The 144,179-nt window shown below is 45.1% G+C and overlaps 2 protein-coding genes across 4 annotated transcripts; one reads left to right on the forward strand and one right to left on the reverse strand.

The window, feature by feature from the left end:
- Positions 1-548: 548 nt before the first annotated feature.
- On the forward strand, positions 549-80,952 carry SH3BP5 (SH3 domain binding protein 5). Its single transcript, XM_079922120.1, has 9 exons — positions 549-805; positions 2,523-2,585; positions 28,812-28,940; positions 66,679-66,843; positions 73,676-73,806; positions 76,330-76,372; positions 77,048-77,267; positions 78,840-79,100; positions 79,501-80,952. The coding sequence occupies exons 1-9, from the start codon at positions 671-673 to the stop codon at positions 79,710-79,712; spliced, it is 1,359 nt and encodes a 452-aa protein (XP_079778246.1). The 5' UTR covers positions 549-670; the 3' UTR covers positions 79,713-80,952.
- Positions 80,953-81,354: 402 nt separating this feature from the next.
- Positions 81,355-119,722, reverse strand: CAPN7 (calpain 7). Of its 3 annotated transcripts, XM_079922329.1 has the most exons (21): positions 119,308-119,712; positions 116,720-116,828; positions 112,870-113,027; positions 111,300-111,367; positions 109,105-109,305; positions 107,269-107,355; positions 103,613-103,739; positions 102,730-102,815; positions 101,375-101,468; positions 99,196-99,342; positions 97,887-97,993; positions 96,640-96,760; positions 92,071-92,215; positions 91,842-91,941; positions 91,422-91,557; positions 90,752-90,827; positions 87,044-87,189; positions 86,205-86,267; positions 85,491-85,621; positions 83,100-83,192; positions 81,355-83,006 (listed from the first exon to the last, which is right to left on the reverse strand). In XM_079922329.1, exons 1-21 carry the CDS (start codon positions 119,407-119,409, stop codon positions 82,862-82,864), a joined length of 2,442 nt encoding a protein of 813 aa, XP_079778455.1. In that variant the 5' UTR covers positions 119,410-119,712; the 3' UTR covers positions 81,355-82,861. The 3 variants fall into 3 exon arrangements, with proteins under 3 accessions (XP_079778455.1, XP_079778456.1, XP_079778457.1); XM_079922330.1 differs by lacking the exon at positions 112,870-113,027 and having other exon boundaries at positions 119,308-119,433; XM_079922331.1 differs by lacking the exons at positions 87,044-87,189; positions 91,422-91,557 and having other exon boundaries at positions 119,308-119,722.
- Positions 119,723-144,179: the final 24,457 nt, after the last annotated feature.

The raw sequence follows: 144,179 nt of genomic DNA on the forward strand, positions 1-144,179 counted from the left end.
GGCAAGGAATCCACGCAAGGAGCTGCAGCTGGCTCCCTTCTTTGTTCTTTTGTGTCTATGTGAGCATATGTTTCAGTTCCCTTTTCTGGGGAAATCTTCAGGTACACACATTTCCCCAGGTTAACCCAAGGGGACAAAAGTGCTTTGAGTGTACACGGGGGTTTGAGTGAGTCTTGGGACTGGTCCAGGGTCACTGAGTACAAGCTTCTAAAGGTGCCTTCAGATGGTGGGAATACCCCAAACTTTCCTTGCATGCAGTCAATTGCCTTAGCAGAGGAGGGAGGGAGAGAAAAGCACCCTGACACCAGGCGGCCGACGTTCGGTAAATTGTGATCTAGTCGGGCTGCTATGGTAAAAGGGGGTGAGGGCTCCCCCATTTCACCACCCTCACGCGTTCCGGGAGTGAGGTTTTGTGACGGAGCCCCGGCTATCCCGGCCGGCCGGCCAGGTCTAGAGTCGGGGCCGCGCCGAGCCGGCGGGCTGGGGGCGGAGCGGGCGGCGCTGCGCTGACGGCCGCGGCGGAGAGGGGGCGACCGCGCCCACTTCCTCCTGAGCTGGGCCCGGGAACCCGCGGCGGCGAGCGGCGCCTTCTGAGCTCGCCGGGCGGTGGCCAGACGGCTCCGGCCCAGTCTGCGGCCGCCACCCCCGCGCTCCCAAGTCCGCCGCCCGCATGGACGCGGCGCCGAAGCGGAGCCGTCCGGAGGAGCCGGCCGAGCTGCCGCCGCCAGCCCGGGACTCGGAGGAGGAGGAGGAGGGGATGGAGCCGGGGCTGGAGGAGGAGGAAGAGGTGGACCCCCGGATCCAGGTAGGGCGCGCGGGGGTGCACAAGGACCCCGGCATCTGCACTGAGCCCGCCTCGCAGCCGCCTCCCCCAACCCCCCCCCCCACCGGTGCCTGCGCCCGGGGGAGGTGGCAGCGTTAAGTCCGGGGCTGGAGGAGAGGGTCTGAGTACCCGGTTTCCCCCAGTTCCTGGGAGGCTGCGGTGCCCGCGTGGACGCAGCCTGACTCTATCGCCGGGATTCCCCGGCAGGATCCGGGGGTCGCAGCAGCGTGCCCAGCGCTGCGGGCGGTTGCGCAACAAAGAGGAAAGGGGGCGGGGGCGCCACGCCGGCGTCTGGGTACCCGGCCGGGCTTGCGGCGCCGCGGGCTTTGCACAACCTCCGGGCTCCGGGAGCCGGGCGGGCCGCTTGGGCGCGGGCTCCCGGGGCGGTGGGCGTCGTCGGCCCCTGCAGGTGGGCGGCCACCCGTGCCTGGGGGTCAGAGCCTCCTGCTGGCAGAGGTGCCCGGCCTGAGCCATCTCCCTTCTCCTCTGATTCATTGTTAGCAAACCGAAGGGCTTATTGTCACCACTGGCTCAGCTCTCCGCTTGGCCTCAAACGGTTTAAAACCCAGCTTTCCCTCCGTATGAGGTCGGGTGTGAACAGAAATCTGGGACAAGCGGTGCGCATAGCTGACGCGCGAGAAGGCAAGAGGGTTGGCCCGGTTCCTGTGCCTCCATTTCTCTGGGAGATGATTAAAAACGATTTCTAAGCCGAGATCTCGGAGTGACAGCTTAACCTCTTCACCCTCCAAGCAGAAAGCACAGCACATCGCTTTCGAAGACCCGTGTTTCTACCCTTTCCATAAAGATTTTTTTTTTTTAATATTGCTTTTCAGCATGCGCTGCAGCTTCTGGAGACTTCATTGGTTTTTCAGCGCGCAGATCAATTAAAAGCTCATTTAACTCAGCTGTTGCATTTAAATGAATTGTTATGGCAGGTTAGCAAGATAAAAATCAGGTGGAAAAATCTTTGCATTAGGAATTCTATTAAATAAAATCAGTTCGGGCTACTCAATTTTGTTTTCTTGGTAGGGGAATTCTGTTCACAAGGTCCTTTGTTTGCTGAGTAAAATGAGTTAACTTCATGCTGGGCACTTTTTTTTTTTTTTTTTACAAAATGTCAGCGTGTGAATGTTTATTTAAAGGATCAGGATTAAAGCTAGTTTTAGTTGTTTGTTTTGTAAAACAGCCAGGTAGGTTGAATAACTAGCAGTTTGAAAAAGACTTTTCATTCCTACAGAAAAATACTCAACCATGGATGAGATAATGCCAGAATTGTACCCTTGATTTAAATTATTTCATTGGGTTTATACTTTAGGCTTGGCTTTATTTTCTTTTATTATCTTTTCTGCAAAATCCTTGCTCTAAAGCATTGTTTTGATTCAGCCTCTAAACCATTTGTAACAGGTGGGTTTACCTGAAGGCACATACCTGGAATAAATAATTGACCTTCTAAGAAAAGACAAATTCCTAGGACCTTAAAGTCATTTTCAAAAAGGCCACCATCAAGAAAAAGGTTTCAGAAATGCTGACATTCATTTGTTCTTCCAGCCAAGGCTCAACTGTTTTCCTTGAGAATTACCACTGACTCCTTCCTCTTCCTACAAAGTGTGCCAGAGTAATTTGCAGGTACTGGGGCTGAGTCATACTGGCAACAAAAGACAAACCCCTGAATCTTTTTTCTGTCCCTTTTCTTCATCAGGGAGAGCTGGAGAAGTTAAATCAATCCACGGATGATATCAACAGACGGGAGACTGAACTTGAGGTACGGAAAGCTGGGTCTCTCTTCTCAGTGAAGTGGCGTCTGTCCCGCTGACACCACGCTGGTTCATTTTGTTTTAATAGCTGGAGGGTGGTTGCTGGCATTCCCTCCTCCAAGTTGAGCAACAGCCTGCTGCCTGACAGAATAAATTACACCACTGAGGCCAGCTTGTGGGTGGAACACGTGTGGATCCAGTTTCACGTGGTTTTCATCATGGAAGCTCCGAGGGGCCCAAACCAAGGGCATTACACACGCTTAAGCCCTAAAGTTAATGTGTCTGTGGAAAAGTTAAAAGGACTGAGGGGAAAAGTAGCTGTGCTCTTTAATGGACAAGAATGAATGAGCTCACAAAATCTTTTAAATATTTTAGGGCAGCTCCTTACACTTTTACTCAGAAATATTGTGTGTTTCCTCAGAAAGACTTAGACTTGTTTGACTTTCCGGCCCTAATCATTCACCCCCCTTCCACTCCCCTGCTTTTTTTATCTTTATTGTCTGCTGGTGCGTAGAATATGATGATCTTAATGGTACCGAAAAGCTGTTTAGACTGGGAAGGGCTTTCCTGCTGGGAAGAATCTTGGGAGCCGAGAACTTGATTTGAATTTCATGAGCATCTTCCAACCTGAGTGTAAACAGATTAGCATTCTTCACAGCTCCCACTTAGTCCGCATCCCTTTTCAGCACCGGTTGGTTTTACCATCCATCAGATTTGAACAACCCCCGCTTCTGTCTGAGAGCTGTGGGAGGACCCGTTTCTGTAGCAGGAGGAATGGCAGGGAAGGTCAGCGGAAGGGGCAGGACACCGCTGGTCCCTAGAGTGAGGGGGTGGGAGATAGGAATGTAATCTTACCAGCAACACCCTGGCAACCTTGATTTCTGCCTGCATGTCCAGGCCCTGGAGGTATAGTGGCCCAGAGGATTAAAGCTAGTTTTCTGAGCTGTGTGTGAAGTGTTCTTGCTCTGTTCTGATTCCAGGTATCTATGAACACTCTTCTCCCCCAGGTGAAGTACAGTCTGTGTGTTTAAATTTTTTTCACTTACGATGAATCAAGTCTCTTGGTTGGGCAATTGAAATCTCTCAGAATCTCGCGTTTGTAATACATCCAACAACAAAACCCCTACCATTTCTGTCAGGATTTGGCATTTCCGAAGTGCTTTTACAAGCTTTATCTCCTTCCTGCCTGTCACAGCAGGCCAGAGCTGTGCTGTCCAGGATGGCAGCCTTTTGCCACATGTGGCTATTTGAATTTAAACTTAAATTAATTACAATTAAATAAGGTGAAATTTCACTTCCTCAGTCACAGTAGCCACGTTTCGAGGGCCCAGTAGGCACTGTATTGGACAGATCAGAGAAGACTCCCATCACCATAGAAAGTTCTACTGGACGGCGTGGGCCTGGCAGGTAGGGACCGGCAGGGACCGCCTCTTCTCCAGGGGAGGACACGGAAGCACAGCGTCCTCACAGTTCAGCGACATGGCGGAGCCTGGTCATTTTCCAGGTCCCCTCCAGCTCTCCTATTCTATCCCAAATATGAACAAACAACTTAGAAATGTTTTTTTTTTTTTTTTTTTTTTTGCAAAGTACTGGTTTATTCATTCAACACATACCTGTAGGCCTGCTCGATGCTGGCCCCTGTTCTGGCGGTGCTCCCCTTCTGAGGGCACAATTGTTTCATCTCTTAACTTTTTCTCCTTGATTTCTGAGCCCTCTGTCGGAACTCACTTAGGTCTTTGTGGGTCACGGGAAGCCACGGGACGGGTGTTTCCTGGCTGCCTCTGGAGAGTGTTAGGCAGTAGCCTGGAGAGGTGGTCGGGGCTGGCCTGTGTCACTGGCTGCCCTTTCCATGGCATTATAACCCAGCTGGACTCAGACAACTATAGTGCCAAGCTCTGTACGTCATGAAAACTTCCTAGCAGCCATGCTCAAAGCAACAGGAAACAGGTGAAGTTAATTTTAATCTAGTTCCTTTAACCCAGAATGTCCAAGATGCAATAATTGCAATATGGAATCAATACAATCATGAATGAGATGTTTTACATATATTTTTGTACCAAGTCTTGGAAATCTTGTGCATCTGTTACACCTAGAGCACATCTCACTTTGGACCAGCCGCGTTTCAAGTGCACAGGAGGTGCACGTGGCCCTGGGCCATAGTGGGCGTCTAATCTGTGGGGTTTCAGCCTCCGTGCAGGCTCTCTGGACGCTTGTCATGCTCCCAGAACCTGCCAGGGACCTTGTGGCCGTGTGTGTGGTGGGCTGTGTCCCTTCAGGCAAGCACTGGCCACCCACCTTGTGTTGGGCACTGTGGCCCCTGCGGATACAGGCAGATATGGGTACAAGACAGAGGCTTTGCCTCCGGGAGTTGACGTTTCAGGTGGGGGTGAGGCGTGGAGGGTTCGCTAGTACTTACTGATTGTGATGAGTCCAGTACGAGAGTGATGTGACAGAGGAGTCTCCAGAAGACACCTGAGCAGAAGCCTGCTGAGCGAGGGAGCCGGTGTGTGGAGTGGCAGATGGAGAGAGCAGTGGGGATGATGGCGGGGGGCGGGGAGGGGGAATGCCAGAGGACGCGGGTCAGGAAGCAGCCACCTTAGTATATGGTCAGTTGTCCTTATTCGCGGTAGTTTTCACTAAGGTCGCCGTGAACCTTGAATTAGTGGATACTGAGCCGTGGCTCCCAAGGGAGATGTTGTGACCAGCGGCTTTCGGGAACTTAAACCTCATTAGGCTCCCGTGAGCCTCTGGTCCCAACACCTTCATCCACTGATCAGTACGTAACCGTGTGTTATGTGTGTTTCTGTTTAAAGACACCTTACTTAATGTGTCTTGTTGGTTGAACTTGGCCCTCAGCACCATGGCTCAGCCTGATCGAAGCTCATTTAACACGTGTTTTCTCCATAATGCTCACCACAGCTTTCCTGGGCTCAGGACACTAGCCAGCACTTCAGCGCTAGGCTTGGGGGCTGTTTTAAACAGCCAAATCACCAACACAAAGCACAGCAGTGCAGAAAGCCTGGCACTAAATGGACTGTGTAAAGGATGTTGGTTTACAGCATGAGAGCTGGACCAGGGTGGAGGGCGTCTGTTCATCCTCCCTGGAAGCAGGCACGTCGGGCTACTGGAGTTTCTTGCCACTCTGTGCGGGTCCACAAATGACTGTGGAGCAGCACAGTATTGATTTTGGAATCAGTTTTAGTGAGTAGGCAGATTCACAGATTTGGGATCCACAGATAATGAGGACTGACTGTATATAATTCGTAGCCACTAGGGGAGGGTCTTTTGCTGTCTGCGTTTCCTTTCCTTTGCTTTTTGATTATGGTCCGCAGGACCCAGCACCCCTCCTGACTTTGAGTGATTAAAGCAGATTGGTGACCCCAATGTTCATAGCACTATTTACAATATCCAAGATAGGGAAGCAACCTAAGTGTTCATTGATAGATGAATGGATGAAGAAGATGTGGTACATATATACAGTGGAATATTACTCAGCCATAAAAAATGAAATAATGCCATTTACAGCAACATGGATAGACGTGAAGGACATTATGCTAAGTGAAATAAGGCAGACAAACACTGTATAATAGTGCTTATATGTAGAATCTAAAAAAATACAATCAACTAGTGAATATAACATAAAAGAAACGACTCACAGATATAGAGAACAAACTAGTGGTTACCAGTACGAAGTATGGGGTGTAAGAGAGGCTCAAGGATGTATTGTACAACACGGGGAAAATAACCAATATTTGGTAATAACTGTAAATGGAAAGTAACCTTTCCAAATTGTATAAAAACATTGAAAAAACAACGAATTGGTGACCAGTTTGTGGCGCATTTGCCTCTGGGCAGCCGCAGCTGAGGTGTCAGCTGGGATTCGCCCTTGGATCCCATCTGTTTCTCGGTAGTTTAAATGGGAGATGACCAAAGGTGTCTGATGGCTGGCCTGTTGTCAGGCAGACACCTGCTCCTTCCCATGACCACGGTTTGCCTCTGACCTTGTCTGGACAGCATGGTATCCCCTTGGCACTCTGATTTGTGTTGAGAGAGCCAGCCTTTTCAAGCTGTTGAAGGGAGTAACCTTTTAACCAGAGAGGCTCTTGGATATAAGCCTGATGTTTCAAGTTAAGAAAGCGCATATATTTTCTCACAGGCGCATTGGTTAGTTAGCTTTAATTATTAACTCATGGAGTATTTCTTGAGCACCTACTATTTGCTTCCGTGAAAGCCCATCTGGAGGGAGCGAGCCTCGGGGCCTTGTGCAGGAAGGGCGTTCCAGCAGCGGGAACAGCCAGTGCTAAGGTGAGAGAGAGAGGGGCCTGGTCCGGCTCAGGACCAGCCAGGGGGGCCAGTGCTCTGGGGGTGGGGAGAGCGATGGATGGAGAGAGATAAACAGGTCATTCAGTGCGCAGCAGCCCTGCCAGGTGAGGCAGTCCAGGTAAATGTACTGATGCACTTTTAGAATGCGTACCCAATAGAGCGATCTCTTCTCAAATGTTTGTTAAAACAAGAGGCAGCACAATTTCTAAATCATTTTAATCAAGATTTGTAATAGTCCGTGCCAGTTATTTATTTTTTACTATGATGTGTAGTGTTTTTGTATTCCCCCTGCTTCCTCTGAAGGCGGGCTGTTCTAGGGTGTGAGATGGTCCAGGAGGAGGGGGAAGGACACAGCCAGGCCTAGCTGCCCACAGACAGCTTTTCTGGCTCTGAGTAATCACAAGCTGACTTTTCCAGCCTGTCCTTACCTGGGGAGGCAAAGGCGGTTGATTGTAAATGGCCGTGTGCTTCCCCTTGGTGCTTGGGCGAGGGCAGTTTGCAAAGCATTTGATTCTGGACATCTGTGTTCCTCAGACTCGCATAAGGCCTGCACCCAGAATCTGCCGTTGTCCCTGCCAGAAACCAGCAAACATTTTCTCTTTAAAAAAAAAAAAAAAAAGAAAGAAAGAAGACTGTCCTGAGCTTGGAAGCCCGCGGTCGGGGGGGAATTGGGAGCAGCCTGGACTCTCTCGTAATGAATTTTTCACACAAGTCACGGGAAGAGAGAGATTCTTTTCTGAGAGGACAGTGCCATCACATCTTAGCACTTTCCCCTTGAAGACACGTGTGTGTGTGTGTGTGTGTGTGTGTGTGTGTGTGTGTGTGTGTGTGTGTTGTGCGTGAGTGAGGCTGGGATCTCTTTTGTAGCCAGGTTAGATCTAGTTTGAGGAAACAGAGGCCTGGAGGCGTTCATGGAACCGGCACTGAGGGCCCCCTGCGGGCTGAGTCCTGTGTGGGGTTCTCACCTCGCGGGGGTGGGGGTGGGGAGGGGGTTCTGGATTCAGGCCTTGGACACAGAGCGAGGGACCCAGGCAGGGTCTTGGGAGCCGGGGGACGCTTTGCTGCAACAGGGGGCGTTGGAGTCGAGGCCTGGGGACCCTAGTTATTTGGGAGGATTAGCAGCCAGCAAGTGGAGGGGACCAGTGCAGACATCCCTTGCAGCCTGTGCAGTGCTAGGGGCGGGGAGCATTGCTGATGGGACCCTTTGTTCATTGGCTGGTAAAGATCAACACACTTGAGGTCTTTACTGGGCCTCCTGGGCCCCCGAGCTGGGGCTACTTCTGTCCCCACAGCTCTGACCTGAAGTTTGGCCATTGGAATAGTAGGCCTTAGGACTTCCTGCTTGGGTAGTGGTCCCCACACTGCTGCTGGGATGTTGGGGGACAGTGACTTTTGACCCAGCAGTTGCGCTTGTAAGAATTTATTTTAAGGGGTTAACTGGGCAAGGATGTAGGTCCAACAGTGCTCACTGCAGCATTGTTTAAAAATGTTGGAGAAATTGTGAGTCTGCATGACTGTCAGTAGGGGGTTGAGGAAATAAATGAATACCAAGCCTAGGCGATAGCTAAGGGAATCCAGGCTTTTAGATGATGACACAGCTTGTTATTAACCTAGAAAGGCATCTGAATGGAAAACAGGTTCCAAAAGCTTGGAGTCATGATTTAGACTCATGATGCTATTCTAAAACATATGTTTATATGCATAAAAATATGAGGAAAGGATTACATGCCAGTTATATCTGGTGAGAGTTGAGTAAGACGTATTCTCTTGATACTTTTCTATAGTTTCTGAATTATTTGCACTGAATTGTATTACTTTAGAATCAAGGGGGAAAAAACCCAAAGTCATGGGGAAGGGGTGGGTGGAGGGACGTCTTGGCATCAGGTGACGTGGTTAGAACCCGAGTTCTGCTGACTTTTGGGGGCACTTGCCCCTCTGGAGCCCGAGCCCCCTCGTCTGTGAACTGGTGTCGTTATTCTTCCTGGGTGGCCTGGGGGACAGGAGGAGACACTGTGTGAGGGAGGGCTTTGCTAGGGGCACAGCCTGGGTGAGGGAGAGGCTGCCTGCGTGCGGGGCTGGCAGCGAGCGCCGGGGACTGCCGGATGCAGAGCAAGTTCCATCGAGATGTGCATTGGAGCCAGGCCCACCGCAGCTCTGCCCTCTTCCCCCCAGGCCCCGCCATGACGTCTCTTTGTCAGAGACAGGCTCTGGGCAAGGGGCCAGAGAGAGGGCTCGTAAGGCTAGGATTACAGCAGGGTGGACTCTGCAGTCTCTGGAGCAAGAGGGCTTTGCTCTGTGGCTGGTCTGCGGGGTGTGGAAATCAGTTGTTTCCCTGCATGAGCCCTGCTGTGTTAGGCTGTCTTCTCTTGGGATTTGCCCGGCACATAATGGGTGCTCAGTAGATGTTTGAGTGGATGAATGTCAACAGGTTGCCCCTTCGTGGCTGTGTGACCTTGGGCAAGTTACTTAATGTCTCTGGGCCTCAGTTTCCTTATTCCACTGCTGATGCGTAGTAGGCCATGAATAAACATCATTGCTGCTGTTACTGGAGCAGGGCAGGTGAGGGCCTCAGCATGGTGGGTACTTGCAGGAAGGACTTGTGTCCATCCTGGAATGTCTTTTCTGCTTGTCTTTGTCTGCTCTTCAATAATAATGATAGTTAATAATAATAACAATAATAAAAATAAATGCCTACCACGTACCAGACCCTGTTCTAAGCACTTTGCATAAAGTCACTGAATGCTCAGCACGACTTTCTGTGATAGATACTGTCATCCCCATTTTGCTGATAACAAAACTGAGGCCTGGAGTTCAAGTGTCTTGCTCTCGAGGAGTTGCCCAACTGCGCTGTTGACATCGTCTATGGACGTTCTTTGATGTGGGGGGCTGTCTTGCCCACTGTAGGAGGGTTAGCAGCATCGACTCACTAAAGGCCAGTCAACCCCACCCCCACACCTCAGTTGTGACAGACAAGCATGTCTCCAGACTTGCAGGTGTCCCAGGGGAGGGGGGCAAAGTTGCCCCTGGTGGTGAACCAGTGCCCTAGAGCAGTGCCATCAACGTGTGGTCTTTGCATCGCAGGACCAAGCTGGAATTGCAGAGTCTTGGGCCCCACCCAGACCTGATGACTCAGAATCTCCGGGGGTGGGGGATGGGGCGGCGGTGCCCAGGAGTCTGTTCTCACCGGCACTAGCAGCTTCGCGCATATCCATTAGGCTGTGTTCTGGTCATCTGTGCATCTGGCTCCCCCGCTGGACTCCCTGGAGGGAGGGGCTTGGCCTCCCCATCTTTGTGCCCTAGTATCTCATGCGGTGCCTGCACACAGGGGTACGATGAGTGTCGGAATGAACGGCTAGAGTTTGTGGCTAGAACCAAACACCTTGCGGACTCGTGGCTCTTGGCGTTGCCATACACAGTGTCCTGCAAAACCGGCAGGTCCCTTTTCCCTAGTGCCTGCTCTGGAAATGCACTGGTCCCTGGGCTTTCCTTAGGCAGGGCCAACCCTGGGCACAATGGCGGCGCTGCTGAAGCACAGCCCGTGACCTCCTTCCGCTCCCCTAAGCCCTCACTCCCGGAGGTCTTAGCTCATGGAGGTATAAGATTCTGCCCTGCTTGGAGATGCCAGGGTTTGAAGAGTGTTTTGCATTAAAATAGGATGACATGTGTGGTTGTGGACCCGTGGCCATGATCTATTTAGTGGAAATAAAATCTAGTGGGGGAAAACATATAAAGCTATGTGTAGAGTATATGTAAAAGCATATATACATACAGTAAAAGAACATGTACATTTAACAGAAAAAATGTCTAGAACAGAGATATTCATAGTGTGGTCCACAGGCTATGATCTGCTTGTTACCAATTAAGGTGAAGTACATACAGAAATTGAGAGTAAGACTTTAGAAATTCTTCTCTTTAGCAGTTTGACATGGCTGTGACATCCACGTGGCTTTTCACTTTTCTAGTTTATTTTTGTTGTATTCTGCAGAAGTGTTGCTTCTTGTTGGTTGGTGCTGGGGTGGAGGGATGCATTACCACAGAGTCTGAGAAGTACGTACCCTCAGATGTTACTAGTGGTTAGTGCTGGTCGCTAAGAATGCTGGTGATTTTAATTTTCCATTTCTTGATGTTTTCTGAATTATTTGCAATGACCATATTTTATCATTTTCATAGGCAGGGCGTGAGGGTGGAGAACAAAGCACTATTATAAAAAGATGTCTTTGTGAGTCAAAGAGACGAATGTCTTTGGAAGGAATTTTAGGAATGATGAGGGCTGGTGGGAAAAAACTTTCAGATTGGTAGTCCCTGCCCTAACTGTAGATAAACGCAGACGTTGGTGGGTTTGCTTGGTGAATTACTGTATTGTTAAACTCTCATGTGGTAGTTCACGGAGGGATGAAAAGTGACTTAAAGGCATTTTAGAATTGTCTGCAGCCAAGAAACCCTCATTTATGAAAATCCAAAACAATCACCAAGATAGAGCAGTGGAAAACATTCCAAATATTAAGAATATTTAGATATTCAGACTTAGTTACTATATGAATTTGAGTAGTAGCATCCTTTCTACATGGATAAAGACTTGTGGGCACATATAAGTGGGCGTCATTCACTGTAGTCACTTAGGCAAAATGATTAGTAGTGTGGGCTGTTGGCTAGAATATAGAAATAGCTGTCAATATTGAAATGGAGTCTACTGCTTTAAAAATATCAGATGTGTCTTTCTTTAAACTATAAAGACCAGTGAGATAGTATGTAAACTTTCCTGGCCCCTTAGCTGGCACCGTTGTGGGAACACGGGCCATTGCTGTTGTACAGTGAGATGACTGTGTCCCCACGTTTATCCGGGATACCTTCCCTCTGACTTCAGGGTGTCTAGAGGTGTCCCCACCTCAAAAGAAGACAGGCTCTGAGGGTTGGCGGATCCATTGTTGTCCCCACGGTTGATAGAATCTTCAGATACCCCTGTTGGCAGAGAGCTGTGGTCCCTGTGGGCTGCAGCCTTTTAATAATGAGCTGTTATTTTTCCTTCTGAGCGTTTATGGTAGGAACTTTGAACACAGCGGTGTATTTGTGTGTGTGTGTCGGCTGGATGAATTAAACATCTATTGAACCTCATCCTTTGGCAGCATCCCGGGTATCTTCGACCAGCCCTCCTTTCCGAGAGTTACTTAATCTGCCTATCACCACATAGATGCTTCTAACAGTAGAGACTGTATCCCTTTTATGCAACACATCTTAACCAAGAGTCTCACGATAATTTGCAAATTTGCAAAGGCACTCGTAGAGAGCTCAGAGAATCAGCCTCTTTCATTTCCTTAAAGGAAGATGGAAAACAATTTCGTTCTATTTTTGCCCGACATTTTTCCTTTGCTGTGTTTTGCTGGATTATCCAAGAGATATTAATGTTTGCTCTGACAGAAAGAAACTGCCAGCAGGGAGACAATGACAGGAACATCCGCTGTTTATTCTCACTGCAGCCAAACCCACTTAATGTAAACGCATACTCTGTGGCATCAGACTCACCCGAAGCATGATGAACAGGGTTCGGGTATGTTCGTCCACCTGACCCTTTTGTTGCCAACACGCAAAAGGCTTCAGCTTCATTCTGATAAGATATGAAACCTGCAGATTTGATGTTTTCTTCCCTGGTTTTTGGCTTTTTAAAAAAAAAAAATTTTTTGGCTGCGTTGGGTCTTCATTGCTGCACGCAACCTTTCTCTACTTGCGGTGAGCAGGGGCTACTCTTTGTTGCAGTGAGCAGGCTTCTCATTGCGGTGGCTTCTCTTGTTGCAGAGTATGGGCTCTAGGTGTGCAGGCTTCAGTAGTTGCAGCACGTGGCCTCAGTAGTTGCAGCACAGGGCTCAGTAGTTGCAGCACACAGGCTCAGTAGTTGCAGCACATAGGCCCTAGAGTGCACGGGCTTCAGTAGTTGTGGCACGCGGGATCAGTAGTTGTGGCTCGCGGGCTCTAGAGCACAGGTTCTGTAGTTGTGGCACACGGGCTTAGTTGTTCCGCGGCATGTGGGATCTTCCCAGACCAGGGATCGAACCCTTGTCCCCTGCATTGGCAGGCGGATTCTTAACCGCTGTGCCACCAGGGGAGTCCCAGCTTTTTTGGAAGAAGAGATGAAACGAAGATGTCCTTCCTTATGGTTCTGGTTCCTATTTCTACCTAATGAATTACCCCCCAAACTACTTTACCCCAAATCAAATGCTTTATTTTGCCCATGATTTGTTGGGTCGGGAATTTGGAGAGGGCTCTGCAGGGTGGTTCTCGCCAGAGGAGTCTTGAGCAGTTGCAGGCAGATGTCGGTTGGGGGTGGGGTGGGGTGCTCATCCAAATGCCCCGCAGGACTGGATGTCCGAGGAGACCCACTCCTGTGTCTGGCCGTGGATACTGGCTCTTGGCTGGGGCTCAGCTGGTCAGTGGTCAGTGTTTACATGCGACCGTCCCAGCACGGCGGTCCCAGGTACTCTGACCTCCTCATGGTGCCTGGCTTCCCACAGTGGGCATCCCAAGATGACCAGGTGGGAGCATCACAGCTTTGGAAGTCCCATAGCAGCACTTCTGTCGTATCCTGCTGGTCCAAGCAGCCATGAACCTGCCCAGGTTCAAGAGGAGATGGCCCAGACGCCATCTCTTGATGGGAGCAGTCCTAAAGCATTTCGAGCCCTGTTTTAGAATGGCCACACTCCTGGTGGTGATACAGAGACAGTGACTCGTTCTGAGGCCCGTAGGATGTCCGTTTGCTTCATGAACAGCCACATTTCACAGTGCCTTGCCGAACTGCGTTAATAGTTAACCATCCAGCAGAGCAAGGACTTTGATTCGTTTTGTCAATAACCCTTAAACCAACCAGCTACAATTAAAGCAAGAGGGAGCAGTTTTGAGCAGTGCTGTGGGTCTTGCGATAGGGAATTCTTTGCTTTGCCTGTTTCTTAAAAATGTTGTCTGAGAGAATATTATGCCATGGCTTCAATGCCTATTACAGAAAATTAGTGGAGCCTAGAGTCCCCAAAGTACGGTAGCTAGACAGACACTTTATAAATTCAGGGGGCAGGTTCTTAAGCTCCTTGGATAGCTCTTGAGCGCTGCTTTCTTTCCCTGCCACGGGTTTTGCTAGCGTCCCCACTGCAGAAATAGGATCCTGGTATTGCATGCATTTGCTGGAAATTGGATCCACTCCCCAAGTTGGAACTTGTTCAAGCAAATCATACTTTGATGCTGTGAACCCTGGGATCAAAAAAGCATAGGAAAACTTGTTTTGGAGCTAATAGAGGAAAAGCATGGGCTTGGGAGTTCAGGAGAGCTAGGTTTGAATTCTCCCTCTGCCTCTTCATAAGCTGTGCAGTCTTGGCAAGGTTTTTAGCTTTTCTGGGTTTTTCATTTCCTGCTCTCTAAAGTGGGAAGAGCAATACCTATCTTGCAGGGTTGTTAAGGATTAAATAAGGTCATGATTGTAAAGTGCCTGGCACAGTACCTAGCATATAATACGTTCAGCCAGCTTCGGCCCTTCCCTTTCTAACCATTGCTATTTATTGAATAACAACACCTGCGTAAAAGTCACGATTATTTATCAAAAGCTCATTGTTATTCCAAGCACTGTGCTAAGTGGTTTGTATAGTTTATCCTGTTAGTTCTCAAAACTAACACAATGTCTTGAGGACATTGATGAGACATGGAGATTGAACCAGTTCTCACGGGTCACATGGCCAATGGGATGAGGACCCAAGATTTGAATCCAGGAGTCTGAGGCTGGAGCCCATGCCCTGAAGTAGTGTTTTTTTTTTTTTTTTGCGGTACGCGGGCCTCTCACTGTTGTGGCCTCTCCCGTTGCGGAGCACAGGCTCCGGACGCGCAGGCTTAGCGGCCATGGCTCACAGGCCCAGCTGCTCCACGGCATGTGGGATCTTCCCGGATTGGGGCACGAACCCGTGTCCCCTGCATTGGCAGGCGGACTCTCAACCACTGCGCCACCAGGGAAGCCCCCTGAAGTAGTTTTTAATATGTGTGTTTGTGGGTGTGGAGGCTCTGCTTCACAGGTCCTCACTGAGGCTGGTGAGATGAAAGAATGCTGATCTAGAACAAGTTTTCAGTCTTTGCCCTGACGCTCGCCAAATACACATCCTTGGGAGAGGCTTCAGTTTCCTCCTTTGTGAAATGGCAGCCTCTGAGCTAAATGATGGGCAGTGGCTTTTCCAGCCCTGATATTTAAAAAAAATTATTTTATTGAAGTATGGTTGATTTACAGTGTTGTGTTAATTTCTGCTGTACAGGAAAGTGATTCAGTTATACATATATATGCATTCTTTTTCATATTATTTTCCGTTATGGTTTATCACAGGATATTGAATATAGTTCTCTGTGCTATACAGTAGGACCTTGTTGTTTATCTATTCTCTATATAATAGTTTGCATCTGCTAATCCCACACTTCCAATCCATCCCTCCCCCAACCCCCTTGGCAACCACAAGTCTGTTCTCTATGTTTGTGAGTCCTCACAAACTTTCGTAGATAAGTTCATTTGTGTCATATTTTAGATTCCACATGTAAGTGATACCATACGGTATTTGTCTTTCTCTGTCTGACTTTCTTCACTTAGTATGATAATCTCTACGTCCATCCATGTTGCTACAAATGGCATTATTTCATTCTTCTTTATGGCTGAGTAGTATTCCATTGTGTATATGTACCATGTCTTCTTTTTTTTTTTTTGTTTTTTTTTGTTTTTTTTTGTTTTTTTTTTTTTTTGTGGTACGTGGGCCTCTCACTGTTGTGGCCTCTCCCGTTGCGGAGCACAGGCTCCGGACGCACAGGCTCAGCGGCCATGGCTCACGGGCGCAGCCGCTCCGCGGCATGTGGGATCTTCCCAGACGGGGGCACGAACCCGTGTCCCCTGCATCGGCAGGCGGACTCTCAACCACTGCGCCACCAGGGAAGCCCTACCATGTCTTCTTTATCCATTCATCTGTCAATGGGCGTTTAGGTTGTTTCCGTGTCTTGGCTATTGTGAATAGTGCTGCTGTGAACATTGGGGTGCTTGTACCTTTTTGAATTACAGTTTTGTCCAGATATATGCCCAGGAGTGGGATTGTTGGATCATATGGCAGCTCTATTTTCAGTTAAAAGAAAGAAATTATTTATTTGTTTGGCTACGCTGGGTCTTCGTTGGGGCATGCGGGATCTTTGTTGCTGCGTGCAGGATCTTCATTGTGACATGCGGAATCTTTAGTTGCGGCACGCGGGATCTTTTTTAGTTGTGGCATGCAGGATGTTTAGTTGCGGCATGCGGGATCTTTAGTTGCAGCATGTGGGCTCCTTAGTTGCGGCATGCAGTCTCTTTTAGCTGCAGCATGTGGGATCTTTAGTTGTGGCATGCGGGATCTAGTTCCCTGACCAGGGATCGAACCCAGGCACCCTGCATTGGGAGTGCGGAGTCTTAACCATTGGACTACCAGCGAAGTCCCTATTTTCAGTTTTTTGAGGAACCTTCATACTGTTTTCCATAGTGGCTGCACCAGTTTACTGGAATGATTGAGATTTTGATTTGACTCTAGCCACATGCTGAATGCGCTGAGTCCCCCTCAGTCTTGATGATGGGGAAATACAAAACATTGGTCAATCTGTGCTGCAGCCAAATTGAAGTCTGATATTTATTGAAGCAATACTTGCACATAGTTGAAGAAAAGCCCCTGAGAAAATGAAAGTCCTCTGCCTCATTCCTTCCCACCCCCAGTTCTGCTAGAAGCAGCCACTTTTCCTGTTTTTAGCCACTTCCGGGTTCTTCCGTGTCTCTTAAACCAATGGCAGTGGATTTTTACTTTGTTTCCTTTGCATCCTTCGTCCTCCTTTCTTTCCGTTCTGTTCCGTGAGCTGCAGTCAGGAGGAAGGTCCTCCAAGAGGAGCAAGGCAGCAGCTTGCCTGGAGTGCTGGGAGGGGGGTGCGTGCTTTCCACAGAGGCCTCACTGCCTGGTCCCTCGAGCTTCCCTAGGCCGGGCCGTGAACTCACCATTGCCCTGATGCTGACACTCATGTTAATTTAAAACAGAACTTGTATTGCATAACTGCTTGATGGGTGGCTGAAACATCACCCCTGATAAATGTTCACATTATTTGTATGATCCGTCTAAAATCCAATATTTGCACATTTTTTTAAAAATAGGAAGGCCTATTTTATTTTATTTATTTATTTTGGCTGTATTGGGTCTTTGCTGCTGCGCGCAGGCTTTCTCTAGTTGCGGCAGGCGAGGGCTACTCTTTGTCGCGGCGCGCAGGCTTCTCATTGCAGTGGCTTCTCTTGTTGCAGAGCACGGGCTCTAGGCCCACAGGCTTCAGTAGTTGAAGCATGTGGGTTCAGTATTTGCGGCATACAGGCCCTGGAGCGTGCGGGCTTCAGTAGTTGGCGGTGCGTGGGCTCAGTAGTTGCGGTTCTAGGGTACGCGGGCTTCAGTAGTTGTGGTGCATGGGCTCAGTTGCTCCACAGCATGTGGGATCTTCCTGGACCAGGGATTGAACCCATATCCCCTGCAATGGCAGGCGGATTCTTAACCACTGGGCCACCAGGGAAGTACCCCTAATATTAGCAAATGTTTGGAAAAAAGTGAGTCTTAAAATTGAGGAAATATGTTAAGCCTTTTGGTGTAGACATGGAGATAGTTCACTTGTGGTTGAACTCCATAAAATGCCTCAGTTTCAGCAGTTCTGCCTCCTCTCACACTAAGAATCTTGTGGATTTAAAAACATGTGTTTGGGGCTTCCCTGGTGGCTCAGTGGTTGAGAGTCCGCCTGCCGATGCAGGGGACACGGGTTCGTGCCCCGGTCCGGGAAGATCCCACATGCCGCGGAGTGGCTGGGCCCGTGAGCCATGGCCCCTGAGCCTGCGCATCCGGAGCCTGTGCTCCGCAACGGGAGAGGCCACAACAATGAGAGGCCCGTGTACCAAAAAAAAACCCCAAAAAAACACATGCGTTTGGCTCTGAATGAAAAAAGCAGCCGGTCCTTTCAGCCTTCTCAGCTCTGCTGTGTATGTGTGTGTCACTGTGTGTGTGAGAGAGGGTGTCTGTGTGTGCATGAGTGTGCCTGTGTCTTTCTGTGTATGTGTGTCTGACTGAGAGTGTGTGTGTGTGTGTGTGTGTGTGTGTGTGTGTGTGTGTGTGGTAGGGTGGTTATGTAGCTTCTGTCCCTCCTCCTGGGCCTCATACAATTGACCGTTGTGCCTGGAGACTAAAGGGCTGTTGGGTTTTCTCCTTTGTGGTGCTTTGGACCTTAGGCTATTTAAATGTATTTTTTTCTAATCGGTTAGATTCCATCCTGGTGGCTCCTGCCTGCGTAACATCAACAAAAAAGGTGAATTGAAAGTGAGTCTTTCCCAGTGACAGACGTTCTACACAATAACCGGTTCATATTATTGAAAACTATCAAGGCCATGAAAAACTGAAGAATGCTTCCAGAGTAGGGAGACTAGAGAGAGATTGACAGTAGATGCTGTTTGAGTCCTGGACTGGATCCTGGACCAGGAAAAATATCTTTTTCCCTTTGCTGTAAAAGACGTTGGTGGGACAGTTGATGCAATTTGAACAAAGTCATAGACTGGATTAATGGCATCGTATCAATGTTAATTTTCTGATTTTGATCATCATACTCTGGTTCTGTGAGAGAATGTCCTCATCTTTAGGAAATACTGAAATACTTCAGGGTAAAGGGACATCAAGTCTGCATCTTACCCTCATTTTTTCCAAGTCTGAAATTATTTCAAACTAAAAAAGTTGAAAAAAGAGCTTTTTCCTTATTCCCAGACCTACCGACTGCCTTAACTCGGCCTCCAAATGGCTGTGGAATCTTGATGTTGCACGAAGCTGGGTGGTCCAGTGTGGGGACAGCTGCGGGGGCTGCTTGTGCTCTGGGAGATGGGAGTGGGTCCTCACCTCCTTGTTTGGAAACATCCCTCTAGTCAAATCAGAATTCTAGAGCACAGCCTTTCTGCCTGGGAGTAACTTGGTTCCACTTAGGCCTAAAAAAGCTCTCAGACCCTTGATAACCTCGGAAGAGGCCAACTGGCCCCAGGAAACCATGCTGACCAACCTTTCTCCTCTCTCAGTGGAAGGAAGCTCTTGGTGGCCCAGAACCAGGACAGATGGTGTGGTGCTGTGGAAAGAGGAAGCAGGGCTGACCTTGTCACCAAGGCTGCCGAGCTGCACAGGGCCTGCCCCTGGGTCTGGAGCTGGGATGGAATCCCCTACACTTTCTTCCAAACCACTCAAACGGCTTAAATAAAAGGCAGGATTTTCCTTCATGAACCCCAAGGGTGGGGAGGGCGTTGTAGAGCCTTGAGCAGGGACACCAAGCATCCCAGCATCGTTATTTGCAGTCCTCACTCTCAAAGGTGCCTTTGCCAAAGGTTGATAAATGATGTGGCTGTGTAATTGCAGAATTCCGGTCGGGAAGCAGGATCATCGCCCGCATTCCCCCTCTGCTGCCTCCCCTTCTCTCGTTTGCTTTCTCTTCCCTCTCGGTCAACTCTCTCTGTGTCCCCATCTCTCCCCCCTCTGGCTTCCTCCGTTTTGTCCCCTGGGAGAGGGTCTTGTGTCAGAAGCACAGCAGCGGGGCTCTGCTTACGCGTGAGGCACAGTCCCCACAGAAGGTGGGCTTGGCAGACGCCTCAAGAAGCCTCTGCCTCTGAAGTTGGGGTTTGAGGTGGGAACGAAGCGGGGGCGGAGGGAGGGAGCTAGGCTAGAGGTCCCGGTAGCGATTCTGCTGCTTCCAACTCGGAGGCCCTGGTACTGTCTCCCCCTTCTTTCTTCTCCATGCACGTTTCCATCCTTTTGCAGCTGTCTTCACCAGGCTCCCTGGTTGGATGAAACTCGCTGATGGGGAATTGGGCCTGAGGGGTGCTGGGCGGGGAGGGGCTGGCTCCAGCCCCCCGGGGGCTCCTGCCCTCGCCCCCCCTTCTCCACCTCTGCCTCTTCTCTGCTCCTGGGCCCTCTTGCCTCGGCCTTTCTGGTTTGGCTCCCCAGGTCCCGGCTCTGCCCTGGCGCCGTTTTTCCACTTCTGCCTCTGCTGCAGAATTCCTGAAGGTGAAATCAGATTGTCCTGGCCGCCCTTCTCACAGGGCTGTGACAGCCGCTCCTTGTGGCAAGAAAAACCAGGCAGAGGCAAGGAGACAAGGCAGCAGGAGGACCCGGGAGCGTGGCGTGATCTCTCCAAGTGGGGAGCGGGGTGAAATCTGGGGTCCAGGAGCTGGACCTGTGCTGTCCGGAATGGCAGCCACTAGCCCCATGGGGCGATTTGAAGTATACTTTAAAAATTAAAATTTAATACAAAATCCAGTTAGCTGCACTAAGCACATTTCAAGTTTTCATTTAGCCGCCTGTGGCTGGTGGCCTCTGTAGTGAGCTACACAGATACAGAACATCTGCATTGTTGCAGAAAGTTCTAGCAGCCAGCCCTGGAGGACACTTGATCCCTTTCACCGAAGCTCTAGGAAAGTGGTTTCTTTGTGTGTTTTAGTAGCTACCACAAGTGCTGTTAAAGAATAGGTTGGATGGGTGGGGAAAAAACATGTTGTAGTAACATTAAAAACGTTTCAGGTACCTTAGAATTGGCCAGGAAGTTGGAGTGTTTCCGGGGGTGCCTTTCATCGTGGAATTCTGGAACATTCCTGATACAGAGACTTTACATCCCCACTCTCTCGTTCTTCTGCCTCTGTCATAATTTTTGCCTTGTTCTAGTTCTTATGTACTGTTTATTCTGTATTTTCCTGGATTCACATTCGTACTTAAGTTTGTTTGAAAATGAGACTTCATGACCAGAAGTGAAAAGTCATCAAAGGGAAATAACTTTGTTTCAAGCAGGCTTTTTTTTTAACATTTTCTTTTTTATTATTTTTTTAACATCTTTATTGGAGTATAATTGCTTTACATTGTTGTGTTAGTTTCTGCTGTATAACAAAGTGAATCAGCTATATGTATACATATATCCCTATATCCCCTCCCTCTTGCGTCTCCCTCCCTCCCTCCCACCCTCCCTATATCCCACCCCTCTAGGCGGTCACAAAGCACCAAGCTGATCTCCCTGTGCTATGTGGCTGCTTCCCACTAGCTATTTATTTTACATTTAGTAGCGTATATATGTCAATGCCACTCTTTCACTTCAGTGAAGAATCATATGGACGTGCCCAACTCATAGGGTCCCACTTGCTGACTTTGCAGAGCAATGCTTTTTTGTTTCCAGTGGGTTTATTGTTTTGCCTATCAAATTCTAGCAGATTCCCTTTGGGGAGGGCTCTGAGCCTAACTCCCCCTTTCTTAAAAAGGAGATTAGCAAACGTGAAGAAGGGCTATGAAGAGATAGTGACCCCAAATGGAGGCTTTCTCCTCTTGGGAAGGCCTGAGAAGGAATAGCTGCTTCTCTGTTACTGAAAATACACTGGTGTTTCCCTCCAGCAGGGTCTCTGCAGGGCAGCCCAGGGGCAGGGTGTGGTTTGGTGGCACCAGCTGACCCGATGCTTCTTTTTTTTTTTAATTGGGGTATAGTTGTTTTACAGTGTTGTGTTAGTATCTACTGTACAGCAAAGTGAAGTAGAGTTCCCTGTGCTATACAGCAGGTTCTTATTAGTTATCTATTTTATACATATTAGTGTATATATGTCAATCCCAATCTCCCAGTACATTCCCACCGCTTTCCCCCCTTGGTGTCCATACATTTGTTCTCTACATCCGTGTCTCTTATTTGTGCCTTGCAAACCTCGCCCGCTGCTTTTGGGCCTGAGGTTCCTTTTACACTCCTGTGATCACTGAGCATTTCAGAGAGTTTTTGTTTTTTGTGGGGAACATCTACAGTATCTGCCGTGTTAGAGATTAGAACAGAGTTGTTTTAAACACTTGTATTCATTCATTAAAAATGACAGTAATAAGCCTATTACCTGTCAGCATAAAGAATATATCTTATCAAAAATAACTGTTTTCCCAAACCAAAAGAAACCCGTGAAAAGAAGGCTGTCATTTTATGGTTTTTATGAGTCTCTTTCATGTCTGGCTTAATAAGAGAGCTGGATGCTCACTTCTGCTTCTGCATTCTATCTCTTGATGTTACCGCTCAAGTAGTCTCTGGAAACTCCACTCAACGCTCATGAGAGAATGAAGGTGAAAGAGGCAAATTAAGTCGAACTCAATTATGAAAATGGTTTTGACCTTGCAGACTCCCAGAAAAGGTCTCAGGGAACCCCCAGTCCCTACCCCCCTGTTCCCTGGACCAGACTTTGGGAGACAGAGGTGAAGGGAAAGACACATGGAACTTAGGACTAGTGGTCTGTGCTCCTGACGCTAGCCTGAGGCTCCCCTGCGTGTGACCTTAGGTCAAGACAGCACTTCTCCCCTGGGGCTGAGGTCTCTTATCTGGAGACTGGGGACCGCCCTTCTTGCTGAGCCTGGCCATCCTGTCCTACAGGGTCCTTGTGAGTCTCAGATCATGCCTGTGAAATCTTTCCATGAGCAGAAAGCAGTGTATTTATAAATGGCATTACTAGGGATCTTTTGAAGTTTGGTGTCACCCTTAATTTGTAGGACAGTTATTTTTAAAAACTGACATCATGTCCTAATCTCGCTTGGTTCTGGGGACGTCTCTGTGAAGGGGAGAGGCTGCCCTTCTCAGCTTACAGGTGAGATCATCGAGGCTTGAGTGAGTGGATTGGCCAGAAAACAGGATTGTCCCCAGGGTGGTGACCCCTGCCCGCTGTTTCCAAGGCCCACGGGTGCTGGTTTCGTGGGGCTGAGGTTCTTGTCTGATAGGGCGCTGCATTTTTGACACACTGACATATTCTAACAGGGAGACTGCCACCCTCAGCAGTTCTCTGCGTGAAGAAATTGCCCTCAGTCTGAGTCACCTGATGGATGTGACACAGTTTTGAGATTGGAAGATCTGAGGCCTCATCCAGGCCGAGGGAGCCCTTTTAGAACTCCTTCAAGTGGTGATCTAAAAAAAATCAGCTGGTAAACAGCCCTGGCTGGTATGTGGCTTATTTCTGTTGACTGGTGAAAGCTCTACTCGTTCTCCTGAGGTGTTTGTACTTCTGAACTGCTTCCCTCCATGGGTCACTTACCGTAGGGAAAACAGCCGGCTCTCCTCCCTGGGCACTCCTGGAAGCAGCCCCCATTCTGATCTTGGGAGACACATTTGCCTGTAATTGTAGGAGACAAAGAACCACGGTCGAGTCTTTTCTCGCACTAGGAAATAAGGCAAAAAACACAAGTTCAGTTGTGGCCAGCTGGCCTTAAGATGGATTAAAAAAAAAAAAAAAGAAATGCTTTATACGGGGTAGGTTGAATTAAGTTCCCCAGACCCTGCTCCTCATAAGCATGGCTTTATTATCAGGGGCAGAAGCCCTCCAGCAGTTACCTGTATTTAGTTACAGTGCTTTGCCACCTTATAGACTGTGGATTGACTTTCCCCTCCCTGAATACATTAATATGACTACCTTAAGGCATACAGTATTTTTCAGTTTTTTAAAAGCTTAATTCAGTTGCAAATGGTAGAAATTCGATTCCAAATAACTTAAACACAACATAAAGCGAGGGGGGACAATTGGGTGTGTGTGTGCATTATTTTGGCTCTAGGAGAGTGGAGTATGGGGTTAGACTGTAAAGCATTGCTAGGACCAAGAGCTCAAAGTGTCATAGGGACTCCCTCCCTGCCTTTGGCAGGCTCTGCCCTCATGGTGCCAAGATGGCTGCAGTCTGCTCCAGCTTTCATTCCATCTTCTCAGCCATCTCAGTGCAAAAAGTTCCCCTAACAGTTTCAGAAAAGTCCCAGAATGAAATCTTACTGGTTCTGATCAGTCCCGTGCCCTCCCTCAGCAATCCCTGAGGCTAGGAGTATCCCCGACTGATTGGCCAGGCATGGGACCAGTTCTGGGACCAGGGTGAGGCCTGGGAAAATCAGGGCTATTATGTTGGGTAGGCAGGAAAGGTTTTGGTTTGTGGGCTCCCACACCCCAGCATTTGTAGTGAATTATTACTCAGGTAGCCATGACCCTTTGTGGGATGGTACCAGCACTAGGCCCACTCTTTTATCAGGAAGAAGGCTGGCTTTATGTTTAGCTTTTAACACGTCTTGGATGAATAAGTTGTTGGTGCTTGGCTGTCGGCCAGCCATGCGTCATCCTCTCTGGCAACACAGCCTCTTTTATAGAGGGAGACGCTGACGTCAAATCATATTTCCTGGGCCCAACCCCCTTTGATGGTCACACGCTTGACCAGGCTGGTGGTCCCTGAATCTGCCGACCAGACTCAAATGAAGACCCCAGTCCACTCTTTGGTAAAACCCAGATTTGATCTGGTGATGCCTCTGCTTAAAAATCCACCGTGATATTTTACTACAATTTTAAAAAGGGCAGAAAACAAAATAAAACAGACAACACCCTCCCCCCACCCCATCCCCATTTATTTCTCCCTTAGAGGCAATTTAATTGATCAGTTTAACATATTTTAGCTGATTATTTAGGTATTTACATCTGTGACTCTAGTGGCATCTTTAGGATTCTCTATGTATAGTATCATGTCATCTGCAAACAGTGACAGTTTAACTTCTTCTTTTCCAATTTGGATTCCTTTTATTTCTTTTCTTTCTCTGATTGCCGTGGCTAGGGCTTCCAAAACTGTGTTGAATAATAGTGGTGAGAGTGGACATCCTTGTCTTGTTCCTGATCTTAGAAGAAATGCTTTCAGTTTTTCACCATTGAGGACGATGTTGGCTGTGGGTTTGTGGTATATGGCTTTTATTATGTTGAGGAAAGTTCCCCCTGTGCCTACTTTCTGGAGAGGTTTTATCATAAATGGGTATTGAATTTTGTCAAAAGCTTTTTCTGTATCTACTGAGATGATCATATGGTTTTTATCCTTCAGATTGTTAATATGGTGTATCCCGTGGATTGATTTGCGTATATTGAAGAATCCTTGCATTCCTGGGATAAACCCCACTTGATCGTGGTGTCTGACCCTTTTAATGTGCTGTTGGATTCTGTTACTTCTGTGACTCTAAACAGTAGGCTTTGTGTGGCTACTTCTTGACTTTTTAGTTTTAGTTCTTTTTTTTTTTTTTTTTTTTTGCGGTACGTGGGCCTCTCAGTGTTGCGGCCTCTCCCGTTGCAGAGCACAGGCTCTGGACGCGCAGGCTCAGCGGCCATGGCTCACGGGCCCAGCCACTCCGCGGCATGTGGGATCTTCCCGGACCGGGGCACGAACCCATGTCCCCTGCATCGGCAGGCGGACTCTCAACCACTGTGCCACCAGGGAAGCCCTAGTTTTAGTTCTTATCTGCGGACACCCCCTATGGAAGATGAGGCTTTAGTCTCCTTCCTCCTGTGTCCTATGCCACCCCCGTCCCTCCCAACAGGACCGCGTTGTTGTCAGTGTTCGGCGTTTACACTGTTACAGCTAGGAAAGATCTATTCACAGACATGCCATCCAGGGAACGATGCGAACTTCTGTTTTTTGTGGTAGAGAATTCTTCAAGCATTGCTGACGACAGGCATGTGGCAAGTAAATTGAGACTCACACGAGAAACCCACCCTGTCTCCCATTGCGTGTGGGATAGAGTTCAAAGGCCTCAGAGTGGCCCACGTGCCTTTCCTTCCTCCGTCCCACCAGCCCTCCCACCTGCCACCCTTCTTTGCTGGTCCTTCGATGCCCCCTTCTCTGTCTGGTGAAATCCTCCTCCATCCAAGGCCTGGCTGGAATGGTGCTTTCTCTGGGTGTGTCCTTCCTGGTTGTGTGTTCACTGCAGTGTGTAGACTGAGGTCTTAGTACTTATCACACTGCACGGTGCTTATTTATTTACCGCTTGAGTTTAAATCTTGGCTGTGCTGTTTCCCAGCTTTGCGACCTTCAGCAAGCTACCTAGTTGCTCTGTGCCTCAGTTTCCCTCTTTGTAAAATGTGGATAACAACCATAGCACCCACAGGGGACTATACTCAAGGTTTTGTAATAACCTATGATGGAAAAGAATCTGAAAAAGAATAGATAGACATGTATAGCTGAATCACTGTGCTGTGCACCTGAGCTGTACACCTGAAACTAACACAACACTGAAAATCAACGATACTTCAATTAAGAAAAAAAGGAACAACCATAGCACCGACCTGGTAAGGTTGTTAGTGATTGCATATGCTGATGGAATGAAAGCATCTGTAAGTGTCTGCCCCAAGGGAAACTGTCCATCTGTTCCCTGTACCCGCCTCATGCAGGCAGGTGGCTTATAGGCACTGGTGCCCAGAATAGCTCTGGGCAAATCAGAAGTCTCTGAGGGCCTGGCAGGGGAGCTCAGTGAGTGAAGCAGGCTGGGTGTGGCTCAGGCACAGGACGTGGGGACTGGAAAGGACAGTCTCTAAGGGGTGTCTTCTCCTTTACTTCTAGCCAGTGGTTGCCAAGTAGGAATGGGGGCCCAGTTTGGCCAGATCATCTGATTTAAAAAAAATTTTTTTTTTTTTTTTACGAGAAATGTGAGCATCCGCATTTAAAAAAATATACGATTTTTCCTGACATTTAGTACACAGCGTAGCGGCTGAAGGCCCTAAGCCTGTGGGCCCATAGGCCACTGGTTTGGGGCACAATTCTCATTTCCCAGAGGAGGTGCAGAGTGGTGGCGTGACCTGCCCTGGGTCACACGCTGACTGATTTGGCCCCTGGTGTTCCCACCTGTGGTCTGGACGTGGTGCTGGCCCCTTCCCCACCAGGGTGCTGAGTGGGAGGATTCAGCCATGTGTGTAGGTGCGTCTGCCAAGCCTCTGCCCACACGGTAGCAGGTTATTCCCGCCCTCACGTCAGCTCCCCCTGCCTCAGAGCCACCCCCTTGGTGGTGTTTAATAGGATCGTGGGTCTCTTCTTATGCCGGGGGGAAAAGAATTGTGTGCATTTATTGAATACCTGCCGTGTGCCCAGGAACTAGTAGGTGTTTTATGTTTGCATTCTCTCTTATTCCTTCCAACAGCCCTCCCTATGAGATGGAAAGTCACCATTTTATAGGTACTAAAAATTATTCATAAGGAAGTTACCTGATGGGGACCTCACAGAAAGAGGTTTAACCAGGATTAGATCCATCTCTCTGATACAAATCCCGAGCTCTAGACAACCTGTTACCTCCCACGTACAGGAAGTCAAGTCTAACAGAAGCTCGGTGGAGCTTTGCTTGTCCCTGGCGGCCTGCATGCATCTGTGGCGCGTCCTCTGGAGGACAAGCCTAGCCTTGTTCTGTCTTCGGCAGCTGTAGCTGTAGCACGTGACTGCAAGCCTGGCCAGATAGGAGGGAAGGCAGAGAAAATTATGATAATGAGGAGGATACAGGCCTGGGGGAAGCAACCAAGGCCTCTGTCAGAAGTAGGATGGGACTCAGGAGCTGAGAAGCTCCCATACAAGACAAAGGCCATGTCTTCATATGCTGCAGCCCTGGCACTTTCAAACCCATCTAGAAAACCCAGGGTATGAGATGATGGGGGAAAGGAAATTAGAAGTGATCGGGGCCTTCCTCACCCCCATGAGCCATCCTGTTGGCCCAAGAGGCCCATATAATTTTATGTTTAGAAATAGTTTTCAGATAGCGAGGCAGCCCCTTTGTAGCCAGCGAAGCTCACGTGTTTTAGCAGCAGTGCGGCCGGCTGCTCTTGGGGCAGCCCCATGGCTGGTGATCATGTGTTGTTCCTCTTTCCCTGGGCACCCACTTCTGCTCTCAAACGCCCGCACACACCCTGAGGCATGGCTGTGACAGGCCAGTGCCCGAGGGCAGAGGAGTAGAGGGGAGGGACGTGGGGTCTCTGAAGCCCTCACCGACCATCCAACGTGTCCTCCTAGACCTGGGACTAAATGTTGTCTTTTTAATTTTTTTTTCCTCCTTGTGGCATCCATGGATCTGGTTTCCTGACTTTCACAACGTGGTTAACCCTGGCACCGCCCACCTGCCTGTTCTTTTCTCCCAAACTCTTATGCAGGCCACCTTGCTCGTGGCATCTCTGGGAGGGGTGGCCGCCCTTATCTCTAGCCATTCTCTGCATTCCAGACGTCCAGCTTCCTTCAGTCTCTGGAAAACGCCACACTACTCCCTCCCCCCACCCGATGGGCGCTGGTCTGCCACCTGCTCTGGATTCAGTATTTTGTCTCCTCCCCAGGTGCCCATCCATGATTCAGGCTTCTGTGCAGATAGTAACCCCTGGAAGTTTCCTGCGAGTCTCCCTCTAACCTCGCCCCCCTCCCCCTGCCCGCCTGACCTGGCCTGGTGAGGTTCTCTGCCCTGGGTTCCACGGCACCTGTACTGGTCCCATCCTGGCTCAGACTCGCTGGGTTGGGCTGTAAATGCCTCCCTCACCCACCAGACTGGAAGTGCCCTGAAAGCAGGGACCAAGCCCAAGGCCTAGCACAGGGTTTGGCATGTGGGAAATGTGTACCTGCTGTTTAATGTTGACCACGTTACACGGGTGGGGACATCATGGGAGTGTAGCAAATGGTGCCGTCATTAGGGAGTGAAGCTGCCAGGCGTGGCCGGACTGGGCATCTTCCCCTGGATGGAGCCTTTCAGTCTAACCTGCATTGTCCAATGAGGTAGTCACTGGCCACATTGTTTAAATTTAAATATAGTTACTTAAAATGAAATAAGTTAAAGACTCAGTTCGTCAGTCTTGCTAGTCAGTGTCAAGTGTTCAGTAGCCATGTGTGGTCAGTGGCTGTCATACTGACCAGTGCAGCTCATAGGACACTCCAGCATCGTGGAAGGTTCTCTTGGGTGGTGGTGCTCTAGACACCGTCTTGTAAAGGCATGAAATCAGGGGCTTGTAGGCCGAGTGGAGGCCCTTCTGGGTGCTTCCGGTTAAGTAAAGCAGATTTCCGCACGTTCCTTCTTAAGCCTGAACTGTGTCCTCAATTTCCTGTCTGCAGGACATTCGTCAGAAGTTCCGCTCTGTTCTTGTTGAGGCAACAGTGAAACTGGATGAGCTGGTGAAGAAAATTGGCAAAGCTGTGGAAGACTCGAAGCCCTACTGGGAGGCACGGAGGGTGGCGAGGCAGGTAAGCTCTCCTGCTCTGCCCATCACCCCACCCCGCGCCATGGGCGCACCTCTGACTTGTGGGCCTCCTGCTGAAGCTCAGGGGCACGGGACAGCCGTGGCTTTGTCCACAGGTGCGTTTGGAGTCAGCCCCTTGTTTTCCTCCCCCCCACAGGTTGCTTTCACTCCCGCTCTTGGTACTATTAGTAGGGTGAGCGTGCTGGCATTTGGTTGCCCCTACCAGTGGGCGCTGCCTTACTGCTGGAACTGGTACCCAGGTCCACCTCCCAGGCGGCTGGACCAGAGGCTGTGCTTAGAACATCAGGCTTGTCCTCCGCCCTCCCTGATGACTGCCTGTCGGACAGCAGGAGGAACACTCCCTCCCTCGTATTCTCCTCCCTGGTTTGGGAGAAATTAGCCATCTGCTTCTCTTGGAACATTGGTTCTTTGTCCTGAGAGCCCAAATAGGCAACAGAGGAACCAAGACCAGAAAAGGGGCGGCAGAGGGGCTGTGGTCAGGCAACTGCCGGGGCTGCTGGTTTCAGAGTGTCTTCCTTGGATCGTCACCGATGTGAGGACTTCCCAGCCTGAGATGCAGGCCCTGTGAATGGGAAGGAAAAGAGCTCCCAACACATGGTGGTACCTGCTGTGTGCCAGGCCCTGGGCTGGGGGCTCTCACACTCCTTGGCCCACACTGGGGCTTCCTGCTCAGGTGACTCTTGAGGAGCTGGTCCCGGTTGAGTTTCTGTCCCTGCTGTGTGTTATGTGACAGAAGATGCTGTCGCCTCCCAGGGTCTCTTCCTGTAAGCAGATGCTCAGTGAGTGCAGGTACCACGGCAGGCCCCCACTGTGTGTGCGCAGTGTGCTGTTGGGCTGGGGCGGGGGTGGGGGAGGTGATGGGAAAGCGAGCCCTTGGGAAGCGAAGCCCCAGGAATGTGTTAAGACGGGAGCCATCGAGGATAAGGGGCCAGGACTCGGGCATTCCTCTTCCTTGCCCCGCTCCGCGCACCCCTCAGATTTCTCATCCCCTTGACGCTTTGGTGGTTCTGCCGAGATTCTAGCTACGTATTTGGGTTTTGCACTCTGCATGCTGAACTGAGCTTTCTGGTTGGAACCTTCCAGATAATGTGGCCTTTGTTCCTAGACAGACCAGCTGCCCGAAACCCTTCCTTCCCTGTCCTGCTGCCCTGGACTGTACAACATCCAAGTGCCCATGACTTGGTGGCCGGCAACAAGCCTGAGCAGCCGTCCTTCTCTCCGCCTCCCTCTGGGGCCCCACCCAGGCTGCAGCTTTCTAGAGAGAAGGAGCCCTTCTCCAGAAGGTGCTCACCAGTCCCCAGAAGCTCCCCAACCCTAAGGCATCCTCCCTCCAAAGTGCCCCACGTTGGCGATGTGTCTCACCCACCATAGCCCAGGGTGGTAGTGGTCTTGACCTTGCAGTGAGAAGGCTTCTGGTTAGGTTTGAGGAGAAATTTCTGATAATTGAATGTAAACATTGGGTCAGTGCTGAGGAGGTCATGAAACCTCCTCTTCTGAAAGTCTTCAACACTTGGATTTACGGTCCCTTTGAGGACACAAATATCTGTATAAGAACATCCATGTCCCCATGCCGTCGGATGATGTCATAGTGGTCTGTGAAAGCATCCCCTTGGAGCCTCCACAGTGGCTTCCCCACGGGAGTTTCCCCACTGGGTCCCCTGAGCTCAGATTTTGGAGCAGAGCTGGGAAAGGGACCTTTGTGTTCAGGGGCCTCTGGAGGTTGGCCGTTTAGCCACCAGCCCCAGCTGATGGGCCTTACCCTCCTCTGGCTGAACGGATGTCATATATGCTCCTACCTCAGAGTCTTTGAACCTGCTGCTCCCCCTGTTTCTTGTTGTCTTAACCATAGGGTTTGCACGGTCCACTCCGTCTCCTTCAGCTTTCACTTTATCAACAAGGCCTTCCTGGGCTAACATTTAAATGACAACTGCCAGCCCACCATCTCTGCCACCCCAGCCCTCATTCCTTGATTGGCTTTTTCTTCATAGCAGTTCTCACCCCCGACCTGTTATTGTTTACTTGTTTATAGTAGTGAAACTCCACAAATTCCCAGACAGGGAATTTGGTCTGTTTGGGTCACTGCCAGCATACAGAAGGTGTTCACGTCTTGAGGAAACAAACAAATGAACCAATGAGTGAATGACGAGGTTGACCAGATGTTCCTCCCGGCCTTCCGTTGGCATCCCGAGCTTTCCCTCTCCATTGCCGCTTTACTCGCGACTTCTTCCCTGCAGAGGGATAGGAGCATGACTGGCAAATCCAGCTTCATCTGGGTTGGGTTTGTTCAACTCTCATTTGGTGGGTGGGTCTCCAGTTGGCTGTGACACACCTGGAATAGATTTCACACCACTCCCTTTTTGTTCCTCACCCCAATCCTCTTTGATGGAAAAAGAGGTAGGAGGGAGCTACGTTGGGAGGGTCCCACTGCTGGGCAGCAGTGAAGTGTGGCTTTGCGCCTTCCTCTCATCTCTTGGCCAGTGAGGACAATTACCGTGTAGTTACTGAGTCCCGTGGTCAAGTCACTGAGTCATCAGGCCTCATCAGGTGATACAGACTCTGGGGCTGAGTGACTCTCTGTCAGCTGGCAGAGCCCAGGATGAATGTTGAGGGAATCCTGCCTTGCATTATGCCTGCAAACCCCCCCCTTAAACTCCTGCCTTCTCGCAGGTGGGCAGGAAGAAGGGTAGAAAAGGCTCAGCGTGACCCCTACCCCTTAGCCCCAAGGGACCTTGTTGTTCTCTGGCTGAGGAACTGGAAGGGCGCTCAAAGGCTGAGGCTGGGTGAGGATGTCACTTTTTATCTCTGCGGACGGTGGGCCGTCTGGGCTTGGCCAGGAGGCTGAGTCTGTCTCTGACCTTCCTGGTGGTGAAGGGGGCTGCCAAGTGGGGCTTCCTGTTTTCTTCCTCTGGTCTTACCCCCACCCCTTCCTTTCTGTATATACAAACCCCTCTGACTGTGTGTAGCAGGGATGGTCTCTGAGAGATGGCTTCAAAGCGTCTCCTCCAAGTGTGTCTCGTGAGGCACTGCGTTCTCAGAGCCTCAGCATCCTCGTCTCTGTGGAAACAGTGATCTGAAAACAGTGAAACAGTGATGGTCATGGACCGTGAGAGTCCTGAGGTGTCCTTAGGACTTAAATGAGCTAATGTTTGATGATGGAATCCCTGTATGATCTTAGATTTTGGTTTCACTAAAAAAAAGATTGTAGAAAATTCAGAAAATAGACAAAAAGAAGAAAATAAGTCCCCATACCTTCTGTTAATATTTGATGTATACCTCCTTTAAAAAAAAAAGTGGTAATACTGTAGTGATGGTTTTATAATGTCTGGAAAGCTCCTGTCCATCCATCTAGAGTCTCAGCGAACAGCGGAGGCTTCAAAGGAAGAGACTTATACAGCTTGGTTTTCCATAAAGCGTTTACAAAGGCTTGTGATTGTTGGGCCAGTAGGAATTGTGTCTGATCATCAGAAATTTGCACTGACTTTATTGTTCCTGATGTCAACTCATTTTCCTACCAGGAGTCAGATCCAGTTCTGTGATCTTGAAAACCCAATCCACATTCCGCCAAGAGTGGGCAGAGCACTTGTTTTTTTTCCTGGGCCAGGTGGGGGCAGGAAACTGGCTTTGATTTATTTGAGGGTTTTGTCCGTGAGCCAGAGCTTGTTTTTAAGGTGGCTTTGACATATCTGCCAGCCCATCTGGCCTTCAGTGTGTGGCGGGGGACATTCTGAAGGGGGGTGGGTGGGCGTGGAGCCCGTGTGACTCAGCAAACTTGAATGGAAGACAGTTTCTTGCTTTCTCTGCTCCCTGTGTTCTAACTAGTCCAACAGTGGCCCCGGGCCTGTCATTTTATCACTGCCTGTTCCAACCCTTGTGATTTTTTTCCTTTTTAAAAAATGGTGGTAAACTGTATGCAGCATAGGATTTACCGTTTTAACTGTTTTCAAGTACACGATTCAGTAGCATTAAGTACATTCCCATTGCTGTGTAACCCTCACCACCATCCGCCTTCAGAACTTTATCATCTTCCCAACTGCAACCCTGTACTTATTAAATAATTACTCCCCACTCCTCCCTTCCCCCAGCCTTTGGCAACCACTGTCCTACTTTCTGTCTCTGAATTTGACTCCTCTAAGTCTCCCATGTAAGTGGAGTTGTGCAGAGTTTGTCCTTTTGTGACTGGCTTTTGTCACTTAGCATAATGTCTTCAAGGTTCATCCATGTTGTAGCCTGTGTTGGAATTTCATTCCTTTTTAAGGCTGAATAATGTTCCACTGTATGTGTAGACCACATTTTGTTATTCATTCATCCATCGGTGGACCTTCAGATTTTTTTTTTTTTTTTTTTTTTTTTGCGGTACGCGGGCCTCTCACTGTTGTGGCCTCTCCCGTTGCGGAGCACAGGCTCCGGTCGCGCAGGCCCAGCAGCCATGGCTCATGGGCCCAGGCGCTCCGCGGCATGTGGGATCTTCCCAGACCGGGGCACGAACCCGTGTCCCCTGCATCGGCAGGCGGACTCTCAACCACTGCGTCACCAGGGAAGCCCAGACCTTCAGATTTTGAAATGATTGGAATGTGTCAGGAGACTTTGGAACCCTGAAGGGCAGCATAAATGCAAAATAGTGAGGGTTATTCAGTGCTGACGGTTGCCCGTTTTGTGTTTATGGGACCAGGTAAGTCCACGTGCTTTAACCTCCTTTGGGGGAAGTAAGTGGTTGGGGAAATGTTTGAAACTTAGCTGACTTAACTGTAGGACCACTGGCAAAGCTTGGCCTCTGAGCTACACTGCCTGGCTTTTAATCCCATTTTACCATTTAATAGCTATGAGACCTCTGCAGGTTACTTAATGTTTGTGCTTTAATTTCTTCATCTGTAAAATGGAATTGTGTATCAGTTAGTTGTTGCTATGAAACAAACCAAACTCAGTGGTTTAATACATTTATTTAGCTCATGATTTTGCTGGGCAAGTTTTCTGAACTTAGGTTTTGGCTGATCTCATGAATGTGCAGTCAGGTGGTGGGTTGGCTGGGGCGCTGGCTGACCTGGGATAGCTTTATCTGTCAAGTGGTTGACTTGTTGTCAGCTGAGGTGTCGGGTGGCTGGACCACGTGCATCTCATCCAACAAGCCAGTGTGGGCTTCTTCATATGGTGCTGGGATTCTAGGAACAGAAACGGCAAGCCCTTTCCAAACCTCTGCTTTCATCACATTTTTTAATGTCCTGCTGGTCTGAGTAAGTCACATGGCTCATCCAAAAGCAAGAGGTAGGGAAAAAATAAACTCCATCTGCAAAAATACCTGCAAAGTATTACTGCCATTTTTGCAGTTTACCACAGTGATTAAGTTAGTTCATATAAACCATTTGGATGAAAGAAAATGAATGTTAAGTTATTATTCCAGATGTATTTTTCTATCAAATATTATATCTCCAAGGTGGATCTGCTATGTTAAAAAACAAAACAAATACACCACCGCCACCGCAAAAAGATACCCTGTGGGTGGAAGAAGAAACAGTCCTCTGCTGGCTGGGAGGGGATATGGAAGATGTAGAGACAGAAGGGTGACCCCAGGCAGGGTGGGTACATACCAAGTTGCTTGTGAAGATAAAACGTGGCAGAGGATCGAAAATGACGATGAGGGGATAGCTGACTTACCTTGCGACTGATGGAAAGCCCTCCAAGCCCAAACGGATGAGTGGCGGGGACCTTGAATGGAAGGGAAGTCATGTTTCCAATGAAAGGAGTAAGTCAAATATGTCAGATAATCCCCTGAATTCTTATGTTAATCACTATCATAGTCTTCTGTTGTTGGGAAATCTGGACGTTGATTTTATTTACAGAAGACCTTCCCTAAGTGGAGAACAGGAAGCCTGGGACTTTGCAGAGATGGGACGAAAATGCAAGTGTATGTCAATACAGGTTATACTCTACTTGTCCATGAATTTTTTTTCTTCTAATTCATTATTTTCTTTCATTCGACAGATATTTACAGTGTTCCTACTAAATGTCATGCACTATTTTAGCCACTTGTCAAGAATAGAAGAAAGACTGTGTCCCGTAGAGCTGACAGTCCCCTCTTAGCAGTCTTATAAAAGTTGTGTGGGATGGAATGTTTTGGGCAAAAGTAGAATCTTTGTTACTGATCTGGATTCGTGTGTGTGTGTGTGTGTGTGTGTGTGGTTTTTCCCCCTTCATCTGAGAAATGGAGTGAAGCATTGCTCCCAGGGAAACAGGATTGTTCCTGAGAGCCTCTGGTCACAATTTCATCAAACACAATTTTGTTTTATGTATGTTTCTCTTTAAAGGCACCTTCTTTAATCTGTATGTCTTATTAATTCTATACAATGTTTCTTTACAATGAAACACTAGCCCAGAAGGGATGAACATTTCCCTGCCCCTGGGTGAGGGAACCAAAAATTTCTCTGGCTTTCAGCCCCACACCGTATTGTGCTTGTGTCGTGACCTCTCAGGCGTTGTTGCCACACATTTAGCTGCGTTTCCATGGCTTCATCTTGCACTACAGACTTGACGTTAGCGCTTACTGGAGCAGCGTCTTGTACGGATCTGCACATTTCCTCTTCCTTTTTCTGAATGTACTGTATTGTTGATTCATTAACAGTGAACGCATGGCCAACGGCATGATGACTCACGCCTGGAAGTGGCTCATCTGAAACACGTATTTTCTCTGTAAGGCACGTCACAGCTGTCCTGTGCTTAGGGAAGACCCCAGATGGCACTCAGCACTAGGCTTGGGGGCCACCTTAGAGAGGAACCACCAATGAAAAGCACAAAAACGTGAAAAACATGGCACTCAGTAGACCGTGAGAAGAATGGGTGTTTGCAACCTGACAGCCGGAACAGAAGGCAGGGGGTCCTCTCTGCTTGGCCTCAGCTGGCATCGTGCACATCAAGACTCACATTTTTTTTGCTTCTCTGGGCTGGTCCGTGAATGACTCCAAAAGTGCAGTAAATGCTGATTTTGGGGTTACAAGTAAATCATAGCGGGTAGGCAAATTCACAAATATGGAATCCATTGAATAATGAGGATCAACGTACTCAACAACTGGAGAGCCCAGTGGGGAGGAACATCTGTTAGAGAACAGGTATAGATGGCACAGGTGTAGACAGTGTGTGGAGGAGGCCGGTGGAGTGAGGTCACGGGGTGTGTGCGCATGTGTGTAAAGCTTTGGAAACACACCTGGGCCCCTGAGTATGAGACAGTCTGGATAAAGGACAGAGGAGCCGCAATCTGAGGGTGGAGCCGGCGTGGACGGGACCTGGCCTGAGTCCGTCAGCTCCAGGGCTGTGTGGTGGGGCTTCGGGCAGCTGAAGGACCAGGCAGGGAGGGAACCGCATGGCCCGATGAGGGAGGGTGCAGCCTCAGCCTAGCCTCCTGCCTGGGTAGAGTAGCCGCGGTGGCTCTTGCGTGTGGGCTCAGGTTGTGTTGGAGAAACTGATGGGGCACTGATGCCACATGTCGGGTCCGTACTGGTGGCAGCTCCGCATGGAGGTCCAGCGGTGTCTCAGGTACCACGTGTCCCCATAATACAGATGAGGAAACGAGCCTCGCAGCCCAGAGACCATCACTCGGGCCTTCACATGCGCCTTTCCCGTGCTGTGATCTGATCTGGGAGGACGTGGAGGGGGCTGGATCGGATTCAGTGGTTACCAGCTGCCAGGAGTGAGTCATGAGAACTCCAAGGCTGTGACCCGAAGAGGCAGCAGGCAGTTGAAGCGCAGTCGGTGTAGCCCTGGGAGAAGGTGGTGAGCTTCTCCTCCCCTGAAAGTTCTAGCAGCACCTGGTGCCCGAGTGGGAGCCTCACAGTGATGCAGGCACGTTGCAGGGGGGCTCTGGACGTGGACAGCACAGAGGTGACTGTTTCCGGGAAGACAGGATGTGGACAGAGCCATCAGAGGTCAAGGATGGAGGGCAAGGAGGGTTGTTGTAACGCTCTTTGTACACCAGGCACTTTCCCAAGCACCAGGGCAATACTTTTTTTTTTATGCGGTACGTGGGCCTCTCACTGTTGTGGCCTCTCCCGTTGCGGAGCACAGGCTCCGACGCGCAGGCTCAGCGGCCATGGCTCACGGGCCCAGCCGCTCCGCGGCATGTGGGATCTTCCCGGATCAGGGCCCACCCGTGTCCCCTGCATCGGCAGGCAGACTCTCAACCACTGAGCCACCAGGGAAGAAGGGCAGTACTTTTAAAAAACCTGCTGCAGAGGAGGAAACTGAGGCTTAGAGAAAGGTTATTCAAGGGGCTCCCACGGCCCTCATTTATTTGGATCTGTGGGGTGCCTGAACCTGCAGGGGTGGGTCCCTTATAGACATGAACCCACTGGGGCCTGACGGAAGGTGGCCAGGCGATGGTATCATTACTGCCGTCACACGGAGGGGACGGTAACTAAGGCTTTGGGAGGTAAGGGAACGTGCCCAGACCACAGACCCCGTGGAGAGGAGTGAAGATTTGAACCCCCATCTCCCTGCTTCTGGCTGTTGCCTGCAGCCTGGTGCTGGCACTCTGACAGAATTTAGGGACTGTTGAAAACCTGACCACGTCCTGACACGTCTTATGGGAACAGGTAAGAGAAATACTCGATTCGTAGGGCTAAGGGGAGATGCTGGGCTCATCTGCAGTTATTTCCCTGCCTCTGCTGCCCTGGGGCACCTGGGAGGCTCTTGCCAATTCATTGGTGGCCCCTTGAAACTTCTTCCCCTCCTGGGACCTGAGTGCACTTTCGTCCTGCCTCCCTCTTTCCCGGTCACTTTTGTTTCTGCTGAGCCTGTGCCTGCCTGGGTGGCAGCTGTCTGCGTGAGGAGGGCCGGGTCAGTGACGTCCGTCCCTGTGATCCTGGTCACATTCCCACTGGGCGGCCACAGGCCAGTTCCTGGGAACTGCATCACCCATGCACCCGGGCTGAGGGCAGGCCGCTGGGTGACGGGGGCACCTGTCCCGAAGCAGAGTCCCTGGTGATTTACGGCAGGAGGGGGATGTGCTATTAACCCTCCTTGGCCCGCAGGACCGCCCTGCCTTGCAGTCTTGGCTGGAGATTCCAGGGAAGAAGCAGCCACATTGGGAGGCCTAGAATCTTGCGTCAAGATGGGTTCAGTGGGGAGACGAGGGGCAGCCTCTGACCCAGGGTGAAGGCTCCTGACATAGAGCAGGTCTCGATGCTTCCAGAAGGACCCACCCCCCTTTGGAGCCGTTGCCCCTTCTGCTGGGCTGGCTGTGCTTCCAGCATCCTCCACGCTCCCATGACTGGAGAGGGAGTGTGGCAGATCTGAGGTTTTCTCTTCTGTGGTGCGAGGACCACCTGCATTTGACCCCTTCCTGCCTGGTGGGCAGCAGGAAGCCAGGAATGGGGCTAGTGGCCAGCAGGGTCTCAGCGGGGCAGTATGATGCTGGGGGTGCTGCCCCCGCGCCCCCCGCCGATGCCTGGTCTGTTGGGGGCTTCTCAGGGACAGTCCCCTTTTCCTTTCAATGGACTTTTGCTGAGGCCTGGCTGATTCCCATAAGTGCTGCTTGAAGCTGACAGATGTGGTTTGTCACCACAGGAGGGGAAGCAGGATGTGGAGTTCTGTCCCGAATCTGAAACCATGAGGCTCCTTGGATGTTCCTCTTTTTCTTTTCTTTCTTCCCTCCCCCGCCTCCATCCCCCCTTCCGTCTATTATCAATAAAATCAGTGAAATTGCTGCTTCCACATGGATCGCCCTTCCCTCCCCCTCCTGTAAACCACTGGCATTCCCTAGAGGGAGCAGCAGGGTGACTGATTTCTCAGTTGAAGAAAATCAGAGTATGGGACGTATTTTTGCTACCAGTTTTGTCAACACGGGTAGGCCTCTTATGTTGCCAGGCAACAGGGTTTGGTCCCCAGCCAGCGGTGACGTTTCTCTTGAACATTTTGACTTAGCTTTCCTCGCCTGGGGACACCCCCTGCCCACCCTACTTTCCTCCTTTTCTCTCCCCCTTCCCAGTGTGACTTCCTGTCCCCCCTTCCCTTCTAGGAAAACTTCCCCCTGAGAATCTGATGGACTTATTCACGCTGAGAAGTGGATGACGGATAGACTTCGAGATTTATGGTCTTTGGATGTTCAAGTACTTCTGCTTAGAAATACTCCCATAGCTTGGGTTTTTCTGCTTGGGGCTCATCACACAGGGGGAGCTTCTTGAAATGTGTGTAAGGGAACCATGCCCATCACACCAAGAGGGAGGCGCTGAGGAGTCCAGGCCATAGATGAGTTTTCGTTTCTGCCTGGTGAAAGATCCTTGTGGAGTTGAAGCCCTAAAGGTAGGGTTGGCAGACAGAATACAGGACACCCAGTTCAAGTTGAATTTCAGATCGTTTTTTTTAAGCATCACTCTGTCCCATGTAAACCTTGGGACACACTTCACTGAAACAGATGATTTGTTTATCTGAAATTCAAATGGGCCTGGGAGTCCTGTATTTTTATTTGCTAAATCTGGCAGTCCTGCTGAGGAGGGAAGCTGTGGTCTGAGTCATCAGCCAGGCGGAGAAAGTAGTTTCAGAGTTGGCCGCCCCTTCTCGGGGCTTCTGAAGTTACAGCGCTCAGCCGTTGGAGAGTTGTGGTCCCCACCTTGCCACCTGGCAGGTACAGGACGGGCACTTGTGCTAGGATTCCAAATGACTAAAATGCACTCAGCTTGGTGCTTCTAGGAGGAAATGGGGTTCCTAAGAGAGGTGCCTGAAGCTGACATTTTTTTCTGTCCCTCCCTGGCCCTCCCTAGCTTGATCGCTGCATTCCCAAGGGCCTCACGGGAGGCCACAGCACTGGGTCTCCTCTGAAGGACCTTCCAGAAGGTGAGCTCCCCAGCTGTCCTCCCTCCGCTGCCGGGCGTAAGCCTCCCTCCAGCTCTCTCTCCTTCCCCATCCTCGAGTGCCTTAATTAGTTTGATCATTTATTCATTTGCTTGTTTATTCATGTTTCCATTTAGAACTTCCTTAGGCACTAGAGGAAAGGGTGCCTCTTTGCTTCAATTAAGGCAGTGATCAGCTGGCTTTAGGAAGCCTCACTTTGAAGAAGTGGTTTAAATGGGAGTAAAATAAACAAAATACCATGTGTTCATCAATTTGTTACTGGCCTCAAGTGCATTCCACAGCCTTTTGGCAAAGCACTGTACTGCAGAGAAGGTGATGGGCCTTTTCTATTTCTGAAAATCACGGTGTGTCTTCTAAGTTCTCTCATTCTTTGAATTTAAGTCTCTTGATCTCAGGCTCAAGCCAACTGAGCGAAGATTCTCTTTATACAGAGACGACTGGGAGGTGTTTTCACACTGACCCTGGGCACTCAACCAGGGTGGCTGCAGGCACCTGTAGCGGGCTCTCCTGAGAGCAGTTGTTGGAAAGAAATTGACATGTGAGGCAATGTATTAGTTTAGGTAGGTTCCTCTTCAATCTGGCTCCACCCCAAGCCCGTAAAAAAATATACAAATGAACTTCTACAACCTAAAATTCTGAAATTTATATTGCCTTGTACACAAAATAATGGCCTCATCCTGTATCAGCCAGGAATTTCCTTTTGCTGCAGGTAACATAGGGCTTAAAAACAGTGGCCGAAACACACAAGAATACTTTCTCTCACCTGAAAGAAGACCTGAATTAGGCAGTCTAGGTGGATGCCCTGAGTCCAGGGTCATCTGAGATCCAGTGTCGTATTTATTGCTCAATCCTAGTGTGTGAGTCCCATCCTCGGAGTCACCTCATTGTCCAGGATAGCTCCAGACGTTCAAGCCATCTCATCTGTATTTCAGGAAAAGAGGAAGGGGAAAGGACGTATGCCCCTTGTATTTGAAAGAGTCTACCCAGAAGTCCCAGGCAACACGCTGCTTCTCTTTCATTGCTGGTTCTCTCATTCTTTGAATTTAAGTCTCTTGATCTCAGGCTTACAACTGAACAAAGTTTCTCTTTGTGCAGAGAAGACTGGGGAGGTGTTTTCACACTGACCCCGGGCATAGTCATGGGTAGCAAGAAAGGCTTGGCTTGGAGCGTTTTAGCTAGCAGGGTTGTTTCTAAGGATGAAGAGAAGCATGGATACTGAGAGGCAGCTAACTACCTCTGCCGTGTCTTTGCTGTGGTTTATTCATCTTCTAGGGAGGCTCTTGGTTGGAAAGACTTAGAGGTGGGCATATGTGACCCATAGAGCAGGCATAGGACTCCTCCTCTGAGGGAACTGCTGCAAACCCCGTACCTCTCTGCTCCATCACTTCTGTCCCTTTCTGCTACATCGGAAACTTCCTTTCCTTTGCATTATGTTGGAGTCCTAGGAGAAAATGCTAGCTTACCATAGAGGAAGGTGTGTGTGTGTGTGTGTGTGTGTGTGTGTGTGTGTGTGTGTGTGTGTGTGAGAGAGAGAGAGATTTCGTAAAGTCACAGAATCTATTCATACCTTCTTTTAACACACACTCATTAAACGACTCATTTCCCATCACCCCTTCTTTGGTGGAAGCCCTCATGTCTTACCTGGATTGTTGAAACCGCCTTTTTCCGTTGGAATTCTGCTTCTCCCAGTCCCTGTTCTCCACTTCTCCCCCATAACCTCCCAACTCAGTCTTGGCAAAGTCAGTTTTGCTGATAATCCTGCTCAAAAACTGTAGTGGATGTGCTGCTTAATTTTTTTTTTTTACATCTTTATTGGAGTATAATTGCTTTACAATAGTGTGTTAGTTTCTGCTTTATAACAAAGTGAATCAGTTATACATATACATATGTTCCCATATCTCTTCGCTCTTGCATCTCCCTCCCTCCCACCCTCCCTATCCCACCCCTCTAGGCGGTCACAAAGCACCGAGCTGATCTCCCTGTGCTATGCGGCTGCTTCCCACTAGCTATCTACCTTACGTTTGGTAGTGTATATATGTCCATGCCACTCTCTCGCTTTGTCACAGCTTACCCTTCACCCTCCCCATATCCTCAAGTCCATTCTCTAGTAGATCTGTGTTTTTATTCCTGTCTTACCCCTAGGTTCTTCATGACATTTTTTTTTCTTAAATTCCATATATATGTGTTAGCATACGATATTTGTTTTTCTCTTTCTGACTTACTTCACTCTGTATGACAGACTCTGGATCCATCCACCTCATTACAAATAGCTCAATTTCGTTTCTTTTTATGACTAATATTCCATTGTATATATGTGCCACATCTTCTTTATCCATTCATCCGATGATGGACACTTAGGTTGTTTCCATCTCCTGGCTATTGTAAATAGAGCTGCAATGAACATTTTGGTACATGACTCTTTTTGAATTATGGTTTTCTCAGGGTATATGCCCAGTAGTGGGATTGCTGGGTCATATGGTAGTTCTATTTGTAGATTTCTAAGGAACCTCCATACTGTTCTCCATAGTAGCTGTACCAATTCATATTCCCACCAGCAGTGCAAGAGTGTTCCCTTTTCTCCACACCCTCTCCAGCATTTATTGTTTGTAGATTTTTTGATGATGGCCATTCTGACTGGTGTGACATGATATCTCATTGTAGTTTTGATTTGCATTTCTCTAATGATTAATGATGGTGAGAATTCTTTCATGTGTTTGTTGGCAGTCTGTATATCTTCTTTGGAGCAATGTCTATTTAGGTTTTCTGCCCATTTTTGGATTGGGTGGCTTGTTTTTTTGTTATTGAGCTACATGAGCTGCTTGTAAATTTTGGAGATTAATCCTTTGTCAGTTGCTTCATTTGCATATATTTTCTCCCATTCTGAGGGTTGTCTTTTGGTCTTGTTTATGGTTTCCTTTGCTGTGCAAAAGCTTTGAAGTTTCATTAGGTCCCATTTGTTTATTTTTGTTTTTATTTCCATTTCTCTGGGAGGTGGGTCAAAAAGGATCTTGCTGTGATTTATGTCATAGACTGTTCTGCCTATGTTTTCCTCTAAGAGTTTGATAGTTTCTGGTCTTACATTTAGGTCTTTAATCCATTTTGAGCTTATTTTTGTGTATGGTGTTAGGGAGTGATCTAATCTCATACTTTTACATGTACCTGTCCAGTTTTCCCAGCACCACTTATTGAAGAGACTGTCCTTTCTCCACTGTACATTCCTGCCTCCTTTATCAAAGATAAGGTGACCATATGTGCGTGGGTTTATCTCTGGGCTTTCTATCCTGTTCCATTGATCTATATTTCTGTTTTTGTGCCAGTACCATGCTGTCTTGATTACTGTAGCTTTGTAGTATAGTGTGAAGTCAGGGAGCCTGATTCCTCCAGCTCCGTGTTTCTTTCTCAAGATTGCTTTGGCTATTCGGGGTCTTTTGTGTTTCCATACAAATTGTGAAGTTTTTTGTTCTAGTTCTGTGAAAAATGCCAGTGGTAGTTTGATAGGGATTGCATTGAATCTGTAGATTGCTTTGGGTAGTAGAGTCATTTTCACAAGGTTGATTCTTCCAATCCAAGAACATGGTATATCTCTCCATCTATTTGTATCATCTTTAATTTCTTTCATCAGTGTCTTATAATTTTCTGCATACAGGTCTTTTGTCTCCTTAGGCAGGTTTATTCCTAGATATTTTATTCTTTTTGTTGCAATGGTAAATGGGAGTGTTTTCTTGATTTCACTTTCAGATTTTTCATCATTAGTGTATAGGAATGCCAGAGATTTCTGTGCATTAATTTTGTATCCTGCTACTTTACCAAATTCATTGATTAGCTCTAGTAGTTTCCTGGTAGCATCTTTAGGATTCTCTATGTATAGTATCATGTCATCTGCAAACAGTGACAGCTTTACTTCTTCTTTTCCGATTTGGATTCCTTTTATTTCCTTTTCTTCTCTGATTGCTGTGGCTAAAACTTCCAAACTGTGTTGAATAAGAGTCGTGAGAGTGGGCAACCTTGTCTTGTTCCTGATCTTAGAGGAAATGCTTTCAGTTTTTCACCATTGAGGACGATGTTGGCTGTGGGTTTGTCATATATGGCCTTTATTATGTTGAGGGAAGTTCCCTCTGTGCCTGCTTTCTGCAGGGTTTTTATCATAAATGGGTGTTGAATTTTGTCAAAAGCTTTCTCTGCATCTGTTGAGATGATCATATGGTTTTTCTCCTTCAGTTTGTTAATATGGTGTATCACATTGATTGATTTGAGTATATTGAAGAATCCTTGTGTTCCTGAAATAAACCCCACTTGATCATGGTGTATGATCCTTTTTAATGTGCTGTTGGATTCTCTTTGCTAGTATTTTGTTGAGGATTTCTGTATCTATGTTCATCAGTGATATTGGCCTGTAGTTTTCTTTCTTTGTGACATCCTTGTTTGGTTTTGGTATCAGGGTGATGGTGGCCTCGTAGAATGAGTTTGGGAGTGTTCCTCCCTCTGCTATATTTTGGAAGAGTTTGAGAAGGATAGGTATTAGCTCTTCTCTAAATGTTTGATAGAATTCGCCTGTGAAGCCATCTGGTCCTGGGCTTTTCTTTGTTGGAAGATTTTTAATCACAGTTTCAATTTCAGTGCTTGTGATTGGCCTGTTCATATTTTCTATTTCTTCCTGATTCAGTCTTGGCAGGTTGTGCTTTTCTAAGAATTTGTCCATTTCTTCCAGGTTGTCCATTTTAGTGGCATAGAGTTGCTTGTAGTAATCTCTCATGATCTTTTGTATTTCTGCAGTTTCAGTTTTTACTTCTCCTTTTTCATTTCTAATTCTATTGATTTGAGTCTTCTTCCTTTTTTTCTTGATGAGTCTGGCTAGTGGTTTATCTATTTTGTTTATCTTCTCAAAGAACCAGCTTTTAGTTTTATTTATCTTTGCTATTGTTTCCTTCATTTCTTTTTCATTTATTTCTGATCTGATCTTTATGATTTATTTCCTTCTGCTAACTTTGGGGTTTTTTTGTTCTTCTTTCTCTAATTGCTTTAGGTGCAAGATTAGGTTGTTTATTCGAGATGTTTCCTGTTTCTTAAGGCAGGATTGTATTGCTATAAACTTCCCTCTTAGAACTGCTTTTGCTGCATCCCATAGGTTTTGGGTCATCGTGTCTCCATTGTCATTTGTTTCTAGGTATTTTTTAATTTTCTCTTTGATTTCTTCAGTGATCACTTCGTTATTAAGTAGTGTATTGTTTAGCCTCCATGTGTGTATTTTTTACAGATCTTTTCCTGTAATTGACATCTAGTCTCATAGCATTGTGGTCGGAAAAGATACTTGATACAATTTCAATTTTCTTAAATTTACCAAGGCTTGATTTGTGACCCAAGATATGATCTATCCTGGAGAATGTTCCATGAGCACTTGAGAAAAATGTGTATTCTATTGTTTATTGGATGGAATGTCCTATAAATATCAATTAAGTCCATCTTGTGTAATGTATCATTTAAAGCTTGTGTTTCCTTATTTATTTTCATTTTGGATGATCTGTTCATGGGTGAAAGTGGGGTGTTAAATTCCCCTAATATGAATGTGTTATTGTCGATTTCCCCTTTTTTGGCTGTGAGTATTTGCCTTATGTATTGAGGTGCTCCTATGTTGGGTGCATAAATATTTACAATTGTTATATCTTCTTGTTGGATCGATCCCTTGATCATTATGTAGTGTCCTTCTTTGTCTCTTCTAATAGTCTTTATTTTAAAGTCTATTTTGTCTGATATGAGAATTGCTACTCCAGCTATCTGTTGGTTTCCATTTGCATGGAATATCTTGTTCCATCCCCTCACTTTCAGTCTGTATGTGTCTCTAGGTCTGAAGTGGGTCTCTTGTAGACAGCATATATATGGGTCTTGTTTTTGTATCCATTCAGCCAGTCTTTGTCTTTTGGTGGGAGCATTTAACCCATTTACATTTAAGGTAATTATCGATAGGTATGTTCCTATTCCCAGTTTCTTAATTGTTTTGGGTTAGTTATCGTAGCTCTTTTCCTTCTCTTGTGTTTCTTGCCTAGAGAAGGTCCTTTAGCATTTGTTGTAAAGCTGGTTTCATGGTGCTGAACTCTCTCAGCTTTTGCTTGTCTGTAAAGGTTTTAATTTCTCCATCAAATCTGAATGAGATCTTTGCTGGGTAGAGTAATCTTGGTTGTAGGTTTTTCTCCTTCATCACTTTAAACATGTCCTGCCACTCCCTTCTGGCTTGCAGAGTTTCTGCTGAAAGATCAGCTGTTAACCTTATGGGGATTCCCTTGTGTGTTATTTGTTGTTTTTCTCTTGCTGCTTTTAATATGTTTTCTTTGTATTTAATTTTTGACAGGTTGATTAATATGTGTCTTGGCGTGTTTCTCCTTGGATTTATCCTGTATGGGACTCTCTGTGCCTCCTGACTTGCTTAACTATTTCCTTTCCCATATTAGGGAAGTTTTCAACTATAATCTTTTCAAATATTTTCTCAGTCCCTTTCTTTTTCTCTTCTTCTTCTGGAACCCCTATAATTCGAATGTTGGTGTGTTTAATGTTGTCGTAGAGGTCTCTGAGACTGTCCTCAGTTCTTTTCATTCTTTTTCCTTTATTCCGCTCTGCAGCAGTTATTTCCACTATTTTATCTTCCAGGTCACTTATCCATTCTTCTGCCTCAGTTATTCTGCTATTGATCCCATCTAGAGTATTTTTAATTTCATTTATTGTGTTGCTCATCGTTCCTTGTTTCATCTTTAGTTCTTCTAGGTCCTTGTTAAATGTTTCTTGCATTTTGTCTCTTCTATTTCCAAGATTTTGGATCATCTGTACTCTCATTATTCTTTATTCTTTTTCAGGTAGACTGCCTATTTCCTCTTCATTTGTTAAGTCTGGTGGGTTTTTATCTTGCTCCTTCATCTGCTGTGTGTTTTTCTGTCTTCTCATTTTGCTTATCTTACTGTGTTTGGGGTCTCCTTTTTGCAGGCTGCAGGTCCGTAGTTCCCGTTATTTTTGGTGTCTGTCCCCAGTGGCTAAAGTGGGTTCAGTGGGTTGTGTAGGCTTCCTGGTGGAGGGGAGTAGTGCTTGTGTTTTGGTGGATGAGGCTGGATCTTGTCTTTCTGGTGGGCAGGTCCACGTCTGGTGGTGTGTTTTGGGGTGTCTGTGGACTTATTATGATTTTAAGCAGCCTGTCTGCTAATGGGTGGGGTTGTGTTCCTGTCTTGCTAGTTCTTTGGCATAGGGTGTCCAGCACTGTAGCTTGCTGGTCATTGAGTGAAGCTGGGTGCTGGTGTTGAGATGGAGATCTCAGGGAGATTTTTGCCGTTTGATATTATGTGGAGCTGGGAGGTCTCTTGTGAACCTGTGTCCTGAGGTTGGCTCTCCCACCTCAGAGGCACAGCACTGACTCCTGGCTGCAGCACCAAGAGCCTTTCATCCACATGGCTCAGAATAAAAGGGAGAAAAAGTAGAAAGAAAGAATTAGTAGAAGTAGAAAGAAAGAGGAAGGAAGGAAGGAGGGAAGGAAGAAAGAAAAGAAAAGAGGATAAAATAAAGTAAGATAAAATAAAATAAAGTTATTAAAATAAAAAGTAATTATTAAGAAAAAAAATGTTTTTTTAAAGAGGAAAAAAAAATGGACGGATAGAACCCTAGGACAAATGGTGAAAGCAAAGCTATACAGACAAAATCTCACACAGAAGCATACACATACACTTTCACAAAAAGAGGAAAAGGGGAAAAAATAATAAATCTTGCTCTCAAAGTCCACCTCCTCAGTTTGGGATGATTCATTGTCTATTCATGTATTCCACAGTTGCAGGGTACATCAAGTTGATATTGGAGCTTTAATCCGCTGCTTCTGAGGCTGCTGGGAGAGATTTCCCTTTGTCTTCTTTGTTCTCACAGCTCCCAGGGGCTCAGCTTTGGATTTGCAGCCGCCTCTGCCAGTAGGTCGCTGGAGGGCGTCTGTTCTTTGCTCAGACAGGACGGGGTTAAAGGAACCGCTGATTCGGGGGCTCTGGCTCACTCAGGCCGCGGGGAGGGAGGGGTGCGGATGCGGGGCGAGCCTGCGGCGGCAGAGGCCAGCGTGACGTTGCACCAACCTGAGGCGCACTGTGCGTTCTCCCGGGGAGGTTGTCCCTGGATCCCGGGACCCTGGCAGTAGCGGGTTGCACAGGCTCCCCGGAAGAGGGGTGTGGATAGTGACCTGTGCTCGCACACAGGCTTCTTGGTGGCGGCAGCAGCAGCCTTAGCGTCTCATGCCCGTCTCTGGGGTCCGCACTGTTAGCCGCGGCTCGCACCCGTCTCTGCAGCTCCTTTAAGCAGTGCTCTTAATCCCCTCTCCTTGCGCACCAGGAAACAAAGGGGGAAGAAAAAGTCTCTTGCCTCTTCGGCAGGTCTAGACTTTACCCCGGACTCCCTCCCATCTAGCCGTGGTGCACTAACCCCCTGCAGGCTGTGTTTACACCGCCAACCCCAGTCCTCTCCCTGTGATCCGACCGAAGCCCGAGCCTCAGCTCCCAGACCCGCCCGCCCCGGCGGGTGAGCAGACAAGCCTCTCGGGCTGGTGAGTGCTGGTCGGCACCGATCCTCTGTGCGGGAACCTCTCCGCTTTACTCTCCGCACCCCTGTTGCTGTGCTCTCCTCCGCGGCTCCGAAGCTCCCCCCTCCGCCACCTGCAGTCTCTGCCCGCGAAGGGGCTTCCTAGTGTGTGGAAACCTTTCCTCCTTCACAGCTCCCTCCCACTGGTGCAGGTCCCGTCCCTATCCTTTTGTCTCTGTTTATTCTTTTTTCTTTTGCCCTACCCAGGTACGTGGGGAGTTTCTTGCCTTTTGGGAGGTCTGAGGTCTTCTGCCAGCGTTCAGTAGGTGTTCTGTAGGAGGTGTTCCACGTGTAGATGTATTTCTAGTGTATATTCCTGGAGGCTAGAAGTCAGGAATCAAGGTGCCATCAGGCTTGGTTTCTGGTGAGAGCTCACTTCCTGGATTGTAGATGGCCACCTTCTCTCTGAGTCCTCACGTGGCCTTTTTCCTAAAATCTTCTTATACTTCCTCACAGTGATAGACTGTGTTAAAGGTGCTCCTGTTCTGCTGAGAAGTGACAGGCGTTCACGTGGCGCAGGAGAGGAAGGGACAAGCTGTGCTGCTTAATTTTATGTGTCAACTTGGCGGGACCTCAGTGCCCAGATACATGGTCAAACCTTATTCTGAATGTTTCTGTGAGGGAGTTTACTGGATGAGATTCATATTTACTTCCGTGGGATTTGAGTAAGCAGATTGCCCTCCATGGTGTGGGTGGGCCTCACCCAATCAGCTGAAGGCCTGGCTACAGCGGAAGACTGCCCTCCCCCGAGCAAGAGGCAGTTATGCAGCAGAGGTCTGCGGACTTGACCTGCAGCATCAGCTCTGCTTTGGGTCTCCAGCCTGCTGGTCCACCTCGCAGATTTTGGACCTCCAGCCTCAAAAATAATCATATGGGCTAATTCCTTAATATAAATCTCTTTCTATACACAGATCTTCCTCAATTTATGATGGGATGACATCCTGATAAACCCATCATAAGTTGAAAATTTCATAGGTCAAAAATGCATTTGATACACGCAGCCTCCCAGACATCCCAGCTCAGCCCCGCCCACCTCACACGTTCTGAGGACACTCACATTAGCCTGCACGTGGGCAGAACCCTCTAACGCAAGGCCTAGTTTATAATAAAGGGTTGACTGTTTCATGGAGTTTATGGAATACTGCACTGAAAGGGAAGAACAGAATGGAGTGCGGGTCGGGATGGTTGTCAGTGTATCAGTTGTTCACCCCCGTGACTGGGGGCTGCAGCTGCCCTGCCCAGGATCAGAGAGAGGGTCGTACTGCATGCCAGTCCCCCAGGGAACGGTCCACCTTTGAAGTGTGGTTTCTACTGAATGCATATAGCTTTTGCACTGTCATAAAGTCAATAACTTAAAAGTTGAACCATCGTGAGTCAGGGACCGGCTGTGTATACACAGCCCACTGGTTCTATTTCTCCGGAGAACGCTGCCTGACACAGCACCTCTTCTGTCTCTGGTGACACGCCCAGGTCTGAGCAGAGCACACAAGGCTTTCACCTCCTCCTCCGCGTCTGCTCCTCTCGGTGCTGAGCCCCGCGTGCGCCCGCCTCCGCCGCTGCTCACAATTGCTGGCCGCATCGTGTTGTTTCAGTCACAACCTCTGGGTACGTCATGGGGTATTTTGCATCTGCGCACACTCTGTCCCCTTTGCCTGTGATGTTTTCCTCCCCAGACTGACTAGGTCTGTGAGGTTCGAAACAGTGGCCAGTAGCCACGCGTGGCTACTTAAATATAAATAATAAAATGAAATACAAGCAAAAGTTCAGCCCTTCGGTCTCACCAGCCACACTTAAGATGCTCACTGGGCACATGTGGCGGATGGTGGCTGTTTGGGGACAGTGCAGACAGAGGACATTTCCATTGTTGCAGAAAGTTCTACGGGAAGCTTTTGCCCTTTGCCTGATGACCTGATAAAATGAAGGCACAGGTCAGTGCACCTTCTTGAGACTCTTGCTGCAGGCCCCCTCCCGCTCTAAGCTTTCCTGCAGCTTTGCTTTGAGAACTGGATGAAAGTTGTGATGTCGTCCTCTGGGAACACACGAATGTGCACGGGGGTGTATACATCATAATCACAATTTCAAGGTGATCGTCAGCTCCCCTTAAGGGTGAATAACAAACCTACAGGACAGGTTTGTCCTGTGGGTTAATGACCATGGGCTAATAGTACATCACGCTTGCTGGTGTAACAGCTGACACTTATGTCCTGCTCGCGCACGCCTGTTCTGAGCACTTTGCATGTGTTAACTCACTTGCTCCTCAGATCAACCCCACAAGATGGCTTCTGTTGTCCACATTTTGCAGATGAAGGAACCAAGGCACCGAGAATTAAAGTGCTCACGGTCACTCAGCTAATGACCCAGGCAGCCCGAGTCCCGCGTCTGGGTTCCTAACCTTTCCAAAGAGGGCTGAGAACCCTGACCGCCTGCCCTGAATCTGAGCTCCTTGATGACAGAAATCGCTTCTTATCTTTCTGACCTTTGCAGAGCTTCATGACGCATGGTGCATGGTAGAAGTGAAATGATCGCTGGGTGGAAGGAGGGTGCTGGGACTGCCTAAGTTATACAGTGGCTTAAGGCAAAGTTGTCACCGCCCTGAGACCTTGGATTCTTCCCCTGGGTGTCTTTTCCTTTTTCTTTCTTCTTCCAATGGCTGTGGTTTGTTCCTGACCCCCTAGGGCCGGGAGAGGCCCCGAGTCCCTCAGACCTGCTTTGCTTGGCAATACCAGATGGAAAGCCAGCGGGTGCCCACATGGCCTCCCCAAGCCGGGGGCCCCGCTGCACCCTGGCCCTATCACAAGGCCATCCCTGTCTTTCTCAGAGCGCCCTAGCTGGCTTGAAGTGGCATGGGCTCTGAGGCCTGGGTGTGCTTGCTCCTGTGTCCTGTTGCAGTGACGGCTTGCTCTGGCCCTGGCTGGGGGCTGCTGGCTTTTCCATATACCGAGCTAGGCGGGAGGTGTGCTGTGCTTACTCTTATTTATATTAGGCCCTTGTTTTCATCTGTGTCCTCCTGACCTTGAGTTCTTTTGGGGTTCATCTTGCCGGTGGTAGTGAAAATTAAGCCAAGTCATGCTAACCCAGAGGCAGAAGATGAGTTGGAGGGGAGGGGGGTTGACCTTTCGGTGAATCAGTTGCTCCTCTGGCTGTGCTTCAGCGTCCCAGGCAACCCCTGGTGCCAGATGATCCAGGGCAGGCTGAAACCCGGAGAAGGTGGGAAGGGGGCAACCAAGGTCCCTGGCTGATGAAGGGCTTGGAACAGCTCCTGTTTCCAAGTCACTGCCCTGGTGGGGGGCACTCACAGATGTACAAAACATCACTGCGGGCTTCCCTGGTGGCGCAGTGGTTGAGAATCTGCCTGCCAATGCAGGGGACACGGGTTCGAGTCCTGGTCTGGGAAGATCCCACATGCCGCGGAGCAACTAGGCCCGTGAGTCACAACTACTGAGCCTGCACGTCTGGAGCCTGTGCTCCGCAACAAGAGAGGCCGCGACAGTGAGAGGCCCGCGCACCGCGATGAAGAGTGGCCCCCGCTCACTGCAACTGGAGAAAGCCCTCGCACAAAAATGAAGACCCAACACAGCCAAAAAATAAATAAATAAATAAAATTAAAAAAAAATGTTTGCTGAGTAAACTGCAAATAATTAAAAAAAACAAAAACAAACATCACTGCCTTCAAGGAGTTAGCAGTCTTGTCAAGAAGGCCAAGTGAAGGATAAAATAATTCGAGATACGTTGTCAGTATGTTCATATGTTGGACAGTTTTCAAAGTGTTAATAACATGGCAAACTGTTGAAATATAAGTATAGAAGTTTGGTCCTGTAAATTCAGAGGGTAAAATTTCACCTGGCAACAAATTTCCCGAAGACCCACTGTGACCTGGGTTATATATCAGTCAGCTTGGAGGAGGCGAGGTCGAGTAGAAGGGGAATTATTTAGATCTCAAGAGAATGACATTCACACCACACGATTTAGTGTATACCGTGAAGTCCTTATTCAGGTGAGTTTTCACATCACGTAAACGGGCACTTCGGAGGATACGTGCACCCAGAGAGATCAATGTCTCCATTGATCTGGAGCCACAGAAGGAGAAAATTACAAGGTGCATGTGGATGACTGACCACCAGGAAGTTGTTTGTGGCTTATCATTTGTACCCTAACTTGGTACCTAGATTAAACAGACTACACTATTAAAATAGGACATTTCTTAAACGTCTGCCATGTACTGGCCACTTGGCTAGGTTTTGGGAATTAAAAGTTCAGGAATGGGGCTTCCCTGGTGGTGCCGTGGTTGAGAGTCCGCCTGCCGATGCAGGGGACGTGGGTTCGTGCCCTGGTCCGGGAAGATCCCACATGCCGCGGAGCGGCTGGGCCCGTGAGCCATGGCCACTGAGCCTGCGCGTCCGGAGCCTGTGCTCCACAACGGGAGAGGCCACAACAGTGAGAAGCCCACGTACCACAAAAAAAAAAAAAAAAAGTTCAGGAATGGTCTCCCCGTCACTAGGGCTCCCCGGGTCACTGGATGATGCTCTGTAGAGAGATCATGGAAACTCCCTGTGAGCTTTTCTGCTGTGGCACCAACTCTGAGGGCCCTCAGCCCGGAGGACTGACCAGGTGTCTCTGGTCACCAGCATGTGTTGGGGTCCCAGGGGTTGAGTTGTCCTACTGTTCCCCCTCCTCCCTGTCTCCCTTCATGGCTCCCCTGTGGGTGTCTTCCAGCCCTCCAGGCCAAGAGTAGAAAGCTTTGTGAATCCTCTTCCCAACCATCCGTCTTTAGTTGCCAAGGAAGTTGTGTGAATGGAAGTCACTTTGGAATGGGCATGTCCCCTGCCCCCGTTAACAGCAGCCTCTTGGGTGTGAAGCCAGGCAGCTGTGTGATGGAGGCACCGGCTTGGGGGAGGCCAGTCCTGGCCAATGTCAGGAAGCTTTCCAATTGAGAAGCCCCTTTTGTGGATCCCAGACTGGCGGGGAAGGGGCCCTTGACAGATACTCCCGTTATATCTTCTGAGTATTTCTTACCTCAGAGGCAGGAGGAATGTTTTTTGACCCCATTTGTTTTAATAGTGTAGAGGCTGGAGATGCCTTTGGAGCCCATTCAGTCCTTGGTACAGAGCTGGGGGTGGGGAGGTTGGCCGGGACTTGTCCAGCTTTGGATGCTCTACAGAGAGAATGTCTTGGCCAGAGGGCTGGGCAAAGTGAATGTGCAGATGGCGTTGTAGAGACAGTTTGTCAAACTGAGGGTGGCCCGGTGGGTTCTGGGTTTCTCATCAGAGACATGGGTCTTGTCAGCCTCCCCGCTGGACAAGTGGAGTAATACGGGGCCTGTGTTGGTGCTTTTCCTTTTCTAGGGCACTGCGGTCATGGGACCTGGGTCCGAGCCTGGTCTGTCTCCCTCCCTCCCTCCCTCCCTCCCTCCCTCCCTCCCTTTCTTGTATAGTTGATTTACAATGTCATGTTAGTTTCAGGTGTACAGCATAGTGGTTCAGTGATACATATATCTGTGTATAGAGATATTCTTTTTGAGATTCTTTTCCCTTATAGGTTATTACAAGGTATTGAATATAGTTCCCTGTGCTATACAGTAGGTCCTTGTTGTGTATTTTATACGTAGTCTATATCTGTTAATCCCAAACTCCTAATTTGTCCCTCCCTCCCCCCTTTCCCCTTTGGTAACCATAAATTTGTTTTCTATGTCTATGTGTCTGTTTCTGTTTTGTAACTAAGTTCATTTGTATCATTTTTTAGATTCCACATGTAAGTGATATCATGGTATTTGTCTTTCTGTGTCTGGCTTACCTGACTTAGTATGATAATCTCTAGGTCCATCCATGTTGCTGCAAATGGTACTTCATTCCTTTTTATGGCTGAGTTATATTCCATTGCATATATATATATACCACATCTTCTTTATCCATTCATCTGTTGATGGACATTTAGGTTACTTCGGTCTCCTTTCTTTCTAGCCGTGTGACCTTGGATCAGTTCCTTAACCTCCGTTTCTTTGGGTTTCAAATGGGTACAGCAATACTTACCAACAGGGCTATAGGCTAGATTCCGTAGGTGAATACTGGTACAGCAGGAGTTGAATAAACACCCTTGACCTGGTTCCTTTTATCCTGTCGGCAGTAGAAGTGAGGTGCAGGGCAGGGCAGGGCTTACCCAGGTTTCTGCAGTTTGGTTTCTGCCCGCCTTGGAAGTGCTTTGTGCTGATAACATGCTTTGTCATTGTTAAGTGGGTGCCCTCCCCCCTCCCCCCATCTCTGCGAGGGAGGGTTTTAAATCACAGCAGAAGAGATCAAGACTAGAGATGAGAAATTCTGGACAGCCGGAGTGGTTTGCCCACTAACAGGATGGCGGGGGGGGGGCAGTGTTGGACGCCACCACATTTTTGGTAAGTTGCCCACGTGGGCAAGGTGGGTTTCGAAGGGTCAGGAGCCTTTCCGGTCTTGTAAACCTGTCTCAGGCTTGGCTAAAATTTGGGCTCTTTACCTCCCCTCATTGGCAATCCTACAGGCGTTTTATTTTATTTTTTAAATTTTTATTTATTTTATTTATTTAGCTTAAATTTTGCCTTCAGTGAGGAGCACCTTTGACAAAATACCTTTGGTTTCCCTAATCTTTCAGTGAGTAGCATATTCTTGCGTTTTGTGATTACGTGGCAGGTAAATAGCAAAAGTGATAACTGATGGACCAAAGCCTTCAGAAAACATTTCTTTACCACGTTTTATTATGGAATGTTTCAAGTGTGCACAGAAGTAGAGAGACTATCAGTGAACCCCAGGCACCCATCACCAGCAGCAACATCTTGCAGTCCTATGTTCCCCACTGTCCCCAGTTTTAATGGTATAGCTGTTCACAGATACCATATCACTTTACCCATAAATACTTAAGTGTTTATCTCTAACAGATAAGAACCTTTAAAAGATCACATTTTCACACCTAACAAAATGAATAACAGTTCTTTTTGTATCATCTCATGCCCAGTCCTTTTTCAGATTTCCCTGGCTGCTTGAACAATGTATTTTTCTTATGATCAGTTTAAAGCATTTGACTAGAAACAGCGGTTATATTTTGATTTGATAAATAGTGTGGGCCTCTCCTTTTCCCTCACGTGATGCCCTTACTCAACCCAGTGACATAATTTTGAGTGTGAGGAAAGAACTATGTGGTAGATAAATAGCAAAGTAACAGCTGATTAAGAAGTGCATCAAGAAGCAATTTTGTAAGCTTTTTATTACGGAATATTTCCAAATATATACAATAAAGATGACAGCAAAAGCAAATTAGCCCAGTGGTAAACTCACCTGCTGATGGACTGTTTGCACATGTCTAAGCCAGACGCTGCGTTCCAGACTGCGGCCTCAAAAATCCTGCTGTAATTACATGTCTTCTGTACTGGGAACCAGGCTCGCTGGGAGATAAGAGAGGCCTTGTCCTTTCACCTCCAGTCTGAGACATCCAGTGACTTGTTCAAGGTTGAAGACCCAAGAACAATGGTCATTGTTGGTGCTGGGAGTGTACCCTGGTGCTCTCAGTTCTTTGGACGCAGGACGGTGCCTCACAGCGGCCCAGCTGTGCCAGGCGATCAGTGCCAGTTCTGTGCAGGGCAGCGCTATGGTGTGTTTAGAACCGGGGGCCCTGGGATTGGAGAGCTGCAAGGGGGGTGTTTGTCCACGTGGTCCCGGTGGGCCTGCCTTCTGGAGAGCAGGCCCTGGAGATGTTGGCAGCTCCCTCACAATCCCCAGGTAGAGGGAGGGCTGTGCCCACAGAGGCAGAACGGGCTGAGGGCCAGCCAGCCACCTGGCTCCCCGCCGGAGAGAAAGGAGAGGAGTAGTAGGTGAGAGCAGGGACAGAGCTCTGCCAAGGCAGCTGCTGTCTTTGGGTGCGAGACTCTGGCTGTGGCTGAGCGGAGGGAGATGCCGTTACTCATCCTGGCATCCCGATTCTTCATCCACCTCTCGTCTCCCACGCTCCCTCTTCCCCATGGGAAGCCAGCAGCAGCTCATGAGCTGTGAAGGGCCGTCATGAGGCATAATTACAGAGCCCCGGGCTCTGCCCACGCAAAGCAGCCCCCTCCCCTCCCTCAAAACCTCGGGCCATGGTCGGGCACCCTGTTGTGCCCGGGGTCTGCGCTCTTTTCCAGGGAAGCTTCCCTGATGCGTGCGTGTGTCTTTCTGACCCCGAGACTTGGAGATGCTGTGCTTCCTGTGTCCTGGGAATGACCTGGGGGTGTGGGAGGGCGGTGGGGGTGGTTTGGGGACAAGGCAGAGATAGAAATAAAGGGGAGGATTTGCGGGGAGGAAGGTACAGCCCTGCTGAGTCTGGGGAACCCTCCACAGCAGAGAGGCCCGCCAAGTGAGCGCGTATTTGAGGAAGTTAGAGGTGGTATGTGACTTGGCCCTTTGAGCCGGCCAGTTTACTTCTTAGGCTCTTGATTTCGCTTCTGTAAAACAAAACGGTTGGTCTCCGTTGTTTCTGTCTCCTCGAGCCCAAAGACTGTGATTAGACCCCCGTGGGCCAGGGGTCTGGGCCTGGTGGTAGCTCCCGGCGTGCTGCTGGGTCACGAGGGCCTTGGCCTTGGGCACCGTCCCCTGCCTCAGGCTTGCCCTGGACCGACTCGTGCCAGCTTGGAGCCCAGCCACGTGAGCATGGGAGCAAGAGGGAGCCCGGGGGGTGGATGTGGAGGCACTTTTCTGGCTGGGGAGGGGGGCGCAGAGAGAGGCTTGGCATCTGTTGGGTCCCAGCAGCGGCAGCAAGCATTTGGTTTGGGGGCCCATGTGGGATGTGCCGTTCTCGGAGACCCCGCCACGCGTGGCTGGCAGGCTGGGTGAGCCACAGTGCTCGTGCAGGGGGAGCCGAGTGTGAAGGTCAGAGACGGCAGCGGCTGGCCAGCCCTGACCTGCTGACTTGGGCTAAGAACCCCATGCCCTCCCTCCTGCCAGCAGCTCTTGGCTGGACCGGGGACCGTCTGTAGTGAGGCAGATGGTGCCTACCTGAGGCCAAGGGACAAGAGGCAGGTGAGTGAAGCGGGAAGCCCCCGGGTGTGGTGTGGACGTGCGTGCTGGGCCCAGAGGTCAGGCACAGGCTGATGGCTCACACAGGAGACAAGCAAGGTGGGCTCCATCCCAGATGAACCTCCCCGAAGCCCCCAACCGAAACCCCTGAGTCACACCCAGCCCTGATCCCTCTGGGGCCCTGGATGACCAGGGGAAGTGGGAATTGTCCTGCCAGAAACTGGGTCATAGCACCCTATTGAGTGGCTGGGCCTTCCCCGCACCCAGGGTCTCACCACAGTGTGCCTCTAGGGTTCCTTTATGACAGGTTTTTAACTGTATGATTATTTATAAAAAAGAGCAGGAACAAAAATGCTGCTTTAAAAAAATTTTTTTATTTTATTGAAGTATAGTTGATTTACAGCGTTGTTAATTTCTGCTCTACAGCAAAATGATTCAGTTACACATACGTATACATTCTTTTTCATGCTCTTTTCCATTATGGTTTATCACAGGATATTGAATATACTTCCCTGTGCTATACGGTAGGACCTTGTTGTTTATCCATTCTACATGTAATAGTTTGCATCTGCTAACCCCAAACTCCCAATCCATCCCTCCCCCACCCTCCTCCTCCTAGGCAACCACAAGTCCGTTCTCTGTCAGTGAGTCTGTTTCTGTTTTGTAAATAAGTTTATTTGTGTCGTATTTTAGATTCCACATACAAGTGATATCACATGGTATTTGTCTTTCTCTTTCTGATGTACTTCACTTGATATGATAATCTCCAGGTCCATTCACATTGCTGCAAATGGCATTATTTCATTCTTTTTAATGGCTGAGTAATATTCCATTGAATATATGTACCACATCTTCTTTATCCATTCCTCTGTCAATGGACATTTAGGTTGTTCCATGTCTTGGCTATTGCAAACAGGGCTGCAATAAACATAGGGGTGCATGTGTCTTTTTGAATTACGGTTTTCTCTGGGTATATGCCCAGTAGTGGGATTGCCGGGTCATATGGTGCCTCTATTTTTAGTTTTTTGAGGAACCTCCATACTGTTCTCCATAATAGCTGCACCAGTTTATATTCCCACCGACAGTGTAGGAGGGTTCTCTTTTCTCCATACCCTCTCCAGAGTTTGTTATTTGTAGAGTTCTTAATGATGGCCATTCTGATTGGCGTGAGGTGGTGCCTCACGGTAGTTTTGATTTGCATTTCTCTGATAATTAGCAACGATGAGCATGAAGATGCTGTTTTGATGAACACAAACCAGAGATTGTGGATGGTAGCTGAGACCTTCCACCGGCCTTCATTCATGGTTGGCCAGTGTCTAGGCCAGCCTGTCCAGTAGAACTTCCTGTGATGCTGGAAATGTTCTGTGTCTGCACTGTCCAGTGTGGGACCACCAGTCACATGTGACTCTTGAGCCCTTGAAATATGACTGGTGCAACCAAGTAACTGAAAACCTAATTTATTTCATTGTAATGAAATGTAAACAGCCACCTGTGGCCAGTGGCTCCTGCATAAGACACTGCAGATCTAGAGAACAGTAAGTAGGTAATTGCAAATGAGAATCATTTTTTTCTTTACTTTTTATTATTGGAAATTTCACATATATACAAAGGAGTGTAGTGGAGCCCTATATACCCTTCACACAGCTTCTGTAATCACTAACCCATTGGCCAGTCTTGTTTGTCTTTACCTTCCTACACCCTGACCGCCCCAGCTCTCACTTCTGTATTATTTTGAAGCAGATAAAAGCTTTTTAATTTTTGTTTTCAAACAGCTCATCTTTAACCCCAGGACAGAGCAAAACTATGTGACCTTGATGTTTTCTCATCCCTTGGGACTCTTGACATTCTGATTTATTGATGAGCCTTCCACTAAACCAGCTGCAGGCCCTGTATGATGTCTCTTAAGACTGCTCACGGCTTCCTCGTATTTCTCTAATGAGAAATACGCACCATGGATCTTTCATGTAATTTGTAATATATATTGTTTAATATGTTTTATATTATACAGTTTAATATTAACTGATAACGCCTCAAACTGTACATGGTAACATTTGGGACTGATTAAAAATTGATGTCCTATATGTTCAACACATTTTTAGATCTGCAAAAAATTGGTCCAGGAAAATTGAGTTTGACAGAAATAACGGAAAACTCCATGGCATAGGCTGTATAATGAGTAAAGTTTGTGGATGAAACTACTCAATGGCTCAAATTGATTTGAAGTGGAAAAGAACTGATCCTAATGAAAATAATTTTGACTAAATATAAATGAAATAATTAGGAACACTGGATATGAAAAATAATCAAGGAACTAAATGGACTTCTTGGCATTCTCTCCAGAAAATGCTTCTGATTAAAATGTTTGTGTCCGGAACATCCTCAGGGTCAAGGTGGCGGATGCCCATCTCTGGCCATTCTTCCATTAACCTCAGACAGGCTTGAAAGGGCGTGGAAGGAGGAAGTTTTCAGAATTGAAAGTCGCAGACTCTGGCAACTTCCCATCCCTGGGATTGCTCGGAACACTGGCGGACAACGAGAGCTTGAGTGAAACTGAGAACACATGACCCGTCTCCCGCCCACTTTGATGTTCATCCTGATATCCCTCCCTCGCTGGGGATCTTTGATCTTCCTGAGATGGCTCGGAGAGGCATCTGTGGCTTTTCTTCATGAGCTTCTAGCTGGGGGATGGATTCTCCCAGGAGCACATGCAACAGTCACCGTAAAGGGGCAAGGACAAAATTGTATCTTTTTTTTTAAACAGGCAAGGACAGGGGGCTTCCCCCCAGCGGATGTCCAGTGCAGCAGGCACCTTGACCTCGTCCTGCTCTCCTGTGGGGTGGGGTCATCCCAGCCAGAGTACTCGGACCATAGAAGGCGGGCCTCCCTGTGGTGCTCTGAGGCCCATGGCCCCCGAAGGGCCGTTGCTGCCCTCACGCTCTGGACGGCCTCTGCTCTCCCCAGGCTGGTGACTTTCTGATCCTCTTCAGGAGGCAGTGGGGCACCCTATGTTCATTTCACGCCCAGGTGTCCCGGGGTTTCCGGAAGCCTCTTGTTGATCCGTGATTGTTCCCATCGAGCACTGGGAGGTGGGTGCAGATGGAGCCCATTGGTTCCTAAGTAAACCCAGAGAATCCCTTTGGGTGTCAAGTGCTAAAGGCGTTCATAGCGAATAGGGAAAGCCATCCAGAGGCCTCTGACCTGAATGGGAGTGTGGTTTGGATAGAAGAGAAATTGTGACTGCCCCATGCTCCCCTGGGAGTGGGGTCCAAGTTGTTGCCAAGAGCAGGTGAGGGAACAGGGTCGGGGTGCAGGAGAGGTCACGCTCAGAGAGCTTTCAGCATCAGCCTCTACAGACCCCACCATCTGCTCCCCGGCTCCTGACTGGGAAAGCGCTCAGCTCTTACACCGGGGATCCCACATCCCTTACCCCCCTCACTCGCACTCTGTGGAAGGGAAACGTGGTCTCCTTGGTGGCTGACATCTTTTCTCCCTGCAAACCCCCTACCCGTCCCCATCTATTTAGCAGTGGCCAGTGTGGCCCTGTGATTAGGGAGGAGAAGTAAGAGGGACCTCTCTTGGGCTTCCCTGGTGGCACAGTGGTTAAGAATCCTCCTGCCAATGCAGGAGACATGGGTTCGAGCCCTGGTCTGGGAAGATCCCACATGCCGCGGAGCAACTAAGCCTGTGCGCCACAACTACTGAGCCTACGCTGTAGAACCCACGAGCCACAACTACTGAGCCCGTGAAGCCCGCGTACCTAGAGCCCGTACTCTGCAACGAGAGAAGCCACCGCAATGAGAAGCCCGCGCACCACAACGAAGAGCAGCCCCCACTCGCTGCAACTAGAAAAACCCTGCACGCAGCAACAAAGACCCAATTCAGCCCAAAATAAATAAATATAAATAAACAAACAAATAAGTAAGAAAAAAAAAGGGCTTCTCTGGTGGCGCAGTGGTTGAGTGTCCGCCTGCCGATGCAGGGGACACAGGTTCGTGCCCCGGTCCAGGAAGGTCCCACGTGCCGCGGAGTGGCTAGGCCCGTGAACCGTGGCCGCTGAGCCTGCGCGTCCGGGGCCTGTGCTCCGCAACGGGAGAGGCCACAACAGTGAGAGGCTCACTTGACCAGCACCTCTTGGTCAGAAGTGTGTAGCCCAGTGGGTGGTATTTGGTAGAAGCTTAGCAGGGAGGCACTGGGTCAGGGTTTTAATCTGGACCCACTCTTGCTATCTGTGTAACCTTGGGCAACTTCTTTAACCTTTCTGACCTTGGTCTCCTTTCTAAAGTAGGGATGACACTTGGACGACCTCACAGGGTAATTACGAGATCTAAATGAGATGTGTCCCAGAACGCCTTATTATGTATTAGAATAAATGCTCCAACAGTAGCTGCTATGATTTTCTTTGTAATCATCTAAATCCACACTTAGGGTTTGTTAGGAGTCAGGTACTGGGTTAGTCTCGTCTTGCAGGCTTTCTGCGTGATCTGGAGCTACCCCTAGCTAGAGCATGGCTTTGGGCAGCCGAGTGACACAACCCCTACTCTTTTTCAGTTTCTGCAGCTCACTGGCTGGTGTGAATCCCAGGTAGGGGTGCAGTCCTGCACAGTTTGAGCCGCTATCTGGTCTTTGGTCCCTCAACAGCTCCTCTGGCTGTGTAGTATTTATGGGTAGACTGTCCACTTGCCCCACGATCATGTCATTGGCAATGTTACCCAGTTTGCAGGCGCCTTGTTGTAGAGCAGAAATAGCCCCACCAAGGGTTGGGGGCTCTGGTTTCCTGGCTCTGGCCAGCTACCAAGTAGCTGTGTGATATTTAACAGGTGGCCTTGCTTCTCTGGGCCCTCCTTTGAAAAATGAGCGTTGAACTGGATGGCCTGCAAACCTCCTTCCACTTTCTACTTCTGTTGCAACCAGTGCAAACATCCGGGTGCTTTTGTTCCTTCCTGAGGCCGATTGTGGGCTGGCGTGGAGTGGAGCGAAGGCCATGGCCATGGCCTCGACAGTGGCCGGCCTCTCCACCCTCTCCCCCTTTGCTGATGACACCGTGGGAACCCACTTATCAAATCCATTCACAAGCAGCCTTTTAACACTCTCCCCATAGCGCTGTTTCCGTGAAAGCCATTAGTGTTCACGAGTCATGAAGATATTTCACCTTTTTCCTGTGTTGCATTGTACAGCGCCAGCCTGGTTCTGCTAACATCTCGTCCTCAGCGCTGTGTCGGGCAGGCCTCAGCTCTCTGGTTTGCTAACTGGGTTTCCCTGCCGTGCGTGAGCCCCGCTGGGCCGTATGCGCACTTGGGGAGCCCGGGAGTGTAGTGCCCTTATTCAGATAATGTATTAATACCAGGTCCTGGGTCCTTTGTTGGAGTTTGAAGGTAAAACCTAGTTGGCTGGGCTAAAAATTTCTAGGTATCATCTTTCATGTGATGGTGAGAGCCAGATACAGCCTGCTCTTTTCTTGGACTCTAAGTTGGCTTCTGATTTTCGAGGTCACGTGTTCCTGTTAGGGGGCTGGGAAGTAGTCTCTGAGTTAAGCCTCCTCAGTTAGACATGGGTGTGAGCTCTTGGATGCCTCCTGTGCTCCATGGTGCCTGGTGCCTGACACCCTCTGCTTCGAGAACTCTTCCCTAAGAAACCTTGGACTAATCACTCTCTCTTTCCAACATTCCCATGTGCTTTACACCGGTCACTTGTCACTGTCTGTGTTGAATTGGAGTTTGTAATGAACGTGTCTGTTTACCTGACTGAGTTGGAACCCTTTATGTTGGTGTGAACCCCTCCTCCCCAGAACTCAGCGCCCAGGAGATGCCTCATCAATGTCCAGCGGCTCGTGTCCTGCTGGGGGTGGGCGATGGCATGCTCCCCTCCCCACATTGTGTGCACCCGCCTGGTCCTTCCTTGTGTGTGTGGGTTTAGAAAATGTTTTATGAAATGCCTTACAAACAGGCCATGTGCTTTGGGGTTCTTTAGGAAGCCCCAAAGTTGTTTCCTTGGGCTTAACAGTTATAAACTAGGCTCTGAGCAGCCTGAAAGAAGTTGAGGGAGATCTGACCAGGCTATGCGGGCTGCTATAATCACATCTGTCAGGTTTACAGAATAGCCCAGCTGTGTGGAGGGGAAGATGTGTTATCATTTAGGTTTAGATTTGGCGGAACATAACAGAAAACCCCCAAATAACACTGGCTTGAATATGAGACTTTATTTTCTCTGTCATGTAAAAAGTCAGTTCAGGGCAGGGACCTAATTTACTGTTCCTTCATCCTTAAGAGAGTTGCCTCATGATCCAAAAAGGCTGTTGAAGCACCAGCTGTCATATTAATATCACAGATGGAAAGACAAAGGAGCTCTCCTGAAAGTCTCGCTCAGTATCTATTTATATCTCGTTAGCTAAAAGTTAGTAAGAGGAGTACTAGCTAAAAGTTAGCAACAAGGTTAGTAACAGGGGTACAAGCCTCACTCAATATCTATTTACATCTCATTAGCTAAAAGTTAGTGACAGCTGGGAAGTAGGTTTTAGCTGGGACATTGCCTCACCTGGAGACATGGGGGCTCTATTTCCCAGAGAGATGCAGTGAATAGACAGTGAGTACAGAACACGTGTCCAGCACTTACTTGAATGAATGAATGAGTGAGGGGATAAGTGATGGAGAGATGCCATCTGGGTTAAATGTATACCACACCCTCATATTAGCAGGATCCACAATATGACAAGGAAAGCACATTTCTGATACCACAAGAGGGACAGAGCCTTGAGGAAACTTCAGAAACTCCCCAGGGACTCAAAAGAGAGCATGTTCTACAGGGCACTTCAGATGGGCATCCTCTTTTCCCTCTTTGTAGGGATCTGGTTCCCCTGTTTGGAACACAGCAGATGCATAGCAGCGGGTCAGGAGGGGCTGGGTCTGGGTCACGGCAGCCACATTTCAGAAGGTTCCCATGAGGGCATCTGTTTTTGGCTTGTCTGAAGAAAGCTTCATTACTCAAGCAGGGAGACGTGGCTGAATTGAAATACTAAAATTTCCTTAAACACAGATCCCTTCTTAGAAAATGTTAGAATCCTGTGGGGTTAATTATGGTCTGATGGTCCTGGTTTGAAGCCTCTAGGTGGTCTGTGGTTCAGCATGGGGCGGCTTCTCAGTGCCAGGTGCCCTCCAGCACGTCTGGGCAGGTGGAGGGCCCCCGAGGGCTGTCCTCACACGGGAGAAGCACGGTGGACCTGGAGCTCGGGCTCTGGAGCAGTGAGTGTGCTGCTGACAGCAGGTGGTGCTGTCTTCTCAGTGGTTTGTCCTAGAGGGCGGCCCCTGGTCCCCACTGTGTCCCTGAGGCACACCTGTGTGGTCCCAGGGCCACACAGTGGGTCTGCAGCAGGCAGGTCCCCTGGTGGAAGCTTTAGCCTGGCATTCATTCACAGCCTCTGTTCTTGACTCCCTTTTTTTTTTTTTTTTTTTTTTTTTTGCAGTACGCGGGCCTCTCACCGTTGTGGCCTCTCCCGTTGAGGAGCACAGGCTCCAGGCGCGCAGGCTCAGCGGCCATGGCTCACAGGCCCAGCTGCTCCGCAGCATGTGGGATCTTCCTGGACCAGGGCACGAATCCGTGCCACCAGGGAAGCCCTTGGCTCCCTTTTGAAACCTTGATGGGAGCCTTTGTCAAGCCTCCTACAGACACTGTTTCATAACTCCTCTTCCTCCAGGCCCCCCACCAACCCGCATTTTCAGATCATCCCCATCTCCAGCCCTCAGTTCGGGATCATCCTCATTTAAGAAGCCGTCCTGGATTCCCTCCATGGGAAGAAATTTCTCCTTCGTGTCCCCTCCCTCTGGTACTTCTGAATGTCCACTCCCTCCCCAGTTCAGCTCCCTGACCAGGTAGTTGTTGCCTGAGGGTCGGGTCGGGTGTGACCCGCAGTTACAGGATCAAAAAGATGGAGGGGGCGCCGAGAGGTCACAGAGCTGTCCCTCACCCTGGGGGCTGATGGACTCCAAGTCTGATTTTGTTCCTCTCAACTGCCTTTGAAAAGTGTCCTTGGCCTGTGGTATCTGAAGACTTCCTCTCAGTCACGTGAGACTCACTCGGGGGGAATGGGTGTGGGCCCAGATGTTCCACCCACCTCCTGGGTCCCAGGGACTGCCTCCGGGGTGTGCCCCAGTTTATGCAACTGACTGAGGGATCCGGTTAGCGAGGGGTGAGTGGGAGGCTGCAGCGGCCCAGCATCTGGCAGTGGCTAGCCTGAACCCTGGCGGGGAGTTCAAGGTGGGCCTGCTGAGAGCAGTGACAAGGATTTGCTGCAAATTTCTGGTGCAACCTCATGGCCCACTCCTGGGGGATGCGTTTCTACTGAATGGAAACAACGGAATGCGAGTCAACTATGTGACTTACAATTTTCTAGTCCCAGTAAAAGATTTAAAAATAGCAGGTGGAATTAGTTTTAAATAATATATTTTAACCCCTTAGGTACAAAATATTGTCATTTCATCATGTAATCAACCTGGTCATTATAAAGGAGATCGCTGTTCTCTTTTTGTTCTAAGACTTTAAAATGTGGGGTGTTTTACACTCAGTTTGGATCAGTGATGTTTCATGTTCCCGATAGTCCAGGCTAACGGGGCTCTGCTGCCGCTTCTGTTGATTCTCCCACTTGAAGTTCCCTGAAAGCAGGGACAGCATCGTGACGATCAGGGCCTTCCCCCCACCCATCGCAGGTGTCGGCGCGTGTGATTTGAGTGGGGGCCTGTCCCGCAGGGTCACCGGCACGGGGAGGCTGGGCCTCGGAGCGGCTGGAGTCTGGTCCAGCCGCGTGAGCTCAGGGACGGCCCTGGCCTGTGGAAGCCACGGTTCCCACTCAGAATGACGCTGTTGGACAGTAATCTCCGGGGCTTTTCTGATTCTCACGTGCTGTGAGCTGAACCATGTGTCTGGGCAGGGGTGCTGCTGCAGACACTGATACCCTTGGCCTCATTAGCAAATGAGATCATCTCTTTGAAGGGCCACTGTTGACACTGTACCCAGCACAGATGGGCCAGTTCGCTGCCTCTAACTCTGACCCAGAGCCTGCGTGTTTATCTGGTATGTTGGGTCCCGGGCTGTGAAGACCCTCCACTCCCCCATCCAGCATCTACACAGACCTGCAGGTGCCCGGCCTGTTCCCAGGCTGCCCAGGCAGAGAAGGACAGGTCTCGCCCAGGCAGAGAAGGACAGGACTCGTCCAGGCCCTCGGGACGCCCACCTTCTGGAGGGTGTGATGAGCCAGCGGGAGCCCCTGCTGTGTCCGAGGCCTCATGAGGTTTCTCTCTCGCGCAGGCGCAGCTGGAAGCTCAGAGAGCCACGCAGGACTTCCAGAGGGCCACCGAGGTGCTCCGCGCCGCCAAGGAGACCATCTCCCTGGCCGAGCAGCGGCTGCTGGAGGATGACAAGCGGCAGTTTGACTCGGCCTGGCAGGAGATGCTGAACCACGCCACCCAGAGGGTATGAATCTCAGCGGAACGTTTCCGTGGAACCAGGGCCGGGCTGGGCTTACGCCCGGGTGCGCGCCTCTGCCTTGAGCCTGCCTGTGGGCCGGGGTAGGGAGCGGGGCATGCGTCTGCGTGTGGGCGTGGGGTGGGGAGAGGGGCTGGGCTTGCGTCCGCCTTGGGATCCTGTGGCCTCGGGGTGCAGGTGCCCATCAGACCCAGACTCCCCGCTGGTTTCCCCGAGCAGAGGAAGCAGACCCCCAGGCATGTTGTGCATCACAGGCGGTCATCTCCATGGGGTCTCTGTGGGCCTGGGACTGAGCCGTACTCTACGATGACAGTCACCCGGTGACAGGCGTACCTGCCCCTTCCCTGTCGTTTGAGGTTTGTCTGGTTCAGATCACCTCTGACGGTCCTGACTGGATGGGGCTTTCCCGAGGGACCCGATCGTTCTCCAGAGTCCCCTCCCTCTGAGTCCCAGGGGACTGGCTGGGTTTGGAGCCTGGGGTGGAGGACCTTGATTACTTGCGGAGCCTGGACTCAGGGGTGGGTGCCAGTTGGTGAGAAGCGAGGGCCATGGCAGATGAGGCCAGAATACAGGGGGTGCGCAGGCTGGCCTTCGGGCTGGGCTGGGGTCTGGGGAACCAGTGTATGCACAGAAAGTGGGCTTTGACTCCTAGGTTTGGTGCCATCATTGTTTGGCCCTTTACCAGCTCCCACGATCTGCCCTCTGGCCATATTGCTGAGAATCGGACGTGGTGGGTATAGCTGGACTTGTCACCTCTTTCCTCCCCTCCTCCAGCTGGTTTGCTGTGGGGAGGTGGGTGAGGCCTTGGATGAAGGGTGATGTAGGGGGTGGGAGCTAGTCTGGATTCCCTGAGAGGCCGCCTGCGGGGCTGGAAGAGAACCTTTTCAATGTCACCTGCCATGGTGGCTCAAGTCCTGGGGGACCTGATAATTAAAGATGGCCTTGTGCTTCCTTAAATGGAATGCCTGGCACACAAACGGCTTGGACTTGGTGTCAAATGCGGGTCGACTCTGTAGCACCTCCCCTGAACCCCGGGCTCCCGGCTGGGCTTGTGTGGCCTGGGGCCTCCTGCCACCTAGTGAACACGATGTTGGGAGAGCCAAACACAGCTTTCCTGGGTCCACTGGGGAAACGCCAAAGGGGAGGTTGGAAATCTTGGAAGTTTACAAGCCACAGCCTGACAGAATGAAAAGGACAAGAAAAAAAAAAAAAATTAGAGTAGCTCCTTGCAAGAAATTAGCTGAAGGCCTGCCTTTCTTTCCTGCCCTTCGTCCACCCCAAACAAGACCCAAATCAGGCTAGTCAGAATCATTCAGAAATCACTTAATCTGTCCTTTAAAAATGAACAAAATGGGTTTCTGCTTTTTTTTTTTTTTCCTTCTACTCTTTAAGTCCTGGGACCATAAGTGGATGGTGAGTGGCAGTCCGGGAGAGGCGTCCTCAAGACCTCCACATCCCATGACTCCGGAAGCACCATTCACACCAGTCTTTGGGAATGGCACTTCTTGGGGTTGTGCAGTGTGCAACTTGTGGGGCTGTACCAAACGGCCCTGGACCTCCTGACATCGCATGGGGCCCCTGAGGTCCCGGGGAGGGTCATCTGATGTGTGCTGTCACTGAGGTCACTGAAGGTTTCTTGGTCATGGGGGTGTAACGCCTGCAGCTGAGCAGATTTTCTGGGTCACAGGCCAGGATTTCCACCCTGGGGCTGCCGTTCCTCTTCCCTAGATTCCTCCCCAGTTTTATGGGCCTCAGATGCTGCTCCTTGACCTGCTGATGGGGAAAAGCAGAATTGGAAACTGACACTAGCAAGAGACAGAGCCCTTGGCAGAGCTGTCCTCGACCATGTCCCCGTGTCACTGAGAAATCCAACCTGGAGGGGGCACACTCCAGGGATGTGACGGATGGTACAGACGCTCACGTGTGGCTTTGCTGTGAGCCGCGCTCTGACTGAGCATGCTCCCGGGGCCACGCGGGCCTGGCACGCTCGGCTTCCTGAGCGCTGCTGGACAAAGACAGTGAACGGCCTGGAATATGTCCCCGACCTTGGCTGACTTCTAGATCCTCCAGGAAGCCTGTTTCTTCAGGAGAAGGGAGCGTCATCTCACCCTCTTCTCCTGAAGAAACTGCCACGTGAGAGTCTAGAGAAAGATGCAGAGCTCAGAAAGGTCCAGGCTGTCTTGAGGAAGTGGCAGTGCTTTGGGCTGTGTGACCTCTAGCCCAGGCACAGTGGAAGGACCCTGGGGTCCCCACATTCCTTACTTGAGGCCATCTGTGTGTCCCTTCTGTTCCTTCAGACTTAGGGTGACAGCGGGCAGCCCCACTTGGAGCCACGCTGGAGCCCCGGGGTCTCTCTTGTTAGGCCACATGCAGTGCCCCGGTCAGGGACAGAGGAACAGTTCTGCACTCAGAGCTGGGATCAGCAGGGCTTTGGAAGCCGCGACGCACTTGAGTGGCCTTACTGGGGACGTGGCATCCCTGCTGCTCCCACTTGGGCTTTAGGCAGCTGAGGCCCCTCCAGCTTCACCCGGTTTGGCCGCGGAGCAGCCCTTCTAGGGAGGAGGTGTGGGGAGGCATGAACTGTCAGGGACCAGCAGCTCCTGGAGAGGAAGGCCCTGGGGGCATGGATCTGAGCCCTGGGATGCACATGGCCAACTTTTCTGTGCTGGTGGGCATGTACCACCTGTCGCCCAAGGCCCTGGGAAGCTACCTCCTTGGCCCTGTGTACCCAGGGCTGCAGGAGGAATCAGAAATCAGCCTGAATGGGCCGAGGATCTGAGGAGACCGTGAAGCCACCTTCTCGGGAGCGGAGGACCCTGCTCTTAGCTCTGGGATGTTGGGCATGAGGGTGGATGGCCTCGAGGTTGGGAGAGCTGAATGTGAGACGGAGGAGCCGGGCTGGCTGGACGTCTCCTGGTCGGTTGAGCTCATTCTGCCGGCAGGGGACCCAGCCTGGCTGGCAGTGCCCGTTGGTGTCCCTGTAGGAAGTATCTGTTTGAGCATCTTCTGTGTGTTGCTGTGAGCAGAGGGCTTGGGCTGCCCTGTGGCTCCCGGGAGGGGGCCCGTTAGCACTTCTGGGCCCCATTCTGTCTATTCTGCTGACCCAGGGGGAGACCTGTGGCTTCTCAGGGTCCCGAGCACCAGCGGTGGCCTCCCCACATGCTTTCTCCAGGGCCCGCTACCTGCTGCCTGCCTGGGCCGTGGTGCTGCGGCTGTTCTGGTCACTCAGGCCTCACGCCTGGGGCCTCAAAGCCTCCCATTGGGCAGCAGCGGGTGGTCAGTCCTTGGGCGTTTGGAGCCGGCCCGGGGGGCGGGGTAGGAGCGTGTGTCTGGGTTTTGGGAACCCCAGGGATGCTGACTTCTTAGTCGTTAGAATCCGCAGAGGCCAGTGCACCCAGAGGTTAGCACAGAACCCGTGGGTCAGCCCTGGGACATGGTCCCCGTAGGGAAGAGGATCCCAGGGCTGTTGGTGCCCAGATAGTGATTTCTCCGGGAGCCTGCCTGCTCTGGGGAAGGAGGCGGGAAGCTGAGCGCTGCCCGCGGAGGGTGGACAGGTGGCTCTGCTAAGCACCCCCAGCCCTAGGTGCTTCCCCGCCCACGCCCTTTACCCCAGCACCCCGCACCGAGCCCCCCAGCGCAGCCTCTGCTGCCGGTCCCCACCCACGCCCCTGGACCCGGTGGCCCCGACAGCCTGGATCCCAGCTGCCTGAGTAGCGCGGTGCTGCTGGGCGTCTGCCCCGTGAGGCTGGCGGTCCGGGTTTGGTCTCCAGTGTGCTCTGTGCACGCAGTAGGTGCTTAATCAGAGTACGCAGCTCTGAGTTGAATATGCTGGTGGTAAACTGAAGAGCGTGGTGCTGATCGGGGGTTCAGGGGCCCAGAGTCCAGGCCAATTATCTGTCAGCCCAGCCTTCGCAGAGGTCTGGGCGCTGGCGCCCCAGGGCTGGGTTGCATGTGCGTCTGGCCACCTTGAGGTCTGCACGGACATCTGCGTTGTGCTTCCATTTGTGGCTTCCACCTTCCCAGCATCCGCCCTTATCCCCACATTCCTTTCCCACCCCTGGGCACACAGTTCACAGCTGGTTCCATGTTTCAGGGGCTGCTTGGTTACCTAGGAGACGTAACCAAGGTGACCTGCTTGGGGACTTTCTCCCTAGAGGGGGGAAGCGGAGTGGAGACTCTCCTGCGAGAGCAGGGGGTTATGTGCACGTGGAGGTTGGGACGGGGGATGGTAGATGGACTGGTGGGGGTGAATCGGGACGGCGTCCTTGCTGCTGCCTCACTCTGCGCTGGCAATGTCGCCAAGTGCTCGGAGCCTTCCGAGTGTTTAATTTTAGGAAGATTTTTGCAGACGAAGGGCCAGGGAAGACAAAGGGCCTGTGTGCAGTCGGTGAGAGCCCTGCTTCTTGCAGGGAATGCTCTGTATTGTAGCCTCAGATTAGAGCTTTTGTAGATCGTCTATTTAAAATGCTTTCAGACTGGTCCTTAAAGGTGAACCCTGCATTGAATCCTCTTGCAGTGGAACAGATCACAATAGGTTGCCTTCATCTGTCTGATATGCTTGGGTTTTGTGTGTTCATAAAGGTTACACCAGTGAATCCTTAAAGATTAAGATTTAAGACAAGACTGAAGAGTTACTACCGTTTCCCTAAGTGACCAAGCTGGGGAGGTTTCGAGTGCGTTTCATGTCACTGTGACATCTTTGGTGTTAGAAGCCAAGGGGAAGGGTTCTCCGGAGCCCCTTGGTCTAGATTGAGAAGTCATTTTAGCAAGCCTGTCACCACATGCCAGCTCGTCTCACTTCCCTATTTCCATTCTCTGACTTTGTTTTAATTCTGTTTTTAAAAGTATCTCAAGCATTAAAACCATTGTTAAAAACAAAAAACAGAAAACAACAAAAAAAACATTGTTAAAAGATATACATTTTAAAGAAGGTAAAGGGTGAACTCTGATAAGTATAAAGTGTTCTCCTGTCAAAGATTTTATTTAACTCATTAAGGACGGAACTAATAAGATGTTACAGCTCTTTCAAAGGAGAATTCAAAAAACACACTCATACAGAAGTTTAGGAAGTTTAGGAATGCTGAAATGAATTTACAAGATACAGAATTGGTCAATATTTACAGGGCAATCAATAATCAAATGCGTCTCTACTGGACACAATCTTCATTTCTAGGGGTAAGAATCATTTATATTACTATCAGTTTTCCCCAACTTAACAGGGTCATAAAATAGCTCCAAGACAACGAAAGGCAGAGATAACCTGGAAGGGGGCAGGACACCCAGACAGGACAGGACACCCAGTCATTTTATGCTCATATCGAAGTCTTTCAGAATTTTTCCTGACACTTAAAAAGCCCCTTATTATAAGTGCATAAGTGAACTTCCCCGGGCTGACTGTGGCTGTTGCCTGGAGGGGGTGATGGACCGCTGGCTTCCACCTGGGTGGCGTCCTCCTGCAACTGTCCTGCTGGGTCTCCTCCCTGCTGCTCTTTGGGTAAAATAAAGCATGGCCCTCTCACCCCACGTGACTGCTGCCTTTCCAGTTCATCCCATGACACTTGGGTGAGTTGTAAGTAAAAGATGAGAAGGAAGTTGTGAGCCGCTGATGTGGCCTAAACTGCTGTTTATCTCCTGCATCGTCTCTCCTCCCAGCTGGCCTTGTTCTGATGCTTTTTAGGTGATGGGGGAGAGAACCAACACTGTCCCTGTTTCTAGGATTGTGCCTTTGAGCTGCCATGGAGGGCCCTTGATTGTTGGGTTTTGAACTCATTTTTTTTTTGTGTGTGTGTGTTACGTGGGCCTCTCACTGTTGTGGCCTCTCCCGTTGCGGAGCACAGGCTCCGGACGCGCAGGCTCAGCGGCCATGGCTCACGGGCCCAGCTGCTCCGTGGCATGTGGGATCCTCCCGGACCGGGGCACAAACCCACGTCCCCTGCATCGGCAGGCGGACTCTCAACCACTGCGCCACCAGGGAAGCCCCCTTGAACTCATTTTTAAAACCAGAATCTCCCACCAGAACACTGACTGGTCACCTGGTCACAAATTTTTGTAAACCCCAGAATCTGTTCAGTTTGACCCTCTGGATCCTGGATTCTTGTCCACCAGCTAACTCAGGATATTTGGGAAGGGGCCGAACAGCTGAGGTCACCATTGCCTTGCCGTCCTGACGCGCACATACCTGGCTTTGTACGGCTCCCAGGTCCCTGACGTCTGAGTTCCCGCTGGTACCGCCTGCCTGCCCCTCAGTCCCTGACCCCAGGTGAGAACAGGAGGTACCCATGGTGGCTACTCAGAAGAAGTGGACGTCAACTGAATCCGAGAATGTTTCTTTTTTTTTTCCCTCTGATTTTTTGTTTTTCCCTCTCTTCTTTCCTGCTCATTGCCTCAGCCGATCTGTTTCATCTGATCTGACGTGATTTTTCCAGAATAGATGAATAGGGAAAAATAATCCTGTTCTCTTTGGAAGTTCATTTAATCTTAGTCTGCCCACTAATTTCCTCAAATAATTTTTTTTCATTTATTTTAAAAACATTTTATTGAAGTATAGTTGATTTACAATGTTGTGATAGTTTCATGTGTACAGCACAGTGATTCAGTTTTATACATATATATTCTTTTCATATTCTTTTCCCTTATAGGTTATTACAAGATACTGAGTTTAGTTCCCTGTGCTCTACAGTAGGTCCTTGTTTATCTACATTATATATAGTAGTGTGTATATGGGAATCCCAAATTCCTAGTTTTTTTAAATGACATAAGTAATACCCCAACAAGGGACCGTTCTGGGTTTGGCTGGGCTGACCTCTGCTGTCATTTGAAGGTCATGGAGGCGGAGCAGACCAAGACAAGGAGCGAGCTGGTGCACAAGGAGACGGCAGCCAGGTACAATGCGGCCATGGGCCGCATGCGGCAGCTGGAGAAGAAACTCAAGCGAGCTATCAACAAGTCCAAGTGAGCCTGGGCAAGCGGGTCCCTGGACTGCTGCTCGTTTCCTCTTCCTCATCTTCTCAACCTTTTCTGTGGCCTGCCCCACCAGAGCCCCCTGCCCAGGCTACCTGTAACCCCTCAGGGGTGGGGCTGCTCCGACCTGGGAGCACAGGAAGAGGAATTTCAAGAGTAAACCATTAGCTGGCCCGTGGGCTGGGGCTGGGCTTTGGGAAACTCAGGGCGTGCCCTTGGCTCTGTGGCTGGTGGTGTGGATGAGGCCCTGTCCCTCATTACCTGTCAGCACAATGGGGTGAACTAGGTACATAATACACATCCTTGTAGACCAAGAGCTGATGAAGTGGAGCAAGACTGGTTTCTTTTCTTTCTTCCTTCCTCCCTTCCTCCCTTCCTCCTTTCCTTCCTTCCTCCTTTCCTTCCTCCCTCCCTCCCTCCCTTCCTTCCCTTTCTTCCTTCCTTCCTTTTTCTTTTTTCTTTCTTTCTTCTTTTCTTTCCTTTTCCTTCTTTCTTTCTCTTTCTTTCTTTCTTCTTTTCTTTCCTTTTCCTTCTTTCTTTCTCTTTCTTTCTTTCTTTCTTTCTTTCTCTTTCTTTCTTTCTTTCTTTCTTTCTCTTTCTTTCTTTCTTTCTCTCTCTCTCTCTCTCTCTCTCTCTCTCTCTCTCTCTCTCTCTCTCTCCCTCTCTCTCTCTCTCTCTCTCTCTCTCTCTCTCTCTCTCTCTCTCTCTCTCTCTCCCTCCCTCCCTCCCTCCCTCCCTCCCTCCCTCCCTCCCTCCCTCCCTCCCTCCCTCTCTCCTTCTCTCCCTCTCTCCCTCTCTCTCTCTCACATACTCTCACACTCTCTCTCTTTCTTTCTTTCTTTCTTTTCACAGGATATTTATTTCAAAAGTTTCTTATAATGTTACCAAGTCCAAGCTCACTCTGTTCAACACACGACAGGCCAATAAATCAGGAGATGAGGTGTTGAGGCAAGGAATACGACTTTATTCAGAAAGCCGGCAGACTGGGAAGATGGAGGACTGGTGTCCCCCAAAACCATCTTTTCGGGGTCTGGATGCCAGTTTCTTTTATAGAACAGAGAGAGGGAGGAAGTGAGGAAGTAAAATAAAAAGGCCATTAGTTGTGCCTGGCTTGGCCAGCATCAGGGAGGGGATGTGTTAATTTCTTCTTTTCTGCCGCCATTCTCAGGTGGGCAGGGTCAGATTGTCTCCCTGTGAGCTGAACAAAGGTACTTTAATATTCAGGCAGAGGGGCAGGGTTTCCTGAGGCAGGCCATTATGTATGATTATAATAACAAAAGCAATGAAAAGCAAAGGTTAAAGTCAAAGAAACAGATCCAACATGGAGTCAGATTTTGCTCTTCCCTGTTATAATAATACCAAACACTAGGAACAGTTAATTTGTCCAACAATATAGTCTTTGGTTAAATAAGTCTTGACACTTCCAAACATTGGAATAGTTTAGAGCAGTTAAAATAATGACATAGATGCTGTCTTCATTAGTATATAAATATGTTCATAATATTTATATGTAATAAAGGTAGGCCATAAAACAGCACTGAAAGCACAGTTCATCTTATTACTGACACACACAGATGGGCCCAAAGGCATTATTTTTTTTTAATGTATATATTTTTTATTCAAGTATAGTTGATTTACAGTGTTGGGAAGACTGGTTTCAATGGAAGTTTTCTTCCGCTTTTCTCACTACCACTCCTATATGTTGTCATATGACAGTGATCTTGGGGACTAACCCCGGCTTCACTCACAGTTGCTGGGCCTCCAAGCAAAGAGATAGGACCTGGAATGGCCTAGACCCCACAGCCAGAGACAGACCCCGAGCTCATGGAGGGTGAAGGGCTCAAGAATAAAGTATCGTCAACTCCTCATGCTCAGACACCCGAGTTCCTGAAAGAGCCGGCGTCTTCCCGCTGACCCACAACCCACAACCCGTAGAATGTTGGCCTTTCTTGTCCTCTCTCTTGCCCGTGACCTGGCTGGGTCAGCACACTGTCCGGTCCCCCTAGTCCGGCACAGAATCCAAGAGGCCGACCTGAGCCCCTGTCCCTGTGGTGGCCCTGCTGTCCTCAGTGAGGGACGGTGGTGCCTCTCCCTTCCCTGGATGAACTCAGCAGAGCCGGTGTGTGTTGAGGCAGCTTCTTCTCAGCCTCATCTGCTAGGCATCCCTAGGAGAGGAGGCTGGGCCACCTTAGCTGCTGGGCACACCCTATGTGGCCTTGAACAGCCCCCCCAGAGAGGACAGTGAGCCAGGGTTTGGGGCCCTGGGATACGTGTTCCTATGTGTGGGTTTCCCGTGTCTTGAGATAGGCCTTCTGGCAGCTTGGCCCTGGGGGAGTGTCTGTATCCGTCAGGCCCAGGAGCTGGGAGCACCCCCTTATCTCATGGCTCATCAGAGCTGAGTAAATGCTGGAGGATGGCCTGGCCAGCTGCAGCCACTGCCCCCTGGACACCCCGTGGAGTTGTTTGGGGGCACTGCTATCGTGCTCTTATAGGTTTCCTTCCTGTCTTCTACAGGCCTTACTTTGAACTCAAGGCGAAGTACTACATGCAGCTTGAGGTACGTGTGGCCTTTGGCTTTGAAGCAGATCGGAGTTTTCTGCCCTCAAAGCCCCCCTTTCTGTAGTGGGCTTTCAAATGGCCCCATGGCTGCCAGTGAGGGGGACACATTCTTGACCAAGTCTTCAGCCTTCAGAGTGGTCTTGCTGCGTCCTTAGTGCTCTCTGCCGCCCTCTGAACCTGCTTCAGTCACTTTCCATATTGTACTCGGTTAGTGGTTCTCAGCAGGGCCCGGGAGCTTTGCTGGCAGTGCAGATTCCCAGTCCCGCCCCAGACCGACTGAACAGAGGCTCTGCAGGCGGGGCCCAGCCATCTGGGTTTTAACACACCCTCCAGGGGGTCCTGATGCACCTCAAGTGTGAGGACCACAGCTCCCGAATCAGATGGCTGGAGTGTGGGACTTCTGTGGGAACTTGACTCCCACTGCTGCTTCCCTGATGGGCTCATTCCCAGGGGTTGCTCCTGGGTATAGAGCTCAAGTTGTCACCTGGCTGGGAGTTGCGGGGTGGTGGCTGCTCTCATATCTGCTGCGTGGAGAGCTGTGGAAGGGGATCAGGGCCCCAGTCGTGTCTTGAGGGTAGAGTGATGGGCGCAAATGTTTGAACCCGTCACTCAAGAGCATCGCCAGGCCGGCGGGGGTGGCCTCACTCACAGAGCCTCCCTTTCTCCCGAGCAGCAGCTGAAGAAGACGGTGGACGAACTGCAGGCCAAGCTGGCCCTGGCGAAGGGCGAGTACAAGACGGCCCTGAGGAACCTGGAGACGATTTCCGACGAGATCCACGAGCGGCGGCGCTCCAGCGCCATGGGGCCCCGTGGGTGCGGTGTCGGGGCCGAGGGGGGCAGCCCGGCTGCCGAGGACCTGTCGGGGCGCAAGCCCGAGCCTGACGCTGTTTCTGGTGAGTCAGGGGCATATGTGCAGCTAGTGCGGCCTGCTTCCTGGGGCCTCCCCCATTGGTGGGACACTGTGTTCACCAAGATGCTACTGAGCATCCTCAGAGTCAGGATTCTGTGGTTAGATATGTTTGGGAAATGTTACACGTTCACTCCTGACATTCCAAGTACGTGTTAGGGCATTGAAGGCTCTGAGAAGTCCCACAGGGAAGAAGAGTCGTCTGGAATAGGGACTTGGGAATCAGATTTGATTCAAGTCCTGACCTTCCCACTATGACTAGTACATGACATGGGCTAGGGTGTAACTTCCTGTCTGTTTCTTCCCCTGTAAAGCGGGGGGCACATGAAGGTCCCTGCCGTCCACTACAGAGAGCGGTCGTCAGGATTAAATGAAGGAGCGCCGGCCTCCAGTGGTCACTGCACATGTGTCTGTCCTTGGGGACCTGTTTTCCAAGGACCACCCCTGGGAAATGGATACAGAGGGTTGTGGTGGCTCCCTCTATGTCAGTCCAGAAACCACCCCCCAGCACTGTCTCTGCACACATCCTTCTCTGCCTTTTCTGTGGAATGATGGCCGTTGGCCCTTCCCCACACTCCGCCCTTGGGTGTTCCTTAATTCAGCCAATAAACATTCAAGTGCCAGGCCCCAGGTAAAAGAAAAGGAAAACTAATTTGAGCAACCGTGATGTGAGTACTTTAGTATACATCATCTCATAAACCCTGTGTGGAGAGGAACATGAAGCTCAGAGAGGTTAAGTACCTTGACCAAGGCTACACAGCAAGTAGTGGAGATGGGATTTGAACTCAGAGCTGAGCCCATTTTCTGTGCTCAGCATTACAGTACTTCTCGTGGATGATCATCTAAGGGATCCTACAGGCTGTTTTTAAAGCAGAGGGAGGAGGAAAGGGGCGTGGGATCATGTGTGGGCTGAGGGGGAAATAGTTCAAAGCTGAGGCGGCTTTCAAACCGGGAGAATGACGTGTCTCTGGGCCTTGGTCATAATGGTCCACAAAACAAACGAGGCACAAGCTACAGAACACTGTAAGGGAACTGTGTTCTCCTGTGGCCAGTAGTGATCTAGCTGGGCTCCGAGCCACGTCTTTTATGAGATCACAGGTTACTCAGAAGATGGTCCCAGCAGACACTCCACACAGGGCCGTCTCGTCCAGCAGCTTCTGCTGCCCATCCCGTGGAAGGAGGCAGCCCTGAAGCCTGGCTGGCTTGGTTCAGGGTGCGTTACGCAGGCCAGCCCTCTTCCTGTGCACGGGGGGATCTGTTTGGGGGACTGGGGTGGATAAAACCCCCGATCTGTGGCTGAATTCACCTTCCACCTTCAGGCAGTGTCTGGTGACGCTGACTTCTAGGGCAGGGCTGGAAAGTGTTGGTAAGGACACTGAGTATCCACGGGGTCCAGCGGCTTCCCTGCAAGGTGAAGGGATCCTGGGATCAGGTGGTTGGACCCTGCAGCTGCCAAGCCCTGTCTAGCTCCTGCCTGCAGTGGATGCATCTGGAGACGTGTAAGGAACTGGGTGGCTGTCTGTCAGGCCTGGGTGATGGCTATTCTCTCTCCTCCTAGTGGCCTCCGAGGCCTTCGAAGATGACAACTGCAGCACCTTTGTGTCTGAAGATGATTCGGAGACCCAGTCCGTGTCCAGCTTCAGCTCGGGTCCCACGAGCCCGTCGGAAATGCCCGAGCAGTTCCCCGCAGCCGTGAGGCCCGGCAGCCTGGACCTGCCCAGCCCCATGTCCCTGTCGGAATTCGGGATGATGTTCCCGGTGCTGGGCCCCCGCAGTGAGTGCAGCGGGGCCTCCTCCCCTGAGTGCGAGGTGGAGCGAGGTGAGTTGAGCCCCCTGCTCGGGGGAGCCTGCCCCGGAGGCCGCGATCAGGGCCACGGTGCACATGCTGTGGTGTGGCGGCCTGAGATGGTGCCCAGCTCCACTCCCAACCTGCTTCCTTCTGTATCTGCCATCACAACAGTCCTCTTGACAAGCACCTGCTAGAGAGGTTTCTGTTTCCCAGCTGTTACATGAGTGTGACAGATTTCATCTGCAAAGATGAGGGACATATACGGTTTCCCGCACAACGAAAGCGTAGGCAGTCCTGTGATGGAAGCGCTTGTGTGATGCGCACAGTGGGGCCACACTGGGAGTCTGGAGGTTGAGCTGGCTGACGGGCTGGGGCCCAGGGGACCCTTGGAATTGTCGGTACTCACCCCGTGATCTTTACGTTTCTACAGGAGACAGGGCGGAAGGGGCAGAGAATAAAGCAAGTGACAGAGCCAGCAACCATCGGGGTCTCGGCAGCAGCAGCGGTGACAGCGGCGAGAGCCCGAGCAGCACGTCCCCCGAGGGCCAGGCCTTGGAGGACAGGATGCGGCAGCTGTCCCTGCAGGGCTCGAAGGGCAGGGACAGGGTCATCGAGGACATAAACGTGGTGCAGATCGGCTGATCGAGCCGCGGCTCTGGCCCAAGCGCATATCAATATTTAGACATGAAACTGTATGGAGAACAATTGTGCCAATAATCATTTAATATATGCCAAATCCCAAGCATTGCCTCTAAACTGCACTAATGACGTTTCAGTGAACTTGAGAGCTGAAGATGTTTCTTCTGGGTAAGAGCTCTCAGGCTGGTGTTTTTCAGCACAGAGTCGTTGCAGGTGGGCTGTGACCAGGCCCACGGCCTTTGTGGAATGTCCCCTGTCAGTGCTGTGGAAGCAGTAACCAGTTCCCGGGGAAAAATCCCCGAGCCAGTAAAGGGGCCGGGGAGCTGAGCCCCAGCGGGCTCGACGGCTGGCTCGATTGGGGAAATGGCCTTGTTCTCTCCTTTATATCCCAGGGGATCTAAAGGAAAACAGGTACACAAGACAAAACTCAAATATTCAGAAGGACACCTTTTTGACCCAATGAAGGCTTAAAAAAAAAAATCCAAGGACACAATTCATTTTCATCATCTCTGGTTTTCAGAGGGGGCTTTTAAAAAAGTGAATTTGCTGGGACACCCATTAAAATCATCTTCTGTAAAAGGTCACCAAGAGCTGCACTTTTGGGGGTGGGAAAGGTGAATGCTGGTGTGGGGATGGGGGGCGGGACGAGGGCAGCAGGGGCCTGTCACAGAAGGGGGTTCATGGCTGTGGAAGAAAAGGTTCTACAGCGTAAACCTCATCCTACCGGCCCAGGGGACTTATTCTAAGAGAAGTGCATGGGGAATGGTTGCCAGTGTTGTTCTAGATTGACAAGGTGTTAATTTCTCTGTAGGCTGTAACTTTAAAAATAAAAAATTATTTAAGGGTTATGCTGCACTAGTATTTCTTAGAGGAAATTGTTCCTTACAGCTAGGAAAGGGAGGAGGCACATGTTGGCAAAGGCTGTTAAACAGAAGCAATGGTGTCTGTTATGCTAAGTGTGAGTGTTCTGTTACTGCTTTTCTTGTTTTCATGGTTACACATATTTAGAGCATTGTATTTTATTTGTCCCTTTTTGTTAAGAAAACTTAGCGTTTCTAAAAGAAAGAAAAGCAACCCCATTCAAGTTGCCCATTAAGTCTGTCAAGCTTATATATTTGTCATTTGTGTAAATCCCTTCATACTGTCCTGTTTTCTCCTTTTTTAATGACTGATACAGTATCTTAATTACAAGGTTATTTTGTACTTGTCTTAATACCTTGAGTGTAATAAAAATGGCTTAAGAAAATGTCTTTCTGTGACTTCAAATAAGAAATCCTGATGTTGCCTAAATCTTCCAGACAATCCTCTTGCCATAAGGAAGAGCATGGAATGCAGTGGTCATCTGTTCTTATCTTCAGTTAAGGTCCTGGATCTTAACACTTTAAGCAAGCCCTGATTACCAGGTTTGAATCAGAATTCCACTTCTGCTGCTACTAAAGCCGAGCAGTATGGAGACGCAGTGGCAGGAAAATAAATAAAGATGAGGTGCTTATGCTGGAGGCCTGGTTCTCCTGTCTGTGGCACCTGGGCATCTCCTAGGTCTCAGCCCCAGAGGTCGATTAGTGATTCAGGTATACTTGAGCACTGAATTTCGAAAAGCTCCCCAGTTGTTTCTATTCTCTTTCTATATTGGTCCAACCAAAACTAATCTTTACTTGTACATCGTGAGTTCTATTTAGAGCTCTGTTACAGAATTCAACATTACAATATAGTAAATTGTTTACATAGGTCTCCTCCATTGGATTTTGAGGGCAGGGATTAGGTCTTAGTTTGCATCCCATATAAGATTTTTAACACAAAAGGTTCAAATCATGTTTATAATAAATATACCTCTTATGCTTTAGATTTTTCTTTAAAAAGTAATAGAAAAGTAATCCACCTAAAATATGCTAAAAGTGAAAGCACTAGTTATCAAAGTGAGATCTCACTATCAATCACTAGTACAATCTACCACTATCCTGAATGTAAAAGAACAGACTTTTTTTGTAAAAGAAGTGTCAATTTTCATGCAACTAATGAGTTCTGTTTTAGATGGAACATACCACATGAAGTCCTCTAATAATTTCTCTAGGTTAAACTATGCAGTTTCCATAAGTATAAACAAACATTTTATTTCAATTAAAGATAACAGAAATACAAAAGAAGTTTTAATAATTAGAGATGATGAAAACTCCCACTGTGTTAATTTTTAGATCTTTAAAGTCTTGAGCATCATTCTACTCCGATGAATTTTTATGTAAACAACTGGGAATTTATACATAACAGTATCCTGGCAATTTTTTCAAATGCAACCCAATTACCATATATTAAATCCTCAACTGTATTTTCTTTAGAGTGATGTTACCATAAGAACACTGAACTACAGAGCAATTTAAAAACGACTAGACAAACTAAATTGTAATGTCTTCAATGTCTCAGACTACTACTTTCATCAACCTGATAAAAACTACACTGATGAATATACCTCAGTTCTCTTTACATGAGTCAATGGGAGACAGGTATCTAACTTCAACAACCTTCATTCTTAAGCATGAGCATCTTCATGCTAAGTTAATTAGTATTAAAACTTTATCCTTTCATAAACTATGGGCAACAGTAAGCATTTAAAGCCATAAATAATGCAGAATTAAAATCTCATGGTAATATGATTCATTTGATAATTAGGTGCCCAGGATGTACAGCAGACTCACGACACAAGCAGGTCTACCTTAACAACATGCTCGGCCAAGAAGACAACATAACATAAATACTTCAGAATATTATCCCAGCCTGTTCCACTCAGTGAGTGAGTCTACACCCCTCATTTTCCTCGTCTGGTCTCGGTTCCCTCTTGGCAAGGGCATCTATCTCAGTGCTTGACTGAGCCTAATCTTCAAGCAGCTACACTTTTTGTACAATGTGGCCCCTAAATGCAAGCCCACTCCATATATACACAAAACCATGTAAATGGTACTTCTAAGTGACATAGGGTAATTCTGACTACATACAGTTCTCACCACACACCCTGACTTCAGCACCAGATTCCACAGGAACGCTTTTAGAGATTTAATTCTGTTCTGATGACTGTGTTCAGCGTCCTGGAGATCTGTGTCCTCACTTGAAGAGATGACGTTTGCTGAGTATAAGATCCAGCTATTGCTGAGGTTTCTCTGTCACTGCAGTTGTGTTGTCTTGATGGGGATAATACTATTAAAGTCCAAGAAAAACGGTCCTTCTTGTTTAGGCAAAAAAGTACTGGGAATGATATTGTAGATCCCAGCAGGTATATTTTCTAGTTCCAGGTAGCAAAACCCACACCTATATTCAGGGAAAATGAGAACAAGGTTTTCAGGTGATGACGCCACAGAAAGTAAGGTGTAAATTAGATAGCAATCAAAATGCCAACATTACCTGTAGTCACCACTAGATTTCCTCTGAAAGCCATGGGGACCAGGGTCTCCCACCACAGAAACTGTTACAACTTCAAATCCAACACTATATTGCCTAGCAGTAAAAAAGAACAAATTATTGCTCTTATTAAGTCGTCTCAAACACATACCCAAAATAACTATACCTAAAGTGCAGATGGACTATTAAATCAAGGACATGCTTCTAAAGCTTCAGTAGGAGGAACAGCACTCTGAGACACATGCATACTATTCTTACTCTTAATTACAGAAAACACCATTTATGTTTTGAAATTGATGCCATAAAGATTAACATTTTATTAAACTTACTTTAGAAGAGACTATTTTTACCACAGGCTCTCAGAGAATAATGTTAAATTTAAATGATAAAATAGTGTATTAGGCAGAAAAAGTACAGGAGAGGACCCTGAAATAAGATCTAAATTTACAGAAATAATTAGTGTATGGTACACATGGCATTCCAAATCAGTAGGCAAAGGATTACTTATGTAGGTGGTGATAAGGTGACAAAAGCTTAGAAAAAAAATTGTTAAACTGTATTTCACACCAAATATAAAATACATTCCACATGGACTTGAAACAAATAATGTAAAAAATAAAACCATAAAAGAACTAGAAAAAAATACGGTAAAAATTTATTTGATATTAGGGTGAGAGTTCCTGCCCACAGCAAAATAAACCAAAAGAAACAGATCTGATTATAAAGAAACATTTTTTTCTATGTGAGAAAAAAAATTAATCTGGGAAAAATACCTGCAAATATGTGAAGGAGTTAATACCTTTACATACATACCCTTATTCACGCTTACAATTAAGAAAAACGTGACAAGTCCAACAGAAAAATGGTCAAAAGACATGAATAAATATATGAATAAAGGAAAAAATACACATCGTCAATAAACATTTTTCCATATTCAAGCTACATGGTAATGAAATACAAAAGGGCAATTAGGTACCTTATTTCACTTATCAAACTGGTAAAGGCTTTTAAAATGACGTGGAAAAATAGCTTAGTCTTATCTAAAGGATTGTAAGTTTCTTTTGAAATAGTCTATAATTACAGGAAGGCAAAGTTAAGCCTAGTTTTATTTAGAAGCTAGTACTATTTTTATTTGTATTCTCTGTATTTTTTAAACCTTTTAAAATTGTGAAATATAACACAGTGCACATAAAATAAATATCAGCTTAACAAATAATTCATAAAGTGAACAGACACCTGGGTTACCCCCACCTCAGTCAACAAAACCCTCTCAGCACTGCAGAAGTCCCTGTGTGCTCCCTTTTGATCACCGCCTCTGTCCCCCAGAGCTAACTTGCCTGGTCATCACTTTCCTGCTTTGTCTATAGTCTGACTACGTAAGTGTGCATCCTTCAACAACAGTTTAGTTTTACCTGTTCTTGACTTCATACAAGTGGAAGTCAAGAACAGGTAAACAGTCACATATCCTGTTATGTGGCTTCTGTCGCTCATCCTTGCTCCCAAGACTTACCCATGCTGTGGGGAGCTGTAATTTATTTTCATTGTTATGGCGGACTCTATTACTGTGTAACTGTTTTATAATCTTAAATGCCACTGATGAACACTGGCTTTTCTAATTTTGGGCTTACACAATTTATTGGCCATTTGGATTATTTCTCTTATGACATGCCTATTCAAGTTTTTGTTTGTTTTTATTTTTTAAAAACTGCAGACTTGGGACTTCCCTGGTGGTCCAATGGTAAAGAATCCGCCTAACAATGCAGGGGACATGGGTTTGATCCCTGGTCAGGGAACTAAGATCCCACATGCCGCCGGGCAACTAAGGCCACATGCCACAACTACTGAGCACGTGTGCCTCAACTAGAGAGCCTGTGTGCCGCAAACCACAGAGCCCATGAGCCCTGGAGCCTGCGCGCCACAACTAGAGAAGAGAAAACCTGCACGCCGCAACTACAGAGAAGCCCATGCGCCGCAACGAAAGATCCCACATGCCTCAACAAAGATCCCGTGTGCCTCAACTAAGACCTGACGTAGCCAAAAAAAAAAACACACAAAAAAACTGCAGACTTTTCCTTACTAATGTAGGATATTTACAAATCTTTTTATGTGTTCTTTGTGTCTTAAGTCTTTCCTTATCCTGAGGTTCTCATCTCCTGTATTAGTAATCCACCTGGAATTGATTTTTAGATTGGGTGTGAGACAGGGGTCTAATCACCTTTTTGGTAAGTGGATATTAATTATTCCAGCACCATTATTGAATGGTGCCCTTTCCTCACTCCTCTTTAATCATAAATTAAGTGTCCACACATATATATATTTCAAAACCCTATTCGGTTCCACTAAACTCATTTTTAATATAACATTATTAATTTAAGAAAGTTATTTATCACAAACCTTGGTCCTCTTAGCTCGATCAGTAGTGGCCCAGTCTTCTCTATATGGAATTGGTAAATGGGGTTATTTTTGTGAGTCTCTTGGAAATTTCCACATCCTCCGGCACTCTGACCACTCCACTTTCCATTAATCTAATAAAACAAAGCTTTTGTATTAACAAAACTTCACATTCTATAATTCTATTTAAAAGACAAAATTCCTTTGTGCCTTAAAAAAAAAAGACAAAGGAGAAAAAAAGCAACTCTCCACCGTGGCTGCATCCTCTCTCTCCAGGCTTTATTGCCACCAGCAGCCAGCATCCCTCTCCAAGGCAGCCCGGCTACTTTGCTACTCTCAGCCCTGTCTCCAACTCTCAGCCTTCAAGTCTGCCCTGCCAAGAATTCTCCCTAAAATCCTCTTCCACACGTCCAGCCCGCCCTGCAGAGTCGATCTCAAATTCTGCTTACGGCCTTCCCTACTGACCAAGGTTTGCATTAGTCTTCCTCCTCTGAATTTTTTTCCCACAGAATCACTTAACGGTGCTCACTGAAGAGCTTGTATTCCAACCCAGACTGGAGACTACTTACATTTCCCTTGTAGTCCTGTCAAGTCCCAGAATGTTTTTACTTTGTAAGAAATTGTTAAACATGAAAAAAAAAAATGAGAAAAGGAGAAAAAGGAAAGGGAATTCTAAGATTTCGATGAGATTATGACCCAGAGAAAAAATTCTCTTACCTGCTTTGATATGGTATATGGTGAAGGAATCTTTGAAAAAGTAAAGCTGCATGCTGAGTATACCTAGAGTTAAAAAAAAAAAAGAAAATTATTATAGTGATAAAATTTATGCTTATAAAAACACTAAAGTGATGAAAGAATGTTTTGGAAGACTAAGAAATTAGTTGGCATATATAATAGTCCTGATTCTGTAGGCAGCCTGGCATCAGGGCAGGAATAAACAACTGCGGGTTGGGCGGCTAAGGCTCTGTCTGCTGCTAACTGTATGACTCAGGACATACCACAATCTGCCTAGGCCTTGGCTTCTACATGTGAAGAATGAAGGGGTGAAAGCAGCTCCCAAAGTCCCTTTCGTCACTAAAAATCTATTCAAATTGAGCTTCTTGACTGATCTACGACAAACAAATCTATGCAGAACAAAATTACGATGACCTTCCCAGCTATCTGAGAGACATGTTTATAGGCAATCGATTTCCTTTCACTAAGTTCAAGGTCTTCTTTTTTAATTCAATAAAAGTATTATATAGACTAAAGGAGCTTTTATTGCTCTGTGAATTTATTAGTCCAACATACCAAATTACCTCAGGACTAAACTACTACTCTAAAAACTAAAATGTTCAGTCAAAATGTTATTCAAAATAAAAATTTTACCATTCAAAAGCATTATTTTCCGCATGAAGCATCATCATAATTTAATACTGAATTGTTATACAGATAAACACACACTCAACAATATATAGATTAATCTTTATAAATAACCTTTTTTGTAGATAATCCCACTTACAAAGCAGAGACGTTATGTACTTTCTATTATTGTTCTGTCATGTTGGTTTACTTACCCGGACTGTGTAATGGATTGTGTTCTGTTTTTCATACTGAGAAACCACTAATGTAAAGGTATGGGTCCCAGGTGTGGTTAGCTTTATCTTAGTTAAATAATGAGGGCTGTTAATTCGAATCCCATCAATGTACGGAGGTGGGTCAGCTGCAAATAAACAAGTAGGTTTACAGAAGACAGGACTTTAGTTTTTAAGTTTTATGGTTGATGTAGGAAAAATAATTAAATGGATGGACATCCCCTTAATTAATTCATCTTTAAAATATAATGTACTAAAGAATTAAATTTCAATTTAAAACTTTACAATTAAGCAATTTAAAACTTTAAAATGAAATAGTTTCTAATAAGTAAAAAGAGATCTTTTGGAATACATCCAATGAGGTTATGATAATCCCTGCTATTTGCCCTATGTTTTATTTTTCTCTCCTGGTAGAGGATTTTAAAATCAAGATTAACTTTTTTTCTGTTAAGGAAAATTTTTTAAAAAGATACAAAGAAGTAAACATATATATATGTTTATATATATATATAAACATATATATAAAAGTAAACATATATACGTTTACATATATAAACATATCTATTTCCCACCACTCAGAATTAAATTAACATATTTTTTGTCATACTAGCAAAGTTCCTTTTAACCACCACCGTTAATTTTCCATTCCACTCTGATGGATTTGATGGGCATCCTTTCAGACTTTCCCTCTCTCTCTCTCTCTCTCTCTCTCTCTCTCTCTCTCTCACACACACACACACACACACACACACACACGAGCATGTATCTAAAAAAACAGACAGTATATGTCTTATCTTTCATTTTTCACTGAAGTTTTTGAGATCCATGTTGATCTACACAGATAGTTTATTCCTTTTAAATCAATGTGTACAGTATTGTATGCCATCATATGACTAGGACCTATTTTATCTATACTCCCCCATCTAGTTATTCAGACAATGTGGAGATTTGGATTATTTCCAATATTTTGCTATCACACACAATGCTGCCTGTCATATCCTTTCACAGGCTCATGAATTAAGGCTGAAACAATAAAATCATTTCATGCATGTCAATGAAGTCATTTAAGATCAATACTATATCACTGAGGTTATTTAGGCACAATGGATATTTATAAAGCAATTCGTAGAAAAAATTTTAGTATCTCAAACAGGTAATAAGTCTCTCAAGCTTAGAGGTGGTGCGATCTAGTGTGAAGGGGAAAAGAATGGGCACGTCTGTGGTCCTGAAAGGTGTGACCTACGTCTCAGTTTACTCTCCTGTCAGATGGAGAACGGTCTGATTTACCTCAGAGTATTGTGATGAAAATAAAACTAGAAACCAGAAAGTATCCTGAAATGGCAAAGTCACTATGTGTAAGAGAGGAAGCATTGTTTTTTTAAAAATCCAAGTACAAAGGGTAACAAGGTGTTTGAAATTCAAAAGCCATGTAACATGTTAATGCTCAGAATATACTCACAAAATTTGTGTTTTGGTTATATAATGACCAACGTGAAAAATGGAAAATTTAGCTAGTTTAACTTGACATTTATCATTGGACCTACCGTGTGCCATGCACATGCCAGAAAACCTTGGGATACCCTCAATGCAGCATAATGGGGAAGAAGGCCATGTTTTCCTATGATCAAGCAAAACGAAACTGGACAAAACCACTTTTGATCCCATCTCTCCCATCAGTGCCCATTTCTCTGCACAGCCTTCTTGAAAGAACGGTCAGTGACTGCTTCCTTACCTCAGGCCCTCCTCAATCTACTCCACCTGGGCTTCCAGCCCACCTCTTGCCAACTCTGTTCTTGTCAAGGTCAAAGATGCTGCCAGGGCACTAGGTCCAACAGTCTCTTCTCTAGCCTAATCTCACTGGACCTCAGAAATAGCAATGGGTGGAGATGTCCACTCTTTCCTGCATGGAGTCTTTTCTTCCCTTGGGTTATATGAAACCTTACTCTGTCTCGTCAGGTACTCTGTTCAAATTCTTCTGTGGTAACTTGCCCTCTGCTCAACCGTAAGATGCCAGAGTCCAAGGACCAGGTGCTGGGTGTTTGTCTCTGAACCTACAACTCTCTCCGTAGGTGATTTATATACAGTCCTACCTTCAAACGCTTTCCTTATCCCGACTCCTCCGTCTGTACCTGCGGCCCTACCCTTGTCCCAGAATTCTGCTCAAAACCCCAACTGCCTACTTGGCACCTTCACTTGGAGAGCTAACAGGGATCTCAAATTTAACAAAACCAAAAATTAACTTTTGATTTTACTCCACAACAATTCTGCTCCCTCCCCTGCTCCCACCAACATTTACATCTCAGTCAATGTTACACCTTTCTATGGCTCAAGCCCAAAACACAGGAATCATCCTTGACTCCTCTTTGACCACACATTAACCCAAGTCCTGACAACCCTAACCAAGCCCAAATCTGTCCACTCTCCATCTCCACTTTAGCACCCTCAGTTCAAACCACCGTCACTTCTCACATAAATAAAATCACCTAACTGGGTTCTCTGCTTCCATTTTTTGTCCCCTCCAATATATTCTACAGAGAATTTTCTTAAAAAAAAAAATCAGATAATGCCATTTTCCTGATTAAGACCCTCCAAAGATTTCCCATCGCACTTAGAGCAAAATCCAAACCCTTTCCTGGGCTGATAGACCTCCTGTGATCTAAGCCTGCATACCTCTGACCATTTCTGTGATACCACACTGCCCAGGCCTCCTGGCCTTTCTTCTGTTACCAGAAAACACCTATCTTTCCCTCATTTTAGGGTCCTTGCACTTGCTGTTCCCTCTGCTTATAATGCTTTTTACCTCTACTTCTAATGCTTTTTCCTCTACTTCTTTGCATGACTCCTGTTCGTGATTTGGAGTTCCTCTTATCCCTTCTTAAAGAGGCTTTCCATGGCCACCCAACCAAAGTAACCAATGTGACCCTATGCATTTCTTTACAAATATGTGTCACTATCAGGTCTTTTTTTTTCTTATTGTTTGTCTCCCAAACTAGAACATAAACTAACAGCTCCTATCATGAAGTGCTAAAAAATTTTTGTTTAATGTGAAAGTAAAATGGTCTCAACCCAGTATGTTAATGCCTTAGGGAAAGATTTACTTTGCCTGGTAGGAAGGTTAACACAGAGAAAATAACATAAACTGGATCTTAACCACATTCATTACACAGAATAGGGTAAAAGAAATATGTGGGCAGAGGGCAGGTAGAAGAGACTCTCGGCAGAAGAAACTGTGTGAAAACAGGGGCAACAAGGGCATGGTGTGTTCAGGAGAAGCCAGACCCACTGTGAAATGCTGGGGCATGAGATAAAGGGGGACAGCGAGGTGAAGGCGGAATATAAAAAGCCTTAGACATCAAGCTGAAGAGCTTGGATTTTATCCAAGAGTCCATGGAAAACCACAGAATTTTTGATCAGGGAAAAAAGATAGGATTTAAATTTCAGAAATAAAGCTCTGACAGCAATGTGCAAGAGTGTAGAAATCCCAAATTCCTGAGGTGTCTAAATTAAAAATAAATCAAAACAAAACACACAAGTAGCATAAATACCTACCCATCTGTTTGAGTAGTTTCTATTAGTCTATCAGCATAATTATTAATTTCTGCATATCATCTACATAAAATTTTTCATTTTCAAATTAATCACACAAATAGAATTTGAATGTTTGTTTGAATGTCTGTTTACTAAACATACCTGGGTAATAAACTTTTTTCCCATCAGTCTTGTATACAACCATTGTGATAAATTCTCGATTATTTGCGAAATCATCCTAAAAGCACAAAGAATCCGATATGGTTAGGAAAATGGGCTCAAAATGCTCCTGTGTGTGTGTGTTCGTGTATGGAGGTGGGGAGGGGAGGGGAAGGAGATTATTTCTAAGTTTAAGAGCATTTCTATTTAGTGTTATTAAAAAATGTCATTTTTCTGAATTAAACTGTCATTTCAATAGATGACCATATTGTACGAAGCAAGATACTAAAAAAACCACTCTAAAGCCATTAAAATCATGGTTACCCTTTACAAAATCAGGCCCAATGAATCAACATTTCCAAACCCTCTTTGGCATATTTTTATGTTAATATTGTTAAGATCTAAGCATATAGAATCAACACTAAAACCCTCTCTAGAAAGAATAAACTCCCTCATATTTTTCTTCATAGATGATTTTTGAACGAGATTTTAAGTGTATAATTATAAATGACCAATTTCCTTTGAGGAAAATATTCATTTATCTAAGTAAACACTATTTTCAAGCCACCTATATAAATGAAACAGGCTGGTGATCAAGTTACATATCTTGCTCACAATGGTCTAATTATATTTAAAAGAATTTCTGTATGGGATATAAGAAGGGTATCAGTACCTTGTCTGTTATGTGTCTACTAAGCAAAACCCAAACCGCAGCGCCCCCTTGTGGACACTGCACCTCCAACTTGTACTGGGGATTGTTGGCCAGGCTATAGGCATCTTTCACAGGTCCTTGCTTAGCATCCCAAGTGCTAAAGGACAAAATCAACAAAGAAAGTAGTAATGAAATTTCTCATAGAGCTAAACTGAAATACTATTTTTGTTTTGTGTTTCAAACACAATTAGGTTATCGGGTTTTCTTGTTTTTTAAATTTTTGGCATAACCAAGAAGCATACAAGGATAATAACTATTACACGATAGTCATCTGTGGGTCTGACAAAAAGAGAGAATACTAGTCTTCCCAAATAATTTCATTTTAAATGAAAAAAGGGAGACTACTATAAAGCATATTCTGAAATGTGCAAAAAAAGTTACCTGTGAATACATGTTGATTCTTTAAAAAGACCTGGATTCCAACTCAAATAAATCACATCATAATACTGGCAGAGATCATCCCATGAGATCCAAAATATTCCTGAAAATCAGATGTCTTTGTTAGTCTAAAAAAAAAATCTTAATGACTTGTCAGTTAAGTACATTTCACACTGTTAAAGCATGTTATTTATTTAAAGATCAAATATTATTAAATTAAAAATATAGGTACCATTGTCTATTTTCTGAGCTGTTCGAGGATCAAAGTTTAAACACTTTTGCAACTCTGGGGTCCAGTTTTTTACATCGTTTTCACTATATCTTCCTTTCCAACGTAAATGACTCCAAGGATTTTTCAGTTGGATAAATCGTAGCCCCTATTTAAAAAACCAGGAGGTAATGAAGTTGCAAAACAGTTTTACCATATTTTTATTAGTTATATCATTCTCCAAGCGAGGATGCAATTTGAATACTTATCCATTCTTTTCCCTACAAATAAATCTGAAATTACTATTCTTTAATCAATACTTCCCCGAATCCCATATCTGATCAAAAACCATAAATGGCTACCTATCCCTAGAGCTATGCTGTCCATATGTAGCCGCTAATCACACGTGATTAGTTATATTATAACTAAATCGGGACTTCCCCGGCAGTCCAGGGGTTAAGACTCCGAGTTCTCAATGCAGGGGGCACAAATCTGATCCCTGGCTGGGGAACTAAGATCCCTCATGCCTCATGGCGCAGCCAAAAAAAGAAAAAAAAAATTGGTATCATTTTTTTTTTTTATTTTTTTTTTTTATTGGTATCATTTAATTCAGTTTACAAATCAGTTCCTTCGTCACAGTCGCCACATTTCAAGAGTTCAAGGACCAAATGTACTAGTAGCTGATGCATCGCACAGCACAGACACAGAACACTGTCATCATCACAGGAAGTTCTACTGGGCTGCCCTGCCTTAGAGAATCGTGTCCTTCCTCTCACAATCCCACAAATGATCCTTATCCAATTTCACCTCTAAATGCCTTTGCTCACACTGCTCCTGTTTCTGGAAGGCGCTCTCTGATCCCTTTTAACTACTCTTCTTTTCAGATCCTCTTTAGCTTCGCTCCACTGTCTCTCAGTGAAGACTGGAGCAATGAAAAGAACACGAACTCTGGAGTCATAATGAAATGGGACCAAATTCCAGCTCTACTGTTTATCGGCTTTATGGGCCTTGGTTGGTCATTACTGTCTCTGAGCTGTTGTGAAGATTAAATGGAGTAACATATGCAAAGTTTCTAGCACTCAGCAACTTCCTTCGCATTTTAATTACTACCTCTCCTTTAAAGTTCACAGTGCTAACAATCTGTATTACGTTAGTTTACAACAAATAATATCCTATCTTATATCGTTTCCTACTTGTGCAAATGCAGGAGTCTTGTCTCCCCAATGCGACTATAAACTCCTTGAAATGGTAACACTATTATCCTTTTCAGACGTCTCCACTGAGTTTATGGAACACAGTATGCGCTCAGTAAATACTGGGCATGTCTACAGAGTTGATTACATTAATTCAGAAAAACAAAAGAACCTGTAAATCCAAAAGATGTGTCTTATTTCAAGGAGTCAACTTAGAAAATTGTGGTCTTTTTCTAATGATGTCACAAATCAAACTATTTGGAAGACATTTGGAAAAAAACACATTCCTTTGCTATTTCAAATGTGGCAAAACAGGGCCTGGGGAAGATGTGATTTCTGGACGTTAAGCCAGACTAATTACTCTCAGGCCATACTCCCTAGAATCTCATTAATACAATTTCTGTTCTCAATCTCTTCTACACCACTTGTGCCTCACCCTGCCCCTGCCACGCATCAGCCAACAAACATTGAACTCTAACTCCTTTCTTTTCATAAAACCTATTTCCACATGAGCAGGAAATCTCCTTATTTCAGGAATCTATCACTTCTTAACGGAAGGAGTATACATATGAAGGAGAGGAAATTGCCGCTAAGCTTTTCAGAAGCAGGTTCCAGGTATCACTGACATTCAAGGGCACTTTTGGTGGGAATGTAAATTGGGTCCAGCCATTATGAAAACAATATGGAGATTCCTCAAAAAATTAAAAACAGAACTGTCATATGATCAAGTAATTCCACTTCTGGGTATCTGTCCACAGAAAACAAAAACACTAATCCAAAAAAGACATACCCACACCAATGTTCACTGCATCATCATATACAAGAGCCAAGATATGGAAACAACCTATGTGTCCACTGATGGATAAATGGATAAAGAAATTTGGTATACATATATACAATGAAATGTTAGCCATAAAAAAGAATGAATTCTTGCCATTTGCAACTACATGGATGGACCTAAAGGGTATTATGCTAAGTGCAATGTTAGAGAAAGATAAATACCATATGATTTCACTTATGTGTGGAATCTAAAAAAACAAAACAAATGAACAAACATAACAAAACAGAAACAGACTCATAGATACAGAGTAAAAACAGGCAGTTGCCAGAGGGAATAGGCTGGGGGGGAAAGAGTAAAATAAGCGAGGGAGATTAAGAGGCAGAAACTTCCAGCTACAAAATAAATGAGTCATGGGGATGAAATGTTCAGCACTGGGAATACAGTCAATAATATTGTAATAACTTCGTATGGTGACAGATGGTGACTTATTTGGGGTGATTATTTTATAACATATAGAAATATCACATCACTATGCTGTGCACCTGGATCTAATGCAGTATTGTACATCTATCATACCTCAATTTAAAATAAAAAATAAAATGTATAAAAAACAGGCAGCCTTAATCATTACAGAATAACTGACACATGGGATTGATACTGTGTAAACAATGTTAACTGATTTTTTTGTTTCTGTTTTTTTTTTTTTTTTTCTTTAGCGGTACGCGGGCCTCTCACTGTTGTGGCCTCTCCCGTTGCGGAGCACAGGCTCCGGACGCGCAGGCTCAGCGGTCATGGCTCACAGGCCCAGCCGCCCCACAGCGTGTGGGATCTTCCCGGACCGGGGCATGAACCCGTGTCCCCTGCACTGGCAGGCGGACTCTCAACCACTGCGCCACCAGGGAAGCCCTTGACTGATTTTCAACAAGGCTATTATTTGAAATGTTTACTTTACTGAAATTTAACAACTTTTTAATGTTTTGTTTTCAAGTCAAACCACCGGTACCTATTTTTCTCTTAAATATGTTGTTTTTCTAGTTTCCCGTGAACAATCATAATAGTCTTATTACTTGAAGTAAATGATACATCTTTAGAGAAATATTCCTCATATTCAAGCTTACTTTCATATTGACTGTTTCATTATCTAAATTTAAATCTCTTGCCAGACATATTCATTAACACCTATCTCAAAGGATGTTCTAACAATAAAATTGTTACTAAATAATAGCAACTGTTATTCCCAATGTTTTTTTTTTTGCGGTACGCGGGCCTCTCACTGTTGTGGCCTCTCCCGTTGCGGAGCACAGGCTCCGGACGCGCAGGCTCAGCGGCCATGGCTCACAGGCCCAGCCGCTCCGCGGCATGTGGGATCTTTCCGGACTGGGGCACGAACCCATGTCCCCTGCATTGGCAGGCGGACTCTCAACCACTGCGCCACCAGGGAAGCCCCCCAATTTTTTTTTTTCTTTTCTTAAATATCTTTATTGGGGTATAATTGCTTTACAATGGTGTGTTAGTTTCTGCTTTATAACAAAGTGAATCAGTTATACATATACATATGTTCCCATATCTCTTCCCTCTTGCGTCTCCCCCCACAATGTTTTAATTGGTGTTTGTGGCAAACTACATTCCTGAAACAAACACAAACCTCTCAGCTTATTCAATTTCACATAAATTTTTATATTTTTTGCTTTATGTAGTCAATATTTATTCCACTTTAAAAGGAAGAGACAATTCTACACAGAATGTTTGGAGGCATCACAATGGGGGCTGATTTAGAAAGCTTTGAGACTATAAATTCTTAAATGTTGCAGCAGGTCCCAATTGCCTTTGTAATTCATACAGTTCCATGTGCCACATAAGAAAATCAGACTAATTAATACACAGTAGTACTCTGTTCTTGCTGATTAATCACTATTTCTTTCTATAAGTTTAAACAGAAGAAACTGGAATACACTGCTAGTTAAACTTTCCAGTAACTAGACAGCTCAGTTTCTATACCATCAGGGAAAAAGAGTCCTTCCTTAATAATTTTTGTATCTTCTAATCCATAGAACAGATCTATTTTTCAGTGAAAAATAACTAATCAATAACATGAGAAGTAATGAAGTCAACCGTGCCAACACCCACACACAGAAAAAGGGTCTGAAAAAAGCCTCATAGCATGCAAGGGCTGTTAGGAAAACACTTGCAAACCCACTGGCATGTTTCCTATTCATAGGTATCCTCGTATTTTTCGTCCGTGCACAGCTATTCACTGAATGTCTACTACGCTCTATAGCCTGACACTGCGATTGACCCCCACCGCCAACAGACAGCCCAGAACCTTGAGGGACATGTTTTCACTTGGACCCTGCTACTTCTATGAGAAAAAAAAGAGGCATACAATGTTCCTGTTCTGTCATCAATATCTGGGCTGCTACTGTCATTACACTTCCCATCTTTTTATTCATAATTTCCAATGGTAGAGGTCAAGTTGTTTAATGTAATAGGTGGAATGATTTTAAAACTTGGCCTAAACCTTGATCTGTCAGTATTTAAAAGGCTCATGTATCACTTGGAATCCTTGCAATGTCTTACTAACACACAAGAAAAATAAGGGAAACAAATGTAAGGCAAAACCTTGAACTCCCTGATGTCCAACACGGCGTATGCGTGTGTGGGAACCAGGCCCCACCTCTCGCCTTCAGCTTCAGTCATCACTCCAGTGGATGCGGTGATGAGGACGTCCCCTTTGTGAAACCTGGAATGGACCCAACAGACCAATAATCAAAGGAAAACACATCTGTACTCTCAGATCACACCATCTTTCCTTTAGCCTCATGGTTTACATGAAAATCTCCACAAAGTGGAAATCTTTTCTAAAATGGGCTGTTCCCAACAGCCCCCAGAGAACTTGTAACAAGTACATTTCTATTTTACAGCAAATCAAAAAAACTATCACATTTCTTTCTTTTCCCTCCCAGTTTTAGACAACTTAATTCTCAGGTAGAAACCGATCAATGAAGGCAAATAAGTGCTAAATTTTCAAATGATTTACAAATAAAGGTGAAGATGTGAAATACCAAATGTATTTTTCCCAAAGCCACACCCTTTTATTCATCCAATCAGTGAGCTTTCTGGTTTCAGTACTGAATGTGTATTATTGTACAGACAGTTTTCCAGCTCTTCATGTGCATTATCCATTTAAGGCTTAAGCTATCTTCCTCTTTGTGTTCTCACCCTTTGCTCTTCCCACCTTCCCTCAAATTGGTAAGTACTCAGGAAGTACAAAATTACATATTCTAGACTCAAATGTTTGGATTATCTACCATCTGGATTAACTGTAAGCATCAGTGAGGATGACTGAGGGCTGGCTGGACCGAGTGCATAAAGTGAAGTCTATTTTAAAAACACAACGTCCCTAGTAACTGAAAATGACAGCCTCTGCAATATCCACTCTAAATAAGACATGAAGTTTTTATTTTTTTAATTTTTAAATAAATTTATTATTTTTTTAAATTTATTTTTGGCTGAGTTGGGTCTTCGTTGCTGCGTGCAGGGTTTTTCTAGTTGCGGTGAGTGGGGGCTACCCTTTGTTGTGGTGTGTGGGCTTCTCATTGCGGTGGCTTTTTTTTTGCGGAGCATGGGCTCTAGGCATGCGGGCTTCAGTAGTTGTGGCTCGTGGGCTCTAGAGCGCAGGCTCAGTAGTCGTGACGCATGGGCTTAGTTGCTCTGCAGCATGTGGGATATTCCCGGACCAGGGATCGAACCCGTGTCCCCTGCATTGGCAGGCAGATTCTTAACCACTGCGCCTCCAGGGAAGTCCCAACATGAAGTTTCTAAATAGCCTCTTTTAGTACAAAAGACAGAGACAGAGAAATGTTTACCTTTGATAAAGCATTCGGAAAGAATTATCCTTACTGAAAGTCTGGCTGTCTGAATGCATGGCGATCCTTTCTGGTATCCATCCAGTCAGTGCATGAAGATCAATATTCTGCAACATAAACACAGGACTGCCAACGTGGTTTTCAAGCTCATAAATAAATCCCCAGGGTAGCTATTAAATCTCATTGATCTGATATGATGATTCTGATAGAAATAAATCAGAAGGTAGTAAGTTGTTCTCTACCAGTAATAAATCTCTTATTTAACTCAAATTCCTACCTGGATTTAAGCACAAGCCTCTCTTCTTACAATCTCTGCTGCTTTTCCTGAATTCAAAGAATTGTTTTACTGATAAATATGATGAAAACTCAAAATGTTTAACAGAAAAAACTGCTTTGATGATGATGATGACAGTCACTCACCATTTACTGAGTTTTTACAATATGACAGTCACCTTTCCTAACATTTTACATATATGCTCATTCCTTCTCTCTTTAAGCTGACTGGGTAAATCAACAGGCAATGGATTAGAAAGCTAAACTAAAAATATTTGAAGGACAGAGCAACTGAACATGGAGGCCGGGAAGAAATTTTAACATCCTATTACCTTTAACTATGAACTATACATTCTTGGACTATCATTATAAGAACCAGAAGGATGAAGGAGGCTGGGTACTAGGCAAGGATACTAACTAGGTATGAATAACGGGTGATTTGCATATATTACTTCAATTAATCTTTACAGTTCTTGAGAGGTGAGTATTATCCTCACATCACAGACAAGCAAAGAGGCTAAGAAAGGGTGTATACCTTTCTAAGGCAACAGGCTCATTAGTGTTATAATTCAAAGTCATGCTAGTCTGAATAATTTCTGGCATAAGGCCAGTGGTTTACAACTAAAGGACACTGGCGCATACCTTGATTTTACAGGTTAAGTTGTGTTAAGGTTGGGAAAAACTAACTCCAAACTCCTTGAACCTGAATTTACAAATCAAAAAAAATATACAAGGATGACAATATGACATATCCCTTTGATTTGCAGAGGCTTCTCTGGAAAGGTACACTGTATTTAACTGGCCATATATCCCACCAGACACATACACTTTAGGCTTTCCTGAACACCCAATCTATACAATGTGCAAATAACCTTACAAAAGAAAATATGTACTCCCATGATAAGGTGACTGATCAACATTTTTCAGGGGTTGATAATGTTTTCATTTAAACCAAATATATCATCTATAATCTTTTGAACTTAAAATAGTCATATCAGATAGCAAAAGTCTGTGCCTGGATCCTCTTATTACTTACTGAATTAGATCCTGGGAAATCATATCCTCCCATGACTTTCATGTATGCTTTTTCTATGAGAGAAACCCATAATTCACTTTTGTTGTTAGAGTAAGAACACAGCAATTCTCCCTTATGATCCACAGGTAACTGGTCATCAATTATCACCTGGAGAAAGAGAACATTAATTTCCTTAGGTGGTATAAAATACCTTAAAATCCTTTCTATCAAAAAACCTCCACACCTTTCATACTGATAAAATAAAAGGCATGCTATGCCTATTGTTAAGGTAATGATAGTTTCAAATTTCTAGAATCTGATCAATTATAAAATGTTTTGTGATGTCTTTCTTCAGGTTGACATCTCCCTGTCAGGTATTAACTTTGAGCCAATTGGTTGGTTAAATGTTATGGATCGACCAGCAAAATTGTTAGAAATTCTAGAAATGTATACTATATCTAAAATAATTACAGAAGGGCTTCTCACTGCTAAATAACAATATTAACCTAAACCTGCAGAAAGATTCATGCTGTGTTTAGTTGTAAAATATTATGGCTAAAAACTACATTTAAATAGTAGAGAAATATAGAAGTAATCACCACAAAGATACGGCTTCTAATTCGCATTATAGAGTGATTTGGGAAACAAGAGGATAAGAAGAATTTTGATCTAATATTAACAGAAGAACTATGCAACTGTATTTTGAAAGATTCTTTAAACAAGAGGTTATCTAAAAATTATAGTTCAGAAAAACCACATCCTCAATAATTTTGTTTAGTTTTTAAGAAATCAGCTAGAGCAGTGGTTCTGAAAGGGTATTCTCAGACAACAGTATCATCATCATCGCCTAGGAACCCGTCAGATATTCAAATTCTGGCCTCCTCCGCAGACCTACTGAATCAGACACTTTAGGGACGGGGCCCAGCAATCTCTTCTAACAAGCTCTCCAGGTGATCCTGTGCACAATACAGTTTGATTATCATTCAACTACAGAGCAGCTTCTCAGTTTCTCACACGGGAATCACTAGGGGATCTTGTTTAAATGCATATTCTGATTCAGCAGGTCCAGGATGAGGCCTGAATTCTGCAATTCTAACGAATTCCCAGGTAATGCTAATGTTGATCCCTGGACTTCCGTTGAGTCGACAGGAGCTAGAGAATCCTAACAACACAAGGCCCTTACAACACGGTTCGGAATCCTTAAAGAAATTAAAGATGTGAAATTTATTTATTTATTTATTTTTTAAATTTATTTTTGGCTCCATTGTTGCACGTGGGCTTTCTCTAGTTGCAGCGAGTGGGGGCTACTCTTGTTGCAGTGCATGGGCTTCTCATCGCTGTGGCTCCTCTTGTTGTGGAGCACGGGCTCTAGGCGCGCGGGCTTCAGTGGTTGTGGCACACGGGCTCAGTAGTTGTGGCTCACAAGCTCTAAAGCACAGGCTCAGTAGTTGTGGCACAGGGGCCCAGCTGCTCCACAGCATGTGGGATCTTCCCGGACCAGGGATTGAACCTGTGTCCCCTGCACTGGCAGGCAAATTCTTAACCACTGCACCATCAGGGAAGTCCCAAGATGTGCAATTAAAAGCTATGTATATATTTCACAAAGGAAAACGATATTAAAGGTATCTTACATCTCAATTTATGACTATACACTTAAATTGTTCTGACCTAACAGACTTAGTATGTCTGATATCCTTTTAATCAAAAAGATAGTTAACAACCATCAGATTAAAATTCATTTTAAGCATTAGCAATCATTAGCTCAATGTCACTTCTGGGAACTTTCTATAAATTTTCCCAAACCCATTTTTTAAAAGACTTTATGCTTGTCATGACTTTTATTTTTAATTATTACTGATGATCTTATTGTAGAAATATGTATAATATCACAGAGTCAAAATCAACTAAACTGACTTTTAAAATGTTTATACAAATAACATTTCTTTTTTTTTTTTTTGCGGTACGCGGGCCTCTCACTGTTGTGGCCTTTCCCGTTGAGGAGCACAGGCTCCGGATGCGCAGGCTCCGCGGCATGTGGGATCTTCTCGGATCGGGGCATGAACCTGCGTCCCCTGCATCGGCAGGTGGACTCTCAACCACTGCGCCACCAGGGAAGCCCCAGATAACATTTCTTAATGATTCTACTCAAGAGCCAAAGGTGGGGAAGAGAGAAGGGGCTGATATGGGGAGAAACATTCACCTTTCTAGGGACACCATTGAGGTGAAGTTTTACCATATACTTTCCACATGGGTTGTACTCTGGCTCACCATCCTTATTCTGAGGGTAAATTATGCTTTAATAAGGAAAAGAAATAGTGAAATACCAACATTAATATTCAATATAAACTACTAGGCAGAATATTACATTTTATTTAAACATATGCTATTGTCTTAGAGATTTTATAAAAATAAACATAAGAATATTTGTCTATAATAGGCCTGTAATAGAAAAAGAATTTTACCCTAGTCAAAGTGCTTATTCAATATAAATAAATGAAGAAAATATCTTATGCAATCATAGAGCAGAGCATACATTTTACAATATTCTGAAAAATGCTCAGTTTTTAATTATATACTATAATAAATTTTCTATTCAGTGGATATATTTTAAGCCAGTTACAATAATCTACTTTTGTCCCCAAGACATAAAGAGAAGACCATTTCAATTAACCACAACTAAGGAAATTATAACTCTGACAGAGACAAAGTGAGCAGAACTCTGATAAAGTACACAAAATCATCTAGTAAGAAACCTGTAGAAACTATCAGTATCAATTTTCTTTCACAAACTGCACATTATTTCCTTACATGGTCTGTTTATCCAGTGGCAAACGGCTTGCAACTAAGGTATCTGTACCTAATTCATCTTTGTACTTTCAGGACTTAACAAAAACCACTTGGGAAGAGTTGCACAAAAAAATTATAATGCTTAGTTTTTACACTGAATATTTTTAAGGTAATAAAACTTCTAAAAATTGAAAGAAAAAGTATTTCCCAGTACCATTTCAGTACATTCTAAAGCAGTTCTAGCCAACAAAAATGTTATTTTATATTTCACACATTATATTTTAAAGTCTTATTTAACCCAATATATCAAAAACATTATGATTTCAATAAATAATAAATATAAAAATTTGAGATATTTTCCAAGAGACATTTTTTGGCGCTAAGTTTTCAAAATCTGATCCATTTTACACTTATAGCCTATCTGAATTCAGACTAGCCCATTTCAATTATGTAATATCCACATATGGCTTATGGCTACTATACAGTACAGTGCAGTTATAAATATGACATGATTTTAATGTGACCAATTTCATTTATTTCAAAACATATTTATTTCATTTATATTATGCTAACTGTACGTGCATATGTTCTTAGACTGTCTTAGCAAATCTTTCCACACTCACAACCCATCTGCTTGACACACAAGGGCCATAATATTCTAAGTGATATGCCCTCCTCACTTTCTGTGCAGATAAAGCCCAAGCTTTTAATTTCTAGTTACGAGACAATTCTATGAAAAGGGCTAAAGGGACAAATATAAAATTTTACCTGGTAATCAACTTCTTATTAAATCGTCTTTCATAAGCTGCACTGATAGCCAGTGATGCCACAAACGAACAATCTGATACTATTGTCTGTTAATAAGAATTTATTAATACATTCATTTATTCATGCGATTTTAACATTACCACAATATTTAAGCATTGCTTCTAGAGCCTAACTTTTTACACTAAATATCTTGACTGTTGCTTGAACAGGAAAATAAGAAATAGAAATGCCATAGCGCCAGCTAACACGTGTTTTGTTCCAACAAATCCTAGGAAAGACAAAGTATTTCAGTTAAGTTAATTTAGAATAATTAAATATGGATGAAGCATTCCTACATGGATAAAAAGCATACTCAACTGAATCACACTCTTTTTAATGACAAAAAATGACGGGCATTTTTAAAAAGTTGGTTTACTATAATATGACCAATTAAAATGAATATGCACATCAAAAGATTTGAATCATAGTATTTCAGGACCATTATTTTTATACTCATGTGGAAAACATCTGTGACTTCAATGCTCAAATGTCATTAATAAACTTTACCATAAAGTCACAGAGTTGTTCTACCACTGAAGTGTTTTAAATTAGCCCAATACCTTTCTATCTCTCCTATCTATTCTCTTATCAAAGGTGAAATTCAGATTCTCAACTTTCTCATCCACAAGCACATATCAATAAATAGGATGTATATAAAAATCTGTAATTGTTCAACAGTTATATCTCAGTATGTCTAAGTCAAAGTATGCAGGGTGAATAATTTTTCCAATTATACTAATGCATCTAAATATATAATAAAAATCTAAGAAAAAAGGCAAATGCCTATTCAAATTACTTTAAAATGTTGGCTTTTCATATAAAATTATACAAAATAAAAGTTTACCTGCTTTATGCTGAAACTAGACACAGTATAAATCATTGTAGGATTGTTGGTGAGGTCTTCTGGTCGTACCCATTTAGAAAATGTAGCTTTTTGTTTAGGTGATAATGGTAGCTTGCCACATCTATCACTGAGGTGATAACAAAAATTAAATAATAATGATAAAATTAATCTTAAAAGATGACTCAAAAGCAAAATTAAATTTCCTAGAGAATTTTTTTTTGGTATAGTGATCACAGCTAAACTATATAATCCGAAAAAACCCGCTGGTCAAATATGGCTCTTTACACTTAACCTTGATTCCAATCTGATTATCCTCTTAAATTAAAAAAAATGTACATAGATAACTGAAAACAGAAGAGCAACCTAAACTCTTTTATATTTATTTTAAGAATATACTTTAAGAGTTTAATTTAGCATGGTTATATTCAAGAAATTCAGTTTCAGTAAAATGGAGCCATTAACAACAATATAATCTGATTCATTCAAAAGGACCGAGGAAGCTACAGATCTTTATGCTGGCTCTTGACAAACTCTTCTCTGCAAGGCTAACAATGAGAGTATCTAACTACTGAGTAATAAACATGTACCAGGCATCACACAAAAGTATTTTACATACATCATTCATTTAACCTTCAAAACAATTCTATTAAATTTTCTGGAAATTTTCTGGAAATTTTCTGGAAAAAGCTTTAAGTGATTAAATAACTTGCATGTCGAAGAGCTAAGAAGTAGAAGAAAGGGTATGTGAATCCAGGTCTCTGGTGCCAAATCCACCATCGTACCCGTTACCCTCTACTCACACCATGTAAGGAATACACTGTGTAATATTTCTGCAAAATTGACGTATAGCACAAAATTTTAAAAATCTACCTTTCTTCAAACTGCTTCTAGAGCAAGGGCAACAAATCTTTGGGTTTCAAAAGATTTCTAGGATAATATAAGTTGTATGATATGCAAACTGAAAAAATATAACATTTTTTTTTAAAAAAAGACTGTTGATAGACATTAGGAGAAAGAGAGTTTTGTGGTCAGATGGGATCTGAAAACTCCTCATTAAAGTATTGGTTTTTCTCATTGGAAGGACATCTCTAAACCTTTAATAAGCCAATGTTTACTGGAACTCTCTTAGAGCAGAATATGGTATATAACACTTCTCAAACTTTTTTGATGATCATCTCATACATCTCATAGAGCCACTGGTGTTCTAGGCAACATTTTGGTACCTGTGTACTATCAGGGCCTGACTAAACAGACAGTGAGCTGGGTGAATTGAGAAGAATTTAAAGACAGCTATCATAAAACTTTTAGCAGAAAAAATAAGGCTGAGTCAAATCTAACCTGCCATATAAACCAGAATTCAGTAAATCCAAGACTCCTTAATATCTGTTTCTCTCAAGTCACCACTAAATCAACAAATTCAATGCTTATTTCTTAGAACTTTAAAAATATTTTATAAATATAATGTTTATTATAATACATGACCAGAAAAGAAAAAAATTTAGTCACCCAATCTTTCTAACCAAAGATTCATACACTGGGGAGCTTTTAGCCATCAGTCTGCTATCACTGAATTTTAAAATGTTTACTGTTATTTTTTCTTCTGATTATTCTTACTGTAAAATAATCCAGAAAACAAGAAAGGAAAAATCTTGCCAGTTACAGCATTTAATTTTACTTGATTTTTCTTAAAATTTAATTAACTCAGTAAGTATTCACTGAGCACCTGCCACATGCCAGACACTGTGCAGGCACACGTTCTCTGTCCTCATGCAGCTTATGGTCCCGTGTGGGGGACAAGCACAGAGCAAGGGGTCACACACACAATGTAAAATCCCAACTCTGACAAGTGCCATGCCTAAACTAAGGGAGTTGGTACAGTTATATTTTTCTGTTTCCATTACATGGTAAGCATTTTCCCACGTTACTTAATTTCTTGAAAACTTGATTGTTCATGATTGTACAAAATTCTTCTTAGGGACATCTTGTTGTATGAGCACTAAAAATATGATTTATCTCAATCTGTTACACAAAGACTGGAACTACTTATAAACAGAAGTTTATATCTCTGCTTCGATATAACCATTTAAGAGCATTCTAGAATAACTGATTCACATTTTCATAATTATAAAAATATTGATGAATATCTTTTATATAAATCTTTGACTAGATCTGTAAATATTTTTTAGAATTGGTTTCTTGAATTGAAATCACTGGGCACAGGGGTATAAACATTTTTAAAGCATTTGAAATGTATAGCCAAATTATGTAATATAACTTAGTATTTAACAAAATAATTATGTTCTAATAGTTAATCCTTATTATATAGTGCTTGCTACAGAACAAGCACCATTGTAAGTGCTTTATATTTTAATAACTCATTTAACCATCACAGTAACACCATGAGGTGGATTCTATTATTACTTTAAAATCTGAGACAGATTAAAAAACTTGCAATGTCACACAGGATATGACACTGGAGAGCGTGGGTCTGGATTCTGTGCCCTTAACGTCAGTGCTGTAAGCTTCTTAGATATAAACAATTCCTAGATCCAAATCAGTCACTAGCATCACATGGGTGCCTGAGGAAAACGTTATGCTGATAACTTACTGGCTTTGAGATGTTTAACTTCTGCCCATCCAAGAAGAGCAGAACACTTGAAATGAGAGAGCAGCTCTTTTGTTCTTTATAGTCTTTATATATTCTGTACACAATAAGCATTCAACTCTCTGATGCTTTCTGATAATAAATACAATATAACATGCTCACTGCAGAAATTTTGAAAAATAAATATGTTTTAAAAAGTAAATCGCCTAATTTTGCTGCTTAGAGATAACCACTGTAAACATTTTGATGTATAACTTAACATCATGTTTTTCTATATATCTATAAACACAAGAAAAGAAAAATAAAATTTGGATGTTATATATAATTTTCTATCTTTTAATATTCATATATCGCAAGCGTTTTCCTTATATTCTACGGACTTATTTTTTGTGGAGAGCATAATACGTAATATAATAATATGGACATGCCATTATTTAATCACTCCCATATCGCTGGATACCAACTTTGTTTCAATAATTTTCTGCTGTAACAGACAATTTGGTAAATGCTCTTATTATATACATCTTTGACCGAATTATAGTTTCCTTGGGAAGGCTAGAAGCTGGGAGTCCTGAAACAAACAATGGTTTTAAGGTTCTTGACATAAGCTGCCACTGTCCTGGCAGGCTGTGCTAACACTTTCATAATGAACCCTTTTCTTGAATTGGATCTTCTTAGTAAACAACAACCCTGTCATTCTATTCCACCTTTCCATTCAACAACTCTGCTGACTTGCCTTTCTGCTGTGATCCAACACCAACTGGGCAAATATTTACCCACTACTTACCTTGTGCCAGGTACCGCGTCAGACACTATGAGTATAACCTTAGGCAAAAGGAGGCGCGCGCGTCCCGTCACCAGGGAAGGGTCGGAGGCACTCTCGCGATGCTGCCACACCTCCTTCCCACAGCCACACCTCTTTCCCAATCGAATTTTTTGATTACGCATTTTAATTTCAAGGCTATGGATTTAATTGGATTCCAGAGGATGGGAAAAGTACTGAAAAATCAAAATAATTTTGAAAGTAAACATTGCAGTAGTGTTTACTTACCAGAAAGGCATTGGGTAAGCAAAACGTTCCCTCAGATCAATGCTCATGAAAGGAACATATTCCATACCATTTATTTTTGACGTTGTCCTATAAAATACAAGAAAAAAATCTAAAGTAGATGTTCAAGTCTACCTTGATTACCAATTTTATTTAAACTTCTTAAAATTCAAATGACAAGGTATGGTACTGTAATAAAATTAAACTCACCACCTCATATAATGTTGATAACTTTATTTGAACAAAATTTTCACGAAATAGTTGAATACCAGAAAATAACTAATCCAATTCAATTCAATCAGTTATTCTTTTAAGACTAACATCCTTTACAACAAAACAACTATCTCAAGATAGGGCTACACTAGAGGTACTGAAAGTGTCACCAGGACACAATGCGAATTGTTTCCTAAGCCCAAAGAGAGAAAGCAATTGCTTAGTTATTTGGGGATTTAAAAAACATAACATTTACAATTCTGGGAAATATGTTCTTTATATTTTCTGGTTATGAGACTAAGGAATGGGTAGTGAAGAAGGTAGTGGCACAGATAACAGTTACAGCCTCTTGACAAATTTAAGAAATGTGACTTGTAGTAGTTTTGCATGTTCTCTTCCTGTTTTGTTTATACGTTTACTTGCATATATTAGCTATTTCCTTCTGTTTCTTTCCCTCCTTTCATTTAGAAGGAATTGCAGGGTAACTTCACCATTTAGTCTCTAGGTAACAATATACAATGAGACAGTGACTGAACTGGAGGACTAATTAATGCAGCGGGTGATGAACATAACATCTGTGTATCCTCATCTTGAGATGGTGAGAGCTTTTCACTTGTATGAAGGACAGCTGCATCTTGTTAGGTAGAAACACAGAGCTGTTCTGTAGTAGTGAAGAATTTCAAACGTGTGCGGAAGGGAGCATGTAGGTGCTGAGTAGCCAAAGTGTTGGACTGTTACTAACTTGTCTCTCAGGTCCAAAACCACTCTTTTTGTCCTCCTTTGTGTTGTGCTGGTTCATATGCATTTTTTCTAGGCAAAGAGACCCAGATTCGTAGGAGTAGAATTAAAATCTTTAGCAGGAAGAGAGAAAAATGCCCCCAGGTGGCTGCTAAAGAGGAAGGAGCCCTTCTAGTGCAACTTCAGCAAACGAGAAAGAGCAACCTCATGATGCGCGCAGCTCTAAGCAGGCTGATCTCCTTCAAAGCCCAAGTGAAGAACAGCTGCACTGGCTCAGAAAGCGATCAAGGATTTCCACAGCCTGTTCTTTTGTATTTTTAATATCCCCTGAGGCTGCTTCCAGACACTGAGCGGGCTTCCCAGCCCAGGTGTAGGCAAACTTTTTCTGTAAAGGGTCAGACAGTATCTAGTTTTGGCTTTGCAGTGAGGTCTCTGTCACATATTCTGGGTTTTTTTGTTTTCTTTTTTGCAACCCTTTAAAGAAATGTAAAAAAACCATTCATAGCTTAAGGCTGCCCTTTGCTGACTCTGGCCTAGACTGCTATTTCAAGGTAACAATTAGGGCTCTGATCAAGGTGGAAGAGATGATGAATGGTCTGCCATAGCTCTACTTTGCCCCATAATCTTTATTATTCAATTCTGAAGAATGCTAAGATTTTCAGAAAAAAATACATCTAGCGGAAATGACAATACTAAAATATATTAGAAGAAATTTTAACCATTTCAAGTTGTGACTATGTGACAACATAATTTATAATTACATAATAACAGCATGACACATTATACCAAAGATGTGACTACGACTCAGCAAACCTAATGAGAGTAACATTACCTGCATTGATTATGTTAACAAAACTGTTCATTACAACCAATCATACACTGATTTACCTGAGAACTTCTATTTCTTCTGCTGTGTATCTCTGTCCTTGTGCATCACATGACTGTGGACTTATAAATGGCTGAGGTCTTTCAAGGAAGGGATTAGTTCCTAGTGGAAAATGTGCTCTCACTGGAGGTGGCTTCGGTTTAATATTCGTTGCCTTGATTTTGCATGATGGCTTTGTTAAAGGCTCACTCAATGCTTCTGCTCTACAATAGAGAGAGGTACAGAAAAACTGTTCTAGTTTTTCTTCTCACATTTAAGCTTTCCAGAACATAAAATTTACTTCAAGAACCAGTCAAGCATCCCTAATGTAAAATTAGTATATAAAATTCCTACATACTAGTCAACAGTTCACTACTTAAGCTACTCCCAAAGGTAAGTATTTTTGCAAACAACATTTTATTGACAACATTAATTGAGCACTTATTGCATGTCAGATCCTATGCAAAGTAAGGGGGATACAATAATGTACGAAACACAAACTCTACTCTCAAGGTGCTCCTAGCGTTGTGGGGAGAGAGACAATTGCATCAAAAGTGAGATGCGAGGCTGGAAGTACTCTATGCAAGTGAATGCACAGTAGAAATTACTGACTTGATGGGAAGCGGGTGAGTCAGGGAACATTTTTCCAAATTGACATTTGAGCTGCAGAAGAATCCACCTGGAGAGCAAGGAAGGGTTCTAAGCAGAGAGACCAGCATGAGCAAACGTGTAACAAGCTAAGGTAATTTCAAAAGAATGGACGGGGCCCCTGTGAACAGTACAAATGAGAGGCAGCAGGAGATGAGACCAGTGGCAGGGACTGGATCACGGAAGGTCTCACATGGTATTTAAGGGAATTTTGACTTTATTCTGTCAAAGAACTAACAATCTAAAAAACAGAAGTTCTTAATCTAAGGTCCTTATATGAGATTTAGGAGTCTTGTTAACACTCTGAAATTATATGCAAATAAAATGTTACATTATCTTTTCTGTACAACGTGTCCATTCTTTAGAAGAGATCCTAAAAGGAGCCCGTGACTGACCCATGCCCCTGAGCTGAGGATGCACTCAGAGAGTACTAGATGGGTTACCTACATAGGTAATAAAAGCCATCTGTGATTCTGACTGGGGAAAGAAGTAAAAATGGAGAAGATAGCTACGTGTCGAGTGCCCATAACTTCATGAATTTGGAGAAACAAACTAAATGCTAGCTGATGGTAATGAAAAGGAGGGATAACCGCTATACCTCAATAAAAAAGAAGGGCTGGGGGTAGCACAGCTACCTAGTCTGAGCCTCAAAAGGAGATATTTTAGTAATTCGTGCTATAACTATAAATGCCATTCCACCCTTTTCCTTTGCCTATAAATGCTTTGTCTATACAAGAGGTACAATTCTCTTGTGCAAATACATTCATTATTTCTCAACAAATATCTACTGAGCACATATTGTATGCCTGCCCTCTGCTAGGTGCTTAGTTTCAGCATTGAACAAAGACAAAATTCTCTGTCCTCAAAGAGCTTATATTTGGGGGACAGGGGTTAGAAGGGACACAGACATTGATAACAAATATGATAAACTGGGAAATCTCATATACCTTAGAAAACAGTAAGAGTTACAGGAAAGAATATTAGAATAGACGAAGCAGGATGAAAGTACTGGAGGAGATTAAATTTTAAACAGAGTGGTGATGGCAGACCTTATTGAAAAGTTGACATTTGAGCAAAGAGTTAAGGGAGCTACACACATGTATAATTTGAGGTATCTGCATGGCTGGCTCACTCTCAGTTTCTCCATTTCTAGTAGTAGCTCTGGAAGGGCTCTCTGGAAGTTCTCTCTTTGGAAGTCTGATATTAAACAACAGAAGGGAGTCTACCATTTCAAATACCATAATCATTTTTGTTTTAGACACAGCAAAAACTAAGTAAAATATTTCTTGACTGATTTGTTATTTTTTGAGTTTAAAGCACGGATGAAGACACAGAGATGAATAAGATGCTCTCTGTTCCCCTAAGGAGTTCACCATCTAATGAGTCAAAATGACATGTAGAAAAAAGCAGCAGGGAACTAGAGAGGGGTAAATTCACTCAGAGGAAGAAGGCAACTTTGCTCTGGATCTCAGGTTTGCTACCACGAGCTCCACCACACATTCAGATAAACCACTGAAGTAACACAGTACGCTGCCATCCACAGATAAGAACTCTAGGGACCAAAACTCACCTGTCTAGTGCCTGTCGTGCCAACTGCTTCAGTTTGTTTTGCAGAGTTTTATCAGCGGTTTCATAAGACTTAAGAGAAAGAGAGACAGATGTTCCAAAGCATAGTTATTAATTTGCCTGATCCATGATATTTCTAAGCAAAACAAAAACATTACAATGCACATTACACTTCTTAAAATTATGAGAGAATAAACCAAGACACTTTACTTTTGTCCTTAAAGGTATCATTTAAACTGTGTTGAAAACTCATCACCACTTAACCTAACACCACTTAATTCGGACAGGTAGTAAGTGGAACAAAACCGTATAATCACAGTGCCACAGAAGGCCTGGCAGCAGGAACCCCAGAAGAGCAGGGCTACTGTACTAAGTGAAATAAGTCAGCAGGAGAAAGACAACCACCTTATGCCTTCATTCATATGTGGAGTCTACAAGACAAAACAAATAAACAAACAAAATAAAACAAACTTATAGGTACAGAGAACAGATTAGTGGTTTCCACAGGGGAAGGGGGTTGGGGGACCGGTGAAATGGGCGAAGGGGGTCAACTGTATGGGGATGGAAGGTAACCAGACTTGCGGTGGTGATCACTTTGCTGTGCGTACAGATGTCGAATTATAATGCTATACTGTGCACTGAAACTTACATAATTAAAAACAAAAAAAAAAACAGCACTTACCCGTAGTCTCAGGTACCTACAGAAATGAGGCTAGATAGTTCCTCTGAATAAAAGACCTTGGACAAAGAGCCGAATGCTGAGAACACCACTCTCTACCACATCACATCCCCTGTGAATGCGCTACTCTTACGCACTAGATGCCGCGGAGAGCTAACAGGCCCACCGGGCTCCTCGGGAAGCAGTAAAAACCGCTCGACATATAGACTCTACACTGCAAATTAATAAAGCTCTCCCAAACCACTAACTTATTTCTTAGTGTATGAAATTGAAAAAAAGGGGGAAGTTTTATTATTTTTGTGATGAACCAAAGTCGTTTTTTCCCTTTTTTTTTTTAAATTGAAGTATGTACAATGTTGTATTAGTTTCAGGTATACAGAAAAGTGATTCAGTTATACATATATATCTATTCTTTTTTAGATTCCTTCCCATTATAGGTTATTACAAGACATTGGGTATAGTTCCCTGTGCTATACAGTATATCTTTGTTGTTTATCTATTTTAAATACAGTAGTATGTATCTATTAATCCCAAACTCCTAATTTATCCCTCCCCCAGGAAGTTTATTTTAAATTCACAGATTGTGATGGTGAATTCTTCCTATAATAAGTTAATTTTAGTTATAGGGGTATAAAAAGGTCAAAAATGGTACCTATAATTTAAAAAACAATTGCCAAGGGACTCAGCCTCAATACTGTCAAATTTTTAACAAGATGTTAAAGTCCATTATTAATTTTCTATTCTTCACTATGTTTTAATGAGGAGTAACTTAGTTACATGTATAATAACAGGATAATTTCTTTTCTTTAAGGAATTGTTAAGTAAAACTCACTAGTAAGGGGAGAAATTTCTTAGCATAATTCCATCAAACTTAACTTGTAGCTATTATACATACGGTTTTCAGACAGAGATCTACAGCTTCTGTATACAGTTCTATAGCATCTTCAACATTCCCTTTTTCATCTTCATCAAAAGCTTGTGTAACGAGGAAATGGGCACGCTCTAAGTCCAACTGATGTTTTGATTTCAAAGGATCCGCACTCTTTGACTGAACTAGGATAGGAAAAAAAGCCACACAGAAGAACTAGCATAGGAAGAAAGCCACATACCTATATATGTGTCCAGGGAACAACATACCATTTTAATTCATTCTTTACCAAAATTCTATAATCCTTCATTTAAAAAGCTTAGCAAGGTCAAAAAAAAATCCTTAAAAAAATTTCCCCTGAATTTCTCTCTGTCCCTACCAGCACCTTCTTCATTTAAAAAATAAAACATAGGAGTTCTCCACACAAAAAACAAAACTGAAACTTGGAAAAGACTAAATCGAAAGAAACTCAATTATGTTTTAAGGTAATTTAAATTTTTATTCAGTATAGACAATAATTATGTAATATACTAGGCCTTGATGATAAAATGCATGCTGTTTCCTATTCATCTGGGTCCAGAATAAGCTATATTTTTACTGCTCTTTGAAATAAGTGCTTCTGTTTGTTTTTAATATAAAGATACGTATCCATAAGAGACCTGCATCTAGAATATATAAAGATCTCTTACAACTCAACAATAAAAGGACAAACCCAATTTAAAATGGGTGTGATGATGATGTCATCAACTTGTGTCAACGTGACTGGATCACAGGTTACCCAGCTATTTGGCTAAACAAGATTTCTGGGTAGCCTGTGAGGATGTTTCCGAATGAAAGTAGCATTTGCATTGACACTGAAAGCAGACTGCCCTCCCCAGTGTGGGTGGGCATCATCTAATCCACTGTGGGCATGGACAGAACAAAAGGCAGAGGGGGAGAATCTGCCCTCACTGCAGGACTGCTTGAGCTGACACATTGGTCTTCTCCTGACCTTGGACTGGAACTCACACCATCAGGTCCCCTGCTTCTCAGGCCTTTGGACTTGGACTGAACCACACCACTGGCTTTCGTGAGTCTCTAGCTTGCAGAGGGCAAATAGTGGGACTTCTTAGTCTCCATAATTGCATGAGCCAATTCCTCATAATAAATCTATTTATGTACATCCTACTGGTTCTATTTCTCTGGAGAACCCTGACATATACCATGGGCAAAGGATCTGTATAGCCATTTCTCCAAAGCAGATATTCAATGGCCAAATGGCACGTGAAAAGATGCTCAACATCATTTGCCATCAGGGAAGTGCATATCAAAACCACAATAAGATGCCATTTTATACCCACTAGGATGGCTAAAATAAAGACAGAAAATAACAAGTGTTGATAAGGATGTGAAGGAAATGGAACATTGCTGGTGGAATTGTAAAGTGGTATAGCCACTGTGGAAAACAGTTTAGCAGTTCCTCAAAAAGTTAGACATAAAGCTACCATATGACCTAGCAGTTCTACTTGTGGGCATATATCCAAGAGAACTGGAAACATATGTCCACACAAAAACTTAGACACAAGTGGTCAGGACAGCATTACTAGTAATAGACAAAAGGTGGAACCAAGCCAATATCCACCAACTGATGAATGGATAAATAAAATGTGGTATATTAATACAATGGTGTATTAACCATAAAAAGAAATGAAGCACTGATACATGCTACAAAATGGATAAACCCTAAAAACATTATGCTAAATAAAAGAAGCCAGACATAAAAGACCACATACTGATGACTCCATTTACATGAAATGTCTAGAATAGGCAAATCCATAGAGACAGAAAATAGATTAGCGGTTGCTAGGGCCTAGGGTGTGGAATGGGCGTGACTACTAATGGCTAAGAGAAATGTTCTGAACAAAATGTTCTAAGAAAATGTTCTGAAGTTAGATAGCGGTGATGGTTGCACAACTCTGGGAATACACTAAAAACCACTGAACTGTACACTGTAAAAAGTTGAATGTTATGGTATGTGAATTACATCTCAATAAAACTGTTTTTTTTTTAAGTTTTAAATTTTGTTTCTCTCAAAATTGTGTCTGATCTTTTAAAAACTGTAACGCTCGGTAACACCTCTCTAAAGTATGTATTAATCCCATTTATTAAATGAATGTTAAAATATTTAGCTCAAGGCTTCTCAGCCTTGGCACTACTGACATTTTCGACTGGATAATTCTTTGCTGTGGACAGTGCTATGCATTACAGGATTTTCCCTGCAGCACTATCCCCGCCCTCTACCCAACCAGATGCTAGTAGTATACTGCATCCCTACCCTGGCATAAACACCAAACATCTCTCCAGACATTGCCAAATGTCTCCTGCGGAGCAAAACCGATTCTAATTGAGAATAACTATCGAGCCTAAGGTTTCAGAGCTACAGTGGAAGGGTAGGGACTCAACTTAGATCTTTGAATTCCAAGTCTTGAGTTTCTTATACTACACTGGTGAATTTCAAACTGGGTTACCTTTCCCCAACCCTAAAGTCAAGCCATCTCTCAAAGTCCCTTGACTGTCAGCAGACTTTATCTGTTTTAAAAATTGGGATTCTGAACAAGATTTTTATTTGATAAAGGACTCTCCTGTTTGAAATAATCATTAAGTAAACCATTTAATTCTCTACAGATTACATGCCATTTATTGAACAAAACAGGTCAAAAAACCGGCAAAACATTTAATGTATATTATGCTTTAAAAATCCTTTTTGAACTTTACTTCTGTTTCACTGGCAAGTTTTCATTCTTCAAGAGATTAGGGCTGTCTCATTTCGTGCCTGAGTATCATATAAACATCACATTTATAAATTTTAAAACTTCATTTACTTAGCTGGGAAAATGAAGTGCCTCTGAATTCCATGGTATTTTGAATACATGAATCAGTATAACTTTGTATTAAGTGAGGCCCTGACACACAGGCAGTCCACTTTTCAATGCATGCAATTTCTGGGCACTGTCTTAAAGGAAAGTGCCATGTCTGTATGGGGACTGTCATAATAAGAAATCCAACAATCAAATCTACTCTATCCTAACTATGAGCTTGTAACTGCTCTTATCTATTCAGAATGAGTGGTAGAAAGTAGCACAAAGTCCATCAGAGAATGCTGAATAAGACTCCTCTAAGCTTGTGGCTTTATTACACAGCCCCAGAAAAAAAGGGGTTAAAAAGAGTCCTCAGTGACATGAATGCATTCCTAAAACAAAATGTCAATAGATGATCATTTTCTTTCCTACCATGTGAACAACCAGATTTCGCCAGGAACCACTTACCTCTAACAGAACTGCGATCATTAAGCCTGTGAACTTGTTTCACAGCGTTTGCAAAAATAACTACAGGTTGTTCCAGGTCTCTGCTTACATGTCCCTTTTCCAAGATATGGTTTAAAACAAGAGTTTAGCTAAGGTCTTGAGGTTGAGGATATCGATATAGTAAAGACTGTGAACCCACTGTTGAAGTCTTCACACACTGAAGAGGAGGAGTCATTTAATTTTAATAGCAGGAGAGGGCACGTGACAGATGTTTAAAAGCAGATTTTAACAGGGTCCTAACACTGACTCTGCCAATGATACACTGTTTGAATGTAGATAGTTCATCTCTATCCTCTGGGAAATTAGGATATCAGACTATATCACCGCTAAGGTTCCTCTTCACAGATTTATCACATATTTCCACATTATGATTTTCAAAGATGTGATTACCAAAAAAGAAATGAGCAGCAACCAAGTGAGGATCAAGAATCAAAGATGAAAACGAAAAGGAAAGAGAAACACAGGGGAAAAGTAAGATGTGATGCGACAGAAGAAAAAAAATACAGTGACATGGTTAGTAGTCCTTTACCAACCTGCTGAATGTAAAGCCTGCACTCTTTCCAGATACTCATTTATTTTTTCTTGAATATGTTCTAGGCTTGATCCTGCCATCTCAGCATAAATTAAAGCTTGTGCAGCTTCCTAGAAATAAAAAAAAGAATTCAAAGGAATCTAACAGATCAATTACAATCTGAATTTTCTTTACCACTTTCTAACTATTGGTTTCTATGAATGACAAAACAAGAATGTCTTTGATACCAGTAATTTTTTTCGTAAAGTAAATGAGATATATTCCTTCACTACTTTTTTTCAGTTCTCAATGCTCTCTTTCTCCTACTGTGGAAAATTTATGAAGTCAAATAGAAGGGGTTGATTATAAGTATTTTCTTAGAATAACTGTGATTTATATGTTCTCTGTTTTCCTTTTTCTTTTTGCAATAGGTCAGACTTGAAATTATGTACTGTGAAAAGGTGAATTGAGTCTCAAAAGCATTAGAACAGATAGTACCCGATACAATTAAATTAAATATCAATAAAAGATTATAAGAAATTATAAAGGTTAAATATCTCACAGTGGAAAGAAAATCTTTCTCCACAGAAAATACTGTCAAAGGGGGACACATTTTAAGGCAGATTTCAGTTGTATGAAATAAACTTATTTTAATTAAGAAAACCTGGATTTGTCTTCCAGTTATTCCATGACTTCCTCAGCCAGTTAGGCTGTGCTGGCGAGGAAAAGCCTCCATTCTCGCCATCACCATTCCAGGAGGGTGACCAATGCTACCACACACAAGAACCACAGAGAGACTTTCCCAAGTACCACCACCTTCACTGCAGTAATCTAAGCGCGTGCACTTCAAGGAACCTCACGCCTTGTTATCTGGATCCAAAGAAGCCATCTACTGAGCATCACTTTTTTTTTTTTTTTTTTTTTGCGGTACGCGGGCCTCTCGCTGCTGTGGCCTCTCCCGCCACGGAGCACAGGCTCCGGACGCGCAGGCTCAGCGGCCATGGCTCGCGGGCCCAGCCGCTCTGCGGCATGTGGGATCTTCCCGGACTGGGGCACGAACCCGTGTCCCCTGCATTGGCAGGCAGACTCTCAACCACTGCGCCACCAGGGGAGCCCTGAGCATCACTTTTTGAATCCAGTTATTGGAGCAGGAATTGTTTCCCTGAACCTACAAAATCAGTAAGAAGAGTACAGGTTTGATCCAAATGGAAATCGGGGATAGAAAACATGTTTTCCTCAGATTCTGCAATTCAGATATTTCAGGGGAGGAAAATATAACTGTACATGTAAATATTAAAACTAATTTTTTAAATTGTTGGTATCAACTTTATTTTGCTCATTTTGCTTACACTTGAAAGTGATTAACAATTAAGGAATCCCTAATAGAACAGCATGAAGGCAGAAAACACTAAATATCTGATACAGTTTACATAAATAGCTCCTAGAAACACAACCACTTTTCTGATTCTCTCAAGGAAAAGAAATTCTTCATAACAACATGCATGTAATCCTACAGCAAAACAAGAGGCACTGTACAGTACTTCCTTTCGCTTTAAAAAAGCTATTTTATGTGGCACTATTTTCACCTATGAACATTTGTCAGTGATTTCACAAAACTAATAAAACAGTTTTACTTTTAAAGAAATACCATCGTCATGAAATTGTCAAAAAAAAAATGTCCAAAAAGAATGATTCTGAAACAGACCCAAAGTCTCTAAATATAGATTACAAAATGAAGGCAATCAAATATTAATCTGAGAAAAGCAAACCACACATTATTGACAGCATATAGGTTTATGGAAAAAAATTACGATTACTGTATTATCAAATTCTTTCTAAAAGAAAAGATGACAATGTCAAGAGGATACAGCTATCTGCACGAGGAGCCGGAGGGGTGTGTTTGCAAATGCTCAGGATTGGGGAGCAGGCGGTGGACTGTGAGCTCCTACTCTGATTTAGTATTTCTGGCCCCAGTAATTTACCCAAAAGAAATACCAAAGAAACGTGTAAAGCATTAGCTATAAGGGTATTATGATACTGAAGATCCATAATGAACATAAAATGGCCAGAAGAGTTTGTAAATAAACTATGGCACACCCACATAATGGAATACTATATATCTATCATTAACAAGTTTATGCTATGAAACTTTAAAAAAATTCAAAAATTTTTAAAAGTTCAAATGCAAAGAACAGATTTTAAAAAGTATAAACAGTCTGATCCAAGTTTGTTTTTTTAAAAAAGGTGTGCACACACACATGCGTAGAAAACCAAATATACGTAGATGTCAAATACCAGGATACGCGATGTTTTATTTTTGATTGACTTTCTGCGTTCTTCCGTGAGCACTGTTTCCGTGTACATCCGTGACGGTGAGAAGCTGCGAGCTGACAGTCCAGCTCCGCCGCCGCCCTCAGGAGCGGTCAGCTGGGGACTCGCCGGCCAGGACCGACCCCAAAGCGGCGACCAAGCCCGCCGCTGGCCGGACCCTGGGGCGGGGGCAGGCCTGACCCCTCAGCCCGGCCCCCGCCGCGAGAGGGACAGCGGGACGGGGGACCGCCACGCCGAGCGCGCCCGTCCCCTCGGCACCTGGACCCGCCCCCGGCCCACCTTGTAGTAAAACACGGCCTCCGAGTAGCGGCCCTCGTGGTCGCGCTGCACCGCCAGCCGCGCGAACTGCACCGCGTCCCGCTCCAGCGCCGCCGAGTCCATGGCTGCCACGCGCCGAGGACCCCCGCCGACCGCCGCGCGCCCGAGTGCCGGGCGAGGACCTCGGCCGCACGGAAGGAGCGGCGGAGCTCACTTCCGGCGGCTGAGAGAGGACCGCGACCGACCCCTCGGCAAAACTCCGACTCCTAGCCCGCTGGCAGCCTCGCTCCGCGGCCACCGCATTCGCCGTCCCGCCCACCGGCCACACTGCGCAGGCGCAGCCGGGCCGGCGCAGGTGTTTTGGTAGCCTGGGTTGCCGGGCTCGCCGGAGGGTGCGGGAAGGCGCGGGCGGTGGGCAGGGCCCGGCCTGCGCGGTGCCGTGTGCACGTGACTGCCGGGGCGCTCGGGATTGGGCAAGCAAAAGAGGTGCCACGTCTGAGCGGCTGCCGGCTTCGTAGTCCGCCTGTCCGGGCAGTGACTGTGGAGCCTGTTGCCGGCCAGGCTGGGAGGAGGGGCGCATGCGCCTCCCGGAAAATTTTTCCCCTGAGCGTAAAGAGAAGGTGAGCAGTGCTTCTTCCCAACATCATCTGAGATGACTTTTTTTTTTAATTAGGGGAGTGAAGTAAGGATATACGATTCTTAGATACTTTTTTATAATATTTATATCCACAAGCTGAGTCTTAATTAACCCTGTATACATGCCCCAGTGTATGGTATTGGTTGAATTGCCAACAAACAAGGTAATGCATTTTCCCGTGTACTTCTCCTTAGCTTAACTTAAAGCTGTTGTAATTAAATACTCAATTAGGTGATTATTTGATTAGTGTCTCTCTCCCCTAAAACTCCAAATTCAGAAATAATAAAAATAAACTAGTGAGAGGCTCCACAATACGGATAAAACTCAAAATTCACGCTAAGTCAAAGAAGCAAGACACAAGAATACAGACTGAGCAACTTTGTTTACAAGGAACACTAGCAAAGAGGAATCTAATCAATAACGTAAGAAGTTGTTAGGGAGCCATCGACTAAAACTGCCTGCCTTGGTGGGGCACCGTAATACCTTTGCTTCAGTCTCCCACCTCGGGATGCTTCAAAAGAACACAAAACCAGTGAAGGGCCCACAACCAACCCCAGGGAAAATCCAGGAAGGGCCAAGAAACGGAGGAGACACCAGTCCATAAGATGTCCTCCCAATCTCCCCAGAAATCCTTGCGCTGGAAACCATCTTGACTGAAGGATGCACCAGGAAGGGCCCTGAGTTGGACCAAATGAAGGCAAAAGCAAGATGATTGGCCAGAGACAACCGCAACCCAGAAAGCTAACTGCACCACCATAAAGCCTGAGACTGCGAGCCATGAGGCAGAGCAGTTCTCCTGGATTCCCTTACCCTGCTGCTGTCCGCCTGAGGGACCCTTTCCAATAAAGTCTTTCGCTTTGTCAGTGCTGTGTCTCCTCGGACAATTCATTTCCGAGTGTTGAACAAGAGCCCACTCTCTCGCCCTCAAAGAGATCCCATCCAGTGACAAAATCACATCAATGGTTGGGAAGGGATAAGGGAACCTTTGGAGGTGATGGAAATGTTTTGTATCTTGTTGGTGGGTGATGTCAAAATGTACATCCATTTGTTAAAACCTATCACACTGTACCTTTTAAATATGTGCTGCTACCCTATTTACAATAGCCAAGACGTGGAAACAACCTAAATGTCCATCGATAGATGAATGGTTAAAGAAGAGGTGGTACATATATACAACAGAATAATACTCAGCCATAAAAAAGAATGAAGTAATGCCATTTGCAGCAACATGGATGGATCTAGAGATTATCATATTAAGTGAAGTCAGAAAGAGAAAGACATATACCATATGATATCACTTATATGTGGAATCTAAAACACAACACAAATGAAGATATGTACGAAACAGAAACAGACTCACAGACATAGAGAACAAACTTGTGGTTGCCAAGGGTGAGGGTGGTGGGGGAGGGAAGGATTGGGAGTTTGGGATTAGTAGATGCAAACTATTATATATAGGATGGGTAAGCAACAAGGTCCTTACTGTATATACAAACCATATGGAAAAGAATATGAAAAAGAATATATGTATATATAACTGAATCACTTTGCTGTACAGCAAAAAAAGATAAATGCATGCTTCTAATTTTTCTTAATTACACCTCAATAAAATTGTTTTAGTCAGTTGGCCTGCATTTAAGTGGGACTCATTTCTTAATTAATTTAACCGTTTCTTCACATTTTGTGAAGTTAATAGTAATAACTATCTCATTGGACTGTTGTAAAGAGCATAGGTGGAGAATTTGACTCTGCCTGGCACAAAGATGGTTCCCATCATTAGCTACAACTGTTTTATAACTGAAGCAGGGATGGTTTCTGTCTTCACCAGTTTTATCCCAGAATTAAGCCCAAGCTTTGGCCCAGAGCAGGTGTTGGATAAATATTTCAAAATGTTGAGTGAGTGAACTCCCCAACTAAATATACTCAATGTGCCCTCCCCCATCTTTATTCTGAAGAATGAAATAGAAATTCCTTAACACAGAGTGGAAGGTCCTTCAGAACAAGAGCTCAGGGTGTGTTCCCAAGGTGTCTGCAGACACTGTCTGGCAGGAACTGATCCCCAAGTTACAGCAGATGAATGCAGTTTTACCCGCTCATAAGAGGACTTCTGTGTCTAATGTTCCCCTCTCATCTCAGCTTATAGAATTCCTAGCCCACCTTGAAGGGGGCTTTTCTAACTCTCCCAGGCAGTTGTGACCCCTCCTGTTACCTGCTCATTTATTCCCTTATTCCTTGTTCACTTATTCATTGAACACTGGATGCCTGCTTGGTGCCAGGCACAGAGTGACACGTTGAAGATACAAAGACAAATGAGAGAGAGTGAGATAAAGCTGGGTAAAAGCAAGTCGAAGCTTCAAAGTATCTGCAGTCTTTAACAACATTGAGACTTCCAATCCATGAACATGGTAAACCTCTCCACGTATTCAGGCCTTCTCTCATTGCTCTCGGCAATGTTCTGTAGGGCACAGGTCTTATACATCCATCTTTTGACAGATTTATCTCCAAGCATTTCATATTTCTGATGCTATTTTAAATGGCATTGTTTATCTAGTTTCAATTTCCAATTGTTTTTGCTAGTATATAGGAATAGAGTTGATATTTATATATTGACATTATATTCTGCAATCATGGATTATCCAGAAAACCCTGGAGTGAGGTGGTGGAGCCTCCTGACAGCTGCCTCTGGGGAATGTATGCCAGTATGTCCAGTAGCACTACCACCTGCTCTGCCAGGTATGTGATACTTACCAGGGCAGAATTTGCCCAACGTTAAGCACTCAGAGGTGCTTGGTCAAAATGCCTTCATCCTGAAGTATGGGGGCCCCCACCCTCCAGAGAGCTGGGAGAGACCTAGAGAGAGGGGTGAGTTCAAGAAGACTGGCCACACCTCTGTTCAGGAAGCCCATGCTGTTGTTGTTGAATCTGTGGCTCCCTTCTTACACACGACTTCACAGGAGGAAGCAGCAAAGCATCCTTGTGAAATCCAGCCTTGCAGAGGCTAATGGAAATAGCACCATCTGAGCCACTGTAAGTAGAAAACAGAGTTGTAGTAGTAGTAATAGTAATAGTAGCAATAGTGTAATGATAATCGTAGTAGTAGTAGTAGTAGTACTCTTTTTTAAAGCTGCTAACCCAGTAATGGTAATTTATTACTTCAGTCAACAAATAGTAATTCTGTTGACCAGACAGTGGGGATCAAAACAAAATGACCAAAACAGCTCACCCTGTAGTGAGTAAGACATGCATAAGCCAACAGTTCAAACAGCCTTTAATAATTGCCGAGAGAGGGTAAGTCAGGGGCTGGGGGGGCCAGAGGAGCAGCAACCAAATCAGCCCAGTGGACGCTCACACCGCGTCCCAGAGGAAGGGATGCTTGAATTTGTCAACCGAAAACTTAATGCAGCAAGCTGTGAATAAGAAGAGTTTATCTGAGGTCTTGTTTAGTGTAGCCACCTTCATGAATGTCTTAGCTGGATCCTCTAGATAACTTGCTACAGCTTCTACATCAGCACTTGCTGCTTCACTTTGCACTTTCATGTTATGGAGATGGCTTGTTGCCTTAAACCTCATGAACCAACCTCTGCTAAGCTTCAACCTTTTCTTCTGCAGCTTCCTCACCTCTCTCAGCCTTCATAGAAACGAAGAGAGTTGGGGCCTTGCTCTGGATTAGGCTTTGTCTTAAGGGAATGTCGCGGCTGGTCTGATCTTCTATCCAGACCACTCAGACTCTCTCCATATCAGCAATAAGGCTCTTTCACCTTCTCATCATTGGTGTGGTCACTGGAGTAGCACTTTTAAGTTCCTTCAAGAACTCCTTTGCTTTCACCAATTTGGCTAACTGTTTGGCGCAGGAGGCTTAGTTTTCAGCCTATTTGGGCTTTTGACATGCCTTCCTCACTAAGCTTAATCATGTCTAGCTTTGGATTTAAAATGAAGATGTGTGACTCTTCCTTTTACTTGAACACTTAGAGGCCATGGCAGGGCTATTGATTGGCCGAATTTCAGTATTGTGTCTCAGGGAATAAGGAGGCCCTGGGAGAGGGAGAGAGAGCAGTCAGAGCACACACAACATTTATGGATTAAGTTTGCCATCTGATATGGCACGGTGTGTGATGCCCCAAAACAATAACAATAGTAACATCAAAGATCACTGATCACAGGGCTTCCCTGGTGGTGCAGTGATTGAGAGTCTGCCTGCCAACGCAGGGGACACGGGTTCGAGCCCTGGTCTGGGAAGATCCCACATGCTGCGGAGCAACTAGGCCCGTGAGCCACAACTACTGAGCCTGCGCGTCTGGAGCCTGTGCTCCGCAACAAGAGAGGCCGCGATAGTGAGGGGCCCACGCACTGCGATGAATAGTGGCCCCCACTCGCCGCAACTAGAGAAAGCCCTCGCACAGAAACGAAGACCCAACACAGCCATAAATAAATAAATAAATAAATAAATAAGATCACAGATCACTGTAACAAATATAATAATGAAATATTTGCAATATTGTGAGAATTACCGAAATGTGACACAGAGACACCAAGTGAGCAAATGCTGCTAGAAAAATAGACTTGCTCGACTCAGGGTTGCCACAAACTTTCAATTAGTAAAAAACACACTATCTGTAATGAGGTCCGCCTATAATGGAAAAATGAAATAATATTCTTTCCCACAAACAGCACCCTGTGACCTCCCACATGGGAAGAGCAAAACCTCATTGGATCCTGGTTTCCTGTTAGAGTTGCTCACCAGTATGATCAGGGACCAGTTTTTCAAATCATTGACAGATTGGGGACACTGGAACTAGAAACAGACAACAGAGTATTCTGAGGGAAGACTGTACAAAATGAGTTTTATTTTCCAACAGATATGATTATTTTGGCCCATTTGAAATATTAGGTTTGACTATATGAAATTGCCATTTTTGTAGGTCAAAAACAGTTGAATATCTGCTGCAATCTTCAATTTCCTATGGTTCAACCTGATATACATATATATCTCCTAATTATTTTTATATCCCAAAATGTATATATATCCTATTTACTTCTATATATTCCAACTATATATCTTAAATTATATATATATATTTCAATTATATACATGTATCTTAATTTTATACATGTCTTAACTATATATAAATAATATATTAATTGAACATATATGTAATTTACATATTATATGTAGTAGGTTATATTATATATAGCTTAAGTATATATAATATGTAAATTACATATGTTCAATTAATCAAATATATACCTAAAATTAGAATATATATATAAATATATATACACACACACTATTAGAAGATATACAAAATTAGAATGCGTATATATATATCATATATAAACATGTATACAGATACCCTAATTCTGTCTCTCTATTCTAATTTTTAAATATATCCTAACTATATATACATATCTTCATTTTATTTATACACACTGTAAATTTATTAGTATATATTTAAGATGCAAATTTCATAACGCTAATTTTACATATCTCCTAATTTTATATAATCCTAATATTATACGCATCCTAATTACAGACACACACACTCATATGGTCCTGAATTTGAAGTCTGGCTAGCAATAAAAATTGAGAAAGTGCTTGTTTGGACACAGGATTACATTGCCATCTCACCAAACAAACAAACAAACAAGCATATCAAGAACTGAAAACCAAACAAAAAGGGTTTGTAGGACAGTTCATCCCGTTTACTGCAAAGCATTACCAGCTACAATAAATCTGTGAATTTCTGAGAGCACACTGTCACCATGTGTTTCCATGTGACACTGCAGCTATATGGCATAGTGGCAGGATACCACACAGATGTTTATGGTCACTGATTTATTCTTTCAATGAATGGTTATTTAAAACACCTACCATGATCCCTAAAGAGCACAGTGATTCCCAGTCCCAAGCTTCCCTGGGGCTCTATGGAGTTTATAGCTCCATCCCTGCAGCAAGAAATAGGGACAATGGAAGCAGGCTGGTGGTAGACAGCTGAGTTGAAGAGAGATGCCCTGCTAACTGGGGCAGCCACTGCTCAGCTCTAGAAAGTTCAAGGGAATGTGGGCCCAGAATTTTTTTTTTTAATCAAGAGAAGCCAGAAATTCAAATTTTAGTGTGAAAATCTCTGATTTTTAAATGAACACAAATTCCATTGTTTTTCTAAACACTATGAACCAACAGTGCAGATCTGCAGGCTACCTTGGACCCACATCTTGCCATTTTGATCCTCTGGCTTGTACTTTATTTCTCTTCATAATTTTAGAGGGATCTCAGGGAGGATGTGGGTTACTGCTGACAGCTGTGGATGCAGTGATGTGTGGAAACGGGAACAGCCCTCCTCTCACAGGCTTTTGGTCTCCCAGGGGACACAGACCTCAATAAAAAAAATCCAGTAGTGAATGAATAGTTACAGATGGAGGGAGTGCTCCAAAGGTAATTAACTCTATCCTGTAAAAGCTTATGAAAAAGAAACTGACCTTAACTAGGCGGTCAGCAAAGACGTCCCTCCAGATGGAGGGACCTGCTTGTACAGTGGCCCTGTGACAAGACTGAACAAGACTGGGGAGAAGGCTGGTGTGGCTGGTGCAGAGAGCGTGAGAGGGTCAAGGTGCACAAAGAGGCCAGGGAGGTTGGGGGGCAGGCGCTGACCATGCAGGGCCTTGTTGGCCAAGCTAAGCGTTTGGATTCTGTCTTAACCCTCAGTACACCGTAAGGACCACTAGACCCAATTTTAGTTTCTGAGTTGCTTTCTGGAGGGATTTTAATTATTTGTAGGGATTGATATTTCAATGACTTTTATTCTTCATTAAAGTTGTTCCAAGGAACCAAGAAAAAATTTTCTATCTACTATCTATCTACCTATCTATCTATCTATTCATCCATCTATCTAAAATCTATCATTCTATTTAGCAGTTATCGTATGGGTCTATTGGATCTTTTTAGAGATCACAGCTACCTTTTAGTATCTAAGCAAGCTTTGGGGATCTTTTTCTGTGTGTTATAATATTTTGCTATTTTATCATTCTATAAATTACTTCATTATTAATAATTCCAATCTATGCTTAAGAAATACTAAGATAACAGGAAAACAGAAGAAGGATGGAATGCATAAATCAATGAAGTAATAATGAAATAAGTCCTCACTATTACATCACCCTTCAGTTTTCTCATTGCATTGCCAAAGTACTGCATCATCTCTCAAAAAGGTATAAAAGAAGTCTGGAGAAACCATCTTTGTAGGGCAGTTTTAGTTTTTTTTTTTTAATCAAACTTTTACTTTGAGATAATTTTAAATTAATATGCTGTTGTAAGAAATAATACTGAAAAATCCCATGTACCCTTTACCCATTTTCTCCCAATGGTAACATCTTGCAAATCTATTGTACAGTATCTGAACAGGAAATTGGCATTGTAACAATACAGCAGTCTTAACGCTTTCAGTTTTCATGGAACAAAGTCGAGAAATCAGAATTTTAAATTTCCACCAGAATAGCAAAGATGAGAAAATTGACAGAGAAAGTTGCGTCACAATTTTTGTTATGATTTTCTAGTTTGCAAACCTGAGCACACTGCTTAGCATCTCTAAGCCTCAATTTCCTCATCTACGTGGGGACAAATGAGCTGACATGGATGGGGGATGTTAATACCTACCTCGCTAAGTTTCTGGAAGATTGAATGAGATAAAGCCTTTAGCACAGCGCCTGGCGAATATGAGATATTTGACCAAGCTCTGTCCTGCTCCACTTGACTGTACTCATTATTCTTCTGGCTATTTCAGGAAATGATCTGTCAGTTCAGGGACGGATCGTTTGGTCCTGGAACAGTCTTGCCTCTGAGCTGCTTGGAGTCCCATTTCCTGGAGACTGATCCCTATGGGGAAACAGAAGCAACAACAGCATCATCTGAAGAGCACCATTGTTAACAGGCAACGTGAGTGTTTATCAGGTCCTTTTCTTACAGTCTATGAGTGCAGGTCTACCGTCCTTTATCACATCCTTGGAGCCAGATGTGTTTCAGAATTTGGAATTCACAGGACACAACCCCCTGAGAGTCCTGATAAGGAATTGGAAGCCCAGATGTTACTGAATCAGGTCTGGCTGTTCACCACTCAAAAATCAGTACTCAAGAGAGTGACAGATGTTGGTAGAAAGGAAAAATGCTTTTAATCAGAATGCCAGCAATCTGGGGAGATGGTGGACTCAGTGTCCCCAAAAACGACCTCTGAAGAGTTTGTTCGAACATGAAAGTTTTAAAGGGAAAAAGGGAAGTAATCTTGAGGCAGGAGATAGATGGGGCCCAGGCTGAGCAGCTGGAATCTGTCTCCTGTGGACAGATACTTCAAGATAAAGATAATGACAGGATCAAGGAGGATCTGAGTCCTGCTTTGATACAAGATAAAGAGAGCACATATTTCTCATTCTTGAGGTCAAGGAGACCTCCCACCCTACACATGCACAGAAAGGTTCCTCATGGGTCAGAGAAGGGAGGGGGCGCCAGGCCATAATACGTTCTAACTTCCGAGAGACCCTCACGCTGGAATCCATCTTGGCTACAAGACGTCTGTGCACACAGGGGAGGACCCTGAGCCAGACCAAATATGGACTCAAAGCCAGACAAAGCAAGATGATTGACCAGAGGAAACCCAGCAGAACTGCCCCGATATAAGTGATTTAATCCACCCCAAAAGCGCGTGGCTCTTTTTCTGAGCCCACCTGTGTGTCTATCCACACATACATTTTTTCTCCTAATAAACACGTTACTTGTTTCGCTGCTTTCCATCTGTTTGCTGAATTCCTTCTTCAAAGCAGACAAAGAGCCAGGGCGCTACTCCTAGCTACTAGTCCCTGGTGGTCTAGTGGCTAGGATTTGGCACTTTCATGGTCGCAGCCTGGGTTCAATCCCTGGTTGTGGAACTGAGATCCCGCTTCAAGCCACTGCGGGCCACCCGAGATCAATCTCAGTTAACCACTGAGATAAGGGGTCAGAGTCATTGCCATCCCCTACTGCGTGCAGGCTTGTCAACTCCTCGGGATCTTCCTCTAGGTGTTATCTTGTTCACACAGTTTGGTCACACGGTTTGTTTGTGAGACTACTGAAGGGGAAGGTAGGAAAGAGATCTGGTCATCTGTTAATTACTTATTCTTCATTTCTACTTCTTTGATCTGTGGAAAAAACCAACAAGTTAGCAAGGTATTGTGTGATGAAAAGATTTGAAAGGTGTGCTTGGGCCATAGATGAGTAGAGCATGGGGGTGCCTCGTTTAAAAGTTAGTGACAATATAGCTTTGCTAAAGTGACAAGGAAAGGGGCTTCCTGCTGAGGTTGGTTTCTGGCAAAATGCTGCTTACACAGACACAGCTGGATTTCAGAATAAGTGTGGGCTATAGCTGTGTGCCCCCCTTCCCCACCTGCTTTTGAATGGGATTTTCTGTAGTGACCATCCTACAGTTGTCCTGTTGTTGTCTGTTGGATGTGATGGGGGAGGGAGAAGGAAGCCGATTACTTGTCTCTTTAATCAACAGCTCTCCAATACAAAGGACTCTTATTAAAGGAGCAGCACCCAGTGAATTGCACCCAACGGGTCTCATCTACACCTGAACCTGATGTAGATGGTGAGATCAAGCTGATGCCATGATGGTTGAAGACAGGTTACTCATATGGACCAGTTTCCACCCAGGCCCTCCAGCAAGTTGCTCTGATAGGATGCACATCCCCGTGCAGCCACACCCTCTGCAAAGAGACCTGCAGCTCAGCCTTCCAGGGCACGTGGCCCTTGCCTAAATTTCTCAGTTCCTCCTCGTTCACGTTCTCTCAGCCCTACAAGCAGTAGCCGCTTTCTGCAATTGCTACTGTAAGTAGATAGATCAGAGGGTCCCCAGAGAAAGAGAACCAGCATGGCTTTCTTGACATAAGCGAACACACTTTCGGCCTAAGCTATTTTGGGTCCTAAGCTTGGCCTCAGTGCTTGCCCTTGAACAGGTCTCAGTAATTAATGATCTTAAGGGAACAAAGAAAAAAAGCAGTCAAACAATAGTGTAGTGATAAAGAAGAGTCCTAATTCCTTCTCAAGGGATTTCCATAATAATATATCTTTGAGTCCTGATGGAACACAGGCCCCCACCCAGGAGGAGGATGGTATGATGATGTTGACCCTCCTGACTTCAACCCACTAAAGCTGGGACTCTGTCGACCTTTGCCCCAATTCTATGCTGAATTCTCTTCTGCTCAGGCCCCCTCATGAATATGCATGTACCCTGAGCTTAAAACTTCCCCAGTTTTGCTGTTCATGGAGATACTGCTTGGGAAAAGGTCTCTGGTGTTCTCCTTACTTGCTGTAAGTAATGATAAATCCTTCCTTCTCCCGATCTTTGGCTTGGTTGAGTCTATTGGCTCAACACCCACCAAGAGGCGAACACAGTTTTTGGGTAACACTACTTCCATTGGACTGAGAACCCTTAAAAATAATCCCTTTTAGCAGTTTACCTCCTTTTAAGAGCTAGCGTTTCTTCACATTTCATTTCCCTATTCAAATTACTTGTATGGTTTCTACCTCCTAATAACTTCTATCTCATAATTAAAATATGTTTTTTATTATACAATGTAATTAACTCTGCCAACTGATTGTAGGATCCGGAACCAAGAAAGAATACATTGTTTCCAGTAAAGTAGGTAAAGTTTCTTGGGACTAGAAGACAGGATTCTCATTGTTTCTGTAGTTACAGCATCCATCTGGCTGATGTCTAAAATAGCATCCACAATCCCTCTCTGGGTAGCCACTTAAAAGTGCTTCCACTCTACAAATTCCCAGAGGTGTGTAGACTGAAAAAAAAAAAGCACAACCTAAAAGTCGAGAATTATGTTTTATTGGACAGACTTTTTGAGGACTTAAGCCTGGGAAACAGCCTCTCAGATAGCTCTGAGGAATTGCTCCGCAGAGGTAAGGAAGGGGGTAGGATGCATAGGCGTTTTTGCAACAACACACAGGTAGTTGGAACATCAAAAGATTACTGTTAATTAAAGAAAAAACAGACATCTCAAGGTTATTAGTTTAGTGCTTTTCTATGTATGGGAAGATGCAAGAGTCTGGGCTCATTGAAATCATTCCTTTGATATGCACCTCAGCTGCCTGGGACCAGTATCCTGCTTTTCTCCATCCTGAATCCTCTCAGGGTGTACAGTCAGGGGTGGCTGCAGTGGCTGAGGGCTTGACGGCTTGATGGCCGCAACATCCTTTGTTTACTGATACGGCAGCCGACCTTCCTCGTCCACAGGTGAAATGTGTAATGATATCAAATTCAGGAAGTTTATACTTTTCTGATGAGCTCAACCTGGTTTATTAAGTAGAAACTGGAAATATGATTGTTTCCCCCCTTTGCCAAAGAAATTATGTTTTGCTATAGCAGATATTCCTATTATCCAATAGGTCACAGTTATGTTGGTTTATACACAATTCTTCCTAGGCATGGGGGACCAGGTAATACGAGCAGAACTTAAAACATCCGCAGGAAACAAAAGGCAAAGCTCTCAGATGGCTACCACCCAGCCAGGAGCCTCTTCAGCTCCATTTTAAACAAATTGACAATGAACACCTGCAGGATTTACACACTACTTGGTGGGTTGTACCTCTTCCTGTGCTGGCCCTAAGTAAGAGAAGCCACTGGCTCAGAGAGAATGGAGATTCCACCTGCTTGTCTCAGAATGCCATCCAGGATTCCCACATGGTGTTTTCGTGCATTTACAAATTTCCTCTGAGGCAGTCTCTAGACGTCCAGGGAAACCTGCCAAGATGATTATTTCAAGGTAACAATGATCTCTTTTGTTAGGGCTTTGGTGACAAAGTTGTTTATGTTCTGAGTGACCTACTCACAGGCCTGTGTTTCCCCATAAGCCTTCAGTGCTTAATTTTGCAGAATACCAGGTTTGCCAGAAACATGTATCATGTCTAGAAGGAGTGCATACTACAGAGTATTAGAAGTAACAAATTTTATAACAAATGCTGGAGAGGGTGTGGAGAAAAGGGAACCCTCCTACACTGTTGGTGGGAATGTAAATTGGTGCAGCCACTATGGAGAACAGTATGGAGGTTCCTCAAAAACTAAAAATAGAGTTGGCATATGATCCAGCAATCCCACTTCTGGGCATATATCTGGACAAAACTATAATTAAAAAAGATACGTGCACCCCTATGTTCATAGTGATAGGGACAGAGTAAAGGGACAAAATAGGTGATTTAATAGTTAATCCCACTAGGGGATTGTAAGTAAAGAAAAAAGTATGGGAGTCCCCTATAAGTTAATGATCACACAAGAAAGCAGGTTTGCTTAACCACAAACCAAGCAGGCTTGCTTAGCAACAAAACCATGCAACAGAAGCATGAGACATGTCCCCAAACAATAAAACAATAGTGGCATGAGACCCACATCCTTCCCAGTGAGCTCAGTAAGTTAATGATTCCTAGGATACACTCCTCTGCGTGCACTAACGACAAAAGTGTAAGTAAAGGGTGATGTTATACTAAACCCTGAGATGATTTACCATTTTTAGCATATGTTACCACCTTTTTGCTCATTTCCATTGTGCCATGACAGACTGGGCTTGACCATGTAAAGACAAGAAAACTCCCCCACCTGATGTGGAGGAGAAGTTGATGATGGAAGCGTGACATCTACTCAAGACTGAGGAAGAAGGTGGTCTTTTCCCCCTCCCCTCTTTTCCTTTGATTATAAAACTGTAGCTCACTAAGTTCTTGGGGCGTGGCACCCTCTCGCCCACCTGCTTGTACATCCCACAAGCATCCTGTTCTAATAAATCATTTCTTATCTATCACTTTGCCCCTTGCTGAATTCTTTCTGCACTGAGACAAAGGACTGGAACTCCTCAGAGGCCCCCTGAAACGCTACCTAGCAGTTTCAATAGCAACACTACTTACAGTAGCCAAGATGTGGAAGCAACCTAAATGTCCATCGACAGATGAATGGATAAAAAAGATGTGGTACATATATACAACGGAATATTACTCAGCCATTAAAAAGAATGAAATAATGCCATTTGCAGCAACATGGATGGACCTAGAGATTATCATACTGAGTGAAGTAAGTCAGAGAAAGAGAAATATCATATGATATCATTTATATGTAGAATCTAAAATACGACACAAATGAACTTATCTACGAAACAGAAACAGACTCACAGACAAAGAGAACAGACTTGTGGTTGCCAAGGGGTAGGGCGTGTGGCAGAGGGTTGGACTGGGAGTTTGGGATTAGCAAATGCAAACTATTATATATAGAATGGATAAACAACAAGGTTCTACTGTATAGCACAGGCAACAGTATTCATTATCCTGTGATAAACCATAATGGAAAGGAATATGAAAAAGAATATGTGTGTGTATGTGTGTGTGTGTGTGTGTGTGTGTGTGTATATATATATATATAATATGAATGAAACTGAATCACTTTGCTCTATAGCAGAAATTAACACAACATTGTAAATCAACTGTACTTCAATAAAATAAATTTTTAAAAAGTAACAAATTTTATCAGTTTATTTCAGATTTTAACTATAGGATAATATAATTACATAATAGCAACACTGTACACTATGACTAACGTCAAAGTAGGACAAACCTAATGAGGACAAAGTTACCTGCCTTTGATATATTAACAAAATTCTTCATGTCAGTGAGTCATCAGCTAGTTCCTGACTTACTGAGCATTTCCATTTTTTTCTCCCGTCTCCCTGTGTCCTGGCATGTCACATGGCTGTGGAATTTTACAAGGCTTTTCAGGAAGGAACTAGATAGTAGAGGAAAAAGTGCTCTCATTGGAGGTGGTGTTCCTTTAACATTTGTTGACTTGATTTTTTTTAAAGAACTGTCCAGAATTCACTCAATGTTTCTCCTGTAAAATAAAGGGGAAAGTATAGGCAGAGAAAAATGTTTTTTTCTTCTCACATTTAAACTTTCTGGGAAATCAAGTTTACTTCAAGGCCCAAACAAATATCCTTAGTATAAGAATTAATATATAAAATTCATATGTATGTGCCACCATCTCACTGTTTAAGCTATTTCTAAAGGTTAGAAAACCATTTCTGTAAACAGTATTTTATCAACAACAGTTGAGCATTAATTATATTCCAGATACTGTGCAAGGTGATAGCGGTACAATGTGGAAAACAGAGCCTCTACCCTGAAGGTGTAGTTTCACAGTTTTGTGGAAGAAGACAGACATTTAAGCAAACAGTTGTATCACAAAGTACCAAATGCGAGGCTAGAAGTATCACATGCGAGCAAATGCACAGCAGAAATTATTGACTTAATGATGGGAAGAGGGTGAGTCAGGGAACGTTTTTCCAAATTGACATTTGAGCTGCAGAGGAGTCCACCTGGGGAGCAAGGAAGGGTTCCAAGTAGAGAGAACAGGATGTGCAAATGTGCAGACGAGTTAAACAGCAGAACGAGCTAAGGTAATTTCAGAATGAACAGGGCTCTTGTGAACAGTGCAAATGAGAAGCAGCAGATGAGGCCAGTGGCAGGTATTGGATCACAGAAGGCCTCACATGGTATGTAAAGGAACTTGGACTTTGTTCTGTGGAAGAAATAATAAACTAAAGAACAGACCCTCTTAACCTGGGGTCCATATACCGCTTCAGGAGTATTGTGAATACCATGAAATTAGATGCAAATTTTGTTGATAAACATTTTCCCTGAAAAATGGTCCATAATTTTTAAGATCCCCAAAGAGGCCCATGACTACATCCTCCCACCGGGCAACATTAGGCTGCCCTCAGAGAACACTGGCTGGGGTATCCACGGAGGTAGTAATGTCATCGGTGACTCTGCCTGGTGACAACAATGTGTCGAGTGCCCAAATCTTCGAGTCTGAGGGAAACAAACTAAGATTTGAGATCTGATAATGATGAAAAGGAGGGGTGTTCTGCCTCACAGAAGTGAAAAAGAGAAGGGCTGGTAGGGTGAAGCTACCTAGTCAGAACCTCGGAAGGAAACAGTCGTATTAATTCATGCAATAAATACAAATGCCATTTCCACTCTTTTCCTTTGCCGCCAATGCTCCTCAATTTCTCTATTTTTGGCAGACCTCTCCTCTTTGGAACACTTGAAATATGCCTGGTCCAAACTGAGATGTGCTGCGGTAAAAAACTTATACCAGACCTCAAAGACTTAGTACAAAAGAGAGTGTAAAACATCTCATTATCTTTTATGTTGATTCCATGTTGAAATGATATTTAAAATATATTGGATTCAATAAAATACATTTAAAAAATCAGTTTCACCTGTTTCGTTTCCTTTCTAAATATTTGTTCTATGGAACGATATTTCTACTAGAAAATTTAAAATTACACAGGTGGCTGATGAAAGAAATTTTCACACATTGAGGTCTGGGGAAGTCATTCTGGCTTATACATGATTTAACTAGCATTTTATGCTAACTAGAACAGCCTGTGTGTGGCCTATCAAACATACTTTATACATCTTCTTTAATTTTTAAAGAGAAGTGTGCATTGACCAGAAGTAAAGAATGTCTATGTTAAAAATAAAGATTAAATGCCTCCCTTCCTGGGACTCCAATGCTGGTCCTCCTGTGATGATAAGACTCCCTTCCCAGGTGCCAAGGACACGCTGACTTGCTATGTATGTGCTGGTCCGTTTTGTTTTTCAACATTGAAGGAATGTACTCCTGACTTGTTTGACGTTCTTTTTCTGACAAGATATAAAACTGTGCTGAAAACTGTGCTTCTCTGGAGCAGTTCCTCAGAGTTATTTGAGAGGTTGTATTCCAGTCTGTAGTCCTCAGTTGGGCTCAAAGAAAACTCTTTTCTATTCCTATTATAGATTGCTTATTGATTATTTCCATCGACATGGCTAATATTATATTTCTGTTAGCAGTATTATCCTAAGACATTCCCTTAGTGCATTTCAGACTGTAACATTTGCTTTTCAGGCAACGTCTTGGTGATATTCTGTTCATATGTCACATTTTGGGTTCTCATGGAATCAGATGAAACCAGTTGAAATGGACAAAAAGGAGTCTTACTTGGAACGTTTGTGAAAGAGAACGGGAGGAAGAAAGATTGGGAAGGGGAGCCATCAGCCTGCCATGTAGACCTGACAAAGTCTCTTCCAATCTAATGGAGACACCGAGCAAATACTGCTCTGGAGATGTGTGCCGCTTTGGGCACAGGTGGCCAGGCCTTGTATTGCTGCCTTGCTTGGTTATTGGTTGGGGGCTTTTCCAAGAAGAGCATGCCCTCCACTGAGAGCTGAAGCAGATGTGACGGGGTTAACACCTGGAGGCTAGGGGCTAACCACACTTCTCAGCGGGGCACTGAGTTCTTTCTTGTCGTTCTGAGCAGAACATCTCTGTGTTCGCCAAATTATGGGTTTTTTTCTGTTTTGTTTTGTTTTTGTTTTTTTTTAACATGAAACATGCACACACACATACACCTTGGAAAGTGGTATACTATAAATATATATGTATCACTTTCCAAGATCCCCTCCCTCAGTTTCCAGGGATTGCTATAAGGGCCAATAGTCTGAACAATTTCATATAAAATTTAATAATAGCCACTCTTTTGCCAGTATATCCACCTCCAAATTACATATGCCCTAAGGATTCTAATTTGCTTAATCTTTAAAAAATTTAGTTATAATAATCATTTAGAAAAGTGCACCAGTCTTTTGTGTATAACTCAATAAAGTTTTATATTTGTGTGCACCCATTTAACTGCACCCAAATTAAAATAGAAAACATCTTCAACATCCTAGAAGACTCTGTTGTGTCACCGCTTAGGCAGTATCTCCCTTCACCCAGAAACGACAACTATTTTAACTTGGTTCATTGTAGATTAGTCTTACCTGTTCTTTAATTTCATGCTGTTGGAGTCATGTAGTTATGTGCTCTTTTAGTCTGTTTTTTTTAACTCATCATTATATCTTTGAGATTTATCTATATTTTTGAATGTACAGTATCAATGGTTTATTCCTTTAAAACTACCATATGATATTCATTTGTGTAATGGCATAATTTATTTATTTTTTTATTTATATTTTATTTTTATTTTTTTTTGCGGTACGCGGGCCTCTCACTGTTGTGGCCTCTCCCGTTGCGGAGCACAGGCTCCGGACCCGCAGGCTCAGCTGCCATGGCTCACGGGCCTAGCCGCTCCGCGGCATGTGGGATCTTCCCGGACCGGGGCACGAACCCGTGTCCCCTGCATCGACAGGCGGACTCTCAACCACTGCGCCACCAGGGAAGCCCCTATATATATTCTTTTTCAGATTCTTTTCCCTTATAGATTATTACAAGAAATTGAGTATAGCTCCTTGTGCTATACGGTAGGTCCTTGTTGGTTATCTATTTTATACAAAGTAATGTGTATATATCAATCCCAAGGGATAAATCAGGAGTTTGGGAAAACTGCCATTTTTGTAGCCTCATGAGAGGAGGGCTGTGTCTGTTCTTGCTTACCACTGCATCTCAGGGATCAGCATTTGCCTCCTCTCATTGGTGAGACACCCTAGAATGATGGGAAGGGTTAAAGAAAACACAAACCAAGGGTTCAAACCCGGCAGGGTGTGAGCTTAATGTAGTCCACAGATGCCTGATGTCGGCTCATGGTATTTAGAAATAATTAGAATTAGTTGTTATCTAAAAACCAGGGATTTTTCAAACCAACACTTGAATTTCTGGTTTTTCTTGGAAAAAACATTCTAGGCCCATATTCCCTTCTTGGAGCAACTGTCTAGGGCTGAGCCGCGCTGCCCCAGCTCTGTAGGACGTGCACTCTCTAACTCCCGTCCTCCAACCAGCATGCTTCTCACTGACATCCTTTGCCTGAGGGTGGGTGGAGCTAATGTGCCCTGAGAGTCCCTGGGAGGCTTCAGACTGGAAAACCCCTGCTTTGAGTCTATCCCACTGCGAGGTTCATGGCAGGTGGTCAATAAATGTTTATTAAATGAATAAACAAGGGACCCCAAGTCCTCCCCAGGGCAACACGCTGATACTCACATGTAGCTCTGCAAGGAGACACACAGTGGTGCTGTGCTCTCAGAAATCCACAAGCGCCTGCCATGCAAACAAAGTGAACATCAGTCCTGATCTTCCTTACTGGCCAGACTGAATTCCATCTGCTGTGACAGTGCGCACGTAACCTCAATGATATAAATATATCATAATTTTACATATATCCTGCTGTATATGTCTTTATCTACACATACACACACATGCATATACAATACTGGAGTTTAAAATTAGAAGATACATAATTAGATGTATATATACATATATTTAAGTAACATATATGTGATTAAAATATATATGATTTGTACATACAGGATTATATAATAGAATACACAGCTAAAATACCTTTAAAATTAGATGTATAATTAATATGTAATATCTATTAAAATATATCATTAGGATGTGAAATTAGGGCATAACCTTGGATATATATTTAATATTTATAAAAAATTAAGGTGTATATAGAATTTTATATATTTAATATAACTAGAATACATAGTTATGTTGAACCATATGAAATTGCAAATAACTGAGTGTTTTGGCCTTCCAACATGGCAGTTTTATATAGTTGGATCTAACATTTTTCAAATGGACCAAAGTTATTATATCTGTTAGAAAACAAAACTTATCTGTATTCTCGTTCACTAGAACCTTCTCCCTCTAAATTTTTTTTTTTTTTGTCCACGAGGTGTGGCATGTGGAATCTTAGCTCCCCAACCAGGGACTGAACCCTGGTCTACGTCAGTGAAAGTGCAGAGTCCTAACCCCTGGACTGCCAGAGAATTCCATGAGTTTCTAATTTTAATGCCCCCAATCTGTCAATGACATGAAAAATTGGTCCCTTATCAGAGTAAGGGAGCCAATATTACCAAGAAGCCAAGGACAAACAGTTGGTTTTGCTTTTCACACGTGGGAAGTCATAGGCGGTGTTTGTGGGTAGGGAAGTTATTTCATTTTCCCATTACATGGGAAGGGAAGGGGGTCACTGGGGTTGACGGTTTCTGTAAGAAGTGGGGGCCTGAGGCAACAGGGGTGGGGTCTGGAGGGGGTATGGGAGCACCTCGGGGTTACTCACCTGCACGCAGGTGACTCATCAAAGCTCAGTCTCCTTACAAATGTGCGAGATGGTGAAGCTTGGTCAGACGCATTGCAGGGTCAAAAGCAAAGTACCCTGAAGGGTCTTAGAAGAAGCGATTAGGAAGGAAAGACACTTCAAGGACACAGACCCACACGGCAGAGGCAGGACGGCAGGGAAGGAAATCAGCTCACCCCGTCTCGGCACCATCATCACAATGTGCTGAGTCCCTGAGTGCTGGAATTTCAAGGTCGTGGGCCACGGTCAAGGGTCTTGGCTGAGAACAGACTTGAGTTTCCCATGCCTCCTTTCAAATCTAGAAAGGTGCTTCGCTAAGTGTGGCCTCTGGGCCGGAAGAATCAGCATCACCTGGGAATCTGTCAGAAATGCACATTCCAGGCCCCTACCCAGACCCACAGAATCAGAAACCCTGGGGGTGGGCCCAGCAATCTGTGTACGAGCAGGCCCCCTCCTCCGGGTGATCTTGATTCAGCCCAAGTGTGGGAAGCATGGCTCTCAGGTCTCATGGCCACCACCTCCCCACAGCCAAACCCAAGGAGTCACAGTCCTCTCCATGCCCAGGGCTCAATGCTCTGGCCTCTAGCTGAGCCTAAGTCATCCTCTCTTCCTCTCCTATTTGCTTTTATTCCACTTTTGGGACTTTACTCAAGCATCCCTTCCTCTAGGACATGACGTGAGACTACCCTGGGCTGATTTTGGTTTTTTTTGCGGTACGTGGGCCTCTCACCGCTGTGGCCTCTCCCGTTGGGGAGCACAGGCTCCGGACGTGCAGGCCCAGCGGCCATGGCTCACGGGCCCAGCCGCTCCGCGGCATGTGGGATCTTCCCGGACCGGGGCACGAACCCGTGTCCCCTGCATCGGCAGGCGGACTCTCAACCACTGCGCCACCAGGGAAGCCCTGGGCGTGGGTCTTTCTCGTTCTACTAGGTAAACTGTTTTGTCCATTTCCTAAAACTCCCAGTGCCTGGCCCATGGAATTTAAAAAATGTGTTGCTCCTGGGCATATATCCAGACAAAACTCCGATTTGAAAACATACATGCACCCCAGTGTTTATAGCTGCACTATGTACAATAGCCAAGACATAGAAGGAACCTAAATGCCCATCGACAGATGAACAGATAAAGAAGATGTGTTATATATACAGTAGAATATTACTCAGCCATAAAAAAGCATGAAATACTGCCATTTGCAGCAACATGGATGGACCTAGACATTATCATACTAAGTGAAGTAAGTCAGAAAGAGAAAGACAAATACCATATGATATCACTTATATGTGGAATTTAAAATATGACACAAATGAACTTATCTATGAAACAGAAACAGACTCACAGATATAGAGAACAGACTGTGGTTGCCAAGATGGGGTGGGGTGGGGGAAGGAATGGATTTGGAGTTTGGGATTAGCAGATGTAAACTATTATATATAGAATGGATAAACAACAAGGTCCTACTGTACAGCACAGGGAAGTATATTCAATATCCTGTGATAAACCATAATGGAAAAGAATATGAAAAATAATATACATATATATGTATAACTGAATCACTTTGCTGTACAGAAGAAATTAACACAACATTGTAAATCAACTATACTTCAATAAAATTAAAAAAATAAAAAATGTGGGGCTTCCCTGGTGGCGCAGTGGTTGAGAGTCCGCCTGCCAATGCAGGGACACAGGTTCGTGCCCCGGTCCGGGAAGATCCCACATGCCGCGGAGCGGCTGGGCCCGTGAGCCATGGCCGCTGAGCCTGCGCGTCCGGAGCCTGTGCTCCGCAATGGGAGAGGCCACAACAGTGAGAGGCCCGCATACCGCAAAAAAATATAAATAAATAAATAAATAAAAAATAAAAAATGTGTTGAGTGAAATAACAAATTACCATTGCTTGGCTAGCAACTTTAAAATGTAATAATAATAATAAATAAATAATTAATATTTATGCAGTCCTTCCTATTTTTTTTACAGATTATAAAGCAACTTTATTTTTAGTACAATTTACAAATAATAAAATGCACATGTTTAAAGTGCACATTTCAATTTTGAAAAATTATTTACCCCATGTAAACACCATCACTCCCAAAAGTTCCACATACCCCACCCCAAATCAACCTCCCACCCCTCCAACTCCAGACAAGCCCTGACCTGCTTTCTGTCATTATGTGTTAGTTTTGTCTTTCCTAGAGTTTTAGAAATACAGAATCACAGTTTGTATTCTTTTGTGTCTGACTTTTTTTTGCTCAGAATAATGTGTTTAAGATTCATCTATGTCCTTGTGTATATCATTAATGATTTGTATCTTTTTTGCTGAGTAGTATTCCATTGTGTGGATATACCATTATTTGATTATCCATTCACTTAGTTTTGGACATTAGGATTGTTTCCAGTGTTTGGCTTTTAAGAATAAAGCTGCTATAAACATTTGTGACCAAGCTTTGGGTAAAAGTACTTTTTTTTTTTTTTTTTCTGCGGTACGCGGGCCTCTCACTGTTGTGGCCTCTCCCGTTGCGGAGCACAGGCCCTGGACGCACAGGCTCAGCGGCCATGGCTCATGGGCCCAGCCGCTCCTCAGCATGTGGGATCTTCCTGGACCGGGGCACGAACCTGTGTCCCCTGCATCGGCAGGCGGACTCTCAACCACTGCGCCACCAGGGAAGACCTAAAAGTACTTTTTGCTTTTATGTAGTTTCGTACACATCTTCTCTGAGCTTCACAAAGTCTGGGAGATCTGTCAGGGGAGGGCCTGGCCCATGTGAATGTCTGTAAATTCCTGTCGAATGGATGGATAAATATACAAGTGTATCACTACCCATCTGAAAGGGGAGGACATCCCTCCAATCAGTTTAGTGACTTGTCCAAGTCACATGGTTAGTTTGTGATGGCTCTTCTGAGGCAAGGACTCAGCCTCCGGTGTGATAAAACAGAAGGAAAGCCCTGGGCTGAGTGCTTTGGAGAGCTTGGGTGGAAGGGTTCTGATTGCTGGGCGTGGGACCATAGAAAGAGGAGGGGAGGGGTGAAAGGGCACTCAAAGCTGGTGCCAACAAGGTTGGAGGCCAGACCTATGTACCTTCTGGGGCTGCTGGCCACAACCTCCTAGGCCGTGCACTCCAGTTCCAGAGATGCCCTGCACATGGTCTGTGACCTTACTGCTCAAGATGCAGTCCCTGCATCACATAACAAGATAGGAGTCAATTCTGCAAGAACACATAACAATTCTTAACATCTGCGTACCTCACAACAGAGCTCAAACGCTATGAGGCAAAAACTGATAGAACTGTGAGGAGAAATAGATGAATCCACTATCATAGTTGGTGGCTTCAACACCTCTCTCTCACAAATAGACGGATCCAGCAGGCAGAAAATCAGTATGGACATAGTTAAACTCAAAAAAAAAAAAAAAAAAAGATGTGGTCCCTGGACCAGCATTAGCAACACCTGGGGGCTTGTTAGACATGTAGCCTTGCTGGTCCCACCCAGGCCCGCTAAATCACAACCAGCCCTTAACAAGATCTCCCTGGGATTCATGTACAGGTTAGAGTTCTAGAAGCCCTGCCCTGTGACAGGAAATTATACTTACATCCTAGGAGGATGGGGATGGGGTCAGGCTTGTCCTTTATCCTGGTCCCTCCACGTCACTCCTCAGAACGTATGATGCCAGGGTGTGTGTGTGTGTGTGTGTGTGTGTGTGAGAGAGAGAGAGAGAGAGAGAGAGAGAGAGAGAGAGAGAGAGAGAGAGATCCGTGTACACAGTGGGAAATTCCCTGTGTTCCACAAGCGTGCAGGAAAAGCCATGCTTGGGGGCTCCATATTCCGGTGGAGGCTGAGAGGTTGAAATTCTAAGGAAGCTGAGGAGGGGAGAACCCGAAGGTCTCCCCCCATCTACCTGGGAGGTTTCCCAGACAGTGCTGTTTTTATAAGCCTCTGCAAGCCAGGATTTTACAAGGATGCTTTGCTGCTTCTGCCTGTGAAGCCATGTGTAGGGAGGGAGCCAGGGATTCAACAACAACAGCGTAGGCTTCCTGAGCAGGGGTGTGGCCAGTCTTTTTGAGCTCACCCTTCTCTTGGGGTCTCTGCCAGCTCCATGGGGGATGGGGGTCCCCACAGAGGGAGGGTGGGATGAGGGCATTTTGACCAAGCACTTCTGAGTTGCTTAACGTTGGACGAATTCTGCCCTGGTGAATGTCACAGACCTGGCGGAGCAGGTGGAGGTGATATAGGACATCCTGGGTGATGTTCCCCGGTGTCAGCTACCGTGAAGCTCCACCATCTCGCTCCAGGGTTTTCTAGATAATCTGTGAAACCACTAAAATTGCATTCATGTGTCCGGTTGGTCTGTTCAACTACAGAATCACTCTGGGCAGGATGCGCCTTTGCCAGCTAAAAAATTTTCCCACCAAAATGTGCAAATAAGATCCATTGTAAGTTTTGTGGTCTTCCCATCTCTTATAAATTCTGTTTTTGCCCTTGTTCCTTCACTCATTTTGCTAACTGACGCCCTCACCCAGGAGTAAACCCTTTGCATAGGAAACAACAAAGTACGTGCAGAATCGATAGCTATATGTACGAATCATTCTTTGATAAAAATAAATGTCATGGGAAGATATCTAAGACATATTGATAGGTAAAAACAAAATAAAACACTCAACAGCTCATACAGCTCAATACAAAAATCAAAAAAACAACCTAATCAAAAAATGGGCAGAAGATCTAAATAGACATTTCTTCAAAGAAGACATACAGAGTGGTCAAAAGGCACATGAAAAGATGCTCAACGTTGCTAATTATTAGAGAAATGCAAATCAAAACTACAATGAGGTATCACCTCACCCCAGTCAGAATGGCTATCATTAAAAAGTCTACAAACAATAAATGGTGGAGAGGGTGTGGGGAGGAGGAATCCCTCCTACACTGTTGGTGGGAATGTAAATTGGTGCAGCCATTATGGAGAACAGTATGGAGGTTCCTTAAGAAACTAAACATAGAGCTACCATATGATCCAGCAACCCTACTCCTGGGCATATATCTGGAGAAAACTAATTCAAAAAGATACATATGCCCCAATGTTCATAGCAGCACTATTTACAATAGCCAAGACACGGAAGCAGCCTAAATGTCCATCGAT

This window comes from Stenella coeruleoalba (assembly GCF_951394435.1).
Source record: "Stenella coeruleoalba genome assembly, chromosome: 5".
Classification (NCBI taxonomy): Eukaryota; Metazoa; Chordata; class Mammalia; order Artiodactyla; family Delphinidae; genus Stenella; species Stenella coeruleoalba.

What these genes read in the sequence shown, in the direction of transcription:
- SH3BP5 (XM_079922120.1), top strand. Translation starts at nt 671, where the DNA reads ATGGACGCGGCGCCGAAGCGGAGCCGTCCGGAGGAGCCGGCCGAGCTG. An exon ending in TGAACCACGCCACCCAGAGG is followed by an intron (nt 66,844 to 73,675) that starts GTATGAATCTCA and finishes TGTCATTTGAAG; the next exon opens with GTCATGGAGGCGGAGCAGAC. An exon ending in CGAGCCTGACGCTGTTTCTG is followed by an intron (nt 77,268 to 78,839) that starts GTGAGTCAGGGG and finishes CTCTCCTCCTAG; the next exon opens with TGGCCTCCGAGGCCTTCGAA.
- CAPN7 (XM_079922329.1), bottom strand. Translation starts at nt 119,409, where the DNA reads ATGGACTCGGCGGCGCTGGAGCGGGACGCGGTGCAGTTCGCGCGGCTG. An exon ending in TTCCGAATGCTTTATCAAAG is followed by an intron (nt 96,761 to 97,886) that starts GTAAACATTTCT and finishes GGTCCATTCCAG; the next exon opens with GTTTCACAAAGGGGACGTCC. An exon ending in GAAAAAAGTTTATTACCCAG is followed by an intron (nt 87,190 to 90,751) that starts GTATGTTTAGTA and finishes GTTTATTTGCAG; the next exon opens with CTGACCCACCTCCGTACATT.